Source organism: Gopherus flavomarginatus, chromosome 22, assembly GCF_025201925.1.
Source record: "Gopherus flavomarginatus isolate rGopFla2 chromosome 22, rGopFla2.mat.asm, whole genome shotgun sequence".
NCBI classification, from domain to species: domain Eukaryota; kingdom Metazoa; phylum Chordata; order Testudines; family Testudinidae; genus Gopherus; species Gopherus flavomarginatus.
Genome location: NC_066638.1, coordinates 15,365,238 through 15,480,221, shown reverse-complemented (window position 1 = coordinate 15,480,221; position 114,984 = coordinate 15,365,238). Strand labels below are relative to the sequence as shown.

At 48.4% G+C, this 114,984-nt stretch overlaps 3 protein-coding genes across 5 annotated transcripts; 2 read left to right on the top strand and 1 right to left on the bottom strand.

Moving 5' to 3' along the window:
• The first annotated feature begins 20,452 nt into the window (after positions 1-20,452).
• On the top strand, positions 20,453-47,607 carry FABP3 (fatty acid binding protein 3). Its single transcript, XM_050932385.1, has 4 exons — positions 20,453-20,711; positions 27,189-27,361; positions 46,651-46,752; positions 47,339-47,607. Exons 1-4 carry the CDS (start codon positions 20,639-20,641, stop codon positions 47,390-47,392), a joined length of 402 nt encoding a protein of 133 aa, XP_050788342.1. The 5' UTR covers positions 20,453-20,638; the 3' UTR covers positions 47,393-47,607.
• Positions 47,608-49,642: 2,035 nt separating this feature from the next.
• ZCCHC17 (zinc finger CCHC-type containing 17) lies at positions 49,643-73,074 on the bottom strand. Of its 2 annotated transcripts, none has more exons than XM_050932375.1 (8): positions 72,985-73,074; positions 71,503-71,677; positions 69,523-69,580; positions 66,642-66,742; positions 63,157-63,248; positions 62,242-62,342; positions 58,080-58,216; positions 49,643-51,044 (listed from the first exon to the last, which is right to left on the bottom strand). In XM_050932375.1, the coding sequence occupies exons 2-8, from the start codon at positions 71,566-71,568 to the stop codon at positions 50,862-50,864; spliced, it is 738 nt and encodes a 245-aa protein (XP_050788332.1). In that variant the 5' UTR covers positions 71,569-71,677; positions 72,985-73,074; the 3' UTR covers positions 49,643-50,861. The 2 variants fall into 2 exon arrangements, with proteins under 2 accessions (XP_050788332.1, XP_050788334.1); XM_050932377.1 differs by lacking the exon at positions 72,985-73,074 and adding an exon at positions 72,480-72,754.
• Positions 73,075-73,248: 174 nt separating this feature from the next.
• On the top strand, positions 73,249-89,850 carry SNRNP40 (small nuclear ribonucleoprotein U5 subunit 40). Of its 2 annotated transcripts, XM_050932365.1 has the most exons (10): positions 73,254-73,479; positions 74,245-74,374; positions 75,963-76,056; positions 76,956-77,121; positions 78,323-78,445; positions 79,595-79,715; positions 81,465-81,547; positions 81,985-82,046; positions 86,010-86,113; positions 89,285-89,850. In XM_050932365.1, exons 1-10 carry the CDS (start codon positions 73,339-73,341, stop codon positions 89,332-89,334), a joined length of 1,074 nt encoding a protein of 357 aa, XP_050788322.1. In that variant the 5' UTR covers positions 73,254-73,338; the 3' UTR covers positions 89,335-89,850. The 2 variants fall into 2 exon arrangements, with proteins under 2 accessions (XP_050788323.1, XP_050788322.1); XM_050932366.1 differs by lacking the exons at positions 86,010-86,113; positions 89,285-89,850 and adding an exon at positions 82,304-86,003 and having other exon boundaries at positions 73,249-73,479.
• Positions 89,851-114,984: the final 25,134 nt, after the last annotated feature.

Genomic DNA, 114,984 nt, shown 5'->3' with positions numbered 1-114,984 from the left:
TTTCACCTTCTGCCAGTGCAAAGGCCGAGGAGTCTGAGGCTGGCCCCAGTCTCTGAGAATGCAGAACTGCTGCCCAGGTTTCTTGTTGACCTCCTGGGCTACCAGACCCAGAAAACTGATGTGAAGGACACTCCTTCCTCATCTGTCACTTTTTCTAAGGCCAGGTTTCCAGCATGGTATTTCCTGCCCTGGCACTGGGAAGTTTCCTCTGGGAGAGGACTGAGTCATGCAGGGGCTCTGGTCTCCCAGCTGTGGAATCAGGGTAGAGCCCAGTGCCCAGGCAGGGCTGGGGTCATCATAATACAGCTGGGATGCAGAAACACATCAGTGTCACGAGGAACACGATGCTTCTAATAAACCTGGAAGGACTTTGTGCTGCACAGTAATACCGGCCCTTTGCCATTCTCCAGCACCTTCCATTGGAGGATCTCAAAGTCCTACACAAAAAGATCACATGCACCCAAAAATACAGCCCGACCCTGGTTACAGACGGGAATGAATATATCGCTGGTCCAAGATACTTGCTACACCCAGTGTTGGGCATTTAAAAAACAAAACCAAAAAACTACAGCTCCATTGATACATAGAACAACTCCTAAAGGCTTGACATAGACTTAAGAAAGTCATTTTTCACAAACTACCTAGGGGACAAACAGACATTTCCTGCCATTAAAAAAGCTGGTATTCTCAGCCTTCCAGGGTTATAAAGCCCTAATTTCTAATCATCCAAGGCCATTTTATCAGCTCTTTTAAAATCTCATCACTCCGATTACCATCTTGCTTCCCACCCCCATCTCCGCACACTTGAATTCCAATGTGTTTTGGTAGCTGCCATCTCAAGAACTACATGAGACAGAAACTGATGCTGCCTGGCCTCTTGAGTGGAAGCTTGGGAATCTCAGATTTCCAAGGGGATAAAGCATCAACCTCTAACTTGAAATATCAGCTGCTAAAATCACACTGGAATGACCGTTACAAACATGCTTTGTTGATGGGACCAATACAAATGGTTTCAGGACCAATCTGATTTTTCTAAGCACTGATCCTATGCTGAATTTGCAAAATATCCATCTGCTAAGATATTGCTGGAAGGTTTAGGCCTAGATTCTGAACTCAGTGACTACCAGGATAAATCTGGAGTAAATTCATTGCAGTGAATGGAGTTATTCCAATTTTACACCAGTGGAAATGAGACCAGACTCTGGCTCCCCATGGCTAAATAATGCTTGTAAAAGGATACTGGATTTAGCATCATTCCTAACACGTAAACAAGAGGTTTCCTGGATTTACTGTCTGTGTAATGTGTATGTGTGGGTGTGTGTCGGATGTGTATAGTGTGTGCATGCTGCTTCCTGGAGCGTCTGAGCACAGCTGGGAACAGAGCGAATGTGGAGATTGGTTTGTGGTGGACACTTGCGACCAGGGAGGAAGGTCTGAGGACTGGGATTTCCAAAGGGAAATTTCAGATGGGCAGATGCCCCCAGCGCCCAAACTGTCAGATCTCATTAGTTTCGACTTGGTTGCTGTCAGGAATTGAGATAGGGCGGGGACTGCAGTGAACATAGGGGTTCTTTTTTTAAGGGAGCAGCGTGCGTCTCTGGGAGAGACGCGAGCTCCTCCCACCTGGGGACTTGTGTGGGTAATAAATTGTGAGTATTTTCCTGTGAATCCCCATGCAGCGTGTGGTTGCTTTGGTCAGAGGGAGTATAGCCAAGGTGGGAGGGCCGTCCAGGAGAGAGCAGGGCTTCCCAAACAAAATCCCTCTCTCTCTGGTTTGCAAAGAGAGGGGCATAGGGAGCTGAACTTCATACAGGGTGTGTATGTTTGTGTAGGGGGAGGTGTTGCAAGCCGGGAGGATTGTGGGGTGAAGATCTCCAGGGTTAGCAGATGATCATCCGGGGTGGGGGTAAGGAAGTGATATTAGCGAGAGAAGCAGGTAGTTCGTTAGGGGAGAGCCATTCAAAAAGGGATTGGACATGTATATGGCTATCAAGAATAGCCAGAGTTCGCATAATTGGCAATGGAGAGTGTGGGGTGAGGACATGCTCTCAACGGCATTTCTCTGCATTTTTGTGACAATCTGAAAAGCCTGGTTTCCACTAGAACCAGGCCCACCAAGTAACAATTCGGTCAAGATACATGGGTGAGACAGTGATGTCACAGAGGCTTGGAGGAGGGGCAGCTTTCTCTGGTTTTCCCCTGAATCAATGGGGTTCTGACCAGAGTACAGGGCGAGGGTCCTGGCCATCATATGGGTGAGGGCTCAGGCCTCAGATTCCGAATGGGCAGGGCCAGCTCCAGGCACCAGCCGAGCAAGCTCGTGCTTGGGGCAGCAGATTCCAAGGGGCAGCATTTGCTGCTTTGGCTGCCCCCGCAGATTTTTTTTCTTTTTGGTTCGCTGCTCCAGCCACCCTGTAAGGGACAGCAACGCAGAGGAGGGGAGCGCCCTGCTGGGAGCGGTGCCAGGTCTGTAGCAAGCGCGGCAGGGCAGCCGGCATCCTTTCCTGCCCACCCACCGGAGCGGCGCGGAGCCCTCCTGGCAGGCAGCATGGATTGTTCATCCCCCAACCCTCCGACCCTTCATTGCTACGGCCGGCCTGCAGGTTTGTTTGTTCCACCCCTCTTCGCTGCTCCGGCCAGCCCACAGGTTTGTTTGTCGTCCCCCCACTTCGCTGCTCTGGCCGGTCTGCAGGTTTGTTTGTGTCCCCCCCTTAACTGCTCTGGCTGGCCCGCAGGTTGGTTTGTTCCTACCCTTCGCTGCTCCAGCCGGCCCACAGGTGTTTTTTTGCTTGGGGCGGCAAAAAAACCAGAGCTGGACCTGCGAATGGGACCCTGTGGTGGGGGACACACCTCTTGTGAGCGCCCCCTGTCGACTGTGAACCGCATCAGGTGGGTCTTTGGTGGCTCAGCCCTCCAGCTAAGTCACACAGTCAAATGCATGAACGAACCCCTTCCAAGGTCAAAGAATATCAGGGTTGGAAGGGACCTCAGGAGGTCATCTAGTCCAACCCCCTGCTCAAAGCAGGCCCAACACCCACTTGGGGGGAGGGATAACTGAGTAGTTTGAGTATTAGCCTGCTAAACCCAGGGTTGTGAGTTCAATCCTTGAGAGGGCCATTTGGGAAGTGGGGATTGGTCCTGCTTTGAGCAGGGGGTTGGACTAGATGATCTCCTGAGGTCCCTTCCAACCCTAATAATCTGTGATTCTGTAAATCATCCCAGCCAGGGCTTTGTCAAATCAGGCCCTAAAAACCTCTAAGGAAGGAGATTCCAACACCTTCCTAGGTAACCTATTCCAGTGCTTCACCACCCTCCTAGTGAAAAAGGTTTTCCTAATATCCAACCTAAACCTCCCCCACCACAACTTGAGACCATTGCTCCTTGTTCTGTCATCTGCCACCACTGAGAACAGTCTAGATCCATCCTCTTTGGAACCCCCTTTCAGGTAGTTGAAAGCAGCTATCAAATCCCCCCCCCTTTCTTCTCTTCTGCAGACTAGACAATCCCAGTTTGCTCAGACTCTCCTCATAAGTCATGTGCTCCAGCCCCTTAATCATTTTTGTTGCCCTCTGCCAAACTCTTTCCAATTTTTCCACATCCTTCTTGTAGTGTGGGGCCCAAAACTGGACACAGTACTCCAGATGAGGCCTCACCAATGTCGAATAGAGGGGAACGATCACGTCCCTCGATCTGCTGGCAATGCCCCTACTTATACAGCCCAAAATGCTGTTAGCCTTCTTGGCAACAAGGGCACACTGTTCACTCACATTCAGCTTCTCATGTACTGTAACCCCCAGTGTTGCCTAGCCATTTAGTCCCTAGTCTGTAGCGGTGCATGGGATTCTTCCATCCTAAGTGCAGGACTCTGCACTTGTCCTTGTTGAACCTCATCAGGTTTCTTTTGGCCCAATCCTCTAATTTGTCTAGGTCCCTCTGTATGCTATCCCTACCCTCCAGCGTATCTATCACTCCTCCCAGTTTAGTGTCATCTGCAAACTTGGCGAGGGTGCAGTCCACACCATCCTCCAGATCATTAATGAAGATATTGAACAAAACCAGCCCCAGGACCGACCCTTGGGGCACTCTGCTTGATACCGACTGCCAACTAGACATGGAGCCACTGATCCCGTCGAGCCCGATGATCTAGCCAGCTTTCTATCCACCTTATAGTCCATTCATCCAGCTGATACTTTAACTTGCTGGCAAGAATACTGTGGGACATTGTATCAAAAGCTTTGCTAAAGTCAAGGAATAACACATCAACTGCTTTCCCCTCATCCACAGACTCAGTTATCTCCTCATAGAAGGCAGTTAGGTAGGTCAGGCATGACTTGCCCTTGGTGAATCCATGCTGACTGTTCCTGATCACTTTCCTCTCCTCTAAGTGCTTCAGAATTGATTCCTTGAGGACCTGCTCCATGATTTTTCCAGGGACTGAGGTGAGGCTGACTGGCCTGTAGTTCCCCGGATCTTCCTTCTTCCCTTTTTTAAAGATGGGCACTACATTAGCCTTTTTCCAGTCATCCAGGAGTTTTCAAAGATAATGGCCAATGGCTCTGCAATCACATCCGCCAACTCCTTTAGCACCCTTGGATGCAGCGCATCCGGCCCCATGGACTTGTGCTCGTCCAGTTTTTCTAAATAGTCCTGAACCACTTCTTTCTCCACAGAGGGCTGGTCACCTCCTCCCCATGCTGTGCTGCCCAGTGCAGCAGTCTGGGAGCTGACCTTGTTCATGAAGACAGAGGCAAAAAAAGCATTGAGCACATTAGCTTTTTCCACATCCTCTGTCACTAGGTTGCCTCCCCCATTCAGTAAGGGGCCCACACTTCCCCTGACCTCCTTCTTGTTGCTAACTTACCTGTAGAAACCCTTCTTGTTACTCTTAACATCTCTTGCTAGCTGCAACTCCAAGTGTGATTTGGCCTTCCTGATTTCACTCCTGCATGTCTGAGCAATATTTTTATAGTCCTCCCTGGTCATTTGTCCAATCTTCCACTTCTTGTAAGCTTCTTTTTTGTGTTTAAGATCAGCAAGGATTTCACTGTTAAGCCAACCCGGTCGCCTGCCATATTTACTATTCTTTCTACACATCGGGATGGTTTGTTCCTACAGCCTCCCTAAGGATTCTTTAAAATACAGCCAGCTCTCCTGGACTCCTTTCCCCCTGATGTTATCCTCCCAGGGGATCCTGCCCATCAATTCCCTGAGGGAGTCAAAGTCTGCTTTTCTGAAGTCCAGGGTCCGTATTCTGCTGCTCTCCTTTCTTCCTTGTGTCAGGATCTTGAACTTGACCATCTCGTGGTCACTGCCTCCCAGGTTCCCATCTACTTTTGCTTCCCCTACTAATTCTTCTCTGTGAGCAGCGGGTCAAGAAGAGCTCTGCCCCTAGCTGGTTCCTCCAGCACTTGTACCAGGAAATTGTCCCCTACACTTTCCAAAAACTTCCTGGATTGTCTGTGCACCGCTGTATTGCTCTCCCAGCAGATATCAGGGTGATTAAAGTCTCCCATGAGAACCAGGGCCTGCGATCAAGTAACTTCCAGTCCAAGTGGGTCAGTCCCTGTGCCCTCAGTAATGTCTTCAGCTCTGGCTCTAGGCTCAGCCCTCAGCCCTTCTGGGCTACCTTTAAGTCCGTGTCTGCCCTGGTGTAGCACAGTGGCCCCAGGGCTTTCTTCTTGGAGACTCAATAAGCAGGGGCGACAGGTTTGTAGAAATTTTGGTGGTGCCCAGAATGCCCAGAGCCCACCCCCCAAACTCCACCCCCACCTGCCTAAGGCTCTGTGAGGGAGTTTGTGTGGGTGGAGGAGGTCTGGGGTGCAGGCCCTGGGCTGGGGCAGGGGATTGGGGTTCAGGCTCTGGGATGGAGTTTGGATGCCGGGTGCAGGCTCCGGGCTGGGGCAGGGGGTGGGGGTGCAGGAAGGGGTGGAGGTACAGGCTCTGGGCTTGGGCAGGGGGTGCAGGAGGGGTTGAGGGGTGCAGGCCCTGGGAGGGAGTTCGGGTGCAGGCTCTGGGCTGAGGTGGGGCTGCAGGCTCTGGGAGGTCATTTGAGGACGGGAGGCAGTGTGGAGGGAGGGGGTGCGGGCTCTGAGAGGGAGTTAGGGGCAGAAGGGGGTGTGTGGAAAAGGGGTGGGGGTGCAGGCTCTGGGAAGGAGTGGGGGGGTGGCCCTTATTGGCCGCAGGGGAACTTGGGGAGGGAGCAGCGCTCAAGGACACAGACCCAACTTACCCGGCCCAGGGGCTGCAAGGAGGGGCCGGCAGCCACGTGGAATGAGGAGACAGGAGCCGCTCAGCTCTGCTGTGTTGATGGTGGGGGGGGTGGGCCCGCAGCCATTTTAAATCACCTGGGGGACACGCAGGGCTGAGGGAGAGGCCCAGCCTCAACCAGTGCTGGAGCCAGACCCCGGGCCAGGAATATTCCTGGTGCTCAGGCACTATGGGACCATAGAACTCACTGCTTATGTCAGTAAGTCTGTGTCTTCACTCAGGCCTCAAACAGGCCTTATCTCCTTCTCAGGGCTTACACCACCCTGCCAGTGGCGGGACGTGAGCCCACCCACTACTCCAGCCCTGATACAGGGATCCTATAAAACACAGCCGCTTGCTGCTTTCTATAATAGTTGCTGCTGCTATACCCTGGTCTGCTTCCCCTGTAGCCCCTTCCTCTTCCCCCTTCCTTTAGGGCTGAAGTTCTCCTCTCCTTCCCCATGGAAGGACAATGTCACCAAAACCCTCTTCTGGCTGGTCCTTAGACCCCAGCAAGGCACACCTGCCCTGCTGCTCTGTCCCCTGCTCAGTCCCTGCAGCTCCTTTTAACTGAGCCTGCGGGGCTCTGATTGGCTGCTTCCCTGCAGCTTTCTAGGCAGGCCTGGAGGACCCACCTTTACTGCTCCTTTTCTGGGGGGTCTGTGGTAGGGCCCAGAACAGCCCATCACAGACCCAATCTGGTGGTGGCCTCCGAGCACACCTTCCGGGTCCGGCTGCCCCATCCCTTCTCCGAGGCCCCACCCTCTGCTCACTCCATCCCCCCCTCCCTCTGTCGGTTGCGTTCCCCACCCTCACTTCCTAGCTCATTTTCACCGGGCTGGGGCAGAAATTTGGGGTGCGGGGAGGGGGCTGAAGGCTCCAACTGGGGGTGCATGCTCTGGTGTGGGGCCAGGGATGAGGGATTTGTGGTGCAGGAGAGGGCTTTGGGTTGGGGCAGGGAGCTGCAGTGCGGAGGGGTGTGAGGTCTCTGACTGGGGACGCAGGTGCTGGGTTGGGGCTGGGGATGAGAGGTTTGGGGTGTAGGACGGTGCTCCAGGCTGGGACTGAGGAGTTTGGAGGGTGGGACGGGGCTGAGGGCTGGAGCACAGGGGGGTGAGAGCTCCGGCTGTGGGTGTGGGCTCTGGGGTGGGTCTGAGGATGAGGGGCTTGGGGTGCAGAAGGTTGCTCTGGGCTGAGATCAAGGGGTTCGGAGGGCAGGAGGGGGATGAAGGCTGGGGCGAGGGCTGGGATGTGGGTGGGGGTCAGGGGTGCAGGCTCTGAGCAGCACTTACCTCAAGCATCTCCTGGAAGCAGCAGCATGTCCTCCCTCTGGCTCCTATGCAGAGGCACGGCCAGACGGCTCTGTGTGCTGCCCTGTCCGCAGGCGCTGCCCCAGCAGCTCCCATTGGCCGTGGTTCCCAGCTGGGAGCTGGGGAAGCTAGAGCCCATCACATTTGCTACAGAACTGCAACTTGGAACAAATTGCGCATGTATTTTTAAATGTGGGTGATTTATTATGATTTTAAAGGACCCAGAGTTTTAATTTTTTAAGGACGTCTCCTGCTCTTATAACTAGGGCTGCAGTGATATCTTTTGCCCAACAGGTGGTGCACTAGTGTTAAAACTGTAAAGCCATCCCCTTGTGCAGGAGTCTGATCGGATGATTATTGTTCAATTCCATATTTCACGCTCCAGGATTTTTCAGGGCCTGATGTTCCCGGATGTGGGCTAATGCTGAGATCTGACAGGACTGCTGGGTCCGGTGCAAATCTGCTCAATTGCTCTGCACTGCAGTTGCCCCATTGGTGAGGTCAGATCGGATTGCAGGACGGGGCCTTAGCTTGGCTCTGTGCTTGTAATGCCCATGGCCAGCAGGCTCCGGTTGTATGAGAGGACTTTGTTTCCTGCCCTTCACTCACATACCACAGGTGAAGATGCAGCCATGCAGCCCTGTGCTGTGAGCCTATTAGTCATTGCAAGCAAAGCAGCGTTTGGCTGGGGCCGTAGCTGGAAGAGCTGCACAGAACAGCTGTGCTGTAACGCTGGCTGTCTTTCGTCCCCCCTCAGTCCAGGGGGGTGCAGAGGGGAGGTAAACCTCCCTCCTGGCTATTTATGGTAATTAACGATCTGTGTAACGCCACTGCTGGAGGAGTCACCCAGGAGGGCTGAATGTGGGGCCTCTGGGTCAAGCACGCGCTTCTACTAAAACATCAGGCTGCAGACCCACAAACCTCTGTATGTGATCTAGCCACTAGAGGATGTATTAACTTCTCCCTATCTCACTACCTAAGGGTTTTCTATAGCTTATTACTTACTATTTATTTGTAGCGTGATAGCCCCTAAAAGCCCCAGCCATGGGCCAGAACCCCATTGTGCTAGGAGTTGTACTAACACAGAACAAATCTGTTACCTAATTTTTCTTGTGTTTCCAGATGGTTACAGCATTTGCCTTCAATGAACATCTTCAGCTCCTGGGCAGGTTTTCTTTTTAAATGACCTGTTGAACAGCTGTCATGAACAGCCCCGGAGCTCTGGTGTGGGGCTCGGGATAAGGGATTTGGGGTGCGAGAGGGGACTCTGAGCTGGGGCTGAAGGGTTTGGAGTACGGGAGGGGGCTCCAGGCTGGAGCAGGGGGTTGGGGTCAGGGTGGGGAGGTCTAGATAGGGGGTCCGGGATCTGGTGTGGGGCCAGGGATGAGGGGTTTGGGGTATAGGAAGGTGCTCCAGGCTGGGACTGAGAAGTTCCAAGTGTGGCTCCTATGCAAAGGCATGGCCAGGTGGCTTTCCGCACTGCTCTGTCTGCAGGCACCGTCCCCGCAGCTCCCATTGGCTGGGAACCACAGCCAGTGGGAGCTGTGAAGCCAGTGCTTGGGGTAGGGGCAGCACGTGGAGCCCCCTGGCTGCCCCTATGCATAGGAGCTGAAACGGGGACATGCCGCTGCTTCTGGGAGCCGTGGAGAGACACAACAGATAGGGAGCCTGCCTTAGTCCTACTGTGCCGCCGACTGGACTGGTCGGCAGTGCTGACTGGAGCCACCAGGGTCCTTTTTCGACTGGGCCTTCCGGTCAAAAACTGGACACTTGGCAACCCTGGCCCCTCTGCAAAGCCATGTGAAGGGACTAAGGGCGATGGCGGGAGGGTCACTGTTCTGTTCTTAGATGCCAAACTCTGCTTCTAGCCTGACAGCTCCGTAAGCTGGGCTGGACTCAGGGTCGGGGGGGGAAGGAGCACTAGATGGGGCTGTGGGCAGTGACGGGGCCCGTGGTAATTACGTTCGCTGCGGTTTTCAACACCCCCTAATGGAGTAAATCAGGAGTTTCTGGAGTCCCCCAGGGGAGAATTGAGCCCTGTGTGTCTGACACTTTTATCCAAACCTTCCAGCTGAACATGGGGTGACAACAAGTAGGGCACAGCTCTGCTCCTGGTGGGGGGGAGGGGGTCACACTGGCACCAGGGCAGCTCCAGGGGACGACGACACTGGGACCTGCAGCTGAAGTCTCACAGGCCTGGCTCTGGACAGCACAACCTGGATCCCAGAGACCTGCAAGCTGGGCGCAGACGAAAGAGACATGCTGGACTCTCTCCCAGCTCTGCACCGGGATCAGGCTGGCTGTATGCCTCCTGCTATTATCTCTTGGCACTGGGTGCTGGGACCAGCAATTCTCCCAGCTGCTCGTAACACAGTGACAGGTTAGCATGCCCTGGGATTAGAGTGCACATGGGAGTGAGTTGGGGCAGCATCCTCCCCTGGCCACCATGGTACCCAGCTGGTCAAGGCTTTCGCCCGAAGGCTACTCCCCACCCCCAGACATGAATGCCATGCCCGAGCCGGCAGCTTATCTAGCACGTGAGGGACAGGTGAGTACAGGTATCGCACCCACCTCTATTAGTGCAAATGTTATAACCAGCAGGTGCATCTGCCCTGCAATCAGAGGTTTGGCCAGACATTCCCGAGCTGGCTCTGCTCTCACTAGCTCCATGGCACTAGCAGTGCAGGCATGGCAGCAGGGCGAGCCCTTCAAGTTCCAGGCAGGCGTGGACGGTCCGTGCTGCTCTCTGGTTCTGGAGTTAGACCAAAGCCAGCTCGGGTGTGTCCAGACATGCTGCAGCCGCACCCCTGACTGCAGGGCAGACCTACTGCATGGCCCCACTCCCACTCCTAGCTCCGTCCCACCCACGGATCTGTGCAGGGCGGGTCAGGCTCCCTCTGGCCTTGCTCTATCACCTGATCGCACTGGAACAAGAGCCCAGTGGAGAGGAGAGGTTGGGGATGGATTTTCCTGTGAGCTGGTGACACACGTGAGCTGGTATTTTAAACAGCTCCTACTCTGCTTTTCCCGAGCGCTGGGCCCTGCCAGCCGGCTGGCTCCTGGGGGGATGGATGGAGCAGTTTCCTAACAACACTCGCAACAGCAGCTGTGCCATGCCCAGGGGCCGATCAGTTAATCAGTGGGTCATCTCTGTGACCTGAGCAAAGCCAGCGGGTTAAAGGCTGCAGGGCGTGTCCCAGAGTGCTCGGGGCAAGGCTGAGGGAGCGCGCTGACTGGCTTGCCTTGGTGCTACCCCGTGGCAGTGAGCCCAACCCTTCCAAACATGGGGCCCTGCGGCTAGCCCCTTGGAAATCAGGAGCCTCCCTCGTAGGCTCTGAGATGCACATTTCGGAAGGACACCCCTAGGTCCTGTATGCACGGAGGTTGGGGACCAAGACTCCCAGACCCCTCTGGGCCTGGGCAAATACACATGCAGCACCCACAGGGCCTGCTACAGCCACCAGCCAGCTCCTGCCCCAGGAAACACCCAGTGAGCATCAGCAGCCCACCAGGATCCTCAGCATAGACATGCAGCACCCAGCCCCACCGAACAGAGAGGGCAGGGCCAGGAGAGACGGGGGAGAGCGGAGGGCTCCAGGCCAGCTCTCAGCACCCCTCCTCTCCCGTGCTCCCAGGGCAGGCTGCCATGGTCCTGTGCTGTTCCTCCGGCCCCCAGGCCTGTGGCTGGGCAGGCGGCAGGACGTCCTGGCGCTGCTGGGGGTAAGCGGAGAGGATTGGCGCACATGAGGCCAGTGATCTGTGGGTTCCTGACGTTCCCTGGTCGGCCGCTGCCTGTGCCTTGCCGGAGGGGCTGAGCTGGGACAAGGGCACTTTAATTGCTGCTGGAGCTGCTGTTCTGCCTAATCAGCTTGTTCCAGCCGCAGGCACCTGTTAAACAGTAACTCTGCTGGGGGAGCAGAGGGGAGCCATTTCCCCCCCTCCGCCCCGCCTGTGAACGGAGACTGCCTCAGCGGGGAGCCGTCCCCTCCCACCCCCACCAGGGCTTGTGAGCAGAGACCTCCCCAGCAGGGAACCATCCTGCCCCCCATCAGGGCCTGTGAGCAGAGACCTCCCCAGCAGGGAACCGTCCTGCCCCCCGTTAGGGCCTGTGAGCAGAGACCTCCCCAGCAGGGAACCGTCCTGCCCCCCGCCAGGGCCTGTTTGCAGAGACCTCCCCAGCAGGGAACCGTCCTGCCCCCCGCAGGGCCTGTGAGCAGAGACCTCCCCAGCAGGGAACCGTCCTGCCCCCCACCAAGGCCTGTTTGCAGAGACCTCCCCAGCAGGAAACCGTCCTAACCCCCTCCAGGGCCTGTGAGCAGAGACCTCCCCAGCAGGGAACCGTCCTGCCCCCCGCCAGGGCCTGTGAGCAGAGACCTCCCCAGCAGGGAACCGTCCAGCCCCCCGCCAAGGCCTGTTTGCAGAGACCTCCCCAGCAGGAAACCGTCCTGCCCCCCTCCAGGGCCTGTGAGCAGAGACCTCCCCAGCAGGGAACCGTCCTGCCCCCCGCCAGGGCCTGTTTGCAGAGACCTCCCCAGCAGGGAACCGTCCTGCCCCCCGCCAGGGCCTGTGAGCAGAGACCTCCCCAGCAGGGAACCGTCCTGTCCCCCGCCAGGGCCTGTGAGCAGAGACCTCCCCAGCAGGGAACCGTCCTGCCCCCCGCCGGGGCCTGTGAGCAGAGACCTCCCCAGCGGGGAACCGTCCTGCCCCCCGCCAGGGCCTGTGAGCAGAGACCTCCCCAGCGGGGAACCGTCCTGCCCCCCGCCAGGGCCTGTGAGCAGAGACCTCCCCAGGAGGGAACCGTCCTGCCCCCCGCCAGGGCCTGTTTGCAGAGACCTCCCCAGCAGGGAACCGTCCTGCCCCCCACCAGGGCCTGTTTGCAGAGACCTCCCCAGCAGGGAACCGTCCTGCCCCCCCGCCAGGGCCTGTTTGCAGAGACCTCCCCAGCAGGGAACTGTCCTGCCCCCCGCCAGGGCCTGTTTGCAGAGACCTCCCCAGCAGGGAACCGTCCTGCCCCCCGTCAGGGCCTGTGAGTAGAGACCTCCCCAGCAGGGAACCGTCCTGCCCCCCGCCAGGGCCTATGAGCAGAGACCTCCCCAGCAGGGAACCGTCCTGCCCCCCCGCCAGGGCCTGTGAGCAGCTAGAGCCGTTCCCTGCCCAGGTCTGTGAACGGAGCCTGCCTCAGGGGGGAGCCACCCCTCCCTCCCACTCACCCCCTGTGCCCTGTGAGCAGAAACCTCCCTAGCAGGGAGCCATCCCTCCCCAGGGCCTGTAAGATCCTTGCCACCCTACCTAGGTCCCTCCCTACCTCGGTCCATCAGTGCCTTGTTCGCTGACCTGCAAGGGGCATGGCTGAGACCTTCAGGGGCCACACACAGCAGCTCCTCTCTGCTCTTCCAGCATCCTCTGTTCAGGGCCCCCCCACCTTGTTGATGGCCAAGGAGCCATCCTGCTGCTCCTTCAGATGGAGTCTTCCTGCCTCTGGGGACCTGGATCTGCCCCCAGGAGCTGAGTGCACAGGGCAGCCCTGACCCATAGGCTCCAGCACCCCCTCCAACCTTCTGCCCACCTTCCATCACCAACAGCTCCTCTTTCGGTTCAGAATTCCCACGTCCCTTGCAGCAAACCCTCCCCTCCTCCGGCCCAGGCCTGGCTTCCGGACTCTTGGGAACCTCTGGGTTGTGCTTTTGTGCACAGAGCAATTGTCTAGAGGTCACATCACATTACCACAACAGCCTGGGGGCCAACCCAGCAGATAATAGGCTATGTGGAAGGGTGGGTAGAGCATGGGACAGGCAGTCAGGATTCCTGGGCTCTTTCCAGATTCCCCACTGGCTTATTGGGTGATCTGCAGCAAGTCACTTTGCTTTGGTGCCTCAGTTTCCCCATCTGTGACACGATTGTTGAATTCCGTGGCTGATATGTTGTTATCAGTGTCCATGGCGTGTCTTGCCAGATAGGAGAGCCGGGCTGGCCAGAGGGGGAGAGTACTGCAGAGCACTTGATCTCTGAAGGAAGGGAGTGGATCCCACAGTGACACAATCTCTGAAAGAAGTTCTATCCAGATCTCTCCGCCCAAAAGCCTGGTGCAGATAAGGTGGTGTCTTGGGCTCTGACAAGGAGTGTGGGGTGCAGAATCAGCAGCCAGACAAAATAGGGCAGGTAATAAGGTCTATTTACCCCATTCCCATGGCCCACCAGTTTCAGACAGGAAGACAGTGTCCTGGGGTAACTGGAGAGCATGGTGCTCATATTTTGGGGGTGCAGTCCAGGCCAGTGAGAGATTGTGTCACAGCTTGTCCTATAACCCTGAGAGCCTTAAAATGCCCTGCTGCTGGAGCTCCTTGTCTGGACACTCCCAGGCAATGGAGAAGCATGCCCTAAGTGTCCTGGTTCAGCAGCTGTTACCCCCCAGCCAGCCTCTGGTCTTCACCAGCCTCGGTTACCACCAGCCAGGGGACCCAAACACACCCCAAACTGTCTGCCTGGAAATGTCCAGCCCTGTCCTGGAACATTCAGAGGAGTAATAAAGGCCCATTGTGCCTTTAAAGAGACATAAGCACACAGCTTGTTGCTTTGACTGGAGCTAATAAACATTTCATAGCAAACACTGGGATGATTTAGAATAGAAGTAAAACTGGTGTATTTAATCAAAAAGAGAGAGGTCTGGCATGCATTCAGGGATCAGGAATAAAGACAGAAATGGTTGCCAACAAATAAAAGTGAAAAACGTTTACCAGGGACTAAGACTTAACAAAACCACAGACTTGGTTCCAGATAAAAGTCTTACCACACGTCCCTCCAGCAATATGGCTGATCAGCCCTCGGTCAGGATCTCCCACAGAGTCCAAACTGCTCGGTTCCTTTGTAATCTTAGGTGAGAGATCACGTAGGGTTCTTTACCCCTGTCTTGTATAGTTCAGTGGACCGTGGAAATGTCTCCTCAAAGGCCAATGTCCCTACTGTAAAAAAAGGTGCCAGGAAGCCTGATGGAGAAGGTTCCATGCAGGTTTCTTCCCCGTTGGTGTTTTCTACAGTAGAAACTGCTCTGTCCCTGCAGCAGCTGACAGGCCAATGACTGGCCACTTGACTGTGATTGCCAATTGTCTCTGGCCTTTGTCTGGAAACACCTGGTTCCCCACTCCCCAGCCCTGTCTTGGTCCCATATTTCCTTCCCATTTGCTCAGTCCTTGGTGTTTACCATACATGCACCGTGCAGGAATATTAATGATCAGAGTGTTATTGGTTTTCCAGGAATACGTCACATGACACCCATTCGACACAGATCATGACACACGTGAATTGGGGTGCACTGAACAGGTCAGGCCAGTGGAAACTCCCTGCCTGATACAGTGAGTCCCCTGCCTTCTGGTTCTCTTAGGATCACAATGGGCTCTGCAGGAATCAATAGGGGCTGGCCTGCGACCACCTGGCTCCTACAGGTACCACCAGCTCCATCCCACAGTGGCCAGGAGCAAGCACTTGACAGCTGCTACCTAAGCCGATCAGGTCAGCCCAGTGCAGCTGTGGCCACTAACGAACAGCCCTGTGTCAGGCCACGCATGGGAGAGACTCTGGTTGAAGGCCCCTCTTCACAGGGCTAGACTTTCCAAGGCACAGACTAGCAGTAAGGCGACTGCTGCAGAACATGCGTTTGCTAGCGATCAAGACTGCTCAGTCCTATCTGTCATACGGGGCCCACGGCACCTCACAGTCCCAAAGGAATTTTAGCCATGCGCCCCTGTGAGGTGGGAAGTATCACTCTCGTTTCACAGACGGGGATCTGAGGCACAGCATAGACTACGTGACTCAGCCAAGGGCACCCAGGGAGTCTGTGGCAGAACCAGGATTTGAACCCAATTCTCCTGAGACCCAGTTCAGCACCTAACCAGCTAGAGCCCCCTTTCTTTCCATGGCCCGGATTCGGTGGCCATAGACCAGATAGTCTCTCTGGGTGAGGTTCTGATCTCTGTCACGGTGGTGCAGATCCAGAATAACTCCATTCCTGGCAAGGTAGTTACTCCCAGCGTAAGGGAGAGCAGGCCCCTGCCTTCTGGGCCTCAGTCACCCACAACAGGAGGCCATTGTAGCACCTGCGTGAGCCAATCATGAGGGGAGGGATAGCTCAGTGGTTTGAGCATTGGCCTGTTTAAACCCAGGGTTGTGAGTTCAATCCTTGAGGGGGCCGATTAGGGCAAAAATCCATCTGGGGATTGGTCTTGCTTTGAGCAGGAGGTTGGATTAGATGATTTCCTGAGGTCCCTTCCACCCCTCATATTCTATTAATCCTTTGGGACCATCAGCAAGCAGCCATGGCTCCAAAACAGGGCCTCTAGCAGAGACAATTTAAATATGAACAACAGAGGTCTCTCCAGACCAAAAACTAGCATCACAACACAGGTATTCCCCCTGGATCTCAGCTAATTAAATTAATGCACAGTCTTTAGCAGCAACAGCTGCAAGGCAGCTCTACCCTGCAACACCCCCAGGGTGTTGGCCTGGCAGGCGAAGCAGTGTCTGTCTAAGAAATGGGATGCACCACACCCTGGGGAGAAGGGCAGTCCTATTATTCTCTTAGCACAGACAGGAACCTGAGACCAAGACCCTCACAAGTATTTAGGTTCCTAAATTCCACAGACGTCAGCAGAAGTTAGAACCCTAAATACCTTGGAGGATCTGGGCCCAAGTAACTCATCTGTGACAAAGCAAGTCCTATCCACTGGAGGTTATCACTATAATACAGGGCAGTGGAGAGAATGGAGAGCTGAAGCTAAGGGTCTAAACAGAACTGTAAAAACAAATAAATAAATAAAAACAAAACAAAACAGAAAACCCCCCACAAACAGTGGAAGAAATTGGCAGGGCCAATTTTCATGCCCCGTTTGCGCTCGCTCTGGAGGAATGCACCAGAGATGTGTTTGGTGCCAGGAGCATTAACCGAATCAGCACACGCTAAGTAAATATTTGGAGCACATTGACGGAAAGCAATATTTGCCACTTGTAAACATGAGTGTTTGCACCGGAAACCTGATACTGACAATAGGGAACAGGAACACAGACCTTCTAGGAGATCTTTGCATCCCATCCAAACTAAGCAAAGCTGTTCTGATTGCAGCTCTCAGGTACGAAGAACCTGAAATACAGAACAAGAGAGAGCTACTGAGATTAGCTGGCAAATCACTTCCTGTAAGAAACAAATTCAGAAAAATCATGTGCTGTCTACAAACACTCTGGAAAAGGAAACAAGTGACATTTGTCAAGTGATATATGTGTTCAGTGAAGGGAAAGTGTGGTCAATGCAAGAATTCATCCATGTAAATCGGCCCTTAGGAGTAGTGAGTTTCTCAGGTCTGAGACAGGAGTTGCTTGCAAAGAACAGTGAATTTTTTGCCTGTTGGAACCAATGGGCCTCTGTGTCACAAATCACTGATTTTTATATTTTTAGTTCATGGGCAAATCTGAAACAAAACAGAAAACCTGGTATCAAAGCAAAATGAAAATTGTCAATTTTTTCTGGTGAATTTAAAAGTATAAACTTTTTTTTTTCTGAATTAAGTATTTTGTTTGGACAAAATCAATGTTTTATTTCACTTTTCACCATTTTCAGATGGTTTGATTTATTTTTTTTAGATAAAATGAAAGGCTATTGTGAAATGAAAAGTCATTTGGAACCAAACAATTGAAACACCTCAATTTATTTCAGTAGATTTGGTAAGGTTTCTCCAGCCAAAACAATCCAGTGAAACCAACACATTGTCATGAACTGCTTCAGTGTCACAGTCGCTGCATTTTTTTCACTGAAAAATGTCATAGTAAACCTGCCTAGCTCAGCTCACCAGCCTCCCTGGCCGGGCTGTTGCAAGGATTCATTCGTTAATATCCGGGTGATGCTTTGAACATGAAAAGTGCTACAAAAATGTTAAGGGTTGTTGAAGTGCTTTGAAGAAAGACGCACTTAGAAACCCAGCGAATGTTTGCTTCAGGGCCTGTAAAATGTTCTTGAAAAATTACCCACATGCTCTTTGTAAAGTCCAGAGGCGAACAAGATCCATAGAGCAAAGTCTGTGGGGCAAAAGTCAGGCCCTGGTCACGGCAATGGGAGTTTCGCCATGGATGTCGGTATGATAGTCATTTACTATTTCTATTCCCACAGAGGCTAGGAGCCCTAGTCAGAGACCAGAATGTCATTGCGCTAGGTGCTGTGCAAACTGAAGGCCAGGATTTCAGCCCTGGGCCATAGAGTCTGTGGCTCAAGGCAGGAGGAAAGATGGCTGCTGCTGGTCACAGATGTGGCTACCTTACACGAAGGGTGCAAGGAGGGTGGGGGTAAAGCTGGGACTATGCCTCCCCCGTTTTCCCTCTGCAAGCGCTCGGTGGAGCTCCTAAAATCCACAAGCCCTACGTCAGGCTACACACACTCTTTATACCATGCAGCAGCCAGGCCTGCTAGTCTTTTCAGGGTGCACTCCCCCTGGGGCAGGGGGGAAGTGGCACAGAGCCTCGGTCACTATGAAATGAAGCCATGGGCTGAGAGCTCCCCTGCTAGCGAGACGCACAGCTCCTTACCCCGAGCGACAGAACCGCACTCGCATAGTCCCAGGCCAAGCTGTTGCAGAGCTCTGCTCCTCCCCAGGGTGGGAAGAAGGAGTTTGCTGGGAAATTAGAACAAAGCTCTCATCTTCCTACCCCCTAGCGAGAAACACAAGGGCTGAAGCCTGGCCAGAATTACCGTCCCAGCAGAGGACCACCCTGGAGACGTCCCAGCCAGCTTCAGCTTGCTGTTTTTGGGAGCAGGGGGCAGGTCAGGCTCAAACTCCACACGGGACCACAGTCTTGCCAGTCATAGGCGGGGTCCCCTGAGCCCCAATGGGGGCATGCTGGCTCTCAAGGCATCTCCTGCACATGTACACACCTGCTCCCCTCGGGCCCAGGGGCCAGCCTTGCTGGCATGCTGCTGTGACTTCAGGTAGAATAGTGCAAAACGAAGCCCGCAGCCAGGACCTGCCACCGACTCACTCCATGGCCTTGGGGAAGCCACTTTGGCCCCGATCCTCAAAGGCATTTAGGTGCCTAAATGTCTTTGAGGATTGGGGCCTGCCTTGCTCTGTGCCTCAGTTTCCCCAGCTGCAATGATAATTATGTCTTTGAGGTGTATGAAAGAAAACCACCATGTGAATGCTATGGATTATTAGCATCTGCATTACACCCAGGTTTACAGAGATGATATCTGGACACCTGAATTCTTTTCCTGCCACGGCTGTGCATCTCGGGGGCGGGGGGGGAAGTGAGACAATTCTCTATGACTCACTTTACCTATCTACAGAGTGAGAGTAACGCTACAGTGCTGCATCTGGAACTGCTGAGAACTGATGACCAGGCTGCTGCACTGTTTAATGGACTTATAGCCTGAGTTAATTGACAAGCAGGAAGTGCACCCAGGCAGGGGAGGCGAATCCTGATTGCCCTTTTCCCCAGACAAGCCAATGCAGATCAGTTCCCTCTGAACACTGGGCTACATGCCCCTGCTGGGCCTGCTGGGCTGGATTCAAAGTCCTGGGGGTGGGAGGATCAAAAGCCAATGGGGGGGGATTAGACACTCTCACAAGGAGGAGCAGAAACTGACCCCCCATCCCTGGAGTTTAGGGGTGCCCTCAGGAAGCTGAGCCTGTCCAGGTCTCCACTTTGGGATGTCAGACCCTGGGCAAAGCAGACAGGCCTCCTGGCCATTGGGTGGTTTAAACGCCTTCTCTCCTGCTCGGCTCCTGTTCAGATGAAGCTTTTCAGTGACACTGTCCCCACATGGGTCACAAACCCCTGACAGACCAGGCGTCCTGCTGCAGCCTACGCGTGGTGGACTGGAGCCCAGAACCCGCTCCGAGAGCAGGACAATTGGAGGATGCCAGCCCCCGGGAGGTAAGAGCCTGAGGCCTGATGCCTGAGGGCTGCACTCGGAAAGGCGGCCAGCCCCTCACTGTGACCCCTACTTGCCTTGCCCCTAGGGCATGCGGCTGCACTGTTGAGCACTGATCGATGGCACTGATGCCTTGGGTGAATGGGGCCAGAGATGGGCAATGCCATGTTACAGCTAAAGAGCGAGACTCCTGAGCTAAACAGGTGGGTGTGAGTGGGGACAGGGCTTAGCCCAGCAAGAGAAGCGGGAAGAAGTGGATTTATACTATGTGCCCTGAGGTCTGGCGGGAGAGAGTGGGAACTCCCCTGACTAACTGGTCCTGGGCGACTGTCTGCCAAATACCTCTAGGGACTGGGCAAGTGCCTTGCTTCAGAGGGGCAGTGGAGTCTGCTCAGGTGGAAATCAGGGGATCAGAATTCTGCTCTGAGCTCTGCCACTCGTTACGTGACCTAGGGCAAGACACCTCCCCCGTCTGAGCCTCACTTTCCCATCTGTAACATGGGCATAATTATACTGGCTTTTCCTTCATGTCTTGTCTATTGGACTGTGAGGTCCTCGGGGCAGGAGGTGGCTCTCCGTGCATGTTCACACCCCACCCTACAACAATGGGACCCTGATCTCCACTGGGCACAATCTGAGCACAGCTACAATAAAAATAATCATTCATACATCGCTGCCTAACCCAGGGCTGCGTAAGACTCTGAAAAAACCCCCAGAAGATCCAGCCAGGTACTAGGAGAAAAGCCAAAGGCTCTGATTCCCGACTCGCATCTGTACACTGGGGTATCACTCTGCAGAGGTCAGTTCATGTCAGAGATTTCACTGGGATCTCATCTGAGCAGTAGGGAGCGGTGCACACAGGAGATGGGGGCAGGATGCAGAGGGTTCTGCAAGAACAGCCCAATCCATGCCAAGCTGGAGTGTTACTAACACAGAGTGAGGCTGGAAGAGCTCTCGCTGAGCTCTGCCCCCTACCAGCCCAGCTAGCTGTTCCAGTTTGACGGTTTCTCTGGTAGGCTGGGGAAATATTTCTGTGGCCGCTTGCTCACTCTCCAATCATGTGATTAGAACAGTTATTTAAAGAGGCAGAATGTGCCTAGATTAGAGAGCAGTCTCTTCTCTCCTCTCCTCTCCGCAGTGCCATACGGCAGCTTGCACGGTCACAGGGCTCAGCATGGCTGAAGCTTTCGCAGGCACCTGGAAGCTGGTGGACAGCAATAATTTTGATGACTACATGAAAGCGATTGGTGAGTGACTGGCAGCACAAAAGGGGGTTCTGGGCGGTGCAGTGGATGAGTCTTTATTTAAAAGGGAGAATGATGGCTAGAGGGTTATTCTTTGCCCTGGAGATACAAGGAGAGCTGCAGGCTGGCCAGGAAAAAAGGCAAATAACAGACAGTGAAATCCCAGTATTGGCTGCATTCCTATTGCTGAGCTAAATTCTGTGCATTGTATGCAGGCAAGTGTCCGCTGGGCAGTGGTCTCAGTCAGAAGGGGGTATTTGGGGTAATGTTTTAAACAATGATGTCTTGTTTTCTCTGTCTATTTTACACTGAATTTCCAGTACACGTAGGACTGGGGCAAATGTTCCTGTTTGAATAGGGTGACCAGATAGCCACTGTGAAAAAACAGGACAGGGAGTGGGGGGTAATAGGTGCCTATATAAGAAAAAGTCCCCCAAAAATAGGACTGTCCCTTTAAAAATGGAGCATGTGGTCACCCTATTTGGAAATGGAAAATATAGGACAAGTGTTATTGGCAAGCAGTGTTACTTAGTGGGCAGAATGGTTTTTCTATCTTTTTTTTTTTAAATAGCAGTTTTTAAACCTAAAATCAAAGGCAAACAGGCTGCTGTGCTGTATTTAAAATGCACACACACACACACATATACAGAGAGAGAGAGACACACACACACACACGCCCATTTCCAACCTTGATTGGGGCATGGAAGTGGCAGGGTTAATCGCTCTTTTGCCTGATTTCTCTGGGAGCAGCTTGACCCGGCAGGAGGGTGTTCTGCACGGCTGACAGCTGGATGGCTGTTGGGGGAGGTCTATGTGCAAGAGCTGGCAAGCAAGGTCAGTGTAACGGAGCCCAGCCAAGCCCGGCGCGGATATTTCTACAATCAGACACAAAAGGTTGCAGATGGCCAAGCAAGGCATGGCGGCTGGCCAGGCTCATCGCTCTCAACCACAGCGACTTGCTGCGCCAGTATCACTGAGCTCGCCGGCATCAGCCACACCCATGCAATCCCCTCTGCAGGAGGGGGGGTGTTAGTGGCCCTTTGTGTCTGATGCAAGATCCGTCCTACCCTTTGCCTTGTCATTGCTCTGGCAATGGGAGCTTGGCTTCACTCAATGCCTCTCCTCTCTGCCATGCGCCGACTGCTCGGTGCCAGGCAGCATTTGGAGTCATCACTGGGCGTAGGCCACCCAGAAACCTGCAAGGCTCAGGCAAGTCAGCTGGGCCCAGCAGCAAGCGCTCTGCGCTGCCACGGGGGGGCGCTAGCTACATGTCCAGCAGAATCACAGTGAAGCTACATGGGTGGAACCGAGGGCAGGATCAGACCCCCTGGTCTCCTCCTTGCGGCATCGGAGGAAAGGGGTTTGCACTGTTGCACTGGACACCCCAGCCACTTCCAACTCGCCTGGGCTGGGCAGTGCTCTGCTGGGGCGGCTGCTTTGCATGTGCGTGACTGCTGGATCACGGGGCAGACACTGCTCTGGAGCACTGCAGACTCTAGCATCTGCAAAGCATCCGAGAGGGGCTGCCTGACTCCTCGGGGGACCCCTGCCCTGGCCAGCCTGCCTTAGCTCCCCCGAGGGAGGAGATCTGTCTGGGATGGCGAGTGGCTGCTCCAGTCTTCTCCCTAGCAGATTGTGGGGTCTGCTGTGTAAAATGGCTGCTCCCTTGAATTTCGCTCCCAGAAGCTGCTGCCATTGAATAAACATGGTGGGGACATTTTCCAGTCGTGCGGATTGGGTGGGGTCCATGGTCCCCCCCGACTGTGACACTGAACTATCAGGGGTGCAAAATGGCCTGGAATAAAGGAATGAAACGTTTTGTACGTCTTCCCATGCATACACGCACATACATGCACACAGGGAGAAGTCACTTACTTTCACCCCAATCTGATTATTCAGGGCCAACTCTGGCCTTTGATTACTTTGGCGGGAGGGTTTTGGCTTCCTGGGAGCAGAGGCCCAGCTGGCACCCAGTGCAGAGCCAACCTTGGGCTGCTACTGGGGGAAGCCAGACAAACGTGGGTGAAGATTTTGCAGAAGGGCCTAGTGATTCTGGGTGCCCACCTGGGCACACCTTAAAGGAGAGGGTTTGCAGAGGACGGGTGCTCAGCAACCTTTTAGGTGTCTCAGCATGGGCCTCCCCAAATCACTGGCGAAAACCATGCTGCCGTGGGTTGGTGGTGGTCCCTTGCCCTCTGGCTCAGTGGGAAGCCACTCCACCTCACTATGACTCTGGGGTGCCACTCCCTATCGAGGATTAAAGCTGCAGCCTTTAGACAGGACGGAGCAAACAAGCAGGCTTAAGGCTCAGGCCCTTAGGTGGGCAGAGCAATGCAGACAGTCTGGCGTCCCAGCTCTGGTAGACAGCAGACATTTCAGGCCTCTTGTCCTAAGATGAGGAGGCTGCCACCCCAGGGGGAAGTTGGCAGCAGGGGATAGGGGGACCCAGGCTCACCCTACCCCAGCTGGTCCCAGCCCAGTGGTGGAGTGTTCTGCCATTTGACCAACGGGGATCCGCCCAAAACACACTGCCCGGGGTTCAGGCAACAACAGAAACCAAACGACTGTCTGATGTCCCTGGGCTACTTCCTACTCTCCCACTATAACGTACCTGCGGCTTGGGGTCATCTCTCATCTCATTGGGGTATATGGCGAGCGGCAGTCCTGGCAGCTCATCACCTGGTTCGGTCTCCTCCAGGAGCAGGACAGGGCATGGCACAGCGTGGGTTCAGGTCTGGGGATCTGCAGTGGCTTGGAGACATCTGCTCCATTCCCTGGCTCAGATTCAACTGAGTTAGAGGCATTGCCTTTTATACTTTCTGTCTTGCCCCTTAGCTTCTGGCAGGAGGAGTGAGCCCGGCCTGGCTGCAGTCACTGGGATCACAGAGTGACTCTGAGACATTCCCCTGGTGTTATCTGGACTGTGATCTGCTAGGTCACTCCAATCCTTGACTCTGGGAACCACACGTAACCTGCTCTGCTGTGAGAACCCCCACTCCTGGGCTGTTCACACACAGCCTCTGGCATGTAAGCTGCTCCTTGGATTGTGCAACCGAATGACACTAGTCAATATCATCGGTCCCAGAAACAACCCTAGGAACCTTCATCTTGTAGTGTCCACTTATGCCTGCTGGATGCTGCAAGCTTATATGAGTTGGTCAATTTAACAAAGAAATTGATCTGTACCAGGCTTGTTATCCCAAGGGGAATTTCTGACATGCTTCAAACCAAACTCACTGCTTCAGGTAGAATAAACAAACAAATTTGTTAACTACAAAGATAGATTTTAAGTGATTGTAAGTCAAAGCACAACAAGTGGGGGTCAAATGAAATAAAAGCTAAACACATTCTAAGCTGATCTTAACACTTTCCATGCCCTTACAAACGTAGATGCTACTCACCACAAGCTGGCTGGTTGCCCTTCAACCAGGCTCTCCCCTTTGATCAGCACTTCAGTGGCTTGGTGGTGGGTGTCTGTAGATGGAGGTAGAAGAGAGAGGAAGAGCATGGAAAATTACTCTCCCTTTTTTCATGTTCTTTCGTCCCTTGTGGCTTCCCTCTTCCCCCCTTCAGAGTCAGGTGAGCATTACCTCATCTCAGTCTCAAACTGACCAAAGGAAGGGGGATGATTCACTTGAGAGTCCAACAAATCCTTTATTGCTGCCTAGGCCAGCGTCCTTTGTTCCTGTGATGCTGGGCTGGGTTTGTCCCATACATGCCTGATGAAGTGTAAATTGCCCCTGTGCTCTTGCACAGTATTTGTCTGGGCTTGTTTTAAGCCATGAGGAGACATTCTCAGCCTCATAACTATATAAATGAAATTGCAACCTGTAACGTCACTATAACAACAATACTCAGTGCGTCATGAGCCTTCCAAAGGCACCTGACATGACAAACTTTGCATTGGATCCCACACCATCATATTATAAGGATGAACATACATGGGGGTGCACAGTGGTCCCACAAGGTAGAGAACGTCACAGACTCCTTCCTCTCTACCTCAGTGGGAGGCCACTCTGCCTCACTACACAGGTCCACTTGCTGCGAAGCTCTGTCCCCTCCAGCGGTGGCAAGGCCAAACAGATCGACTGATGAGCCCGCGCCGGCCGAGGAGAGCTGGGTCTTGTAGCTCGCGCAGTAGAGGCTGATGCATTAGGAACCAGACTCCCAGGAGTGTCAGTGTTACACGAGTCATTCTTGGCCCAGACTTCCCACATTCCCCAGCTGTCATGTGCAGGGCAGGCTCCAGGTTTTCTGCCACCCCAAACAGGGGAGAAAAAAAAAGCCACAGCAATGCAATTGTGCCGCTCCACTATTTGGCGGCAGGTCCTTCGCTCCGAGAGGGACTGAGGGACCTGCTGCCGAATTGCTGCCAAAGAACCAGACGTGCCGCCCCAATAGCGGCTGGAGTGCCGCCCATTGGTATTGGCCACCCCAAGCACCTGCTTCTTTAGCTGATGCCTGGAGCTGGCCCTGGCGACGTGGTCCCTGCCCCACACAGCTCAGCCCTGAGCAGAGAGGGTGCAGATTAGACCGTCCCTAACCGGTGGTGGTTTCACAGTGAGAATTGTGGCTAACCTGCTCCTGTCCCTGCAGCAGTTACTGCTACATGTCCCGAAAGAAGGAAACCAGGCACTGAGTCGCATGAAGCCAAGCCCTGTTGTGCATTAATAAGTGCACGTTTGCTTAGGTGGTCCCCTCAGCTGAGCCAACATTTGCTACCCGCTGGCCTATCGCAGGATCACTTGCTGCTTGCCATTGATACCCTGGCTCCCAGCAGGAAGCATGCAGCCCTTTAATCACCTCCCAGGTGTTGTGCCAAACATCAGCCCTTGTGCCTCAGCCATAGGGGCCAGGTGATCCTGCTGAACTGCCCTGGCGTCGAGGCCGGAAATAAGTCTGGTGCATGCTTGGGAACAGTGCAGCTGCCATGTAGACGAGTGTGGAGATTAGTGGACATTGGGCCAAAATCTGTCCTGTTGCACCTTTGCAGTCCCAAGAAAATCAGCAGGCGGGCAGGGGTGTCCCAGAGACAGCAGCTGGGAGCTTGCAGGTGCGAACGCAGCAGCGCATGTGGATGCTGGGAGAGGGTTAGTGCTCAGCACAGCAGCCTTGATTCAGCAAAGCACTTGAGCATGGGTGGGGGGGCTTTTGTCCCTGAATGACCTGAGCCCAGCTTTGCATACGACAGACCTTCCGTAAAGGCACTCTCCAGACAAAAGGCCTGCAGCGTGGGTCCCACAGACACACCGAGCTGCAGCTGTGGGGGGAGATGGGTGCACCTTGGAATCACACTGACACAGTTTGCTTAGTGTGGGAAACCCTCTATCTCTTTCCTCACTGCCCCCTCCTCGGTGCCTGCCCTATATCCCCTCTGCTCTCTGCTCCCCTACCCACTGCCAGGCCACGGCAGCTGCTCACATTCCTCTGGGCACATCTGTAACCACAAATCCATTGCTGCAGACGGCCAGATGAGGGCTAGGGAGCCTGCCATGCTGCTGAGGGCTGAGGACCAGCTCTCAGCGAGTGGAAAGGAAGTGGAGCTGGGCCACTGAACAGTTGCCAAAGACCAAGACCAAGGGCGTCTCCCATTCTTACCAGTGTCTGGAGGGTTGTAAAATACTGACTCTGGGATTCGGGCTATGCAGGGAACCCAGCACAAATGCTGATACATTTCAGAGCACGGCTTCTCTCTGGGCTTTGTTGAGCTGCTCGCTGGCAGTGATTTGTGGTCAGCGGGCCAAGTTTTCCCTCCGTTAGTTGGGAGGAATGTCCCTTGAGAGCTGTGATGGGAGAGGCAACCACGGAACTAAGAGCCCAACTGAGATAAGTGAAGACAAGAGGCACCAATGCTCAGGAAATTGTCCAGTGCTTCCTGGAGAGCAATGGATGTTATTTATCAGTTGTGAGTCAGTACAGCTGAGGGGAGAGATGACTTGGGAAGGGGACTTACAGCTACTGAGATGCTGGAGGGCATGCTCCCAAGCTCTTGGTTGTAGGAGTTGGAAATGATCACAGGTGTGTCATCGCACACTTGCCCGTGCCAAGGGGTGATCCATGCAGAAGGCCAAGTGCAAGTGCCTAGTGTGAACCTGTTCTCTCTGGCTTTGTGTCTCACAAGAAATAGAAAGGAGATAATAGTTCCCCAGGAGTGCGTGTGGAGTCACCCCTTGGCATCGATGGGTGGGAGTGAGGGCAGAATCAGGCCTGATGTGTCTTGTGGGCTCCCATTGGTCCATGATCTCTCGTCGGGAGCTGTGGGGAGAAGCAGCAAGGGTGAGCTGGGCAGTGACATGCTGGAGGGAGCGGCCCTGCTTGGAGTTGCACAAGGAAGATCTCGGGCCAAATCCGAGGCTGGTGTCAAATGATGTGGCTCCTTTGGAGTCAGTTCACAGCAGCTGAGGATCTGTTCCGCCTGCTCCGCGCAGGTAGCCTGCAGCTCCCATTCAGTGCTGTCCACTCTTCTTGTTTGTCCCACAGGCGTGGGCTTTGCCATGAGGCAGATAGCAAACCTGACCAAGCCCACCTGCGTCATCGAGCTGGAGGGCGACAAGATCATCGTGAAGACCCTGAGCACCTTCAAGAGCACAGAAATCAGCTTCAAACTGGGGGAGGAGTTCGATGAGACGACGGCCGATGACAGACATGTCAAGGTAGGAGGAACAGTTGGCACTGAGGACAAACAGGACACACACAGGGCAGCCCTAGCCACCAGATGGGGATGCTGCTAGACAGCCAAGGGCTAGTTTACACTGGGCCCAGGGCCAGCTCCAGGCACCAGCGAAGGAAGCAGGCACTTGGACGGCCAATGGAAAGGGGTGGCACGTCCAGGTCTTCGGCGGCAATTCAATGGCGGGTCCCTCAGTCCCTCTCAGAGGGAAGGACCTGCCGCTGAATTGCTGCCGAAGAATGACTGGGCCACTCAGGAAAATTAATCTGAATTAAAGGTGTGAATTTAAAGTGGATTAGAGAAAACACATTAAATCCCAGTGTGGATGCTCTTATTCAGCATTCTCTTTGGAAGTGAATTAAGGTAACTTTAATCCCCTGTGGGAGCACTCTTATTCAGAGTTCATGCAGTTAACTAAACCACCAAACTAATTCAGATTAACTTTTCTGAATGTCCCCATGTAGACAAGCCCTAATTTAGATCTGTGTCCTGCCCCCAGCATAGCAGATGTAATGCAGGGCTGTGAATAAAATACATGGGTTTCCAAATGGCCAAGGGGGAATAGATATTACTAGAGATGGGCCTGAGCCAAACATTCCCACACTTTCGGGTATATTTAGAATCTAAACACAGATCTAGGTCCAACTTTGCAGTCGGCCTGATCTCTACCATGGGCCAAGGCCCAGGGTCCTTGGCCAATGGGCACCCTTTGCAATCTAGATATGTAGTATCTTAGCACCTACACCCTTCTGTCTGCCTCTTTGGACCATTCCTTCTCACCTACACACTCTGCCTTGCCTGTGCTGTCTCACTGAGCCTGAAACCTCTCCAGCTCAGGGGACGTGTCTTATCTATGTTGTGCAAAGCCCCGGGGAAAATGACACAGTGTTTTGTAATAACTGTCCTGTCAACCAGGAGATTTGTACTCGAGCTTTGTGCCTGTGGCCCCTTGTTCCAGGGGATGTGGAGACAGCAGCTCAGAGCCATAAACAGCCAGTGCAAACCAGAAGGGCTTTTGAATCAGAGAGAAGGAGGGCAGAGTAGAAGTTTCAAACCTGGACAGCAACAGGTGGCTGAGCCAGGAACCTCCGCATGCCCCAAGGATCAGAGAAGGGACAGCAGCCGAGGCTGGATTAATTCCCTCCAGTCCAGTGATTAAGGTGAGCGTTCAGATAGGCACCTTTACTGCAGCTGCCAGGGCCCTACTCCCAGGAGTCCCTTGGGAAAACTCCACCCCAATCTGAGCGGGGCGGGGGGGTCTCCCTACCTGCCCTAGAGCCCTAGCATCCCTGGACACTGCCTCATCAGAGAGGACAGAGTGAACAGCCCTGCTTAGCGGAGCAACCAGAAAGTACCCAAGAGTTTATTGTGGGAAAACCTCAGTCTCCTGCAGGGTTGTCACTCCACCTCCTGCGAACACCACCCCGGTGTCAGTGGGCTGTTGTATCCCCTACTGAGCTTGTTAATTGAAGCCTGGGCTGCTGGGCTTAGGTCCTGTCCTCTCCCATCCCCTGCTGAGAAGCCCTGCCCTTCCTGGAGCTTCCGAGATCGTTCTGGTGTGGGGCCCCGCACTCATGTCCTTTCCTCATTGGCTTCAGTGGGACCGGGAGCTCAGAGTTGCAAAATCAGATCCTTTGTGAGATAAAGTCAAGGGGAAGTTATCCATGCCTGGCTGCCAGGTGCACTGGAAGCTTGTAATGTGAAGGGAAGTTGTGCAAGATAAACACACCCAGACACATCCAGCCCTCATTTTCCCCAGGGTAAAATTATGGAGGTTTGCATCCCCCTTTTTGTTTTTTATGGCGCACCAGGAATGCCTGGAAGGTCTTTTCAGAAACATTTGTTGCATTTTTTTTATTTTTATTTTTTAACATTAGAAATGTAGGTTTGCAGCCCCTGTTTTCCACCAGTGACTGTGGAGAACTGGTAGCGTTCTGCCACTGGGGGTCTGAAGAATGGAGCTTGATCAATGGGGGAGGGACTGGCGCTTTGATGGGCTGTTTAAAAATGCTGGTTTGGGTAGCCCCTGCTTAATCCAGCGCCTGGTAAACAGTGAAGTGAGAACCTCTCTTTGGGAAAGATTCAAAGACTCCCACCCCTGTACGCCGAACGACTCCACTCCAGATCTCCTCTTCCAGGAGTCCGCCAAAGAAACAGGGACGGTAAGTTGGGATATCCATAAAGGGGGGAGGGGGAACCCCACAAGCAGGAAAAATCCTTTTTGAGGGGAGGAAACCTGCCTTTTCTAGCCTCTCTATTCATCAGTGGCCCCCACAAAAGGGAGCACGGCCTGGATTTCCACCTCTTCAGGTTACTGTTAGCAAAGAATGCTCCCCTCCCTGGAGCAAAGTGAGATCTGGCTTCACGGACAGGAAGCTGGCACAGGCATGAGGCCGCCAGGCTCCATTAAATACACTTCAAAGACCTCAAACAAGACAGTCTGTGCCCTTTCATTTCACGATGAGGACATCATCAAACAGGCTGGGGTTTGTTACAAAAATAAACCCCAGCCTGCCTTGGGGCTTGTCAAACGGCTGAGATGCCCAGCGCGCTGGGGCTTCCGCATGCGCTGTTTGTTGTTAAACTGATTTATCTCTCGTCAATGTTATTTAGTATCTAAAAGGATCCGGGCACGCTCTGGGTGTGTGCGTGTGCGTACGTGGGGGGCGGGTCCATACCCCAAGTCTGCCCCCTGCTGGAGCGATGCAGTCATTCTCTTGGGGTACAGGCCTCAGGCTGGCCCTTGATGCAGGGGCCAATTTCAGCCTCTGTGCATATAACCTTCCTTGCTTAATTTCTCAGAGCGAGATGGGGCTCCCCCCGTGAGAGTGCTGGGCGGGGGACATGGGGAGACCCAGGCAACTGCACTGACACTTCCTGCAGCATTGTAGTGCTGGCAAGGAAAGAAGACAGAAAGGAATGGGGTCAGACCCCGCAGGTGCTGGAGTGCTGCAACACCCCCCCCGGTTTGAAGTGGTTTCCATCCTATTCAGGGTTTACAGCTTGGTTCAATGGCTCTCAGCCCCCCCCCCCCCACTATACAAATTGTTCCAGCCCCCCAAAGAAGGCTTGGCCAGGCCCAGGACAATCACACTGAGCCCTAATGAGGGATGTAGCATATGCTATTTTTGAATGGTCTCCACTGGCACCCCCGGTGCTTTCTGCCCATCCCTACTTATTGCCTCTGCCACTAGTGCACCAGGACTGCCCTTTTGCTCACACCCGCCGCCCAGCTAAACGCCAAGATCTGCCCCTTGGCGTGCCAGAGTCCGAATGGCAAAGCTAAGCGTGACAATCGGTCACACACCCGCCGTGGCTCTGTCATATTCACATCAGGGACGTAGCCACGGGGGGGCCTGAGTGGGCTGCGGCCCACCCACTTAGCCTCCAGGCCCACCCAAATCAGGGCGGGAGCCACCTGAACCAGCGGCGGCTCCAGGCACCAGCGCTCCAAGCGTGTGCCTGGGGCGAGAAGCCGCTGGGGGCGCCCTGCTGGTCACTGTGAGGGAGGCATGCCTGCAGGAAGTCCGCTGGTCCCGCGGATTCAGCAGCAATTCAGCGGTGGGTACGCCGAAGCTGCAGGACCGGGGACCTCCCGCAGGCAAGCCACCGAAGACAGCCTGCCTGCCGTGCTTGGGGCGTCAAAAAAGCTAGAGCCGCCCTTGACCCAAACCCACAGGCTGGGACTCCCGACCCCAGCTCGGTGTCTGTCCCGCTGGCCATGTCCCTCTCCTGCCAGCACTGCATGCTGCTGCCCCGGTCTCTGGCCCCAGTGCTAGCCCGGCCCAGACCCGGCCCCACAAGACACCCCCCCACCTCGGAGGGGGCGAGTCGTCCCAGACGGGGGGTGGGTCTTGCGTGGCACCGACAGGAGTGGGATGCAGACAGACACCGAGGCGGGGTTGGGAGGGGTGGGCAAAGCTAGAGCCCTAGGAGAATGCCCCACAGCCTATGTGCCCTGAGCAGCCTCAGCTTCGGGTTGGAGGGGCTAGGGGAGGCGGGCCCCCCTCCTTTCTGGCCCCCTCCCTCCCACATCCCGTCATTGCCTGCCCACCGAAAACCTGGGGCCACCCCATTTTCCTGCCCTCGCCATGCCACTGATTCACAGCGGGGCCCCCACCCCGAGGCTCCAGCCTTGCAGGGACAGCGCTTAGTGGAGCAGTCTCACCACCCATCAATACAAAGCCTAGAGGGGGGAGGGGTTGTTGGAGTGTCTCCTGCTCCCCAACCTCCAGTGGCTGAACCGACTTCACCTTCTGTAACGCATCCCTCCCCGAGCTGCGGTGCTGCACTGGAGCCTGGCTTGGTGGCGAGTGAGCATGTTTCCCTCTAGATGTGGGCCCAGGACTGCGTTTAATCCCACTTCACAGCCAGGGAAGACGTTGCAGAGAAGTGACGGGCTTTGCCCACGACCCCCACAAGAAGCCGGGGCAGGGAACAGAGCCTGGAGCCCCGGACAGGAATAAGGAACGGCTCCCTTCAAGGAAATCGCATGTTAAGGGGAGTGTTTAAGAGAGTCCCATAATCTATGGTACAAACTGGAAAATCTATGTAAATAGCTAAAGATACTTAGCACTTTACATAAGACATTTTCTACCACATCATTAAGCTGGGCAAGTATCATTGCCCTCCCCACACACACCTCCTTTTTATGGGGAAACCGAGGCACAGAACAGGGAAGTGACAGTAAGAGGTGTTGAAGGTCAGTGGTAGGGTGGAGAATAAATGTAGGTCCTATCCATACACACGCACGGCCATGCATGACTCCTGGTTACAGCAGGTTATAACTTACAGTAAAACAACAGGAAAACACATTGCTATGGGGCTCTGTAAGATCCTGGGCCTATATTCACTAGCCAAAATGTTCAGCTGATTCTATTGGGTGGGGGTGGGGTGGGGGTGGGTGGTCAACTCACTCTTAGCTCAGGCTTCCCAGGGTATCTCATGATGGCACTGGAGAGCTTCAGAAAAACAAACAGGGTGACAAGGTCTAATGGAATCTACACTAAACTCACCTGGGCTTCCCATATGGAGCAAGCAGGCGTGAACTGCTCAGGACTGTTCTTTGTAGACTGGGCACGTGCCCTTCAGGTGCCCCTGGGCAGCCAGCCAGAGGGTAAAGAATAGCAGGAAAAGCAGGACAGCAGCACAGTAACCTCCCACCCGAGGCAGCCACTGCAGAGCTGTACTGATCTCGGCACTGCACGCAGCTGCAGGTCGCCCTGCTGAGCCCAGCCAGCCCAAAGCTGTGTGGCTTGGTGGTGAGCACCCACCAACCCTTGACCAAGGGGCGGGGCTACTCAGGAAGACCAGGGCTCTAAAAAGCCCACTCCTAAGCGGCCAGAGGAGCTAGCAAACAGGAGCGGTTAGCAGAGGAGTTTTGCAAGGGAGTTCTCCAGGTGAAGGAGGAGTGATTACGTGACCCTTGGGCAGGGCTGGTCTTACCATGAGGCGAACTGAGGCCTCAGGTGCCAGACTGGAGTAGGGGTGCCACTAGGACCCAGAGTGTAGAAAATTGTGTCTGCTGCTGGTGCATATGTATTCTCTCTGCTCTAGATGCACAGAGATGGTGGAGTGCTGTGCTGGAGGAAGGAGGGCATAAGAGACATAACAGGCAGGTAGGAGAAGAGGTGAGAGGGAATAACAGAAAGCAGCAGGAGCTGCAGGGAGAGAGGGAGGGGGAGCCTCTTATTTACCTCTCCAGCACCCTCAAGAGTCTGGACTGATTAACACCAGCTTCTCAGGGAGCTTCCTGTTTCCTGCTGCTTCCCTGAACCCACTTGAGGAGAACAGGCAGTCAGCTGAAGTAGTAGGAGCCAGTTAGGCCCTTAAGACACTGATGTCTTCCCTCACTCAGGCCCTGCGACCAGCCTGCTTATTTGTCCCCTTCAGTTGGGTGTGAGAGCCACTCTAGCTGGCACAGAACAGCAGTCATGAGTGAAAGAAGAAAACGCCCCTGTGGGGCAGCATTCAGAAAAAGCAAGCAAGCAAAGGAAGCTTTTCTATCTAAGCAGGAAGGAGCTCTCCTGAGATACACAGACACAAATGTTCATAGTGAGCCTTCCGGCCCCAGTGAGGATGGGAGTGGTGAGGAGATGCCTGATCTCCCAGTTAGTCAGAGTGCAGGTGACCTGGCAGCTACTGCAGCATCCACATCTCCATCTCAAATGGATGTAACCATGCACATTCCTGAAGAAAAGTGTAGATCAGAGAAGAGTGTGGTGGAGGCACAAGAAACAGCTGCTGCTGAGTTTAGTTCCTTAAGTCTAGATGATCCAGGACTGCGGACCCACTAGAGCAGTAGCCTGAGGGACTTCCTTGTATTGCATGGGCCATAGCAAATGAAAAACTTCATGTTCCCCAAAGACAATGAAAACAGAAGTTTCCATCCAACACATTACTGGTGTGAAATCCAATGGTGACAAAGTGGCGAGGCCATGGCCTATGTACTCAAAACCCCAGAATGCTTCATACTGTTTTGGTTGCAAACTCCTCCAGTCTAATTTTTCAGCCACATTGGGTTCTACAGGAACAAAGGACTGGAAAAATCTGGCTAGAAATCTGGCATGCCATGAGAAAACAACAAATCACTAGAGAGCATTCCATAGGTGGAAAGAGCTTGAGATGAGACTAAGGTTAAAGGCCACCATAGATGATCAGCATCAAGAACAGATTGCATCAGAGTCTCTTTACTGGCAAAATGTTCTGAAAAGGTTCATTGCCATTGTGAGAATGCTTGCTACCCAAAACCTAGCACTGCCTGGCACTTCAGATCAGCTGTATGTGCCAAACAATGGAAACTTCCTTAAAACTGTGGAACTGATGGCTGAGTTTGATGCTGTACTCCAGGAGCATCTAAGAAGAGTCCCCACCTGAGAAATGTACACACACCACTACCTTGGAAAAACAATTCAAAATGAGATCAGACAGTACTGGCAACAAAAGTCAGAAGATTGTGGCAGATGTGAAGTCAGCAAGATATTACTCTGTTATTCTGGACTGCACACCTGACATCAGCCATACGGAACAAATGACTTTAATGGTATGTTTTGTAACAACAACAGAACCTAGTGAAAATGTCCCCGCAATCAGGAGTGGCTCTAGTTTTTTTGCAGCCCCAAGCAAAAGAATTTTTGGCTGCCCCCCACCCCAGGGCTCCCCCCTGCATTCCTGCTGCCCCAGCACTGGGCTCCCTGCTTTCCCCCCTACCCACACTCCCCTGCCACCCCATCCCTGGGCTCTTCCCCTGAACCTGCACCCTCCTGCTGTCCCAGCCCTGGGTCACTGGTAACTCGCTCCCAGGGCAGATCATTCAGCAGGAATTTTGGATGTGCACAGAACACAGACAGGATTGAGTCATAGAATATCAAGGTTGGAAGGGACCTCAGGAGATCATCTAGTCCAACCTGCTGCTTAAAGCAGGACCAATCCCCAGACAGATTTTTACACCAGTTCCCTAAATGGCACCCTAAAGGATTGAACTCACACCCCTAGGTTTAGCAGGCCAATGCTCAAACCACCAAGCTATCCTACGGTTACAGAGCTGAACTAAAGTGGAACAATTTTCAGCTTGTGTGATTAGAGGATATCTGGATGCATATTATAAGACTGTCCTCCATAAATGAGGAAAAGTTGAGGTGCCTTTATTATTCTTTTGTTCCACTCTTTCTTTCTATGGGGAATTGCCAATACAATATCACTGTCTTGCTTTTAAACAAATAAAACTAAAAAAAAAAAAAAAAAAAAGGCAATGGCTGTTGAAAATAGCAATTCCAGTCCTAAAAACCACTGGGAAGCATTTCTTGCTTCTTCATTTCTTATCCTACTTTTTCTACAGCAGGTTACAGTGGGTCAGTATATTTGTTTTGGGAGAAATGAGGTAACAGCTGCCCAAACTGAGCTTGAGCACTCCTGAATTTTGAGGTGTTCAAATCTGGAAGGCAGGTGCTAGATTCCCTTTCTGAATATTAGCTACATCTGGAAAGGAAAAGACCAATTTCTGCTTCCATGGCTCAGAAGTGGAAATCCTCCTACATGCCTGGTACTGTATCTAAAGCTGCCCAAGTCCCCTAACAGAGCCTCCCCTCCCTTACTTTTCATTTTAAATTCTAGTGGGATCCACGTACCTCCCTTGCTAGGCTTCAGATAGAGAGGGGCACTGTCCCCCCCAGTTCCTTCTTTGGGCGTTGCAAGGTGAGGTCACACCAGTATCCCTAATGCAGTCTGGGGAAGTCTTCTGAAGGGGATATCTGGGGCAAAGCCTCCTACTCCTTGGGCACACTTGTTCCCCATTAACAGTGCCACCCCTTTCAACTCACAGCATAGCTCAGCTACCTTACTCCCTAACCCTCCCTTTCCTGTTGATAGCTGCCAAGGGATTGCTGGGAAATGTAGTTCTTTCCCTGCTCCAGGGCTGGCTCTATAGGCAGGGAGCTAGGGAAGGAACTGCAGCTCCCAGCTTCAAATTTCTCTGTGGCTTAGTGTTGTGGCATGACATACTGTTTGAAATAAATGGTGTAAGTAAGAGACTCCAAGGTGTTGATCATAATATATCTGGAGCAATGGAACAACTGGACAAAGTAAAGTCATACCTACAGTCTAACCGGTCAGATGAGGGATTTCAAAATGTTCTGAAGAGTGCACTAAAGTTGGCAGAGGAACTTCACACTGAAGTTATTTTCCCACCCATTCAAGAATACAAGAGTCACTGAAGAAGACAACATTTTGATTATGAGGCACGGGATAATCCCATAAGAGACCCCAAACAACAATTCAAAGCTGAATTCTTTAACCAGGTGCTAGATTGTGCAATACAGTCAGTTGAAGAACATTTCACGCAGCTCAGGGAACACAGCAGTATATTTGGGATGTTGTACAATATTCCAAAACTCCTCACTATACCTGAAGAAGACCTACACCAGCAATGCAGGGCACTGAGACAGTGTTGACACATGATGACATGCGCGATATTGATACGAGTTATTTAGGTGATGAACTGAAAGCCCTTTCAAGATACATTTCAACAGGATCAACTCCAAAGGCTGTTCTGGAATATATGTGCATAAATAAGATGACCACCCTCTTTCCAAATGCTTTTGTTGCTCTGCGCATACTTCTAACACTTCCTGTAACAGTTGCCAGTGGAGAACGCAGTTTCTCCAAGCTGAAGTTAATAAAAACACATCTACGCTCCACAATGACACAGGAGAGACCGGTCAGCCTTGCAACCATCTCAATAGAGCTTGAGCTGGCCCAGACTGTGGACCTTCAAAGCTCCCCGCCTCAGGTGCCAAAATGTTGTAGGGCGGCCCTGCCCTTGGGGTAATTTGTTGTCTGTTGTGTGTGTGTTTGTGTTCATTGTGGTGTGCTTGCTGCAGGACTGAAATACACCATGCAATCTGTTTGTTTGGGGGATTGTGTGCTGACCGTGTGGGGGCTGAGCCTAGTGGCCTGCTAGGCAAGGCTGGGAGCTTCTTAACGATGCTTTGATCTCTAATTTCTTTAGCACCCATCAACCCTTTACCAAGGGGCGAGGCTACTCAGGAAAACCAGGGCTTTAATAAGCCCACTCCTAAGCAACCAGAGCAGTGGCTAACAGGGGAGTTTTGCGAAGGAGTTTGGGGGATACACATAACATTCCTTAAACTTCTTTAAACCTAAGCTACAAAACATCCCAATTAAAAACAAAACAACAACAAAGGAACCAGCTGCAGGAGTAAAAAGAGACTGCAGGCTAAAGTCCAGCAACAGAGTGGGGGCTACCCAGGTTATTGCACCCAAGGCAACATGTCTGATTACCTGCCCTATGGGCAGGTGCCATATATGTGCATTCAGTGCAAGGAGCTCTTGGTCCTCAGAGACTGTGTACAGCAGGGGGTTTCAAACTGTGGGTCGGGACCCCTCGGGGGGTCGCGAGGTTATTAAATGGGGGGTTACGAGCTGTCAGCCTCCACCCCAAACCCTGCTTTGCCTCCAGCATTTATAATGGTGTTAAATATATAACAATATGTTTTTAATTTATAAGAAGGGGTCGCACTCAGAGGCTTGCTATGTGAAAGGGGTCACCAGTACAAACGTTTGAGAAGCCTCGGTGTACAGGCTTTGGAGGCCAGGGTGGCTGAGCTGGAGGAGCTAAGGAAGACAGAGAGGTACATAGGTGAGACTTTCCTGGACACAGCAGAATGGTTCCACCCATTACCGGGTTTACCATGGTGCCAGTGGCTCCGTGGCGCCAGGCCCACACCGCTCGCTTCCCCCACTCTCAGTGCGTGGAGCAGCACGCTGGTTACTGCAGAGTCCAGCCCCAGAGTACACTTTACCCCCCACCCCCACCTTGCAGGCTCGGCCAGTCCCTGAGGCGAGCAGACCGCCAGCCGCCACCCCACCCCCCCACAATATGATACACTGTATCAGGGCCCTGATACATTGTATCTCCCCTGCCCGACCAGAGACAGGCAACAACATTCCAGACTAGCCCTCACCCTCTGCCCGCAGGGGTCCAGCCTGGGAGCTGAGAGCCCAAAGCACCCCAGGAGCTGTAGTTCCTTGGCCAGCTCCCTGCCTGGACAGCTCGCCCTAGAACTGGAAAGGAACTACATCTCCCAGCATCCCCTTGGCTGCTATCAACCAGAAAAGGAGGGGAAGCTGTCGGGGGCTGTTGAGACCTGATGCAGGGAGCGTGCTGTGAATGGGGAGCTGGCTGCTAGAAGAAGGTGGTGCTGTGAATGGGGAACATGTAGGCACAGAGAGTAAAAGACTTCTCCAGATTGGATTAGGGATGCTAGTGGCCTCGGCTGACAGCCCTCAAAGAAGGAATTGAGTGGAATGAATGGACAGTGTGCCTCTATCTCAGTGGTTCTCAAAGTTTTGTACTGGTGACCCCTTTCACATAGCAAGCCTCTGAGTGTGCCCCCCCTTATACATTAAAAACACTTGTTTATATATTTAACACCATTATAAATGCTGGAGGCAAAGCGGGGTTTGGGGTGGAGACTGATAAAACTATCTGAAGCCTAGCAAGGGTCAGAGTTATGTGGACCCCACCAGGAGAAGTTAAAATGATAAGGAAGGAAGAGAAGGCTCTATTAGAGTACCTGGGCAGCTTTAGATACCAGGAACACAGGAGGTTGCGACTCAGTTTCCACTTCTGAGCCAAGGAAGCAGAAATTGGCTTTTCCCTTCCAGATTTATCTAACATTCAGAAAGGGAATCTAGCACCTGCCTTCCAGATTTACACCGTCAAAGTGAGCACTCAAGTTCAATTTGGGCCACTTTCTGTTACTTCATTTCTCCCAAGTCAAATACTGACCACTGTAAATTTCTGTAGAAAAAGGAGGATAAAATTGAGCAACAAATGTTGGCATCTTCCCAATGCTAACTATGACCAGAATTGCTATTTTCAACAACCATTCCCCTTTTTTTAGTTTTGTTTCCTGTAAAAACATAAAAAGAAGATGACAAGTTCTCCACAGAAAATAAGATTGCAACAACAGCAAAGGCACCTCAACTTTTCCTCATTATGTGAGACAGTCTTACAGTATGGATCCAGATATCCTCCAATCACACAAACTGAAAATTGTTCCACTTTACTGCAGTTCTATAACCATGCAGGAACCAGTCCTGTGTCCTATGCACAACCAACATTCCTACTGAATTCAGAAGTGCCTTGCTTTTGTAACCATACCACCTGATATTTTCAGACCTTGTAAGCTAAGCATGTTTACGTTTAGTAGTGGAGTGGGAGACCTCCCAGAAAAAGTTACGTGTTGCAGGAGGTGTTGATTATTCCACCCCTGGTCTGACAGCCTCTGTGCTGTTGAGGAGGATGAAAGGGAAGGAGAATATCCAGCTGGAGCAGAGGGAAATGATCCCATAGTTGAGACCCTCCTTCCAGATGATGTTGTGGTAACCTCTCATACAGAGGATACCTCTCCAGGGGAGGGAACTCCACTTATTAGGAAGAGACAGGCATTAGTAATGGGTGATTTGATCATTAGAAACATTGATCGCTGGATGTGCAATGACTGGGAGAACCATATGGTGACTTGCCTGCCTGGTGCGAAGGTTGCAGATCTCTCGAGACATCTACATAGGCTTATGTAGTGCTGGGGAGGAGCCGGTGGTCGTGGTACATGTAGGTACCAATGACATAAGGAAGGATAGGAGAGAGGTCCTGGAGGTCAAATTTATGCTGTGAGGTAAGAGATTGAAGTCCAGGACCTCCATGGTAGCATTCCCTGAAATGCTTCCAGTTCCACATGCAGGGCCAGTTAAACAGGCAGAACTGCGTGGTCTCAATGCGTAGATGAGATGATGGTGTAGGGAGGAGGGGTTAAGATTCATAAGGAACTGGGGAAACTTTTGGGAAAGGGGGAGCCTATACAGGAAGGACGGGCTTCATAGATTCATAGACCCTAAGACTGGAAGGGACCTCGAGAGGTCATAGAGTCCAGTCCCCTGCCCTCATGGCAGGACCAAATACTGTCTAGACCATCCCTGATAGATGTTTATCTAACCTACTCTTAAATATCTCCAGAGATGGAGATTCCACAACCTCCCTAGGCAATTTATTCCAGTGTTTAACCACCCTGACAGTTAGGAACTTTTTCCTAATGTCCAACCTAAATCTCCCTTGCTGCAGTTTAAGCCCATTGCTTCTTGTTCTATCATTAGAGGCTAAAGTGAACAAGTTTTCTCCCTCCTTCTTATGACACCCTTTTAAATATCTCAAAACTGCTATCATGTCCCCTCTCAGTCTTCTTTTTTCCAAACTAAACAAACCCAGTTCTTTCAGGCTTCCTTCGTAGGTCATGTTCTCAAGACCTTTAATCATTCTTGTTGTTCTTCTGTGGACCCTCTCCAATTTCTCCACATCTTTCTTGAAATGCCCATGTCTTTTTTGAAATGCACCTAAACCAAAGTGGAACCAGATTACTGATACTTAAAATTAAAAAGGTCGTAGAGCAGTTTTTAAATTAAGGGCTGGGGGAAAGCCAACAGGTGCAGAGGAGCACGTGGTTTGGAAATCCCTTAGGGGAGGATCTATAAATGAAGATTTCCTATGTCCTAATAAGGAGAAGAGGATGGAAGATGATAAAATACAGGTAGGATCTGATGAGAAACAGTCAAATGAAAAAAAGTCCCATTCAATTACATCACGTAATGGCAGGCAGCTAAAAAGTGACAGGTTTTTAAAGTGCTTATATACCAATGCTAGGAGTCTAAATAATAAGATGGGTGAACTAGAGTGCTTCGTATTAAATGAGGATATTGATATAACAGGCATCACAGAAACTTTGTGGAATGAGGATAATCAATGGAACACAGTAATACCAGTGTGCAAAATATATCAGAACGACAGAACAGGTCATGCTGGTGGGGGAATGGCACTATATGTGAAAGAAAGCATAGAATCAAACAAAGTAAAAATCTTAAATGAACCAAACTGTACCATAGAATCTCTATGGATAGTAATTCCGTGCTTGAATAATAAGAATATAGCAGTAGAGATATATTACAGACCACCTGACCAGGATGGTGATAGTGACTGTGAAATGCTCAGGGAGATTAGAATAAAAAACCCAGTAATAATGGGGGGATTTCAACTATCCCCATATTGACTGGGTACATGTCACCTCAGGATGGGAGGCAGAGATAAAGTTTCTTGTATCAGAGCGGTAGCCGTGTTAGTCTGGTTCTGTAAAAGCAGCAAAGAATCATGTGGCACCTTATCGACTAACAGACGTTTTGGAGCATGAGCTTTCGTGAGTGAGCTCTTTATTACCTCACTGGTTACTCAGAAGTCCAAACAACACAGTTCCCTTAAAGTGATCCAGCCTCAGGCCTCCATCCACATACCCACGTCAAATATGATTAAAATTTCTGTAAATCTGATTTCATCATATAAAAGAAAAGGTTCTACCAATCCCAGAGGACTGGATACATCACCTCCCAGATTAATGAATGTTTCAGATCTTACTCAAATACACACTACAGCCAGTTCTTATTAACTGAACTAAAATTTATTAAAAAACAAAAGAGAGGCAGTATGGTTAAAAGATCAATATACACACAGACATGAGTTCAGTCCATTGAGATGCAGATTCATAGCAGAGATGGTGAGCTTCGTAGCTGCAAAGAGTTCCTTTAGAATTCAGTTCATAGGTCAGAGTCCAATGTCCAAATCTCATATTCAGCGCGTGCCGGCATAACTGGGACCTCAGTCTTGAGACTCAAACTTCCTCTGATGAAGCCTAAGTGGATCTGAGATGAGAGAATCAGGACCCAAGGATCTTTTATACAATTTCATGTTTTTTGACAAAGTTGGGAGTTCAAAAGGTAATTAGGCTGACTTTGAAGGAAGTCCATCACTGGTACTTAGCTATAGAATTAACATAAGGCAATTTGCTTGTTGCTCCACTATTCACAGATGATTTGCTACCCATTTCAAAGAGAGATGAATACCAAGATATCCCGTGTTTACAATTCAATTAAATGAATTATCAGAATACAGCATAGACAGGGACTGTTGGGCACATTGTCTACCCTACTCATACATATGTAAAAAATACACAAAACCACAAATATTATCTCCCCACATTCTTCTGTGGGTTATTTATTTTGCAGGATGCTTAATCCTTTCTAGCCATGCATCTCAGAAGCCAATTTTTAAAAAGGGCTCCAGAGGAGAGCCCAGCAATTACAGACCGGTAGGTGCGATTTCCATACCGGGCAAACTAGTTGAAACTATAGTAAAGAACAAAATTGTCAGACAAAGAGATGAACATAATTTGTTGAGGAAGAGTCAATGTGGTTTTCGTAAAGGGAAATCATCCCTCACCACTGTACTAGAATTCTTTGAGGTGGTCAACAAGCATGTGGACAAGGGAGATCCAATGGATATAGTGTATTTAGATTTTCAGAAGCCTTTGACAAGGTCCCTCACTGAAGGCTGTCATGGAATAAGAGGGAAGTCCTCTCATGGATTGGTAACTGATTAAAAGATAGGAAACAAAGGGTAGGAATAAATTATCAATTTTCAGAATGGAGAGAGGTAAATAGTGGTGTCCCCCAGGGGTCTGTACTCAGACCAGTCCTGTTCAACATATTCATAAATGATCTGGGAAAAGGGGTAAACAGTGAGGTGGCAACATTTGCAGAAGGTACAAAACTACTCAAGATAGTTAAGTCCCAGGCAGACTGTGAAGAGCTACAAAAGGATCTCCCAAAACTGGGTGACTGGGCAACAAAATGGCAGATGAAATTCAATGTTGATAAATGTAACATAATGTACATTGGAAAACATAATCCCAACTATACATATAAAATTATGGGGTATAAATTAGCTGTTACCACTCAAGAGAGAGATCTTGGAGTCATTGTGACTAGTTCTCTGTAAACATCCACTCAATGTGCAGCAGCAGTCAAAAAAGCAAACAGAATGTTGGGAATCATTAGGAAAGGGATAGATAATAAGACTGAAGGTATCATATTGCCTCTATATAAATCCATGGTACGCCCTCACCTTGAATACTGTGTGCAGATGTGGTCACCCCATCTCGAAAAAGATATATTGGACTTGGAAAAGGTTCAGAAAAGGGCAACAAAAATTATTAGCGGTATGGAATGGCTGCCGTATGAAGAGAGATTAATAAGACTGGAATTTTTCAGCTTGGAAAAGAGATGACTAAGGGGGGAAATAACAGAGGGCTAGAAAATCATGACCGGTGTGGATAAAGTGAAAAAGGAAGTGTTATTTACTCCTTCTCAAAACACAAGAACTAGGGGCCACCAAATAAAATTAATAGGCAGCAGGTTTAAAACAAACAAAAGGAAGTATTTTTTCACACAACACAGTCAACCTGCGGAACTCTTTGCCAGAGGATGTTGTGAAACCCAAGACTATAATCGGGTTCAAAAAAGAACTAGATAAGTTTGTGGAGGATAGGTCCATCAATGGCTATTAGCCAGAATGGACAGGGATGGTGTCTTTAGCCTCTGTTTGCCAGAAGCTGGAAATGCGTGACAGGGGATGCATCACTTGTTGATTACCAGTTCTGTTAATTCCCTTGGCCACTGTCGGAAGACAGGATACTGGGCTAGATGGACCTTTGGTCTGACCCAGTATGGCCGTTCTTATGTTCTTATGACAGAGGATCTGTGCTGATCAGCGGTAAGAAGCTCAGGGCTTGGAAGGGGAGAGTTGACTAGGAATGGAATCTAGCATCAGGGACAAGTGTTTAGGAGGCTGAGGAGAGCAATTAATGAAAGCCCCAGTTCTGGGCAGGTGTTGCTGTCTGGAAGGGTTTGCACCAATAGGAGACAGGAATTGGGTGGGACAGTCCAAGGGGCCGCCAGCGGATGGCATTTGGGGAAAGGATTTTCCTAATGGTGAGATCCACAAGGCTGGGGACTCATTTCCTGGGATGTTGGGTTCCTTGGGACACTCAAAGCTACTCTACACAGATCTTCCAGATATATAGCAGGGAACAACCCTGCTGTGGTCCCCACCTCCTGGAGAGGGATGGCAGGGGTCTGCTGCTGCTCTCACTGTGACCAGGAGTGGACTGACCAGATCTCTGCCATCTCTAGGTCCTAGGATCTGTAAAGCTTCCCCCAAAAGTGTTGTGAAACATCACACAGAGGCCCCCTGTCCCACCCAGCTGCTGCACCGCTCCTCTCTCTTGCCTTTATAGAGCCTTCTACCCTCTGCCCCATGCTCCCACCTTGGGAGATGCCAGGTCTTATATCCCCCAGGCCTGGAGTGCCACAAGGCTAGGAGGCCACCTTCTCTAGTGGGAACATGCCTGCAGCTGGTGGGTGGCCCAGACCAGGGAAGGGAGCAGTGGGGCAGGATCATCAGAGAGAAGGGGCTTGGTTTAAGCAGGATTGGCAGTTGGGAGCCATGGAACAATCTTGGGGGCTTAGCAAGGAGTTTAGAGAGCCCTGAATGCGCCTCCCAGAACATCCCAGGAGGGTGGCAGGAGGTAGCCGCATCTACAGAGATGGGGTTCCTCGAGCCGAGTACTCCCCAAGCATTGGGTGCTGGAAAGCAGGAGCTGAGTCCTGCAGCTCGAGCCCATCCCTGCGGGAATGAAAGAGGAAAGTTTTTCTTGCAAACACATGCAGAAGGGGGCAGAGTGATACCAGGACAGCAGCAGGAGGGGGCTGGGGGTTGCAGCACGTCTCCAGAGGGCAGGAGGCTCTCTGGCCTGATGGACCTGGATTGGCCTCACACCACCTGATTGCACAAGGGTTCCCTGGCTTTTTGGACAAGAGAATTGTCACACTGACCTTAGCCATGGCCCAGCCTGTCTGTTAGGTCAGCGTCAACACAAGATGCTGTGTAAACACAGCCTTGCCAAGGCAGGGGCAGGGGGAGGGAACAATCAGGCTTTAATTACACTGCTCAGAAACCCATTCCTGACACTGTGACCTGAGTTCCCTGCCTGTCAATAAGCAGCTCATCGGGAGAGGAAATTCAGCCTCTGCAGCTCTTGTTTCCAAGGCAAAACTGGCTCATCTCAGCAACCAGCTCGGCAGGGATTAAATAAAGAGGCCTCCGTGATTCGGTCCTCTCTGAACAGCCCAAACAGCCCTGAGGAGGCGGTGAAGCATGTGGCAGGGGGAGAGCAGAGATAACGAAGTCATGGCCACTCACACACCAATGCCACAGCTATCACCAGGACCATCAGTCCTTGGGGCCTGAGCTAAGGGTGAGCGTTATTAGCATGCTGTTCTAGATGCTGAGCGTAAAGAATAATGAAACCTTTGCTCATTGGCTCCAGTGGACCTGAGTCATCCGCCTGCACCCCCTCCCTCCCACACACACCAGGTTGGTGAAGAGCTGTCTGTCTGACTCATCCTGGGAGTCAGAGCAGGGAGGGGTCACTCAAGCACCAACTCTATTATAAGAGACAGACTGGCTCCCTGAGAGTGGGCTGGGAACCGAGGCTGAAAAGCCCTGGGATTAGGTGTTTCAGGACGGGGTTTGCATTTGTAATTGAAGTCTTGCTGTGGGGCGTTGTCAGGTTAGAGTAAAGGCCACACCAGGGGAGGGCAGGTTTAAACAATCCCCTGCTCACTGTGGGAGCAGCACTAGAACTGCACCTGTTCCCATCAGCCACGGTGAACAGACACACCTGTCTTCCAAACCCGACCCAACTTCTGCTCTGATCTCCAGCAGTTTGGGCTCCCCCTTCCTTAGCCAAACCAGTGTGGCCACCTCCAAACTCTCACATAACAGCAGCAGCACCCCTCTCCTTCCCTGTGGATCTCCTGAGTGTTTATTCCCCCTGGACATTAATCAGCCCCTTCAATTACGGTTGAGGCGAGAGAACCCTCAGGTGGGACCAAAGGGTAGGAAAGACTCCCTCCTCCACCTCCTTCTTCTCCTCCTCCCTTTTTTGGCATTTACTCACCAAGGAAATTCATGTCAAGATGCACCATTAAACTCAGGGTCAGTTCTAGGGTCCCATGATTGGGGTTGTGGGGTGGTATTTTGAGGTCTCTAGATGTCACTATTTAAAAAACAACCCACCTTCCAGAAGTCCACGGGCTGGTGAAACTCCTGGAAAATCTTGGATTTTAAGCGTTTACAAATAAAATTTAGCTCCAGTGTCAATATTTTGCTGTGATTTAGAATTTATATACAGGATGAAGTCTCTCCCATCTGCCACTGTTCACTGCTTTACACTGAACAACTTGGTTCATATTTTAGCCTCTCTTGCAATTTAGGACTCTTTGATGATTGCGGTGCGGGGTGGGATGTCCCCTTTGCTCCCTGGTAGCTCCAGGCCTGATTAAAATCTTTTTCTTTGCCACCATGACCGTCCCTGTAAACTAATTCTAGCAGCTGGGAGGGCAGGGTCCATTCTCTCTGCAGCCATCAAAAACTTCTTTTGTACAAGCCACCAAAATACAGCTGCTGGGATGGCCAGGCAAATGCCCTGCCCTACTCTAGTTGCAGCAATGAACAGCCAAGCATCAGTGAGATCTAAAAATCTCCACTTCCAGCCCTAAGCTAATTCTGATAGCTCTTTCTGCAGTGATGCCACTCTGCCTGCACCGTTTCCTTGGTTTCACAGTTCCCAGGCATTCACTCTTTTGATAGACATGAAAGATCCTGCTGACCTCAAATCCTTGGGAATGTGCGAGCAGAGACACTGCGTGTGCCTGAAACTTAAGCCCATGAAGGATCTATCTTATTATCCCATTTTAAACAACTAGTGCTGCTCCTATGCTATGCACTTTGATCTCTCTCTCCCCCTGCAGTCTCTCGTGACGCTGGATGGAGGAAAACTCATCCATGTGCAGAAATGGGATGGAAAGGAGACGACGTTAGTCCGAGAACTGGAGGATGGGAAGTTAATTCTGGTAAGAGGACAAAAATATTCCTAGGATCTGTTAATGGCACCTGCCTTTCCATTCACTCAAGGTATTGCCAATCAGTAGGTGGCATCAGATAAACGTAGGGGTTGTCTACAGCCGTTAAGTTGTAATTGCTTTAACTAGCCCTGTTAAAGCACTACAAAGCCCCTTGTGTGGAAGAAGATACATCAGTATAAAGGTGCATATTCCCGTACAGGAGAGAGAAATAGCTATACCGGTAATAAGGTACATTTATAACAGCTTATACCAAGGGTGGTACCGGTATAAATATACTCTGAACCCACAGTTAAACCAGTCCAACAAGTGCAGGCCAGGCCTTGGACGGGTTAGAAGAACCAGAACAACTGGCTGAATATCTGTCCTACAGGGATAGCTTAAAAGCTGAGAGAGAAGCTAGGGGGCAGATCTCAAGAACTGGTAATTCCCTGAACTCCAGTCAAATCCTGCCCTGCCCTGCCCTGCGGTGAATGCCTGACAGAACCTGCTGGGGGTAAAGTCAGCTGTGAAGCTCCTGGCGAGGGACTGACCCCAAATCCTCCTCTAACCTCCCTTGTTTTGTTTCTGATTCCAGACTCTCACCATGGGCACTGTTATCTGTACTCGAACGTATGAAAAGGCAACATAGACACCAGCTCTCTGATGATCACCCAGTGCTGAACTCACTGAATTGTCTATTTCTCCCCCCAAACATTTTGTATTCAATTTAATACATGAGCATGGAGCCAGTGCAGGCGAGCCCTCCCCTTCTGCCCGTGAGTCTGCTTTCTGTGGTACTGTGGTTTTTGTTTTTTTTAATCTTGTAAGGCATCATGTGGAAAATAATAAACCAAAGTTGTTACAGATTGGTGTCTGGCTTGCTCCGGGGAAGGCTCACAAGCTGTCTCCACAGCAGGACTAATTTTCAGCAGCTCTGGCTCTAGGCCTCACTCTGCTCTCAGCCAGCTGGGTGGGTGGGCATGGGGTGGGTTCTGCTTAGGTAATACTCCAGGCTTTGGACTTGCAGAGACAAACAAACCCTAGCAAGGAAGTCGGAGCAGCTTAATACAGGCTTTGCTTCCAGGCTCGCTAGGCAGCCAGAGCGGAACAAAGTTTTTAAAAAAATTCTAGATTTTTCCTGGGATGGAAAGGCTGTTTTCTAGCCAGCTCCAGTTGTAGCCCTGCTCAGAGCAGGTCAAAGCAGCCTGGCGGTTAAAATGTCAGTAGTCCCTGCTGGCCTCTCTACTAGTGCTCCCACCAGTGGAAAAACAACAGGACACAAAGTGTGGCCAGAGAATACACCTACTCCACAACGCCGTAGCCACTGATCGACCAAACACTGTTTAATTTTGGATCAGTCCCTCTACTATCTTCTTTCAAACCCGCTCCAGTTTGCCAATTAGCTGAGCAGCAGTTGGGTCTCTTAGGATCACATGCTGGCTGCTATGTTCAAGGGTCTGCAAAACCAGGGGGATGCTGCTACTTGGGTGGCTACAGCTCCACAAGTCTCTCCAACCCCCTCCCCATTCCAGCTCCGAGTCATCTCTGCTCAAATTTTGCATTACACGCCCTCTAGTGGCCTTGGCCCCAGGTAGAATTGCAGCTAAGAAAGAAGAAAAATATTTTCTCAGGGCTGACTTACCTTTAAGCAGCCTGTTCAGACAACACACATTTCTACTACTCTGAGAAAGCTGGATCCACAATGCAGACATACTAGGCACTGTTCCCATTTGTTTTGTAACCAGGCAGCTACGAGGGTGCCACTGTGGTTTAAAGACAGTGTTCCACCACCATTACCACACAGAAAAGCAAGCTGAAATTGCAATTCCAGCCTGGCCCCAAGTTTAGTATGAAGACCCCACAGTCACACAGTCTTCAAACGTCTCTCTCTTGTAGTAGTGGCCAGGGGCCTGGTCAGGGATCAGGGTCCCCATTGTTCTCTGCACTGTACAAACAAAAGGCGTTGCAGGGTTTCCACTCACACAGCTTACTTCAGAACGGTATTGGTTTAGCTGTATTGCTGGAAGCCCTGCTGTGCATCAGCTCAGTGCAGTCACATTCAAGCTGGCATATACTTTTACACTGCAGTGAACTTCCTCAATGCACCCAGGGCTTCCCAGAGAGATTTTCTCCCTAGTGAGTTAAATAGGTGTAAGAGTTTTAAATGAGAGTAAGAATCACTTATCTTCTCAATTAGGAACCACCCTTCTTGTCAGTGATGTCATTCTCTGGCCCATGTCATGCAGGAGGTTAGACTAGATGGTCATAATGTTTTCTGACTTGAATCTTTCTAGTTCTTCAGTTGTCAAGAGCCTTTCAGACTCGCTCTCTCTCTGTACATTGGATGAGCAAGGCAGTACAAAGCCATGTTTTCCCTTGTCAGGTCATCTTGAAGTTGACCAGTCTGGGGCAGGTTTATATGAGAAAGCCGCAGCATTTTCACTACAGGTGGTATTTGAAACTGATGCAAACCCCCTGTGGGGACAACCCTTAGTTCAGTTTGTCTTACCCTGATTTGAAGCAGGTTTCAGCTACTCTGAAATAAGCCACCCGTAAACCAGTGCAACTTGTATGTCTAGACAAGGCCTTTGTTTTGCTGCCCCGGACAAAAGACTATGGCTACACTCGGAGCACTTTACTGAAACAGGAACAGTGCTACACTCAATCAGCAAAGAGCTCCAGCGTGGACACAGCTATACTGGTGAAGCTGAACTTTTGCTGGTATGGCAAGCCCTGCCCCCCAGGGACACATGCTATAGTGGTAAAAGCAAGGTTTGGCTGGTATAACTGTGGCACAGCTCTGTCAGGCAAAAAATCACCCCCAACTGACATAGGTGTGCCAGCAGTCTGCAGTGTAGACACAACCCAAAATATCAATCAGAACAGCATCAGAAGAATGTAATTTAGCATTTCAGAGGTTTATTTTTCAGAATTTACACAATTAGCAATACTGACAAAGCTAATGTTTACCTTGAGTGTCTCCATAACATAATTTAGCTGATTTGTTACCAACCCTCTGCCACTGCTAACAGGCAGAATGGAAAGATTGAGGGGTTGTCTACACACAAAAATGGTTCTGCTTTTATTATCCCAGTGTGGTTAAAGCAATACAATCCCCCTACAGTGGATGTACGTTCGTATAAAGATGACTTATACTGGTACAGCCATTCCCATACAGCAGGGGAATAAGCTGCATCAGAGGTGCCAACTTTGTGATTCCCTGGGAGTGCTGGACCCCTGCTCTGCCCCAGGCCCTGCCCCTACTCCACCCTGCCTCTTCCCATCCTCTCTCCCCTAGCGCCTCCTGCATACCACTGAACAGCTGATCAGGGCGGTTGGGAGGCGCTGATCTGTGGGACTGCTGGTGGGGGTTGAGCACCCACTATTTTCTTTCCATGGGTGCTCCAGCCCCAGAGCACACATGCAGTCGGCGCCTATGATAAGGACATTTATACCAGCATAACTGAGCTCACACTAGGAGTTGTACCAGTATAACTCTATTGGTAACAAAAATCACACCCCTAGCCACAGAGTTACACCGATACAAAAACAGTCCATAGGGCAGGACTGAGATGCAGAGGGGCGATAACTGTAACAGTCAGCAGGGAGGCAGTGCCCATGACTAGACAGTCGGCTGACAGGGTGTGGGAGTGGCTCCCTCTAATGTTTTGCAGGGACTGGTTGGCAGGGACCAAAGCGGCACAGCTGTCACCCTTTGACAGGCACTGGATACGCTGCTGCTGTCCTGCACACTCCTTGCTGTTTCAAAGGAACTCCCTGCAGCCCTGGCAGCTCACTCAGAGGAACCTGAAGCTTTTACAGGAGGGGAGAGTCACTGATGAATAGGAGTAATGAATCTATTTTGGCAGGTACAACCACTGGGCTCTCAGCAGGAGAATGGCAGCCTGTGTAACTTTATAGTGGATAACTAATTTCAAAGTCAACATCTTTAACATCAATGGCTGAATGCTGCTTTTAGAAGGAAGTTCTTCATCCCTGAAGCAAGTGTGTAGTGATTTAACTCTACTCTCTCCAGGCAGTTTACTCTAGAAGGCTAGAGCGAGCAGGCAGGCAGGGAGTTGACAACACCAGTGCCCCTTTTCTAGCTTCTCTCCTCCTCATTCCTTGTGCTTTTTCTTGTGCTTCTTTTTCTTCTTCTTCTTCTGAGGCTTACTGGCTTTCTCCGAACGCTTGGCCCTCTTGCTGGCTGGCTGAGCCCCATCACTGTCTGAGTCGGAGCTGTCTGAATTGTTGGACTCTGATGACTTCTTGCTCTTGTGTTTCTTTTTCTTCTTCTTTTCCTGTTGGCAAGAAGGAGACAAAGCCACACCAGTTGCAAAGTGCGTACTGGTTAAGGCAGTGAGCTGCTTTTCAGAAGGAGAACGTCAGGTCATTTCTTAACACACAGCCTGTTGCTATCCAGGACGAACAGGATGGGATGCTGGTCCAGCTACTCAGCAGTTAAATAGTTCGGACATGTCAAATATCAGAATATCAGCAAACTGGGGTGAGACAGTTACCATAGTGGGGGCTGTTGATAAAGCACAAACCTCAACCCTTCACACTGTTACTCGGGCAAGTAATCCCTACTCACATGCCTAGTCCCACTGAAGTCAGAGACTATTCAAATACAGATGACTCACTTGGCTGGTAGTTGGCAAGATCAGGCCCTAGTTAATTCATAAAGTGGGTTTCTAAACTAGCTGGTCTAAAACTGTTCTCTGTATCTCTCCCTGCCCCTCCCCCCTCAAAAATGTGAAACTGAACCCTTAAGCCTGTCAGGGAACCCTTGGGGCCTGTTCCCTACAGCAGCAGTTCTCAACCAGGGTTCTGTGGCCCCCAGGGTGGTGTGAACAGGTTTCAGGAGGTCTGCCAAGCAGGGCCAGCATTAGACTCGCTGGAGCCCCAGCATCTGAGCAACTAAGCTCTGCAGGGCGTCCTGTGGTGTGGGGCCACAGGCAACTGCCCTGCTTGCTACCTCCTAACACTGGCTCTGGCTTTTATAAGCAGAAAAACAGTTGCTGTGGCAGAGGTGGGCTATGGAGTTTTTACAAGCATTTGTGTGAATGTGGGGGGAGAGGGTCTGAAAGAAAAGGATTGAGAAATCCTGGGTTAGAGCACAGGTGAGTGAGGGTACACGGAGGCTAGAGGGATACAAAGGGTCCAAAAAAATGAAAGAGAGGCATCGATCAGAATAGTTGAAGGTGTTACAAAAGGGAACAGTTAGGAGTAAGCATCAATGGAGCTGATACAGACTGGGTGCCCCATTAGTGTGGGGAATGGAAGCGTCATTTGAAAAGAAATAGTCTCTTGCCTTTATGGCTGTGACGATAACCTCCTGAATGTGATTTACTGCTGTGCTGTCTACCTCTTAATATTTCCTCCTGATTCACTTGCCTCCAGCTCCTTAATCAATGTTGATGCTCTTCTCAATTCTTGCCAATTAATCTTTCTATGAATGGCGGGGACAAACACACCACCTCACCAAAGGCGCAATCCCAGCTCTCACTCATGGCTACTCAAAGCAAAACCTTGTTTCAGTGGACCTGTCCAACACACACTTTATTAGGCATGAAGCAACTTAGGATAACCTACCCTCCCATTTCTACAGCCAGACCTCCGAGGCCAAGAATTTTATAGGATTCAAAAAAAGGATTGGACATTGACATGGGGAACAAGAATAGCCAATGTTGCTATAATTAATATTTTTAGAGAGAGCTAGGAAAAGGATCTAAACTCTCATGTTTTGAGACATGAAGCAACCTCTGACTACTAGGCCCAGGTTACCCCATAACTGACAGAGCAGGATTTCTTCCCATGAAGCAGTCAGACAGAGGATACTGAACTGAACAGACAGCTGGTATGATCCTCTAAGGCAATTCTTATGTTTAATTGGATGAAGAAACTTTAACAACAGGTTTATGTGATGGGGAATCCTGTTAGGGAGGGCAAGAGATTGCGTTCATATTGATTTAGTTTAGTAATAAAGTGAAGAAGTAAGGCTAATGTTTAGAAGCAATCACGCCTATCCCATAACACTAGCAAAATACACCTCTGCTGAAATAGGCAGTAAATAAAAGCAACTGAAGCCAAATAGTGTGTCTATATGGACACTTGATCACAGAAGGGAAGAATCAGAAATGTAACTTTGTTTAACAACACAGACTCAGCTCAGCCATACATACTAAGGTCCTGCTATTGTTAAAACAAGGAGAACAAAAATGGAAGGTTTATACATCTGTTCCATCCTGCTGGAGAACAACAGTTCTTGAAGTGTTGTTGGTATTGTATAATGAACGGACTGTTAGAACAAGTTTAAAAAGCATCAAATAGGAGACACCATTGGAATGGTCCATATCAGCACCTCCAAGAAGAGGAACCACGTTGGACTACATGGGATAGGATAAAACAGCCTGTTTTCTTCAGCACATTGCTCCCCAAAAGCCATAGATGCACATTGCTCCCCAAAAGCCAAGATAAAAGGAAAAGACGGAGGTCCTTCACCAGCCACCTGGGTCCTCCTGGTGACTCCAAGTACCTATCTTGGACAGACACCTTTAACTGTCTCCTATTTTCCAGCAATTCAGGTTGCCTGCTAGTTCATCGGAAAGAGACTATAAAATCCTGTCTGTCCTTCATCCCACCTATGTTTGCAGCATTAACTCCAGCTGTGAATAATAACTGAGTTGAAGGCTGGTGGCTGAGTAAAGATCTCGTGAGAAATAATACAAACTTTCTCTTGGGTGACTACCCAAATCACTCAATGACCACCTCTTGAAACAAAGTGCCTAATGAGTGAGGAGGCATACATACTTGTGTGTGTGCTCTACAGACTGACAGAGATAGTGTGTGTGTGTCTTTGTTTTGGAACAGGTTCCAATTAAGTTTGTGGTGAAGTAGCTTTAAAACTGAAGAAGTTACTGTTACCTACATGTACTGTTAACTACCGACTGTAGAACTGTACAGGTGTTTACCCTAGTTAATGGTTTCATAATGCTTTTCAAGTTCTATGTGTATGTAGATATAAAATGAGACCAAGTATTCAAATTTCTTGCACTGCTCTCAGTCTATCATACTGTAGAAGTTTATTTTAGGTAGTTAGGAGTGTGTATCTGACCCTGAGATTATCATTCACTGGGAAGTGGGCAACAAGGGCTGACTAGTCCAGATCTATCAGGAAGGAGATCTTGGTGAACTGGAATTGACCAAATTGTCTTGTGATCTAGCCTTGGTTTGTTTTTTCTCTGTTGTGTTAGCAACACCAAAGTTCATAACTAATTGGCGAGTGAGGATGAGGGACTGAGTCAAAAATCTAACACAGTCACCTTTCCAAGACAGTAACTGAGTATAAGAATTATTCTCTATTATGGGTGTGTAACTGGATTCTGAAAACCTAAATAGTTGTATCAACAAATGTTCTAATTTATGTAACCAAATCATAGTCCAATACCATTTTTGCCTTCTATCCTACACTATTAGTTGCTAGTGTTAAGGGGATATTTAATAAACTCTATAAATCTACTTTCAAATCATTTTTGTTCAGTTAAGCAACTGAAATTAAAATAACTCTAAGAAATGTGGTGGGGTAACAAGTTAAGCAGCTGCTTAACAAAGGTTTGCTTTATACTCGGTCTCTCTGACAATAGCACTGACAGGTGTTGCTACTGACGGGTGAGATTAAACAGGGAAATGGTAAATTCAGAAGGGGCCATCTGTCTTGTCTCTTTTGGGGCAGCATGAGCAAATTCCCAGATATCTTGGTGTGTTGAGCTTTCCCCAGTTCAATCTACCTGCTTTTGCGTACCCAACACTTCTACAGAATTAGAGCATTTCTAAACAAAATTTCCAAATGAGTGTGACATTGCACCCGCATATTCTAGGAGGTAGTTAGTGAAACACCAAGATGACCAGTTTTTCCTTAAGAATGTGATGCTGCCTGTCCAGTCCATGTGCTCCTGTGAGGATACAGCACAATGTGGGAGCACATCCCACATTCTAGGCCAACCAGCACCACGAACTGGCTTTAACAATACTTGGCAATCCTGATGTGCTTTACAAACAAACATCAATTTGTAGAGCTCTGGGCAGATACAAATTTATACCCACAGATGCAGATATCTGTGGATATAAATTGGTATCCGCGGAACTGCAGGACTCTCCCAGGAACCGCAGTGGTGAAAGGCAGATTGTGCAGCCACTGCTCAGGAGCCAGTGCCCCACGCCGGCAGGTCCTCAGACGTGTCTGTACTGACCCCAGTTCCGCCGACTGGGGTGGGCACCAGGTTCAATGGCAGCTGTCCCTGGTCGCGCTTTTATGTTCTAGCAGCGCACACGCCCCCACACAGTAGACACAGACAATTGCATGAAAGGGACCAGGGCAGGGGGAGGTACAGCTATGCTGGAGGAGCTGCCGGCACAGGGCACTGGCTTCTGGGAGAGGTGGCCCCATGTTCTGCATCTTTCACCACTGTGGTTCCTGGGAGAGCCCTGTGGTTCCGCAGATACAGATTTGCATCACGGATGTAAATTTGTATCTGCATAGGGCTCTGTCAGTTTGGCTCCCAGCTTTCTGCTCAGCATAGATGATGCTGGCCTAGCTCTTCTACATGGTTTTCCATCAGCAGATCTCAATGCACTTTACAAAACGAGGTTAGCGTCATTTTATTCCCATTGTTTACAGATGGGAAAACTGAGGCAGAGAGGAAGTGACTTGCCGTAGGTCACCCAGCATGCCAGCTGCAGGGCTGGGAATAGAACCCAAGTCTCCTGAGTCAGAGTTCAGTGCTTTTATCCACAAAACTCTCAGGAATGGATCATCATGCACTAGAAGCTGTTTTGCACTTTTCATAGAGTTCAAGGCTGAAAAGAGGGGGGAGAGGAATGGAGGTTTCCTGGGTAGGAGGGGTGCCAAGCATGCACACCCAGGCTGGTGAAATTAAACCATTGCCTGGAAAAAATATTTGTGCCAATTGAAAAGGGTTAAGCACAACTTCAAAGATCAGCTACACAAACTCCATTACTCCCAGATCACAAGAAATGCAGCCAGTATAAGGTTTACACTGACCATACTGATCTCCTACAGATATTTTTGAGTGTCATTTATTTGCTGTGGGACTGTTGCACTGGTAAGCATGAGCTCACTCTTCACTGTGCCTGCTTCTGGGCGGGTCTTCTGACCTCCCCTCCCCCGGGCACTAGCAAGATATTTGCTAACAATGAGCGAACTGTATCAGGATTTTCCCCAACTGTAACTTGTCTCTGCCCCAACTCCCTTCTCCCCTTTGTTCGTCGTCACCCCTTGCTATGCATATCTCATTTAGACTGAAATCATCCAGCCACTGTAATGCTCTATTAACAGACATTAAGCATGACAAGGCTGGCATGAAAGGAAATATAGGGTGTTGTGGGGATGAAGCTAGCCCTTGTTGCTCATGAAAATAGTCACAAAGCAGTGCAGGGGGAGGGGAAGGCAGAGTCCACTTCCCTCCTCCAGGTGAAGGAAAGATCACTGCAAAGCAGAATCACCTGGGCACAGGCCTGCTGGCTAGAGACATCCTGGGCTATTTGTGGTTGCTTGTCCCGAGAAGAGATGAACAAGGGATCTCAAAAAGCGACAGAGTCCTGTGGCACCTTATAGACTAACGGAAGTATTGGAGCATGAGCTTTCGTGGGTGAATACTCACTCTGTGAGACGCATGTGGTGGAAATTTCCTGAGGCAGGTATAACTATGCAGGCAAGAATCAGTCTAGAGATAACGAGGTTCTCAGTAAGGGATCTCAGTACATCTGACAAAGAGACTCATTTTATTTTACTTTTTTAGTTCAACTGGTTGAAAGACTGTTAACAATGCTCAAGGTCTGGCTGTGAACATGCTTCAGAGAGCGGAAGGACAGAGGGAGATGAAGCAGCAAAGTAATGGGAGCCCTAACCATAACCTTTTCATTGTTTCTGTCATATAAAGAATGATTTACACTCCCTTCTAGGGAGGAATGTAACGGAGAAGCCAAGTGTCACCGAAGCTGACAGCGCTGCTTATTATCTTAGGGAAGATGTTCTCCAGTAACCTCGAGCCCAACCCCCCGGCTCATGGAGAGTTCTGCTGGAACAGCCTTGCTGTAAATCACTCCCGCCCGTCACAGCTGTTAGTGCTGTGTAGTCACTTGGTGAGGAAACAGAAATGAATAGTCAAGCCAGCTGGTATAGTTACATAATTCATGACACTACAAAGAGAATGATTCCTTCCAAGCCAGCAGCCAATGAGGCGGAACATCTCTGCAGCTTACTTAGAGGACAAAGTTAAAAAACCTGACTCAGCATAAGGAAATGAAGTACATAACTAGGAAAACAACAAGGTGGTAGCCCAGATTCCGATATGAGTGAAACCTGTGAAAATCTAGAATAAAACTCTACCCTTTTATGGATCTGCTCTGGGTCCAATGTAACTAACTAAGAACCTAACACAGCATATCTAGTGATGACAGCAGGAGGCTCGTATGCAAGAACTTCAGACTTACAGTCCTGGCTCTCACACCAAACATGGTCTGTGATCTTGAGCAAGTCATTTCACCGCTCTGCACCTCAGTTTAATCACCTATATTATTGCAGCACAGGAATGGCAGTGCTTCCTTAGATTTGTTCCCCTTCAAAAGATAAAAATCAACCAGTTTAAAGGGACTAGATTGGGCAAAGCCCATGCGAAAAGAGCTCACTTCATATTTGCAAACATAACGACACTGAAAAGTTGCAGTTAGGACAAAAGGTGTGTCGTTATTTAGACAAAGCAAGAGGAGTGTATCTCTCAACAGGAGGGCAGGCTGATAAGATGCTAATTGCATATCAGTTCATATGTAACAAAAACTGAAAGCAGCAGCACAGAGACAAAAGAAAAAGTAGAGAGAGGAGAATGAGGCAGAGTGAGGGGAAGGGTTAGGATGACCAGACATTAAGGGGAAAATATCAGGACCGAGTTAGAGTTACTTCACTAGATGGTAGCTCAGTTCTATCATGTGTTTTTCTGGAGAAAAGAATGAAAGAATGGACAAGTGGACTACTTGGAAACCAATGAGACTGTAAGAGTATGGTATACTATGGTAACAAGCACCTCAAATATCCAAGCTAAATTTATTAAAAATGAACAAGTCAGCTAGAAAAAACTTGCATAAATTGTCCATTTCACCACAGAAATGGTGCAAAACCAAAATCTATCCCTTTCCCAAACCAATGAGCTGCTTGCTTGTTATCACTTTGCAATGTAGGTTAACCTCCTCCCTAGGGCCTCACTTGTAACCTGGCCCATTTTTCTGTGGTCTATCATCAACAAGGATACAATCTGTACCTTTTTTTTTTTCTTTGAAGAATTCTCAGCATGGCTGGACTTTTTATCACCTTCATATTCTGCTGTCTCATCCTCCTCCGGTATCAGACTATACTTGGTTCCCCCAGGCTGCACAAAACATTCTTTGGCAAAATGACCTGCAAAACGACATTTGAAATGGAAGAGAGCAAAATGAATCCCCCTTTGTGGGCTATTTCTTTTGAGGAGCACAATGAAGGTTCTACTTGGAGCCCATTTCCATAGTGATTACTTCAGTCTGTTGATCTTAAAATAAAATATCCTTAGAAGTGATAGATTGCCTTCTAAACACTGAGCATTGGGCTGCTCCTCTCTATCTGCTGTGAGCGCTAAGGTAAAACACTCCCCTCCACTGTGCTTTTGTTCCTCCTCCCAGCCTTTGTTTAGGCAAAGCTCTCCAGGGCAGGGACAGTTCCTAGCTCTACTACAATGGGGTGCTGATCTCAGTTGATCTCTAGGTACCATTAGAATACAAAGAATCATTAAGGCTACGATTTAATCATGGGCATATTTAGTAAAAGTCATGGACGGCCATGGCCAATAAACAAAAATTCATGGCCCGTGACCTGCCCATGACTTATACTAAAAATACCTGTGATTAAATCTTGTGGGGGGAGAGGTGCTGCCAGCAGCAGGCCCTTCCTGCCTTGCTCTGGCCAGCCTGCCGGGCCACAGCTGCTCTGACTGGTTTGGCTGTACATGGGGCTGTTCCAGCTGTTCTGGTGGCTGCCAGAGTGGCTGACCCTGGAGCCAGCTGTTTGGGTGGCCCTGAGGTCAACCACACTGGCCCCTGCAGAAGTCCCGGAATCCGTGACTTCCACGAGCTCCATGACAGAGACAGAGCCCTAATAATAATAAATGAACTTGCTCTTCACAGTTGGAGCCCTTTGAAACTGATCAACACTAAAGATAATGAAAGTGACCACAATACACATTTGTTTTTGTTTTGCTCATCAATTTGAACTTATGTTAGTATATCCAGGCTGCATTCTCTACAAAGGGACAGATGGAAGATGCTGTCACCGTGTTATTAAAAATTCATCACTACTTCAAACTCCATTCAGTGCTTGTTGCCTCTCATTTGAGGTTGCCACTTTATTGTATAGCTCTAAACATCCCAGCAGGAGGCAGGAATGAGAACATTTAGACCCCGTGAAAAAGCAGAGTTTCAGGCAGATAACTCAGTGGATAGGACACTAGAATAGGACTTAAGTCCTGCATTCGGTTCCTGGCTCTGCCACTGGTTTGCTATATGACCTTGGGAAAAAGTCATTTCATCTCTCCGTCTGTATCCTCATTTGTAAAATGGGGATAACAGTGCTTCACAGAGATGGAGGAGCATTGAGATAACTGGGCCAAAAGAGAGAAATATTAAATATGTTTGAAAATTATTTTTAAAATATGTTTTGGTTAATTTACAATTAACTGTAGCCAATTTTGTGTGTTTATATATTTTACAGATATATAAAATTCAGTACTTTAAAATACTTGGAAATTGGGACCAGAGGTCAGTCCCGATTTGCTTGTAAGACTAAAGATGGTGGTTTCACTGTTTTTTCTTAGATGCAGCAGTGACAATCTCCTGTTACAATGCTTGTTTCCTTTAATGTTCGACTGGTTTAATCTGCACTGATTAACCAAGCCAGGGTACTGAATAGAACACAGGTCACTTAAGAGGGATTAATCAGACAAACCCAGTGTCCTGGTGTCTGAACAAAGAACTATGGGAGAGACTTATCTGCGCAGGGGCTTCAACAGCAGAAGGAGCATATGGCAGAGGGAATCAGCTCATGTCAGGGAAGCTCTTCGCGACAATGGGAATGTCTTTCCAGCCAAGCATCTTAAGTAGACATTTAATCAGTGTCAATTTTACTGTACACACACAAACCAATGAAAAAAATATTTCCATTGATGATAACGAAACAGATAGGCAAAGTAAGAAAAATGCTGCATGAGAACTCAGTTTGATTGAAGGATATTCTGTATATTTTGACAGGCGATGTTGACAATTTGTATTCAAAGGCTAATAAAGCTTTCCCTTTTTGAATCTCAAAGTCTACTGCCATTAAATAGTTGTCTGATGCCCCCACAATTTCTGACAACTGAAAATTTAAATGGACAAAAATAAAAATACTGAAAACACAAATAGATATTATCAGTCAAATTAAAAACAAAAAATCAAATTCTGGCAAGCCACACAGAAACAACTGCTTAGGTTTGGAAATTAGCCTCATTTTGGATCTACCCTGCACACACCAATGGCTGAACTCTAAAAATAGTTCCTGCCAACATATCTTGCCTAGCCAATTTGGACCAGAAAAAGCCATTTTTAAAATAATGCTTTAAAATCATTACCAGAGTTAGGAATCTAGTTTAGAAAATGGTTTTTAGCAGCATTTTCAAGATGGTTGTGTGCAGTCCATACTGGATGGGTATCTATATTCGGCATCAGCAGAAACTGTTTTTAAATGTGTACTTATTAAGCTTTCTTAGCACAGTTTAAAAGTTCAGCATAACTATTAGCCAATGACCATGTAATATATGAGAACAAATAGGGCATGGCACAAATTCCACATGCAAAATACTTAATTAGGACTAAGGTTGCTCACGTATATGATCCATCAACAAAATCACTATATGTTAAAGAAACCCCCAGTTAAGCCAAGATTCACTTCCATACAACTCTCGTACCTAGGCTTCGCAGAATTCAATATTAATTTTTTTATGATTTTGACAGATCTATTTTTATGCATTTTCCTATTTTTATCAATTTCAATTTTCACAGTTCTGAAACCCCACAATTTTGCAGAATTATTTAATAGTAGATGCTGAGATTCAAAAAGGCAAAGCTTTATTAACTGTTGAACACAACTGTGAACTTCACATCAAAATATGCAAAGTATCTCAGACTCATAGACTAAGGACAGAAAGAACCAGCATAATCATCTAGTCTGACCTCCTGCACATTGCAGGCCACAGACCCTTACCCACCCACTCCTGTAATAAACCCTTAACCTCTGGTTGAGTTACTGAAATCCTCAAATCATGGTTTAAAGACTTCAAGTTACAGAGAATCCACAATTTACACTAGTTAAAACCAGCAAGTGACCCTTATCCCATACTGCAGAGGAAGGTGGAAAACCTACAGGGTCCCTGCCAATCTGACCAGAAGGAAAATTCCTTCCCGACCCCAAATACATTGATCAGTTAAACCCTGAGCATGTGGGCAAGACGCACCAAGCAGACACTTGGAAAGAATTCTCTGTACTAACTCAAGAGCCTCCCCACCTAGTGTCCCATCTTCAGCTGTTGGGGATTTTTGTTACTGGCAGTTGCCAATAGGCCATGCACCATTGTAGGCTGTCCCATCCTACTATCCTCTCCATAAACTTATCAAACTCAGGCTTGAAGCCAATTAGGTTTTTTGCCCCCACTTTCCCTTGGAAAGCTTAAACTCATTTTCATGCAGCATCTTAATTTCTTTGCCCATCTATAAGTTTCATTAACATATATGGAAATCTTGTGTGCTGGTTTCTGTGTTTTTAGTGAAATCAACGTTTACCAATAAAAAAATCTAATTCTTCCAAACTCACTTATCTCACACACATTAAAACTGAGTGCTTGGGTAGAGATTGTAACATAGCACTGCTCACAAGCATGCATTCAGTTCCTAGTAGCTGATGGAACTAAGTTGTTCCATTGGCTTTTCTTGAAATAGCAAGCAGTTAGGATGGATTAAGGAAATAATAGTTTTTCTGTTCAAGTGTAAAATTAGAACAGTATCCTTGCTGTGAAATGCAATGTGTGTGAGGGAGAAAAGTTTGGAATCTGTAGCAATGGGTTCTTTAGCTAGATGAAGTTCAAGACAGCATGGCTGTGAGAATCAAATCTTTAAGAATGAGCATTTCTAAATATTTCCCCTGCAATAGTTGGAAATGACAAATTTCAGTTGTCCTCTGAAGAGTTAAGTTTGGAGACCTAAATTCAATCTTTACAGCGAGGAAAAAAAAAAAAAAGAGTAGCATGCTTTAACTGAATATATCAACACAGCCATAACTGCAGAGTCACTACTGATATCTCCATAATGAAGGTCAAGACAAAAAACTAGAACAATAGAACAAGAATGGAAACAGCACAAATGTACCTTTGCAACCACATTTTTTGCAGACAGTGTTCAAGACAGCTTCCAGGGTAATCTTCTGACTAGTGTAGTCTCTGAATGAACGTTTCTTCCGCTCATCCTGACTGTGGAAAGAAAAGAACAATTTTTCTTTTCCAATCTGCATCACCTCTAACCCCATGCATTTACTTGAAAGTTCAGACCAAAGTTTTCAAACATGGCTGCCTGAAGTTAAGCTTTTAAATCCTTAGCTAGGCATCTAAATAAAAGCGACTATTCTGCAGACTGCAGTTGACAGCTTGGTGGAGGAAGTCATAGACAGCACATTACACTTGCTCCCGATTTGTTTCTTGGTATAAGAGGACTCATTTCAGGGTCAGATTCACAGAATACAGGCAAACACACATAGCCAAAGTATAAGGTCATCACATTCAAAGCTAACTCACAGCTGCCCTAGTTACGCTAATATAGACATACACAAAATGTGCCCAAACATATGCCTGGGATAAAATAATTATTTTTGACGGAGTAGTAAAATGCCATCACAATAAAGGGCAGGCGAGGAGATTTTATGTCTGGGATGGTAAGAGTTTGGACAATTTTGCAGGGCTGTAAACTCACAGGAAATAAATACATCTCAGTATAGGAAGAAAGATTGCCATGGAGAGGTCATTATGAACGGCACGTTGTGTTAGCATGCTGAAATTTGGTATTCGAATGCAGTCCTTTGCTGACAGTGCTGCAGAGGGAACATCTTAGATTATTCTTTAGTGACTCCTCCATTCGCTTCAGAGCGGCACTGATGGGCTCAGGAGGGAGCTGTCGCCTCCTTCCTGGCAGGAGGACTGGGACAGTCACTGTAATGGGAGGGCAGGGAACAAAAGGAAGCAATGGTTGCCAGGCTGATTCGTTATACCCAAACAGAGCAGATTTACCTACTCAAGGGCAACATTGTTTGGATCAAGGTCCTTTCCTGTTCCTTGGTTGACAACTTTCATGGAAAGAGACAGCTTCAATTTGTCATCTTTCATCTGAAAGAGACAGACATGGAGGGAAAAAAACAAGTCATAGCAGAACCCGGTTACAGGGAATCCTACAAAGAATGAATGAAACTGCCAATAAGTAAAGAAGTGAATGCTCTGAAGTCAAGGATACATCACAAAATGTTTTAATTTTGACAAGTATATTTTATTTTTATTTACACTTCAATGTTCCAGTTAATGGACCAGAGTATATAACTTAAAAATAACTGTCTCAGAAATATGATCATAAAAATCACCACAATGGTTCAGATCATAGACCCATCTAGCCATTATCTGGTATTTAATAGTTGCCAGTACCAAATACTTTGGGGGAGGGAGGGTGTGTACAAGAAACTCCAAAATGGACAATTGTGGAATAACCTGACCACAAGGGACATTTCTTCCTGATCCTAGGCAGGTTAGTGGTTGGTTTATGTCTTGGAACATGAGGCTTTATATTAATTTACAATTTTTTGTCCTTTTATGTAAATAGGAATGTTCTAATTATCCATATAAAAGGATCTTTTCTGAATCCTAATAAGCTCTTCCTCTCCATATTATCTTGGAGAGTTTCACAGGCTGTGCATTGCTTGACATCTCCCTAGAGTACACAGCCTTTTAAACATTCTTGCTAACAACGTGAGTGAAATGGGCAGGTTACAGTGAAGCTCTGCTCTGATGCAATTTGCAGTCAGACCAAAACTTGGGAGTTATTTTTCATTCATTTACTTGTGAAGTCCATGTGTTCTTTTTAGGTGCTTTAACAGATAATGCTTTGGTACCGTCCCTCTCCCCTTCACCTTAAAAACAAAGACTAGGGACCCAATAACCATTTACCTTGCATGTTTTCCACAGAGTAAAAAAGAGTTGGTAAGGACAAAGGTTACAACTCTGTAGAGGGATCATTATAATAGTGACATTAAAAAAAACCTGGAAATATGACCTGCAAAGGATTTTTAAAGACTCTGCTTTTTTTATTTTTTTTGTGCTTCTTTATAATGTACGGTTACGGTCTGAAAGGTCTCTGCACCCATTACCTAACCCTCAAAAAAAAAGGGGGGGGGCAGTTATTCTCTATGTCATCTCTGGTTTTCCCTGATTTCTGAAAGACAGGTAGCGGATTTAAGATGGCACATTGTTAGCACACATCTCTCAAACAGACAGGATTGCTAAATCTTTAATAAAGACATGCTTTCTCCAAAATGTGAGCCATTCAAATTAAAGATGTGTTCGTTTTTTAAAGGCGTTTTTAGCAGTCCAACTAAATATCCCTTCCCCACTGGCTTGGTCAGCTTTCACTCTCAGTTCTTGTGATGTTGTTGTAACAGAGATTGCACAGAATGCAGTATCTTTGTGGACCACTGGATTAAATTTATGAATGGTTTATACATGATTGTGTTCTTCTATATGAGGGAGGGTTATCACAGCTCCTCCAGGAAACAGAACATTGGGGGGTGATTAAGGCAAGTCTAAACTCTGGACTGGAGGGAGACACTTCCACCCAAGATAAATGATGGCTGTGAACCTGAAATCTTACATGGGTGCACTCCAAGAAGGCCAAGCAAGGTCGGGGAGGTTAAAGGCACAGCTAACCCCAAAACTGAGACAGTCACCACTAGAATTAACAATGGTACTGGTTCATTACTAGATAGAAATGGTAGAATTATTAAAAATAATGCAGAAAAGGTAGAAGTGTTCAATAAATGTTTCTGTTCTGTGTTTGGGGAAAACAGATGACGTAATCTCATCATATTATCATCTTTACATTCTGCTAGTCTCTAAGGAGAATGTCAAACAGCAGGTACTAAAATTAGTATTCTGATTAGTTTTTTCTTGTGTTTTGTTTCAAGCTCTATTTGAATGGAATTTTTTTTTTAATAAAGCTATCTTAAATGTGCCAGAAACCAAAAAAGATGATCAAACCATGTTTTACACTTAAAACTAATGATTAAACAATGTAAACATTTTCTGTAGCTGGTGAATTTAACTCATTGTTTCTGCTCACGTCAAGATTTTAGAACTAGTAAATCTCATCCTTTCACACTAGTTTTTAATTCATCAATTGGAAGAGGAAGAGGAAAACAAGTTCACTGCTTTTGCAAGTCTCAACTGGTTTCTTAACTTTGAATGAACTAGTCCAGCGGTTCGCAAACTGTGGGTTGAGACCCCATTTTAACGGGATCACCAGGGCTAACTTACACTTGCTGGGGCCAGGGGCTGAAGCCCGAGCCCAAGCCCCACCATCTGGGGCTCAAGTTACAGGCACCCTACCTGGGGCTGAAGCCCTTGGGCTTCGGCTTTGGCCCCCCTCACCTGGGGCAGTGGGGCTCAAGCTTTAGCATTAGCCCTCCCACCCAGAGCAGCAGAGCTCAGGTGGGCTCAGGCTTTGGTTCCCTTTCCTGGGGTCATGTAGCAATTTTTGCTGGCAGAAAGTGGTCGGGGAGCAATCAAGTTTGAGAACCCCTGAACTAGTCATTGGACTGAACTAGCCGAAATGAAAAAACTTCTCTCTGCACTTGAAGAAAAGGCTACTGCTTTCAAAAGCTGGTTTAGTACTTAATCTGGTTTCAGGTGCCTAGTCGGTGACTTCTATCAACTGGTCTGACTTTCTTTAAAACTCAGCAGCAAACATGTGCTGTTTAATATTTTTTTTATATATATATTTAAGTGACTTTAATAGATTATAAATTCAGGTGTTCATGTAGGTTGCCATTTTCAAATTTAATTTCGAATAGATTTAAATAAAAAGTGTTGTTCTTTTTTAATAAAATGTATCCCCCTGCACACACATTCTATCAGACCTTCTTTAGACACCACAAAGAAGCAAAAGAGGGTACAAACTCTATTGTTAATTTTGCAAGTCATCTTTAAAAAAAGAACCAACTTTAGCAGTGTCCTTTCAAAGAAAGATCATTCCTTCGAATAGAATTAAGAGAATTCTCAGCTTCTGCTAAGAATGGGTTTAGAAACCTTTCCAATAGTGCGTAGTTTACATTTATGTAGCATCTTGCTTCCCAATAAATCCTGGAGTATTTCACGATATACAAACACCATAGGGGTCATCATGTAGCTACCTACAGGGTAATATATCAACCAACAAACAGTAGTCGGAACAATGGTGCAAGGGGGAGGCAAGATGACCTTTGATCAAGGATGAACTCCTACTTTTATGAAGAATGCCATGTGATCTTTGAAGCCCATGCAAACCAAACAAAGAGTTGGTTCTTAAATGCTCATGCCAGGAGGAACATGATTAGTTTGTGTTCACAACAAACAGCATCATGCACTAAAAAAAAGTGATTGGAACACTAAGCTTCTGTTAACATGAAAACCATTAGCCTGCTGTAGTTGCAATTTTTTTCTTAGTTTACACAGTGCTTAAGACACCATAAGCAATTTTACCTCTCTTCCAATAAGCTTCACCCATACTTTGTCTCCAACATCTACCATCTCCGAGGGTTTGTCCACCCGACAGGCTGACATGTGGGTTCTATGGACAAGGCCTAGAGGTAGTTTTTGGGGAAAACAATAAAATACATTGTTGTTGGTTGAACATATCCTCTAGAAAATGAGAACATCAAGTGCTGGAGTATCCTTAGGTGAAATGAAATATCTGGGTTACTCAATCACCACTTCATGCACAATAAAGATTTATGAGGTTTATTGGTTTTTCAAAACCATTTATAAACCAAATGCAGCCAGCTAAACCCACCAAAATCTGCTCCAAACTCACAATGGGGCAGCTCTTGCAAAATGAGAACCTGACAGCTAAAAAATGCTTATATCATTCCAATCTTACAGAACTGGTGTAATTTCCCCCAAAGAGTTTGATCTTGCGAATCTTTGTGCATAGCGAGGTGCATGCAAATTTAAGGTTCTGGTGCAGCAACAAGCTCTGTGCAGAAGGGAATCTTGCAGCCAGGTGGTACTTATTGCAAGATTGGGCCAAAACTCTCCATGACTTCAACGGAATCTAGACATCCGTAAAGGCTGCAGGATTCATAGAATCATAGAATATCAGGGTTGGAAGGGATCTCAGGAGGTCATCTAGTCCAAACCCCTGCTCAAAGCAAGGCCAATTCCCAACTAAACCATCCCAGCCAGGGCTTTGTCAAACCGGGCCTTAAAAACCTCTAAGGAAGGAGATTCCACCACCTCCCTAGGTAACCCATTTCAGTGCTTCACCACCCTCCTAGTGAAAAAGCTTTTCCTAATATCCAACCTAAACCTCCCCCACTGCAACTTGAGACATTATTCCTTGTTTTGTCATCTGTCACCACTGAGAACAGTCTAGATCCATCCTCTTTGGAACCCCCTTCAGGTAGTTGAAAGCAGCTATTAAATCCCCACTCATTCTTCTCTTCTGCAGACTAAACAAGCCCAGTTCCCTCAGCCTCTCCTCATAAGTCACGTGCTCCAGCCCTCTAATCATTTTTGTTGCCCTCCGCTAGACTCTTTCTAACTTTTCCACATTCTTCTTGTAGCGTGGGGCTAAAACTGGACACAGTACTCCAGATGGGGCCTCACTAAAGCCGAATAGAGGGGAATGATCACGTCCCTCGATCTGCTGGCAATGCCCCTACTTATACAGCCCAAAATGCTGTTAGCCTTCTTGGCAACAAGGGCACACCGTTGACTCATATCCAGCTTCTCGTCCACTGTAACCCCTAGGTCCTTTTCTGCAGAACTGCTTCCTAGCTATTTGGTCCCTAGTCTGTAACAGTGAATGAGATTCTTCCATCCTAAGTGCAGGAGTCTGCACTTGTCCTTGTTGAACCTCATCAGGTTTCTTTTGTCCCATCCTCTAATTTGTTCAGGTCCCTCTGTATCCTATCCCTACCCTCCAGCGTTATCTACCACTCCTCCCAGTTTAGTGTCATCTGCAAACTTGGTGAGAGTGCAGTCCCTACTGTATTAAACCCAATGCTAATTACTTCTCACTACAAATCACTCTCATGGGAAGGGGAAGATGGGAGGCTGCATATTTTAGATCTGAGAGTGCAGTTGGTAAGAAAAGTAAGAAAAACAACTCAAAGAAAGAGCACCTTCGCTGTCTGATAGGATGCTAATTTAAGAGGCACAAATAACTTTTAATTTCTGTCAGTACTGTGGACCTAACAGAGCTGGAGGAGAACAAACAAGATGTTATTATGTTTCGGGTGTTAGCAGCACATTTTTTAGCTGACAACACCAGAGGCAGAAAACATAACTTGACGACTCTGGCTTAGCATTGCAGAACTAGCAGGTAGAAAAATCATCCTTTTAACTTGCACAAACTAAACATCTGTTGTGGGACTGTCCTAGCAAGATTAACTATTGAACCCATAGTGCCATTTTTCAGGGTATAACCACATCTCAAGGGAAAGCCCAGTCTTTTTTTCTTGTTTTTTTTTTTTTTTTAGTGTCACAGTTGACTCAGAAACTTTCCATTTATTTTTGCCACAAGTAACCCTGCTAGTACCATTGCAATGCAGAGACCAGAGAAAAAGATACTTAATACTTTTTCAGTTTGTTTCCCTTGTGCATTTGACATCATTTCCTGTACAGTTTAACTATTTCCTTTGTATACTCAGATTCACCTGTTGGTGCAAGTCTTTCACACAACTGATAGGAAAAACATGAAAAATAACCAAGAAAGCCTGGACCAGGGGTCCCCAACGCAGTGCATCTAAATGTGCCTGCGACCTGGCTGGCAGTCGAGCATCAGCCGAAATGGCGCCGAAATTCGGCGGCGATGCCTCTGGATGACGTCACTTGCCACCGACAAGCGACGTCACTGAGAAGCGTTGCCGCCGAAATAGTTAGGGACCACTGGCCTGGACTGTGTGGCAGTCAATGATTTACCATTATGATTTTCCTTCCATCTATGAATTCTATTTCATAGGAGAAATTAAGCATTCCAGGCCCTGAATCTGTAGGGAATTACTGCACTCCAGTCTAGTGCCTTATAATGCCACTCCAATATAGCCTATAATCACCTGGAAATGCACTTATTCTCATTTACAGAAAAAAATATTAAATGAATATATTCAGTACTACTGCAAGCATTTATATAGCCCCATCACTACATCTGGAGCCCTTATATAGCATAAATGGGGACATTCAAGACCTCAGTAAGAAACCAAACCCCACACTGGGGGGATTTAATCAACTCGGGAGAGGTGAGCAACAGACAAATTTTGCAGCATTTTCTAAGGCGCCAAGTCCTTCTGCAAGGGGAGAATTGTATGATTTAAGCAAACTAGCATAAAACTAAGTCTGAAATCTAGTCTGAGAAACAAACCTTGTTTCCTGCAGCCTGGAATTTTTATAAAGGCCCCATATTCTGTTACAGCAGCAACCTGTGAAGAAAATCAATATATCCATTGACTGAAAGAGAATCGTGTACATTTTTTCCTTCCCTTCAACCCACTCTCTCTGCATGCACTCATTTGGTTTCAGCTGTTTCTAATTTGCCTTCTATGAGCCTGCTTCAGGTTATCTGCTTTTGAACTGGGGAGCTACATAACAACAAATAGTGTTGCATCAGACACACACAAAAGCACAGGATGATTATTTTCTGCCCTGCAAGACGACAGACAAATCTTGACAAATTACATTTGCTATATTTAGCAGCAGGAGCCAATATTTTTAACTTCTGTTTTCTGCTATTTTATTATTTGAGTAAATTTAGTGCTGAGAGACCAAATTGACAGCCTTGGAAACAGTCTTATGCTTATCTATGGAACAGACAATGGAAAGGCAACAAAAACTTCCCTGACTCTTCAAACTAGCATGCCTCTGAAGGGACTCACCCTAGCATTACGGAGGAATTAACCCTTCCTTTCATGCTCTATTCTATCCTAGGCCTCTCAAATGAGACTGTCCAAAAGGCCAGTCAGTGCCAAGAGTGGCAGTGGTGGTTCTGAAATGGATACTTGTCCACTAGTACCTGCACTGAGACCCACCAACTAATTTCACATAGTTATTACAAACTAGCATCTGATGGTAATGACTTTCGCACACTGCTGCTATGGCCCCAATTATTCAACAAACTCTGTGCAAATAGACACCTGAGCCTGCACTGAACTTCACTGAAGTTAATTAGTCGCTGCATGGATCTACCCATGCAGAGCTTTATTACGGAATCAGGGCCTGATGTTGGAGTTGAACCAATCTAGACTTGAGAGGCTCTTTAACTCATTCTCAGTCCCCTGACACCTGTAATTCTAGCCTTTGTTGTCTTCTTACTATTCTTAAAGGGGAAAAATAGTACCCAGGGCTCTTTTGATTATGACAAGGCAGACAGGATCCCACTTTCCTTTTTAACTAGAAGAATGGGAAACTAAGGGCAGTACAGATTTTAGTTCAGGCACCAATAGGTGGTGTGAGCCTCAGGTACTGCAATTCAGGACTTCAAGCTGTGCCAGACTGCACAACAAATATTCTTGATAGCAGCTATTAAACTCAAGACAGTTTCCAACTTTTAAAAGCTAAAGTCTCTTGTATTTCACAGAATGAGGCAGGATGAAAAGCTTTATCCCCAAGCTCCATATGACACCAAAATTAAAGCAATAAGATTTTCAGATCCCTCACACTTGAGTTGAAAAATCAGACTTGGCTGAGAGAAAATCAGAATGAATTCTCTGAAGACAGCTTTTCACATCCTACAAGAAGACTAGCATGTTTATGAATACACATTCTTAGCTAATCCTCTTAAATTAGTAGTTATTCCTCTTCAGAATGGAGGTGTTTGCATTAGCAATGTGGCTCATCCATCAGTTTTATTTTAAAGACATCTAATGAAATAACACCTGCAATAAGAGTATCAACCTGTTCTCAAAACACTAGTTAAAATATTTACCAAAAAAAGTGCGTTAAATATTTTTCTTTAATCTGAGAATGCTGGTAAAAGGCAGTGGCTCAAGAGGCTGAAGTCCTCTTCTCATCCTTATCAATGTGCATAAACTGTAACCTAAAGGAGGAGAAGGGAATTCTCTTTATATAGCCTATGTACTCAGTCTCTATACTGGGAATGCCAGCAAGGGTCACTCAGAGGCAGCTGCGGTGGTGGTGGCTTTTTGTTATATAGACACTTGTTCTCTATGAACCACAGTACACAATAGCAGCTCATTTCACATAAGTCACTTAGCTTTGTTACCAGTAATTAGGGCTGGTTCTGAACTGGTGGTTTAAAAATGAAAGGTTCTAATCCTTTCTCTGTGTCCTGCATTATTCATGTCTCCCATACTTTTTTATGACCCTAAGCAACGACAATACATACCTCTCCTTGGAAGACGTCATAGAGTTCAGGCAACGTCTCCATTGTCTCAGGTCTCATAGATTTCATTTGGGAAGTTTTCTAAGAGCATGCACTCCACAATTCTTTCCTAACCTTGCAGCTTACTTTGAATCCATTTATGAGATGTTATCCCTCTGTGGAGCAACCCTATGCATAACTGAAATGAAGACAGACACCAGTTGTTGAAAGGAATAGCTTCATTGGTAATAAAATAAAGAAAAGCTCTTGAGGAAGCCTTTCAGGGAGGTTTTTTACCTGCCCCACTTTCACTCATACTACAGCCACAGTCATTTCTGAATATCCATTACTATGCTCCAATACGTCTGTTAATCTATAAGGTGCCACAGGACTCTTTGCTGCTTTTACAGTTCCAGACTAACACGGCTACCCCTCTGATACTTGACTCCATTACTATAGTGTCTGGTGCTCACGCTATATATTATGGCAGTACAATCCAGTGGGTAGACAAGCCCAAGAACCAGAAGACCCAGGTTCTTCTATGATACAGCTGCCAATAGCATGCTATGTAATCATAAGAAAGTCACTTAAGTTCACACCACAGTTTCCTCCCTCTATAAAACTGTGACACGATACCCTTCCTTGGAAAGCTCTTTGAGGTGTATGTATGAAGAGCACTAAATAAATACTAAGTATTATAGTACCTAGGCAGATACATCAAAATATGTACCCACGCCTGTAAATTGCCAATTTTGCCCCATTTTCAGAATTCAGCCCCCTCATACATATGTAGTTCCTATTTTATTTCAGCGACTGTAGTTCAGGTGATTATAATCTGTTCCCTTCACTACTACCTACGACACACGCCTAAAAACCAGAACGTAAACAAAAAGACCCCGCAATTCCTGTCTAAGCCATCGCCCTTTAAAAGGCGAGGGCCCGCTCAGAGCCGTCTGAATGCTTGGCGGAGCCGCTGCGCTGCGCCACGGGGCGGCTCTCACCCAGACAAGGGGACGCTGCAGCATCTCCAGGACTGCCAACCCCAACAGCTAAAACGTGCGTCCGGCTGCCCAGAATCATGAGACTGGCTTGACGAGCGCCAGGCTCTCTGAGAAGGGAACGCCGCGATCAGGAGTCTTTTCATTTGCGCTCCGGTTCTCCCCCCTTCGCTTGCCCTCGGGTCAGGTTTCCAGGCTGCCCTCCTCGGCCCCACGAGCTGGGCTTAGCGGGAAACACTAAAGACACTGACACCAACATGGCGAGAGGTGGCCGCACCAGCCCCTCTTCGATACCGCCCAGCGCCCACAGCGGGGCCAGCTGGGTCTGTACAGCGCCGAGCACACGGGCCGTAACCGGGCACGACAGGGGCTACCGCGGCCCGAGCGGGCAGCATGTGGGGTGGGGAGGCCCAGCGCCCCGGGCCGCAGCCAGGGGATGGGGGTGACGAGCTCCCCGCCGAGGAAAGGGCTGAGAACTCAGCTCCCCGCTGCCCCTCACCTCACTCACCCTCCATCGCCGCTAGCCCGCCCGCGCCCTGCTGCCACCTAGCCTGAGGAACCTCACAGCCGCCAATCAGCACGCAGCTTGCTCCTGAGTGTCACTCACGCAGCTAATGGGCGAGCTCGATGCTAGAAACCCCTCCGCTAATCCGTTTACAAGCGTGGCCAGCTCTACCCAATCAGCGCACTGAAAAGAAGATGGTGGCGCGGTCGGTGCTCGCCACCAATCAGAGCGGGGAACTGGGCAGTTCTGTCCAATGGGTGCAGGACGGGGGCGGAGCTTGGCTGCTCCGGTGTAAAACGTCTGAGGCCTAGCTCGGGTCGGAGCCCCGGGGTCGAGTAACTGCGGCAGGGAGCGGCGATGATCGAGCAGCAGAAGCGCAAGGGGCCGGGCCCGGAGCTGGCGCTAGTGGCGGCGGCGGCCAAGCGGCCCCGGCATGAGCTGCTGCTGGGGCCCGGCCCGGGCGGGGGGCCGCCGCCTCCGGGGGCCCTGCTGCAGGCGGTGAGTCCCGGCCCCAGGTCCCTGCTCCCCCCGCCGCCCCCGCTTCCTCTCCGGCTCATGGGCTTTCCCCGTGTAACCCCGCCAGCAGCACGTGTCTCCCCCGGGGAGCGGGGCCGTTCAGTGCCAAGCCTGGCCCCGGAGTCCTCAATGCCGGGAGGGGCCGCTCCGGGCCCCCGCCGCTTTGTCCCTGCCTCGCAGCGTCCCCCGGGCTGAGCTGCGGCTGCTCAGGGGACGAGCCAGCCACCGGATACACTGGCACAAGGGCTTCCAGCTGCCGCTTGCTGATGGCACGGCGGCCCCAGCTACTTCCCTGCCTCCCTCTGTGCCTTCCCATGCACCCTGAGCAAGAAGGGAGGCAGACTTGAACCCCTCACAAGAGAGTCCTTGGGGCAGGGGAGTGGTTGCCCAGCACCATTCACTGGACTCCTGTTGTAATATGGTTTAGATTCTTTGTGTAGTTCCCCCGGTTGTGCTATCTATACTGACACCAACTTGCGATGTGACTTTAGACAAATTATTTCATCTCCCCGTGCCTCAGTTTCCACATCTGTAAAATGGGAACAGTACTTACCTCCCCATAGCGGAGTTGTGAGGTTTGCTATGTGCTTTGAGATTCTTTGCTAAATGGGGACAGAGAAGTGGAAATGTTAGCTTAGTAAAACCAGGAAGGGAGTAATGATTTTTTTTCTATCCTACTTCCCCACATCACAAACATTCTGGTTCATGTGTTTCATTACCTCTCTCTGCATCTCCTTTGTGTTTTAGGGCCCTCCACGATGTTCCTCCCTCCAGGCACCCATAATGCTGCTCTCAGGACACGAAGGAGAAGTTTACTGTTGCAAGTTTCATCCTAATGGAGCCACTTTAGCCTCTGCCGGATTTGACAGACTCATCTGTGAGTTTGTAATGATTGGTAGTTTGTGATATGAGCTAATTTACTGACAAAATGCAGTACTGCTGTTTAACTGCTTTCTGTGTATTCAAATGGCTATGGAGTGAGCTGTTGTGAGCACAGAATGCTGATAGCTTGGCATTGACCTTTTATGTACTTCTAAGAGTATTTCAAAGTGTTGGTGACCTAAAATCATCTGGGACCCACTCATGAGGTAGCCTGTCTCTTATCTTGTACCCCCCACACCACATCAGTTAGTATTGGAGGGATTGTTCTTGCTCTCATTTTCTGAAGTGGAACTTGGCAACATTAGCAACAGAATTATTATTGAACTCAGTCTCTTTGGCAGTCTCCCAGAGCCCACACTGAGCATCTTTTAGTCAGGAGAGTTGGCACATTTATTTGATTTAGAACTTGCCCCGCCACTTCCCGCAGCCCCTATTGGCCTGGGATGGTGAACCGTGGCCAGTGGGAGCCGCGATCGGATGAAACTGCGGACGTGGCAGGTAAACAAACTGGCCTGGCAGGGGCTTACTCTCATGGGCCGCGTATCAAAGGTTGCTGATCCTGTTATAGGATTATGCCTTACGCTAACTCTTGTGAGTAGCAGCATACTACTGTTATGATGGTGTGTTGTGTTTTGTTTTGTTTTTTTACTGTTGTTTTTAACATGCAGTTAAATCCATATTCATACAAACATAAATATAAAGTGATGGGAAATCCTTCTACATAAGGAAAGATTGATCTGGGGCTCCTTTCACAACACATCATATTTGTCACCTCTCTAAATTAAGAAGTATACAGAATGAAGGGTATAGGAAAGTTGAAACAGAAGCTTTTATTTACATTTATAATATGGGAGCCAACATGACACTCAGAAGTGATGAAAGGAAATACTTTTTTACACAATGGATAATTAACCTGTGGAACTCACTGCAACAACATGCCATTGAGCCTAGTCGGATTCTAAAAAAGATTTTATATTTATATGGAAGTCATCCACCTTTACATTAGATAGAATACATATTTATAAGGGAAATAAACCTTCCTGCTGGGCATGGGGCAGCCACTCATTAATGGGGAAAATTTTCTCTAATCCACTATGGGTGGACTGTTCCTTAATTGTCCATTACAGAGTTTCTTCCACCTTCCTCTGAAGGATCTGATACTATCCTGGGTCATGATCACAATTTCCATGTTCCTAACTGCCACTTACAGGTGGCCAAAAAAGCAAATTTACCATACAGCTAATAAAATGGTGTGTGTTTATGAATGTCCAAAATAGAAAACTGTTAAGGCTTGGCGAGACTGTGGAGGTATTTACAAAAATGTGCTTCCCTTATCCAGCTTGGTTTAAGAACACACAAACCAATAGTTAAGGAATATTTCAAATTTCAGCCCTCTCTCTCACATGGGGCTTGCATTGACCATTTAAAGGCTTCCTATTCCACATAGTAAATACTTGGGTTTGGAGATGGTGCTGAATCCTGTAGGTGCTTTATTTTAGTGAGCTCAGGAATTGTCACTATAATTACTTGGACAAATTGGTATTAAAACATAGTTTTGGGTTTATTTGGTTTATTTTTTACAGTGCTGTGGCATGTGTATGGGGATTGTGATAATTTTGCCACACTGAAGGGACACAGTGGAGCAGTTATGGAGTTGCACTATAACACTGATGGCAGGTAAATATCAGATGAAATTGACTTGACCTATCATTAGCCTGCCTTGCTGCTGTTTCTGAATGAACTCTGCAAAATGTTTTGTGAGATCGTTTGTATGAAAGAAGCTGCTAAATGAAGGTCATGTTGCTTAGGTCTTGAGTAGAGATAGTAAAAGATTTTGGGTAAAAGATACTTGTAGCTGGCAAGGGGGATACTTGCTGCTGGTGAATGTAAGCTGCTCTCCAATTCCTCTTCAGAGCCACCAGCCAAGAGGGGAAGCAATGGTGTTACTTGAATGGTTGCACCTCCCAGAAATACCTCAACATATTACATCGGTTCTAGAGAGCAGGAGCAAAGAGTAAAGTCAACATGACAAGTTCCAAGGCCCATGAGTGGGGAGCAGAAGATCTAAAGCCCAGGCATTCTGTCCCATCCCTAGCAAGCAAATCTGTGAGAAAGTGGATGAGGGACTTTCAGTGTGAAAGAGAGAATGGAGGAGAGATTTGGGATAAGAAAAAATGGGGAAGGAGAAACTGACTGGTAGGGACAGCTTCCCAAATTATCTAACACTATCTGAGGTTTTTACAAAAGATATCCCTCCCCCTTCACCATCTTCCCAAGGAATGTCAAAGAGATGAAATCTGGCAGGAAGGCAGCAGACACCCTTCCAGTAATTGGATTGAGGGATACATTGAAAATGGGCTTTTCGCTATCATGCTACTTCTTGATCCTGCCACAAAACCTCGAGCCATCTTTTGATATCAGCCTCTGAGTATTGGGCTTAGTCTTCTAGCTAGTGTCTGCTTAATTTTCTAACCCCTAGTTTTGGCTGTGTTTGTAGAATAACAAAAGGGGTTGGGGGCAGATATCTTATCACCCTTCAGGATTCCATAACTATGTTGTCTTTTTCCCCCCACTAGCATGCTCTTCTCAGCATCCACAGATAAAACAGTAGCTGTGTGGGATAGTGAGACTGGAGAAAGAGTGAAAAGGCTGAAGGGGCACACATCATTTGTTAACTCCTGTTATCCGGCGAGGCGGGGACCCCAGCTCGTCTGTACAGGCAGCGATGATGGAACAGTAAAGGTCAGTACTTCTATATGGGCTGACTTTTGCAGTGATGGAGAATCTGCGAATGCTAGATAACCCATCTGAATAAAGGACATTCAGCTTTGGTGACCTTTTGCAAAAATAACTAATTGAATAAACCAGTTGAGTAAAACTTTGTTCATCTGTGACTGCTTCATCCAGAATTGCCTCTGAACCAAATCCCACGATGAGTCACTTACCCTTTAACTTCTTCAGTTATCCTCATATGTGCTGCCCTTCAGATGTTTTGGATAAACAAGACTAGATTGTTAAAACTAAAATCAAAATCCTAGAAAAGAACATGAAACTAAACCCGGAAAATGGCTGGCGCCTTTTATGAATCAAGATGGATTTTTAAATGAGATTTTTGCTGGATCAGAGCTGCTGAGTGTGTCCAGTTCTGTCCTTAATTATGCTCCTGTAAGTTCACCAGCTAACAACTTAACATTTAAAAGATAAATACTGTTCTTCTTCCCCCTGCCCCGAGCCCCATCACCACCATTTGGGCAGGCATTACCAAGGCACCACAGAAGTGTCCATATTGGAGCAGTCTAACCTACATTATTAGATCCTCTTTGGGGAATGAAGTTATATGTATACAGCATCATAAAATATAGGGCTGGACGGGCCATCAATAGATCATCTAGTCCATCCCTCCACCCTCACAGAGGCAGAGTTAAATGGACCATCCCTAACAGGTATTTGTCTTAACTGTTCTTAAAAACCTCCAGTGATGGGGATTCCAGAACCTCCCTAGGTAACGTGTTCATTTTTCCTAATAACTAAACTAAATCTCCCTTGCTGCAAACTGAACTGACTGCTTCTTGTCCTGCTTTTAGTAGACATGGAGAACAACTGATCACCTTCCTCTTTATGACAACCTTTTACATATTTGAAGACTATGGTCATGTTCCCCCTCAGCTTTCATGTATATGGTGCTTTGTAGCAAGCTTAGTTTTAAGTTTGGAAAAAATGCAGTCTGACTTTCACTCTCTCTCCCTGCCACTTGAAAACATACATATGTGTGTCAGGACAACAGGTTTCATCTGTCCTGTAGAGCCTCCACGTGTTCTTCTCCCAAATTCAGCTCTTAAGCACTTTGACAATATGGGGGGTACCAATCTGATTCCTTAGTTGTACTGTGAAATGTGTGGTGTGCGTATAACTTTAAAAACTTTTGCTTTCCGTATCCTTTCAGCTGTGGGATATTCGTAAAAAAGCTGCTGTCCAGACATTTCAGAACACTTACCAGGTATTAGCAGTGACCTTCAATGACACCAGCGATCAGATTATATCCGGAGGCATAGACAATGATATCAAGGTATGCTGACTTTTTTTATTGCACTTTCCTATTGTAACTATCCCAAACAGACTCCCCAAACCTTTTACGTTATCCCAGATGATGTCATGGGTAATGGGCTTGATATGGTAGTGGGTTAGTATATTAACTTTGTATCATGTGTCAGACTTCCATATTTTTCCTAAAGAGCCAGACTGATTTGGTGGTGTTGAGCGGCTTCTGTGATAAACTTAGCCTCTGCAAACCTGGCTCCAGTTTCCTACCAGGATGTGATTCTGTTAGGGAAGATAGGGATAGGCTGGTAGTAAGATGTCTGCTGAGATCACATTTAATTTAAATGAAACAGTGATCAGCTACTTTTTGAGTTACGTGGTCTGCAGAACAGTTCTTCTATGACTGTATCGCACAGTTGGCAGTGATGTCGCCTCCAGCCTCCATCTTATCCAGGGCCTTGGCACGTCAGTGCTAGGCATGGGGAGTGCTGAACTGGTGAAGGGGCTGTCACAGAAATGAAGCATTAGAGCAGTGTCATTTCTGGCTGGCCATTTGAAGCTTAAGGCTTCCACAGTCTCTTTTTCAAGAACAGAGCACAGCCCGGGGTCCTGGCCGCCATGCCCTCTCTCAGACAGTTTGTAGCTCCAAAGTGCTGGTAGGCTCATCGCTGACCATGTGGTGATTGCCTCGGTCACTTTGCTGCCAGCATCTAACTCCGTGCTGCATAAGGCAGGGGTACCTTGGGTGGGAAGTATATGAAACCATACATCCCGTGCCTGGGACAGATGTGCAGGCTTAATTCTTCTAATTCACCAGTTCCAATCCAGCCCAGCAGTGAGTGAGAGTTGTTCTCAGCTCATGACTCTTTTCAGTGGCCTGTGTGAAAAGATTTGAGGACTGAGGTCCCAGTCAGTTCTCTTGGGGTAGGCGTGTGCATCACAATTTGCACTAATTAGACTCTGGCGAGAGTATCAACAAGGGGGCCTTTGCGGCTGTCTCTAGGTCAGGCTTGAGACAAATGGTGAGCAGAACTTTGCGCTGTTGCTGCCTGTGATGTCCCAGTTCTGTGAGTTCAGCCTCCAGAGCAGTCAGGCCAGCTTCTTCCACTCTTACCAACTGCATTGCCGCTTCCCTACATGGAGAACCAAACAACAATACAATGCGCTTTTCTTAAAGGTATGGGACCTTCGCCAGAACAAACTAACGTACACAATGAGAGGGCATGCCGACTCAGTGACCGGCCTCAGTTTGAGTTCAGAAGGTTCTTACTTGCTTTCCAACGCAATGGACAACACAGGTAATTGCCACAGCTTGCCATTGTAGGAATCTGAGTGCAGCCATGTGGGTAGCATCCACACCACTGAGAGCTACAACTGGTTAAGGAGTGGGATTGCATAGCACGGTGAGAGGAATAACTCAATGTAATTGGGTGCCAAAGGTTTAAAGGAAGATCTCGGCTGAACTTGTCGGATAGATAGTGTGTATGTAAGGGGTAATTCCAGTTACAGTCACTCTGCTTGCAATGATGCTTTTTCATGAAAAGGGTGACTGCATGGGGGAGGGCTCGTCATCTTTTCAAAGTGAAGCGAAGGAAACCCCAACACAAATTACTTAGGAGTGGAAAGCACTGTGGTCATTCAGGGAGGAACAACCCCACCTTGTCAGGACCTAAATTAGGTGACCCAAATCTATCCTGCTATCTCTGATTCCAGAATATTCAGCATTGCAAGAGCCAGATAGTTCAGCTGACACCCCAAGCACAATGAATTGGAATGAGTGTTTCAGGGTTTACTGATCTAAAATAGCCTCCAGTTTAGAGAACCTGGTAATGTCTTGGCACAATGCACTGAAGGAAGGGTGGAATTTCAGCCCTTTATTCTGAATTTCCTGTTTCTTGTGGGTTTAGCCTAGGAGCTAAGATGGTTTGAACATACTTGTAATAGCTTAAATAACTTTTATTTCTGGTAGTATATTTAAAACAAAAAATGATTAAAAGTAACACTCATTTGTGGAGATGACAGCTCATTTAGTCACTTTGTATGGTACAATAACTAGTGATCTTTAGCTAGTTGCTGACAGACGTCCAGAGCAGACTGCGAAGAGTTACAAAGAGATCTCACAAAATTGGGTGGTTGGTCAACAAAATGGCAAATGACATTCAATGTTGATAAATGCAAAGTAATGTACATTTGAAAACGTACCCCCAACTATACACACAAAATGATGAGGTCTAAATTAGCTGTTACCACTCTAGAAAGAGATCTTGGAGTCGTCATGTCTCTGAAAACATCCACTCAATGTGCAGCAGCTGTCAAAAAAACTAACAGAATGTTGGAAATCACTAGGAAAGGGATAGATAATAAGATAGTAAATATCATATTGCCTCTGTATAAATCTGTGGTACACTCACATCTTGAATATTGCTTGTGGAGTTGGTCATCCCATCTCAAGAAAAAAATATTGAAATTGGAAAAGGTACAGAAAAAGGAAACAAAAATTGAGGGATATGGAACAGCTTCCATCTGAGGAGAAATTAAAAAGACTAGGACAATTCAGCTTGTAAAAGGGATGACTAAGGGGTGACATGATAGAGGTCTAGAAAATCATGACTGGTGTGGAGAAAATGAATAAGGAAGTATTTACTCCTTCTCATAACACAAGAACTAGGGGCCAGCAAATAAAAATAGGCAGCAGGTTTAAAACCAGCTAAAGGAAGTATTTGTTTCCACACAACATAGTCAACCTGTGGAACTCTTTACCAGAGGATATTGTGAAGTCCAAGACTATAACAGGGTTCAAAAAGAAAAACTAGATAAATTGATGGAGGATAGGCCCATCCGTGATGGGCAGGGATGCAAAACCATGCTCTGAAGTGTCCCTAGCCTCTGGTGCTAGAAGCTGGGAATGAGCGACGGGATGGATCACTTGATTATTGCCTGTTCTGTTTGTTCCCTCTGAAGCATCCGGAAGACAGGATACTAATCTATATGGACCTTTGGTCTGAGCCAGTCTTGCCGTTCTTATGTTCTTATGTGCTCCATTACAGTTCGAATCTGGGATGTGCGACCGTTTGCCCCGAAAGAGAGATGTGTGAAGATATTCCAGGGGAATGTGCATAATTTTGAGAAGGTGAGTGTGCTCCTAACCGAAATAGTGCTAGTTAATGAAACTGTGCGGCTGTCTAAAAAACAATTTACAGACAAATTAATAAACACAAAAATATAAATTAGAAAGGATTTAATGAGGACTAGAGGCAAGATTAATGTGTAAAGGGGGATTCCAATTAAAGCTGCAGTAACTGGCTTTCTTTGCTCAATTCAGCTATAATTAGCTGTAAATTAAATAGTTTCTACATTTAGTATCTACTTTGTGTAAAATAACAAGGCTCTGGATGTTGCCAGCCATAAAATACAATCTCTTAACTCCAGGCTTCTCTTCCAAAAGGAGATCATTAAAGTGTTCTTTGTGATATTGAAAATCTCATGGTGACTTTATTTCAAGCAAAAAGGCGAACTATAAACCTTCTCATATAAATGTGCATGGTTCCATTTCTGTTTGTTTCGCAGAATCTTCTGAGATGCTCATGGTCACCAGATGGGAGTAAAATAGCAGGCGGATCAGCAGACAGGTAAAACTTAATCATTGTGCTTCTCTCTGGCACCTTCCATCCCAAAGCACTTTACAGTCACTAGCTGGGCCTCCTCAGAACCCTGCAAGTTAAATTCGGTCAGACTCATTTTCCAGATGGCACATATAAGAGATGAGCCCAAGGGCAGAGCTGAGAATGAAGCTGCAGTCCTAGCACAATATACTGCACTGTAATGTAACAACGTGAATGTAGTTGTTAAAATAGCATCCATGATGTATTTGTTTCATAACATGCAGTTATACGTTGAGGATAACAAAACCTTCAGCACTAACAGAATGGGGTTTGCAGAGAACTTATAATGCGAGACAAACATGGTCCTTTCTTGAACAAATTACAGAACAGCTGTAACCACAGACTGAGTAACCGTTGTGTGATGCTTCCTCTGAGTGCTGCTACATGAAATGCTAATGCTGTTATTGCTTAGACAATAAAACAGCTGCTATTTATTAACAACTAGAGCTACGGCTGGTCCTTGATTGGACAGCGCAGCCTGGTGACTCGGGGTGTGTCTACACTACCTGCTGGATCAGCAGGTAGCGATGGATCGATCGGGGATCAATTTATTGCATGTAGTGTAGACGCGATAGATTGATCCCGGATCGCTCTCCCGTTGACTGCTGAACTCCAGCTCGGCGAGAGGCGGAAGCAAAGTTGATGGGGGAGCGGTGGCCGTCGATCCCACGCTGCAAGGACGCGAAGTAAGTGATTCTAAGTCGATCTAAGATACGTCAACTTCAGCTATGCTATTCTCATAGCTGAAGTTTCGTATCTTAGCTTGATTTCCCCCCTCTCCCCCCCGCCCCCCAAGTGTAGACCAGGCCAAGGTTAAAACTACAGGCTATTAGATTAGTTCCAAGGGTGCTGGGTGAAGTCCCACAACCTGAAATTAACTTTGTGTGTAATGCATAATCAAGTGCATGTGGTCCTCTCTGTCCTGCCACAAGATGGACACTGTATTCTGGACCTGTCCAGAATACTGTTCCACTAATACTTGTCCGCACATCTGTAAAATGTTTGGTTTCCTACCAGGACTTTATTTATAAAAAAAAAAAAGAAAGAAAAAGAAAAGGAAGTGATTTTGCCTCTTTGAGGTGTAATAGTAGGCTGCCAAGTAATGAGGCTTCCTGCTACATTACGTGGACCCTCAAGATGACTAAATTTAGCTGGAGATCCTTATGCATGTGAAATGATGATTTGCTGAGCCTTCAAGAGTTTGTTGTGGCTAAAAGAAGCAATTAAAAGTGCCTTGCCTCTTCCACAGCATTAATGAAAATAGGTAACAGGGAGAATATTGGAGCAAAGATTTGTCACAGCTCTCACCTACTCAGTTGAAATAGCGATACTCTAGTTTAAATGGATGCTGCATTAATAAGGGTTCAGAACTTACCCATGCTTGCGGAGAGCATATTTTTCTCTTTAAAGAGCTTTGATGAAGCAGGTAAAGTGTGGTTCCAGTCTGGAAAGTGACTATGGCTTGCTCAGCGGATCTGCTCTATGTGCATATCCAGAGTAGCACCTACCTACATAATTGACCAAAAATAAGTTAACCCTGTGGAGCAACCCACATCTGGGAGCTGGATTCTGTGTCAGCCAAGAGTTGTTTAAATTTCTAATTACAAGGCTCAATTCTGCCCCCTGTCACTCCTGTGAAACCATACAGAAGGCAGTAAGATCAAACAGCTGTAACTAATTATTTGTTGAATCTCGATTACTGGTAATACACAAGCCAGAAACGGTGGGTTGGTGGAGGCTTGGCACTCAAATCTCAGGCTGAGTTTGCAGGGCTGGCAGAAGAGACTTTTAAACAGAGCACATCTGATTTGGAGAGAGAGAAATATGGGGTCCCTGGGGCCTTTTGCAGAGATCTGTTTCTGAGTAGTACAACTTTATAGGTTGCCTTTATGCAGGTTTTCTTGGCTGGTTGTCCTTTGTGCCCTCAATTTTTGCAATGTTCCTTTTGATGGGTGTACTGATGCAAAGCAGTTGAGCCAGCCTTCTCATTCAGCCTGGCCAATTACTGCAGCATCACAACTTTTCCCCCAGCTGGCAGAATTAGTTTGAGAGGCTGGTGATGTCCACGAAGAGCTCGTCTCTCTGTTAGCATTTCCGTGCCAAAGCAGGAGAGAGAGCAGTCTAAATTTAGTCCATAACTGTCAGCTTTCCTGAGCCCATTTCAGTGAATTCTCTAAGATGTGAAAGGCCACTCATTACAGGGTTCACATGATGATAAAGCAGTTCTGGTGTCTTTGAAAGGAAGTTACTCAGGTGGGACACATTGGGGTTTTGCCTGGTTTATAATACTTTGCTTAGAGCTCTCTCTCATTCTGATTGACAATAACCCCTAAAAATCTTACTCTAGCTAGAGTCAAGTCTTCCAGAGAAACTTGGGCATTAGCTGAACAGCTACTCGCTTAGCCAGACTAGCAGCAAATGACACATAAATAACAATATTTACAATAATACATTTCAGACATTGGTCAGTTTGCGTTCTTGGCTGTAGCATGATTTGCAGTGGGCTTTTTTTCCTCAAAAGAAATTCTCTTTGTAAACATAATCTGCTGAACTACTCATACTGCTAGCAGTTAATTTCTGATCCATCACATGGAAATATTCTAGTGCAGGAGTAGGCAACTTATGGCATGCGTGCCGAAGGCGGCACGCAAGCAGATTTTCAGTGGCACTCACACTGCCGGGGCCTGGCCACTGGTCTGGGGGGCTCTGCATTTTAATTTAATTTTAAATGAAGCTTCTTAAACATTTTAAAAACCTTATTTACTTTACATACAACAATAGTTTAGTTATATATTATAGACTTTTAGAAAGAGACCTTCTAAAAACGTTCAAATGTATTACTGGCACGTGAAACCTTAAATTAGAGTGAATAAATGAAGACTCAGCACCGCACTGCTGAAAGGTTGCTGACCCCTGTTCTTGTGTCTCCTTCACAGTATCCTCCAGCAAAGGTGGCACAGCTGGACAGGACCCAGAAATGGTGCAAACAGGGCTACGGGATGGAGACTAGGAAGAGATTAACAAAAGGGCCTTACAAAATCTGATCAGCCCCCTCATAAACTGTCACTGGGAAGTGAATCCTGACTTTGTAACTGGTTAGGCGATGAAAATCTGTCTATAAACGTTATTAGCTGTGAGGAATTAAACTGTATCAAGAGCTGGTTTAATAGGAAATAATGAGCCATTTCTTGGTGGAACAACCTGCCTTTCTATAGCAGCGCTCATCTCAAAGTGCACTGACCTGCTCGCTGAGAGCAACTGCTGGGCTGGGCGCTGTCTAGCAGGAAACAGCTGTGCTACACAATACTTTGTCCCAAACCGCAGAGAATGCTGAGATCCAGCTGAAATTTCAGGATGAATTTGTAGGCAGGCGGGATGGTAACCAGGGACTTCCCCAGGACAATGGGGTAAGCATTTCTGCTCTTCCAAAGAGTTACGTAACCGCCAACCTGGTCTCATCCAGAGCCTGCACGTCAGGCTGTCGGTGCCCTGTACTAGCATGCTGGGGCATTGGCACTCAGCTAAAATCCGCACTGACGCCCCTCCCATCCCGTATGCCACCTCATCTGACATTATTATGGATGGGTTCAGAGGGGCTCTGTGGCATGTAATTCCAGCCATCTGCCTCCTGTCTGAAACATCCTAGTAGGGCTCTCACCCCTTTGCAGGTATAGGCCGAGACACTTGCTGGCTGCACAGGCTGCCGCTCGCGTCTAACCCTTTCTTTTGTCTGTCTGGTAATGACAGATTTTCATCTCTGAAGTAGTCTCTTGACACGTTAAAGTTGGAAGACAATTGTAACTATTAAAGTGTAGCTGGGGAAATGTAAGTTACTGGGAAACCTAGACAAATTGGGGGCTGGAAGTTTCTTTCCTTTTTGAAATCCGGCCATAAGGATGCTTTCGCCCTCATAACGACTGTGTCTTGCAGGTTTGTTTATGTGTGGGATACAACCTCCAGGAGAATTCTCTACAAGCTGCCAGGCCATGCCGGCTCAGTAAACGAGGTGGCTTTCCATCCAGAGGAACCAATTAGTAAGTCTTGTTGATTTGTCACGAAGCTCTAGTCTTCTGGGGCAATGAGACCGAGTGCTGCTGAAGTATTTCTAAGCCTGTATGCTCAGAGCCCAAGAGAGGGGCACAGCAATAGGGTTTCTGCAAGCAGCAGTGCTGTCACCAGCAAACAGCATAATAAAACCACCTGTACGTTTCTTCATCTCACCTGAGCTGAGCTCCCCTCACAGCATTCTCAGACATAAAGGGGAAGCTCTGGAAATTAACACACATGCAAATTCAAGTGCATGTGAGGGGACCTTTATCTGTTCCAGGAGGTACTGACAGACTCCCTGGTACCCAGATTCAGTGGGGTGGAGGGCTAGCTCAGTGGTTTGAGCATTGGCCTGCTAAACCCAGGGTTGTGAGTTCAATCCTTGAGGGGGCCATTTGGGGATTGGTCCTGCTTTGAGCAGGGGGTTGGACTAGATGATCTCCTGAGGTCCCTTCCAACCCTAATAATAATCTGTGAATCTAAACTCAATCTGCTAGACAGTTTTGAAAACCATCGTAATCACACTAGCTGAAACCATTGCCACTGTGATGGGTTGGATCACAGAAACCCCCCTGTGAGCTGCCAAGACTGCCTCTCCTCCTGTTTTCCCGGCTGGCTCAGGAGTCCAGCACCCTGTCTTGCTGAGCCAGACACTCCTGTCTGCTCCAGCACAGACCCAGGGTCTGAATTACTTGCCCCAAAGCTGCAGGTTTACCTGAAAGCAGCTCACAGAAGTGTTCCTGTCTTTAACACTCGGGGTATATCTACATTACCTGCCAGATTGGCGGGTAGTGGTCGATCCATTGGGGATCAATTTATCGTGTCTAGTGTAGACGTGATAAAATCGATCCCCGATCACTCTGCCATCGACTCCGGAACTCCACCACACACGAGAGGTGGAAACAGAGTCGACGGGGGAGTGGCAGCGGTCGACTCGCCGCCATCCTCATGGCCAGGTAAATTGACCTAAGATACGCTGACTTCAGCTACGCTATTCGCATGGCTGAAGTTGCGTATCTTAGGTCGACTCCCCCCCCGCCTAGTGTAGACCTAGCCTCAGATGCCCAATTTCCAATGGGATCTAAACCCAAATAAATCCATTTTACCCTGTATAAAGCTTATGCAGGGTAAACTCAAATTGCTGGCCCTCTATAACACTGATAGAGATGCACAGCTATTTGCTCCCCTAGGTATTAATACATATCCTGAGTTAGTAAGTAAAAAATGATTTTATTAAACACAGAAAGTAGGATTTAAGTGGTTCCAAGTAGTAACAGACAAAACAAAGTAAGTCACCAAGCAAACTAAAATAAAATGCACAAATCTATGTCTAATCAAACTGAATACCCTTAGAGATGCTTCAGTAAGTCTTTTCCTCAGACTGGACGTCTTCCAGGCCGGGGCACAATTCTTTCCCCTGGGACAGATCTTGTTCTAGCTCAGGTGGTAGCCAGGGGATTCTTCATGATGGCTCCTACCATCCCTTTGTTCTGTTCCACCCCTTATCTTTTTTGCACAAGGTGGGAATCCTTTGTCCCTCTCTGGGTTCCCACTCTCTCCTTCTCAATGGAAAGACACCAGGTGAAAGATGGATTCTAGTTCAGGTGACGTGATCACATGTCACTGCAAGACTTCATTGCCTACTTGCCAGCACACACCTATACAGGAAGACTCAAGTAAAACACCCATCTGCAGACAGTTGTCCTGGTTAATGGGAGTCATCAAGATTCCAAACCACCATAATGGCCCACACTTTGCACAATTACAATAGGCCCTCAGAGTTATATTTCATATTTCTAGTTTCAGATACAAGAGTGGTACATTTATATAGATAGGATGACCACACTCAGATTATAAGCTTTGTAACAATACCTTACAAGAGACCTTTTGCATGAAGCATATTCCAGTTACATTATATTCACTCTATCAAATTTTTATAAAATCATATAGACTGCAACGTCACCATTCTTAACACCTGTTTCTTAGTACAGTCGTCTTTGTAGTACAGACAGGTCCTCAGGGTTACACTGTTTCCATGGAAACAAAGAGTCATAGTTATCGTGGGCTGGGTCGCCCATTGCATTGCCCAGGAAATCAACACTTGTCACCCCTGTAAATGCATTTTTCCCGGGAATGAAAATCTCCACGGAAGGTTGGGTGTGGGAATTCAGTGTCATGAATTATGGGTTTGTTGCTCAGTTATTCATTGTTCCTTCTCCAGGTCAGAGAAGGTGCTGAAAGTGCAGAGCAATCTTTCTCTCCACAAAGGTGGTTTGTTGTTTGTGATTGCATACAGCTAAGTACTGCTTTGTGAATCAATCGTTCAGCTGGAAAAATAAACAAGTGATCTGTCCCCTCCGTGGCCAAGGGTTTATGAGAGTGACTTCTGTTAACATCGAAGGGAGTTAATCTTGTAAACCACTCCCTTCGAGACCCCCACACATCTGTATGCAGAGGCAAACAGACTTCCAAAGGGTGCTGAGATTATGGGCCTGAACCAGTAATCCTTAGACAAGAAAATCTCCAGTTGACTTGCATGGGAGCCTGCTCTGGGTACAGCAGGTCTAGAGAGACTGTCACTGCATTTGAGATCTGTCGTGAAGCCACTGAACAACTATGTCTGAATTAAAGATGGTTCAGTGCTTTATTATGTTGGGATGACAGCTGAATCTTTTGTTTCATAACTATTGTGGTAAACAAGAATAATGGCCCACAGAGACTTTCGATAAAGAGATTACTCCCTCTAGTGGCTAGCGACCAGAACTAGGGTACTTAAATTTCTGAGATCTGAACGTTTTTTTTTGCAAAGAAAATAACATCTTTGACATTTGATTGGTATTTTTTTAAGGAGAACAGTAATAACAGTGTAAACATCATGTCTAACTTAATATGAGGTATACCTGCAATTGTAACTTGGGATAGAAAAATGTCAGTTGGTGTCAGGAACATGCAAAATGTGATTAGCTATCAGTAAACTAATAATTCTGAAAAGCAGGTTGGGGAGAAAACCATTTTAGTTCAAAAGTTACTTTATAGGCACAAGATTGAGAGCAAGAGAAATGGGTACTTAAATCCAACTGGGTGTTAACTCGTCTGTAGCTAAACTCTCCAATGGCTCTTAACGTTTTGATTTGGTCTCTCCCCTTCTCTCCTGACAGTACTCTCTGCATCTAGTGACAAGAGACTGTATATGGGAGAGATCCAGTGAAGATGAGAAGACTGCTTAATATTTGACTTTGACACCTTTGGTTTACAGAAGTAGAAATGAATTGCTTCTAACCAATGCCAGCCCCTTCAGACACATGTGGTAATGGAAATGGAAAATGTCATGTGAGCTTCATTTGCAGAGCAATATTTATGTCTTAACCAACAAGGCTTCAGAGAAGCTTTGTCTGGATGCTCCTCCCACGAAGAGAAGAGGGGGGAATGTTTGGTAGGAAATGCATTAGAGTCTAAAATCGTTGTAATTTTTAAGATGCTTCATGTGTTCCCACTTCCAGCTGCTGAAGAGGTTATTGGCCAATACCAGAATCACTTACAATGTATTGTCAAATGTGTTAAAAGGCAGGAAGTGATTTGTATATTTCCTGTCCAGTTTCTCTTGGTTGTTTTTATACAGAAAAACTAAATAGACAACTTTTTATAAAAATTATGACTGGAATTTATTGCTCTGTTTTATTCTTCTGTTGTGCAATATTAAATGGGGAATTTCTCTTTAATGGAATCCAGGGAAAGAATCCACTTAATCTTCAGAGGAGCTGTGTTATTTTTTATTAAGAGCAATAAAAATGACCACACTGGAAATAATTATCTGGCAGCCAATGAATCCTGTTTTCTTGTTTTGAGTAAAAACCAGCCAAATGCTGGAAGTACACTTTAAAGGGACAAAGTCAGAGTATTTAGTACTCAGCGGCCAAAGGAACCAGTCCGGTCACTCTCCCCATTCCCCGTAGCCACAGTTTCTGCAGGGAGCATTCTTGGGGTTCTGGAGCAGAATGCAAGGGGCTAGTAGCAGGGTTTCTGGCAGGTTAGCTAGTCTCTCTCTCTCTCTCTCTCTCTCTCTCTCTCTCTCTCTCAGCCAGCCTGGCCTTTGATATTTCAGAAATCCTTCCCAACTGACTACATCCCCTCCCCGGGGAGTCTGCATCTAGGCCAGTCCACTGCCGAAGGGCAGAAATAGAATTGCTTTGCCCAGAGATCATTCTGGATGGAGAGTTCAGGCTTTGTCCATAACCCTCCTTTATGGTTTAAAGTAGCTGTCAAATATCAGTCCCCTAACTAGAGTAAATGGGGTTGGACAGCACACATGAACCCATGCAAGTCCCGTAGCATGGCGGTGGAGTTGCCTCTCGACAAGGGTGCAGTGGGATCCGATGCCCAAACATGGGTGTTCGGATGATCGTGGTTCCCTCTTACCACAGGTTCCTCTCTCAAGTGAATGGAAGTGTCTTTACAGAGCACCTGTGACCTGAGTGGCTCAGGCTGCTTAGAGATACTGTTTTTGGCCAACAGCCTTTGATCTAAACTCATGCTTTCCAAAAGTGCCTTCATCAGCTTTTCACCAAGCTGCTGGCTTAATCAGCTGTGCTCATTCTACCTGCCCACTCTCCTGGGCTGCCTGCTGGGGGTTGGACAAGTAGGTGCAGGATTGGTTTTATCCTTGTGGCAAGTTTTTCAAGTCCGTAAATCAAAAGTTCCCTGACTGCACAGAATAAATTCACTGTGTGGTCTCTGTGCTCTGTTCTGAGCAGGGCTAAACCCCCGACCTACAGCTGTGTTCATAATGCCCCCAGCTGGATATGCATGCTGCCAAAGCTTACAGGACCCAACACGTACAGATCTGTGCCCCCCACATGATCTCTTGCAGTGATCCCTAGTCTCTTCCAGGCAGGGTCCCCACACACAAGGACCTTTGGGTGCCCTTCCATGGCACACCCCTCCCCTGAAGCTGTACTGAAAGAGGGCCTGCAGCCTGCCCTGTGTTGCTGTTTCAGAAGCAGCCAGAGCTGGAATGTATGCTTACTCATCCTCTGCTGGTGTGGGTGGGTTTTATGGAGGGGAGCCTCTGCCATTACTGCATAAAGAAGCTGCTGGAAAGTGGGCCAGCTTGGGGCTGTAAAGGTTAGAAGGGGTCTAGACAGCACAACTGAATGGAAGTGAGCTCTGAGAGCATGAGTGGCCCTGGGTAGCTCACTCTTCTGCACTGCATCCTGGTAGTCGAAGCCCCAGCAATTTGCTGTTCTCTTTCACCATGTACTCCTAGACTTTAAGGTCGGCAGGGACCAAGAGAATGATCTAGTCTGACCTGCATAACCAGGCTAGAGAATACACCCAGGGGATGTCTACATCTACAATTTTGCAGCGCTGGTTGTTACAGCTGTATTAGTACAGCTGTATAGGGCCAGCGCTGCAGAGTGGCCACACTTACAGCAACCAGCGCTGCAAGTGGTGTTAGATGTGGCCACACTGCAGCGCTGTTGGGCGGCTTCAAGGGGGGTTCGGGGAACGCGAGAGCAAACCGCGGGGAAGCAGGTCTCCTTCCCCGGTTTGCTCCAGTGTTCCCCGAACCCCCCTGCAAGCAGATCTCCTTCCTCGCGGTTTGCTCTCACGTTCCCCGAACCCCCTCCCCGCAAGCAGGTCTCCTTCCCCGCGGTTTGCTCTCGCGTTCCCCGAACCCCCGTGCAAGCAGGTCTCCTTCCCCGCGGTTTGCTCTCGCGTTCCCCGAACCACCCTGCAAACCGCGGGGAAGGAGACCCGCTTGGGGGGGGATTCGGAGAACACCGGAGCAAACCGCGGGGAAGGAGACCTGCTTGATTACCAGAGAGGTATCCTCAGGTATGCTGGGATACCTGCTTATTCCACGGAGGTCAAGAAAAGCGCTGGTAAGTGTCTACACTTGATTACCAGCACTGGATCACCAGCGCTGGATCCTCTACACCCGAGACAAAACGGGAGTACGGCCAGCGCTGCAAACAGGGAGTTGCAGCGCTGGTGGTGCCCTGCAGATGTGTACACCTCCTAAGTTGCAGCGCTGTAACCCCCTCACCAGCGCTGCAACTTTGTGATGTAGACAAGCCCCCAGTGACTACTGCATCCAGCCCCGAATCTCTGGTTGAGCTACAGTGACTCTTTGAGAGAGAGGTGGCTGATCATGATGGAGAATCCACCACATCCTCAGCCATGGGATGCCGTTGTTAATGCAGCTTGTGCTTTGGGAAGCAAAGCGAGGAAAAGCCAACCCCTCCCCCCGAGAGTGCTGCGTACTGCAGCGTCTGCTTTTGCTGTGCGTGTGGGGCCGTGATGGGGTGTACTCCCCACACCAGCTCTGCAAGCGCTGAATCAGGCCAAGTGGGTCCAATCAGCCAAGTGAGCTGCCACAGAGGGAGCTTTAGGCTGTGTGGAGGGAGCAAACTAGAAGGAAGCTCACCCGTGAGGGGACCGGAGTGGCTTCTATAAAGCCAGGAGGCTGGCAACAGTGTGGGGCTCAGCGGGGAGGAAGCCTGCAGTCCCTCTGCTTGAGGTAGGGGCGAAGCAGCATGGTAGGGAGGAGTCCAGGGTAAGAGCAGTAAGGTTGGGGTAGATGCAAACCTTAACTGTTTAATGCAGGGCCCTGGACTGGCCCCCAGAGTAGAGGGTGGGCCTGGGTTCCCCGCCAACCCCTGCAGAGTGGTATTACTAAGGGCAGTGAATACAAAGCCTGCCAGAGTCACTGGGAGCGATGCTGCTTGTGGAGAGAAACTCTGACTGGCCACCCCGGCAGGGGAAACTGCTGAGCGACGTGGCCAGAGAGCTGAGTGTGAAGAGTGGCAGAGTGCAGCTACAGGAAAGGGCCTTGGCCTGGCAGAGCTAATCCCCAGAGCCACCAGGAGGAGGCACTGTTGGACAGTGAGCAATTGGTGCCTGGTGGAGTAATGTGAGAGCAAACTGCCTTAAAGTGAGTGCTGCATTATGCACAATAAAACGGCCATAAACATTAACTGTGAGGGGGAAATTGCAGGGATCAAGTTGCCAAGAATGAGGCTTGTTCCTCACCAGAAAGGTGACCTGTTTTCCAGGCTTATCAAGCACCTCTGACCAACTTCCCCATTGCACAGGTTTGGGGGATCTGCAGCATCCTATCCCTTACCCCTACTTCCAGTCTGCTTACTCCAGTTCACAGAAATAGCTTGCGTTACAGCCCCGTGATCTTAGATGTGGTCCCAGATTTTAATGAAACAGTGTCAGAAATCCACCCTGAATCTCTTGAAAAATTCAATGGGTCCAATTGATCCCTGGGTTAATTCTCCTGAAGCCAGTGGAATTAGAAGCCGAGGGTCTGGTTTGCTAATCCGTGGTTATTACATTCACATCAAGTTGTGGGGAAATCAGCACAGAATGGATTGTGTGTGCTTAACAACACCGTGAAAGTTGTCAGCCTGTACGTGCATCTTCCATTGAACACTTCAGTGTAGACAGCTGGAGGGGATGGCTTAACATGTTAAGCATCAGCTTTGAAAGAACTAGATTCTCTAGAACCCCAGGTTTTGGCAGTGATCATGCTGGGGTAAGGAATTAGGTTGGCTTCTGATCTCACACTAACTTCAGACTGTGTAAATCCGTTGACTGGGGGAGCAGGAGGAAGTGCTGCTCAGAGGAGTGTTAGAGGAAGTGAGAGTGCAGCTGGGCTCTCTTAGACAAGATCTTAAAAAACTAAGTCCTGTCTGCCCTGGGTGGAAAGTAGAGATCCGAGAGCACGTTCCCTAACAATAGGTATTTGCCGTGGCGTGAGATCAAAACTTTACTACTGCGCACCATGCTGGGAACCTGGCTGCTGTCCCCCACCTCAGCGGTGGCTGCATTCCAGTGCTGTTGTATGTCCCTGGGCCCCAGCTCTGCTCTCTCACCCCATTGTACTTTGGGCTTAAATTAGTGGAGTTACCCGTGGGGGTGAGTGAGAGGAGAACCCAACGCCTGGATCTCTTGGGATGAAAGGCTCTACAGAAATGTAAACTACTGACCAGTCAGACACAGAAGCAGGAAGGGAGAGGGTAGAGGGGAGAGATTTATTTTGAACTCTGCGTCATATTAAATAGCATGGCCTGAAATATACGTAAATTAGGGTTATGAATCCAGCCATCATGGGTGCAGTGTGGAGCTGGAAGCCCCACTCAGGATTTATTTGTTAGTCTCTAAGGTGCCCACAAGTACTCCTCATTTTTTTCACTGCTCTGTAACCACTGATCAGGAACAGTTAACATGGATTCCCCAAGGGCAAGTCAGGCCTGACCAACCTGATTGCCTTCTATAATGAGATAACTGGCTCTGTGGATATGGGGGAAGCGGTGGGTGTGATATACCTTGACTTTAGAAAAGCTTTTGATACAGTGTACTTGCTAGCAAGTTAAAAAAGTATGGATTGGATGAATGGACTATAAGGTGGATAGAAAGCTGGCTAGATCGTCGGGCTCAATGGATAGTGATCAACAGCTCAATGTCTAGTTAGCAGCTGGTATCAAGCGAACTGCCCCAGGGGTCGGTCCTGGGGCTGGTTTTGTTCAATAACTTCATTAATGATCTGGATGATGGGATGGATTGCACCCTCAGCAAGTTCACGGATGACACTAAGCTGGGGGGAGAAGTAGACATGCTGGAGAGTAGGGATAGGGTCCAGAGTGACCTAGACAAATTGGCAGGCTGAGACAAAAGAAATCTAATGAGGTTCAACAAGGACAAGTGCAGAGTCCTGCACTTAGGAATGAAGAATCCTATGCACTGCTACAGGCTGGAGACCAACCGGCTAAGCTGCAGTTCTGCAGAAAAGGACCTGGGGATTACAGTGAACGAGAAGCTGGATATGAATCAGCAGTGTGCCCTTGTTGCCAAGAAGGCTAATGGCATTTTGGGCTGCATTAGCAGGAACATTGACAACAGATCGAGGGAAGTGATTATTCCCCTCTATTCGGCACTGGTGAGGCCATATTTGGAGTATTGAGTCCAGTTTTGGGCCTCCCACTACAGAAAGGATGTGGACAAATTGGAGAGAGTCTAGCAGAGGGCAACAAAAATGATTAGGGGGGCTGGAGCACATGACTTATGAGGAGAGGCTGAGGGAACTGGGGTTATTTAGTCTGCAGAAGAGAAGAGTGAGGAGGGATTTGATAGCAGCCTTCAACTACCTGAAGGGGGGTTCCAAAGAGGATGGAACTCGGCTGTTCTCAGTGGTGGCAGATGACAGAACAAGGAGTAATGGTCTCAAGTTGCAGTGGGGGAGGTCTAGGTTGGATATTAGGAAACGCTATTTCACTAGAAGGGTAGTGAAGCACTGGAATGGATTCCCTAGGGAGGTGTTGGAATCTCCATCCTTAGAGGTTTTTAAGGCCCGGCATGACAAAGCCCTGGCTGGGATGATTTAGTTGGAGTTGGTCCTGCTTTGAGCAGGGTGTTGGACTAGATGACCTTCTGAGGTCCCTTCCAACCCTGATACTCTATGATTCTATTCCTTCGGTGATGCACATTGCTGGCCTCTCTTCCTTGTTAGTATCATTGCTGAACAACAAGAAGGATGCAATCACCTGGTCTTTTTAGCTTTTAATAACCCTATTATAAAATTCCTGGGATTATTGTTTATATATATATATACACCCAAGTGTCAGAGGGAAGAGGGAATCTCAGTTGAGAGCTGCTGCTTTCTCAGGCTTATTTAGTAGCGATGATATGATGATCCTGCGGGTTTCTGAATTATCTTTGTTTAAAAAAATCTTTTTCATGAACGCCAGTGCAGGCAGCTGCAGAGCCTGCAGCATGGAGCTGAACAAACAGGAGTTGAGCTGGTAAGCTGTGAGAGGGAGGGTTCTCTCCCTGCTGCTCTGGCTTGGAGAAATTTTGTTGTCGAGCTAGATTTTTTCCCAGTGGAGCCATTAAGGAGAAGCAAAATACCTCTCTCTTGGGTCAGAAAAAGCTGGCCCAGTAGCCTTTCCACCATGAGATTTTATCCTGGGTTAGGTTGTGATCTGATACTGAGTGGGGTGTCCCCTCTCTCTTCACCTACTCCATCTGTGCACATCAACACCAAACGGGGAGTCAGGATTCCTGGGTCTGTCAGGGCCTTTCCTGCATGATCTTGGGCAAGTGGCTGAGGCTGGAGGAAGCTGGGCCCTGCTTTGCCGGTTGCTCTGCTCCACGCTTCTGGCCTCCCTGTCTGAAAACATTTCCCCTTAGTTCAAATCCACTGGGCTTGATCTGCCTGTTGCCCCTGCCAGTTCTGCTATGGTGGCACTCCATTAACTGCATTAACTGCACTGGATTTTCTCCTGAGTTACACCATTGTGAAAGGATCAGGTCCATTGAGCTGCTGGATTCGGCCTTCCCTGTAGCAGCCTCTGGTCTGGTAACTGTGCATGCATCCTCGCCCTCTGTGTAAACTGGTCCCACTGGCTGTAAACTCCACCTTCAGTGTATGGTGCTATCTCTGCTTAGCAGTGTTAACCCTTTGCTTTTCTGAGATATCTTGTCCGGGAACATCTCCTTGTGGATGGAGAGGTCTTTATGAGCTTCTGCCATCTGCAGAATTACTAACATCAAGTGTGAGAGCCTAAGCCCCCAAAATATGAGATTGATGTATTTAAAGATCCCATTATTTGTAAGCCAAAGGTTGGGGTTCTTTTTATTAGCCTTCTGGGTTTGGAGCCTAGCTTTTCTCCCCAGCTAGTTGGGCTAGAAACTTCCCCTCACATGGATAATGGAAGCTGAACAGTTCTGATAATCCCCTGACTCCAGAAGCTCAGGCTTTAAGAACAACACACACTATTGTGAGACTTGGGATAAAACTGCAAGTTAGTGAAGCTGGTGGGTGGCATCTTGGGTCTTACCAGTTGCTTCACTGGAATGGGAAGATGCTCAGGGGATCCAATGCGAGAACCCCCAGTGGCTAGGAATCCTGATGGGAAATAGGGGTGCTGTTTGGCAGGCGGGCTCCCATGGCTAGGTGGTAGAAGCTAGGAGAGCTGCTATCCTATTGAAATGGACCAATGCTTCCTGGCTGAAGCCCGTGGTGGCAGGATGTTATTTAAAAGCCCAGTTGCAGTATACAGCTCAAATAACTCAGTCTCCACTACATGCCCAACCCCGCTGTGTCCCACTACCAGGGCCGGCTCTAGGCACCAGCAAAACAAGCAGGTGGTTGGGGCAGCACATTTCCAGGGGGCAGCATTTTGGCCATCCTTTTTTTATTTATTTTTTTTTGTAACTCACTTCCTCCCCGATCACAACCCTGCAGAAGCGGAGCCATGGAGCAGTTGGGGATCCAGCATGGAAGCGGAGATCCCATGGGATCCTAGGAGCTGTAGTTCCTTCCCTAGCTCCCTGCCTATAGAGCCAGCCCTGGAGCAGGGAAAGAACTACATTTCCCAGCAATCCCTTGGCAGCTATCAACAGGAAAGGGAGGGTTAGGGAGTAAGGTAGCTGAGCTATGCTGTGAGTTGAAAGGGGTGGCACTGTTAATGGGAAACAAGTGTGCCCAAGGAGTAGGAGGCTTTGCCCCAGATATCCCCTTCAGAAGACATCCCCAGACTGCATTAGATATACTGATGTGACCTCACCTTGCTGCCCCCAAAGAAGGAATTGGGGGGACAGTGCCCCTCTCTATCTGAAGCCTAGCAAGGGTGGTACGTGGATCCCACTAGAATTTAAAATGAAAAGTAAGGGAGGGGAGGCTCTGTTAGGGGACTTTGGCAACTTTAGATACAGTACCAGGCACGTAGGAGGATTTCCACTTCTGAGCCATGGAAGCAGAAATTGACTTTTCCTTTCCAGATGTAGCTAATATTCAGAAAGGGAATCTAGCACCTGCCTTCCAGATTTGAACACCTCAAAATTCAGAAGTGCTCAAGCTCAGTTTGGGCAGCCGGTACTTCATTTCTCCCAAATCAAATATACTGATCTTCTGTAACTTGCTGTAGAAAAAGTAGGATAAGAAATGAAGAAGCAAGAACTGCTTCCCAGCGGTTTTTAGGACTGGAATTGCTATTTTCAACAGCTATTGCCCCCTTTTAAAAAAAAATTATTTAAGAGGAAGACAGTGATATTGCATTGTCAAATTCCCCATAGAAAGAAAGAGTGGAACAAAAGAATAATAAAGGCACCTCAACTTTTCCTCATTTATGGAGGACAGTCTTATAATATGCATCCAGATATCCTCCAATCACGCAAGCTGAAAATTGTTCCACTTTACTGCAGCTCTGTAGCCATATGGGAACCAATCCTGTCTGTGTTCTGTGCACATCCAAAATTCCTGCTGAATGACCCACCCTGGGAGCGAGTTACCAGTGACCCAGGGCTGGGACAGCAGAAGGGTTCAGGTTGTGGGGGAGAACCCAGATCTGGGGCGGCAAGGGAGTGCAGGTGTGGGGAGGGCACTAGTTGGGGGGAAAGGAGGGAGATCAGCGCTGGGGTGGCAGGGGTGTGGGTGTGGGGGGAGCCCAGTGCTGGGGCAGCAGGGGAGTGCGGGGCGGCGGGAGCCCAGGGCTGGGGTAGGGGGCAGCCGCAAATTTTTTTGCTTGGGGTGGCAAAAACCTAAAGCCGGCCCTGCTCACAGCCCCATCTTCCCCAAGTGCAAGGGGACTGTTGCCCCTTTACTAACATTCAGTGGGGGTGTTTTGGTTGCTAGCTCCCAGCACTAAAAGGGGAGGGGTCGATGGGAAATCAGGAGCCTGAGACTGACAGTCCCCAGGAACAATGGGGGGAGGGGGCAATGCTCCAGTTCATCCTGATTGACAGGGTGGGCAGGCTAATCAGGGAGAGAGCAGGGGCCTGAGCTGAGCTGCTGGGAGCAGAGCTGCAGCCCAAAAAGCCAGAGCACAGCCCAGGGAGAGCAGACCTGCCCTGGGAGCAGAGCGGTAGCAACCAGAGCCAGAGGGGCTGGAGAAGCAGCCCAGGGAGCTAAAGGCATAGCAGCAGCAGCAGCAGCGGTGCTGAGGCAGTCTGGAGCTGGAGCTGGAGCTGTTCAGAGCTGGGTATGGTGAGCAGCTGGGGAGAGCGACAAGGGGGACCCTGGGCAGGGGGCCCAGTGCAGGGAGATGTCTCAGCCAAGAGGTTCTGCAGGCCAGACTTGGGGGGGATTGTAACCCCAATGGGGTGGAGGTGATGCTGGGAATTAGGGTCCTGCCACCCAGAACCTGAAAGTGTGTGGGAACCGCCAGAGAAAGTGTCCAACCCCAGCGTCCCTGCAGCACAGCCAGGGCCTGAGCAGGGGCCTGGGACCTACAAGGAACAGACTGTGACGTGCCCTGATATCCAGAGACACTGTTTGTGATGTTCCCTGCCCCAGAGCGGGGTGATGTGTTTTCCTTTAACCTTTCCCATCTTTCCTTATTCTTTTTTTTTTAATTAATTGTAAATTAAACAACTTGTATTTGCTTTAAATTATATCTTAGACCCTGTCCTGAGTGACCACAGCAGGATTGGGGGTCGAGCCCCCCAGGAATCCTGGGCCCAGCCTTGTCGGGGTTATGAGGACTCTGCCAGACAGGAGAGTGGAAGGGGAGTCCTCAAGAGCAGGGAGGCCTCTGGATAAAGGAAGTTGGGAGCAAGGACTCAGATCCTTTCGCCAGCCCACTTCACTGGGCTCATGCAGAAGCCAGGAAAGTTCCCCACAATAGTGGGACCATCCCCTCGCTTACACAAGCAGAGTGAAGTGAAGGGCTTGTGGGGGCACCTGATGCACACCCCACATTGGGCCAGCAGCTAGGATGTCTCCTGGCAGTCTCAGGAGTGTGGGCCAGCAACTGCTTCCCAAGCCCTGCGCCTGGGCAGCTCTGCTGGGGTCCAGTCCCCTTGGAGGGAGGCTCTGGGATCTGGCCCTTGCCTTCTGTGCTGGGTTCCTTGGGCACCCCACAGGGCTGTGAGAATCTACAGGTCACAAGGGCAACAAACCCATGGAGCCTGGCAGCCAGGTCCAGGAACTTCCAGAGGCAAGGAGCCACTGCTGAGAGCAGCCCCCTTCCATTAAACCAGGCCCCTGCCACCTCTGCCTCTGCTCTCCTCTGCAGGGCACGTAGGCCCCATCCTCCAAGGTATTTAGGCACCTAACTCCTATTGGTTTAACTGGGACTTAGGCACCTAACTACCTCTGAGGCTCTATCCAAAAGCCTCTTGCCTAGAACAGAGTCCACCTCTGCCTAATCTAACTGCGGCAGAGCCTATTACAGTCCCTGCAGGGACTGAGGCCCCCAGGTTCCTCATGATCAGGCCTGTCTCCAAAACAGGAGTCTCATAGACTTTAGGGTCAGAAGGGACCAATATGATCATCTAGTCTGACCTCCTGCACAAAGCAGGCCACAGAACCCCGCCCATCCACTTCTATAACAAACCCCTAACCTATGTCCGAGTTATTGAAGTCTTCAAATTGTGGTTTGAAGACCTCAAGCTGCAGAGAATCCACCAGCAAGTGACCCATGCCCCACGCTGCAGAGGAAGGCAAAAAACCTCCAGGGCCTCTGCCAATCTGCCCCGGAGGAAAATTCCTTCCCGACCCCAAATATGGCGATCAGCTAAACCCTGAGCATGTGGGCAAGACTCACCAGCCAACACCCAGGAAAGAATTCTCTGTAGTAACTCAGATCCCATCCCATCCAACATCCCATCACAGACTGCTGGGCATACTTACCTGCTGATAATCAAAGATCAATTGCCAAAATTAAGCTATCTCATCATACCATCCCTTCCATAAACTTATCAAGCTTAGTCTTAAAGCCAGATATGTCTTTTGCCCCCACTACTCCCCTTGGAAGGCTGTTCCAGAACTTCACTCCTCTAATGGTTAGAAACCTTCGTCTAATTTCAAGTCTAAACTTCCTAGTGTCCAGTTTATACCCATTTGTTCTTGTGTCTACATTGGTACTAAGCTTAAATAATTCCTCTCCCTCCCTAATATTAATCCCTCTGATATATTTATAAAGAACAAGCATATCCCCCCTCAGCCTTCTTTTGGTTAGGCTAAACAAGCCAAGCTCTTTGAGTCTCCTTTCATAAGACAGGTTTTCCATTCCTTGGCTCATCCTACTAGCCCTTCTTTGTATCTGTTCCAGTTTGAATTCATCTTCTCGCTCCCCTGTGCATTGCTGGTCCAGCTTGGAGCTCAGCCCGCCCTGCAATCCTGCCGCTCCCCATGTCTGCGGCTCTGGGAGAGGTGACTGTCAGCTCGCCAGCTCGCAGGGGCTCTGCTCCCAAGCAAGGGCTGGGGCTAAGGAGCAGAAGATAGAGCCTGTAGCTGCAGTGAACCAGGCTGCAGATCGGAGGGCAGGTGCTGGGGGAGCAGAGAGCAGGCGTGCTCAGGGGCAGTTATTCTTCTCCACCCACCATGGATGCTTCAGCAGGATGTATGAGTGCAGAATAAACCCCATAGAGGAGGCTGGGCCACCGGGAGCCAGAGGCGAAGGGAGACATGTGCCTCCCTTGCAGTTGCAGAGCCCCTCCACTGCAGTCGCATTCTATTATCCTGGCAATGAATTCCCCGTCAGCGTGCGCCCGCCTCGGATTGAATATGGGTTTGCTGCTATCACATCTGTCTGCATAGGTAGTGGTGTCTAAGGGTAGGAGCTGGCACACTCGTCTCTTGTTCCCCGCTCTGCCAGGGGAATTAAAGTCTCCTTGCCTCAGTTTCTCCATTTGTAAGGTGGGGAAACTAATAATCTTTCCTTGAGCAATTTCATGGATGTTTGCTATATGCCAAGAGCTCCTTGTTAGGAGGGACTGTGTATTTGCAATTATTCTATAGCCTCTGGTCCTTCCCTCAATTCTGGGCTTTTAAAACTAGGGAAAGCTTTGCATGCGGGGGGTGGGGGTGGGCAGGAATGGGAGGGATTCACTGGCCGTATCTAGGGTGGATCTGTCCTGGTTGATGGGAGCGGTACCTAAGCTGCAGACATCTGCCGCACCCCAGCTGGGTGTCAGAGGGAACCACGAGCCCTGCTGCGAGAGAGGAATGCTAGGAGAAGTTTAGCAGAAGCCTCTGCTAGATGTGTCCAAATGCTGCATCTCTGCTGGGGGAGCAGACGGTGCCATGGGGAGGCAATTGGGGTGACAGGGGCACCCAGCTGCACGAGTTGCTGTGCTGTTCTCACTGCCCTTGCCCCTTTGAGAACGGCCACAGGGCAAACTGGGGCTTCCACCTCAAGGATCCAGGTTCAAACCCTGTCCTGGTCCATCACTGGCAGGGGTGGTGAGTCTCATGCCAGCCCCAAGCAGTCAGGTGCCCGCCTCCAAGCTGTGAGTGCACAGTCAGCTCCCCACCATCCACAGGCTAGCAGTGGTTTCCTGCACCAGTGAATCATTCATGAGTGGATAGAGCCAGGCCTCCACTTGTGAATGATGGACACAAGCTGTAGCTATCACCCATCTCTAGCCTCCTTATTCTGTGCCTTACAGGGCACAAGTAACCTCTGGGGGTGGGGGAGGAGACAGGCCCCTGTGCTAATGACCGATGTGTTGGTCATTACGGGAGCACTGTGCTAGGTGCTGTACAGACCCTGAGACAGTCCCTGCCCCCAAGAGCTTAAAGTCTGGCCGGCCAAGCCAGCCAAAGGCAGCTGTATTATTGCTATAGGGCGGCTGGTACACAGAGGGACTGCACAGGCACTCCCCACCCCCGCACTAGCCCAGGCTCAGCCCTATGCTGCTCTCAGGGCAGGGTTTGTTTCTGGAGTTGCTCTGTGATCATTGGGGTGGGCGGGAGGGGAGAAGGCCATTTTCTAGAGCAAATGGATCCGTAGGAATGGTCATGCTGCGCCCCCCCTTTACACACTCCTGGGTGGGAATTTAATCCTGGTGAAATCTAAGGGCGGGTTGCAGCACCGTGGAGTTTTATTCTGGGAACGGGGAGAAGCCCTTGAGGCTGAAGCCTTCATTTGCCAGGGTGCCCTGGCGAGCCAGCCACCACTGCAATAATTACCACTGTAAACCCACAGCAGCTCCCCAGTAAACATGAACAATGCGCCTCTTCCTCGTGAAATCACACAGCCGGGGACTGCAGCGTCATGCGCTGCCCAGTGGCAGTGGTGGCTCAGCTGCAGGAGCCCTGTGCTCGTTTCTGAAAGGCTGGCGGGCAGGGGAGCGCTGGGACGGAGCTCGTGGAGGCAGGGCCAGCCCGATGTTGCCCAGCTGAAAGCAGCATTCGCAACAAGTCATGACCCAGAGGGGCACCCAGTGGAACAGATGCAGCTCTGTGGACACCAGAGCTCCTGGTGTGTGAGACCTTGTCCTGGGCCAAGCTGCTTTTCTGGGGACCTGGGGGCTGCGCCTCTGGGCTGGTTTTTCATTTGAGTGAACTCAGTGCTGGCAAAAGGTGCCAGATCGACGGCCCTGAGGGCGCACGAAGCAGGTACAGCACACGCTGTGTCCATGCGGGCTCCCCCTGCCCTGCCAATGTGCCGCACACCAGAGCCACAGGGATTCCTGCTAGGGTGACAGGCTAGGGAACACCCGGTAGAAAAGGGACCCTGGTGGCTACAGTCAGCACCACTGACTAGGCCGTTAAAATTCCAGCTGACGGCGTGGTGGGACTAAGGCAGGCTCTGTGCCTGCCCGGACTCTGCGCAGCTCCTGGAAACAGAGACATGTCCCCTCCCTCCTAGGCGGAGCCACAGCCAGGGGCTCCCATGTGCTGCTCCACCCCAAGCGCCAGCTCCACAGCTCCCATTGGCCAGGAACAGCAGCCAATCATAGAATCTCAGGGTTGGAAGGGACCTCAGGAGGTCACCTAGTCCACAGTAACGTAGCTAGGGTGGGAATGGGGCAGTGGCCACTCTCTTGCTGAGACAAGCGGCGCCTTTTCAATTTCTTGGTGCCTTTTTAATTTTTACTCATCCGGCGGTGCTTTTACTGATGGGGCGGTGCTCCAGGTCTTTGGCGGCAGGTCCTTCACCGGCTCTGGGTGTGTTTGGCAGCACCATAGGAGCTGCCGCTGAAATGCTGCCGAAGACCCGGAGCACCGCCCCGTTAGTAAAAGTGCCACAGTGGGTGGTGCCTTTTTTTGTGATCGCTTCCCCTATTCACTACACCTGGCTTCACCACCCTCCCAGTGAAATAGTGTTTCCTAATATCCAACCTAAACCTCCCCCACTGCAACTTGAGACCATTACTCCTTGTTCTGTCATCTGCCACCACTGAGAACAGTCTAGATCCATCCTCTTTGGAACCCCACTTCAGGTAGTTGAAAGCAGCTATCAAATCCCCCCTCATCCTTCTCTTCTGCAGACTAAACAGTCCCAGTTCCCTCAGTTTCTCCTCATAAGTCATGTGCTCCAGCCCCCTAACCATTTTTGTTGCCCTCCGCTGGACTCTTTCCAATTTTTCCACATCCTTCTTGTAGTGTGGGGCTAAAATTGGACACAGTACTCCAGATGCGGCCTCACCAATGTCGAATAGAGGGGAATGATCATATCCCTCGATCTGCTGGCAATGCTCCTACTCATACAGCCCAAAATGCTGTTAGTCTTCTTGGCAACAAGGGCACGCTCTTGACTCATATCCAGCTTCTCGTCCACTGTAACCTCGAGGTCCTTTTCTGCAGAACTGCTGCCTAGCCATTCGGTCCCTAGTCTGTAACAGTGAATGGAATTCTTCTCTCCTAAGTGCAGGAGTCTGTACTTGTCCTTGTTGAACCTCATCAGGTTTCTTTTGGCCCAATCCTCTAATTTGTCTAGGTCTCTCTGTATCCTATCCCTACCCTCCAGCGTATCTACCACTCCTCCCAGGTTAGTGTCATCTGCAAACTTGCTGAGAGTGCAGTCCACGCCATCCTCCAGATCATTAATGAAGATATTGAACACAACCAGCTCCAGGACTGACCCTTGGGGCACTCCACTTGATACCGGCTGCCAACTAGATACCGGCTGCCAACTAGACATGGAGCCATTGATCACCACCCTTTGAGCCCAACGATCTAGCCAGCTTTCTATCCACCTTATAGTCCATTCATCCAGCCATGCCTCTTTAACTTGCGGGCAACAGTACTGTGGGATACCGCATCAAAAGCTTTGCTAAAGTCAAGGAATAACACATCCACTGCTTTCCCCTCATCCACAGAGCCAGTTATCTCCTCATAGAAGGCAATTAGGTTAGTCAGGCATGACTTGCCCTTGGTGAATCCATGCTGACTGTTCCTGATCACTTTCCTCTCCTCTAAGTGCTTCAGAATTGATTGCTTGAGGACCTGCTCCATGATTTTTCCAGGGACTGAGGTGAGGCTGACTGGCCTGTAGTTCCCCAGATCCTCCTCCTTCCCTTTTTTAAAGATGGGCACTACATTAGCCTTTTTCCAGTCATCCAGGACCTCCCCCGATCGCCATGAGTTTTCAAAGATAATGGCCAATAGCTCAGCAATCACATCCGCCAACTCCGTTAGCACCCTTGGATGCAGGGCATCCGGCTCCATGGACTTGTGCTCGTCTAGCTTTTCTAAATAGTCCTTAACCACTTCTTCCTCCACAGATGGCTGGTCACCTCCGCCCCATACTGTGCTGCCCAGTACAGCAGTCTGGGAGCTGACCTTGTTCGTGAAGACAGAGGCAAAAAAAGCATTGAGTACATTAGCTTTTTCCACATCCTCTGTCACTAGGTTGCCTCTCCCATTCAGTAAGGGGCCCACACTTTCTTTGACATTCTTCTTGTTGCTAACTTACCTGTAGAAACCCTTCTTGTTACTCTTAACATCTCTTGCTAGCTGCAACTCCAAGTGTGATTTGGCCTTCCTGATTTCACTCCTGCATGTCTGAGCAATATTTTTATATTCCTCCCTGGTCATTTGTCCAAGTTTCCACTTCTTTTAAGCTTCTTTTTTTGTGTTTAAGATCAGCAAGGATTTCACTGTTAAGCCAAGCTGGTCGCCTGCCATATTTACTATTCTTCCTACACATCGGGATGGTTTGTTCCTGCAACTTCACTAAGGATTCTTTAAAATACAGCCAGCTCTCCTGAACTCCTTTCCCCCTCATGTTATTCTCCCAAGGGATCCTGCCCATCAATTCCCTGAGGGAGTCAAAGTCTGCTTTTCTGAAGTCCAGGGTCCGTATTCTGCTGCTCTCCTTTCTTCCTTGTGTCAGGATCTTGAACTCGACCAGCTCATGGTCACTGCCACCCAGGTTCCCATCCCCTTTTGCTTCCCCTTCTAATTCTTCCCTGTTTGTGAGCAGCAGGTCAGGAAGGTCAGAAGTATGGATGGGACCCAGCAGTCCTTCTTTCCAGGCCCCTTCGCTAACCACTGCTGCACACTCCCTCCCACAGCTGGCAGTTACAAGCAGGCCCTCATGGCCACTCCCCCTGCCTTTGAGAGGGAGTGTGCTCTGCCGGAGTGACCGGACCAGGGGATTGGGAGTCAGGACTCCTGAGTTCCATTTCTGGGTTTCCTATTGCTTCCACTGCTGGTTGTTTTCCTTTTCCTGGGGACTTTGGGCAAGTTGCTCCCGCCTCTCGGGCTCTGTCCCCAGCAGTCAAATGGGGATTTAATACTTTCCCGCTATTGGAAAGTGCTGGGAGAATCTCCCAGCAAGAGCTGCTCTGACAGTGCTAAGCAGCATCTGAGCATTCAAGGTTGGAGTGCACTGCCCAGGAGGGGTGTTTGGCTCTGGGGTTTCACTTCAGCCCAGTCTGTAGAGAGGGGCCCAGCCATGGAGTTTGGCTCAAGAAGAACAATTCTCCAATTTGTTAAGGGCGTCTTGAATTCCAATCCTGTGCTCCAAAGTGCTTGGTGTCATTTGCAAATTTTAGAAGCGTGCTCTCCACTCCATTTTCCAAATCAGTAATGAAAATATTGAATAGTACCGGACCCCGGACTGATCCCTGCTGGACCCACTAGGTACACCCTCTCCGCTGGACAGCCAAACACGGAGAAGGGCTCTTGGAGTCTGGGCTTTCAACCAGCTCTGCACCCACATTACACTGATTGCATCTAGACTGCATTTCCCTCGTTTGCTTGTGAGGATGTCCTGCGGGACTGTGTCAAAAGCCTTAGTAACACCAAGATAAATCACATCAACTGTTTACCCACCTGCACTAGGCCCGGAACCCTGCCACAGAAGGAAAGAGGATTGGTTTGGAATGATTTGTTCTTGACAAATCCATGCTCACTAGTCCTAAGAACCAAAGTATCCTGTAGGTGCTGCTGACAAACTGATGGTTTAAGAATGTATTCCAGGATCTCTCCAACTCTGGAGTGAGGCTAGCTAGTCTGTAAGTCCCAGGGGTCTCTTTGTTCCCCTTTTAAAGATGAGTCCTGTCTTGTTCATGGATGGGAAGATGTTCTTTTTCAGGGATCTCAGATGAGAACTGGAGCACAACATCAGGTTTGTTAAGGCCACAGAAATGGAGGCAGGAACCTCTTTGCTCCTGCTGGCAAAGAACCCCAGGTCCCTAAAAGACAGGGATTCACATCCCTGAATGAGCTTTAAAAAAGACAGTGGTTAAAAAGTTTGGCCCCAACCATTTCTTGTTTCCACAGACTAGACATTTGAGCAAACTTTAGAATTCCTTGGTGCTAAAGACTGTGAAACTCCCCTTTCTCCTTCACAGAGGGCTTTAACGCCCCTCATCTCACTCAGGCTCACGACTGCCCAGAGTTCGAGAACTGTCCCTGTTCCCATTGGACAGATGGGGAGGAGCCTGAGGTCCAGAGAAGGGAAGTGACCTCCCCACGGGCCTACACAGCAAGGCGGTGGCAGAGCCAGAAAGAGAAGCCACCAGTCCTGACTCCTGTTCTAACGGACAATAACCCCTCAGAGGCAGGGATAGAGCCCAGGAATCGAGATGGTGGGGAAATTTCATTGAAACCATTTCTGTCAGAAAATCCCATTCAGACTAAACCAGTTTGTTTCTCAAAATCATAAAAAGTGGGAGGAAAGTTCTTTGCAAAATTTTTGTTGCAAAACAAAAGCATCTCCTGTTTGTCACAGTGTGTTAAATTGTCTCATCGCACACAAAGAGGAGACACTTAGATCTCAAAAATTAGATAAAATGCTTCAGTCTGAGCTAAGTAGTTGCTGCTGTTTACAATTTCAAAATAAAAAAATACAAATAAAATAGACTATTTCAGCTATTCTATTGTCATAATCTGCTCTGAGTAAATGTGACAGGACACCTCATATTATGCACTACTCCTAGTGACACTCTTCAATGGATCCCCCTTCTTCACTCACCGTGAGGTAGGTAGGAGCGGATCATTATTATCCCTACTTGAAAGAGGGAGACGCTAAGGCTGCGAAAGGAGAATTGTCTTGTCTTAGGTCACACAGCTAGTCAGTGGCAGAGTTGGGACTAGGACCCAAGAGCCCTGATTTTCAAACTAATGATCGGATCTTGAATTTCATACATTGAATGACCTGAATAAAGTGGTCTCAGATGAGCTCCAGACCAACAACAGTGCACAGTAATTATTCAGCAAGTAGTTTAGGAGAACTGCAATGTTAGAGGGAATCATGAACTGCTCAGAGACAATTGATGCAGAGAAGCAGCAAAATTCATCAAACATAGAACTGCTTACGACTTATTTACTTGGTCTCAAAAGAGAACAAGGACCTGAGTCTCCTCCCTATCAATAACCCCCTGCTCAGCCAATCAGGGTAGAGATTGAGGACGGGAGGCTGAGGGTTCTTCCCCAGAGAGCCCAAAGGATGGCCCAGGTCACTGATGGGGATCACTGCCCGAGCACTATTTCAGCCCCCCAGTTTTGGGTGGACCTCCCACAGTGGGAGCTGCAGAGAACTCCCTCACAACACCCACACCCACCCACTCCCTCTCCTGGTGTTGGGAGGGGAACAGGAGAATGGACAAAAGAAGCAAGAGATGAAGAGAAAGGAGAGAGGGAGGGATGGAGGAAAAGGTGAAACAAAAGGACAAACCCTAATATCCCCAGTGATTCAAAGGGACAGAATCCCAGGTGCGGAATAAAATTCTGCCTCCTTAAGCTCGTGTTTTCCATGCCTAGAATTCAACTGTCACCAGATGGATCAGACTGAACAGGTTTCAAACCTTGAGGAGGCTCTTACCTTCTAAACAGGGACGTCTGTTTTTTAGTAAAATCACTAAAGGGAAGGAGAAAACTTGAAAGAGGTTCCTCCTGGCGCTCCCGTCCGTGAACCTGAATGCTCTCTCAGTCCTCAAAGAGAGACCTCGAGGAGACTTGCTGAAGCAAAGCACAGGGGTCTCTGAGGTTTCCCTGGCCCCTCGCCCCTGTCCTGCCTGGCTGATGTCAGCATCTCTCTGTGAGGTCACCACCTCCCCACCACCTTGGATCAATAGTCTGAGGTCCTGCAAAAGGCCTTTGTGATGTCACTGCCACCCCCCTCCCTTGCTGTGCTAATGTCCTGCCCCTGGCCAGGCACTTTGGAGGTTTGAGCTACTCCCTGTGGATCACCCCACTCAAGGAATGTTCATTCTAGGAAGCAAGCCGGCTAGACAGTAAAACATCAGACGCTGCTCCCAATGCTATCCTCATTTTTTCAGAAATTAGTAGACTTGATGGCCAGAGACCATTAGAGCGTCTAATTGGACCCCTTGCATATCACAGGCCTCCTGTATGACACAATAGCTACTTTTGGGGCAAACACATTCCAGAAAGGCATCTAGTCTTCATTGAATGACATCAGGAGATGGCGAATCCATCACTTTCCTTGGTAGCTTGTTCCTGTGGTGAATCATCCTTGCTGTTGAATATTTGTGCCTTATTTGTAATATGAATTTGTCTCTTTTCACTTTCAGCCATTGGGTCTTGTTATGCCTTTCTCTGCTCTATTAAAGAGCCCTTTAATACCCAATATTTTCTCTCCGTTAAAGCACTTCAACACTTCAATGAAGTCACCTTTCAATCTTCTTTTGAAAAGCTAAACAGGTTGAGCTCTTTCAGTAGCTCACTAGAAGGCATTTTTCTCCAGCCCTCAGAACATTCAGTGGCTCTTTGCTGCCCCAGCTCCAATTTCACAACATCTTTTTCAAATGAGGACACCAAAACTGGAGGCAGTATTCCAATATCAGTTTCACTGATACCGTGTCACGTCCTGTGACGTTAGTGACAGAATCTGTAACTGTATAGATCACTGTTGCAACCACTGTTCTATATTTGCAGCCAATATTGTAGAAAGGTTGTCGTGGAAGGGGTCTATGGAGAAGTTATGATTGGCTGATTATAATTATGCTATCAATATATGTGTATCATTTTTGTAGTTGACGTTATGAATATTGGCTCTATACTGTCTGTATTTCAAACTTGTGCTATGCTTTCAGGGAACACCCAGGACAAGTTGGTGTCAGTTCTGCCTAGCCTGCTTGATGGCCCACTAAGGACCATCAGCTATACAACTGATCCATTGAGAGAAGGCAGATATGCCTTGTGACTCAGCAAGGTATGCAGGGACCTGCCTATGGACAGAACTCTAAGGTTTTTCTATGCCACGTGCTGGATAGAGTGTCCTTGGGACAAAGAAAGAAAAGACCACATGGCAAGAGACTATAAAATGCTGATGCCTCGCCTCCATCTTGTCTTCAATCCTGCTTCATACCTCTGGAGGGACTTTGCTACAAACTGAAGCTCTCAACAAAGGACTGAATGACCCATCCCAGCTGTGGATGTACTCCAGAGACTTGATTCGAACCTGGTTTATTCTATCACTGCTACAAGCCTGAACGAAGAACTTTGCCATTACTGTATGTAATTGATTCCATTTAACCAATTGTACCTCTCATCTATATCTTTTCCCCTTCATGAATAAACCTTTAGATTTTAGATTCTAAAGGATTGGCAACAGCGTGATTTGTGGGTAAGATCTGATTTTTATATTGACCTGGGTCTGGGGCTTGGTCCTTTGAGAGACCTTTTCTTTTACTGGGGTGTTGGTTTTCATAACCATTCATCCCCATGAGTGGTTCTGGTGGTAATACATGGGAACTGGAATATCGGAGGGAATTGCTTGTATGACGTCCGATTAGCCAGTGGGGTAAAACTGAAGTCCTCTCTGGATGGCTGGTGTGGTGTGCTTAAATAGTAAAGGGCACCCAGCCTTGGGCTGTGCCATGCCCGGCCACCAAAAGATGCCAAGCACCGTTCAGAACTTTCTGTGATAAGCTGCGAACTTTGGACAATAGTGGGGTCTTAAGAAGTGTCATCTCCTTCTGCTACCCTGAATTGCCTGGATCACAGCCCAATGGGAGCCCCTGGGCTCCCCCACCATCTGCTGTACCCTTCCCACCCCAAAGGGACAAAAGCCTGACCACTAGGCAACATTCTCACAAGTGAAAACCATCATGAGGCATCCGTCTTTGAACGTTTGCAGAGGATGTGGGAACAGAAAGGGGAGAGAGGATGAGGGTGGCTCTTCGGAAGAGGGAGGGAACCTTATGGGAATCTCTTGTTTACCCTCATCAACCCAATGATCAAATCACTGATGCCTAGAATCTTCCCTGATGTGTTGTAAGTGATTGGAACTAGATTTTAAAACGGTTCCCACATTAGAAAGGCCATTGCAAGCTCAGCTAATTATGCAATGTGGTTTATGCCCCATCTAACAAGCTCCTTAAATAGCTCCCAATTTTCATCCACACTGTTGTTTTGTGTTTTTCTGCAAAACACTTTCACTAATCATTTTGGTCAGCTTTGGAAAGTTAGCCCTTTCAGTGCAGCAAATATAATATTGCTGGTGGAGCTGCCCTCTATTGGTCACCAGAGTAGCCATACTGGATCAGACCAATGGTCCAGCCAGCCCCGAATCCTATCCTCCCACAGTGGCCAATGCCAGGTGCCCCAGAGAGAATTGACAGATCAGGTAATCATCACGTGAACCATCCCCTGGCACCTATTCCCAGCTTCCAGCAAACAGGGGATAGAGACACTTCAAGAGCATGGTTTTGTATCCCTGTCCCTGCTGGCTAATAGCCAGTGATGGACCTGTCTTCCATCAGCTTATCTAGTTCTTTGTTGGACCCTGTTATAGTCTTGGCTTCACAACATCCTCTGGCAAAGAGTTTCCCCAGATTAACTGTGTGTTGGGTGAAGAAATACTTTCTTTGCTTTGTTTTACACCTGCTGCCTATTCATTTCATTTGGTGACCCCTAGTTCTTGTTAGGAAAAGGAGTAAATAACACTTCCTTATTTACTTTCTTCATACCCATCATCATTTCCCAGACCTCTATCCTATCCCCCCTTAGTCATCTCTTTTCCAAGCTGAAAACTGCCCTCAGTCTTATTAATCTCACCTCATACGGAAGCTGTTCCATACCCCTAATCATTTTGGTTGCCCTTTTCTGAACCTTTTCCAATTCAAATATATATTTTTGAGATGGGACGACTAGATCCAGTATTCAAGCTGTGGGCAAACCATGGATTTATAGAGAGGCAATGTTACATTTGTGTCTTGCCGTCTATCCCTTTCCTAACAACATCCCAACATTTTGTTTGCTTTTTTGACTGCCGCTGCACATTGAGTGGATGTTTTCAGAGAACTATCCACAGTGACGCCTAAATCTCTTTCTTGAGTGGTAACAGCTAATTTAGATTCCATTTTAGATGTAGAATTGGGATCATGTTTTTCAAGGTGCATTACTTTGCATTTATTACCATTGAATTTCAGCTGCCTTTTTGTTGCCTGGTCACTCAGTTTGGTGAGCTCCCTTTGTCACACTTTGCACTCTCATTTGGATGTAACTAACTTGAGTTGATTTCAAGTATCAGAGGGGTAGCCGTGTTAGTCTCGATCTGTAAAAGCAGCAAAGAATCCTGTGGCACCTTATAGACTAACAGACATTTTGGAGCATGAGCTTTCGTGGGTGAATACCCACTTCCTCAGATGCATGTAGTGGAAATTTCCAGGGGCAGATATATATATGCTAGCAAGCAAGCTAGAGATAACGAGGTCAGTTCAATCAGGGAGGATGAGGCCCTGTTCTAGCAGTTGAGGTATGAAAACCAAGAGAGGAGAAACTGGTCCTGTAGTTGGCAAGCCATTCACAGTCTTTGTTCAATCCTGAGCTGATGGTGTCAAATTTGCAGATGAACTGAAGCTCAGCAGTTTCTCTTTGAAGTCTGGTCTTGAAGTTTTTTTGGCTGCAGGATGGCCACCTTAAGGTCTGCTATAGTGTGGCCAGGGAGGTTGAAGTGCTCTCCTACAGGTTTTTGTATATTGCCATTCCTAATGTCTGATTTGTGTCCATTTATCCTTTTCCATAGAAACTGTCCAGTTTGGCCGATGTACATAGAGGGACATCGCTGGCATATGATGGTGTATATTACATTGGTGGATGTGCAGGTGAATGAACCAGTGATGGTGTGGCTGATCTGGTTAGGTCCTGTGATGGTGTCGCTGGTGTAGATATGTGGGCAGAGTTGGCATCGAGGTTTGTTGCATGGATTGGTTCCTGAGCTAGAGTTATTATGGTGTGGTGTGCAGTTACTGGTGAGAATATGTTTCAAGTTGGCAGGTTGTCTGTGGGCAAGGACTGGCCTGCCACCCAAGGCCTGTGAAAGAGTGTGGGATCATTGTCCAGGATGGGTTGTAGATCCTTGATGATGCGATGGAGGGGTTTTAGCTGGGGACTGTATGTGATGGCCAGTGGAGTCCTGTTGGTTTCTTTCTTGGGTTTGTCTTGCAGTAGGAGGCTTCTGGGTACACGTCTGGCTCTGTTGATCTGTTTCCTTATTTCCTCGTGCGGGTATTGTAGTTTTGAGAATGCTTGATGGAGATTTTGTAGATGTTGGTCTCTGTCTGAGGGGTTAGAGCAGATGCGGTTGTACCTCAGTGCTTGGCTGTAGACAATGGATCGTGTGATGTGTTCGGGATGGAAGCTGGAGGCATGAAGGTAGGCATAGCGGTCGGTAGGTTTTCGATATAGGGTGGTGTTAATGTGACCATCGCTTATTTGCACCGTGGTGTCAAGAAAGTGGACCTCCCGTGTAGATTGGTCCAGGCTGAGGTTGATGGTGGGGTGGAAGCTGTTGAAATCGTGGTGGAATTTTTCCAGAGTCTCCTTCCCATGGGTCCAGATGATGAAGATGTCATCAATGTAGCGTAGGTAGAGAAGGGGCGTGAGTGGACGAGAGCTGAGGAAGCATTGTTCCAGGTCGGCCATAAAGATATTGGCATATTGTGGGGCCATGCGGGTGCCCATAGCAGTGCCACTGATCTGGAGATATATATTGTCATCAAATATGAAATAGTTGTGTGTAGTATAAAGGCACAGAGCTCAGCTGCCAGTTGTGCTGTAGCATCATCAGAGATAGTGTTCCTGACAGCTTGTATTCCACCTGTGTGTGGGATGTTTGTGTAGAGAGCCTCTACATCCATGGTGGCTAGGATGGTGTTTTCTGGGAGGTGACCAATGCATTGTAGTTTCCTCAGGAAATCAGTGGTGTCACGGAGATAGCTGGGAGTGCTGGTGGCATAGGGTCCGAGTAGAGTCCATATATCCAGATAGTCCTTCAGTGAGAGTGCCAATGCCCGAGATGATGGGGCATCCAGGATTTCCGGGTTTGTGGATCTTGGGTAGTAGATAGAATAACCCTGGTCGGGGCTCTAGGGGTATGTTGATTTCTTCTGGTGTTAGTGTAGGGAGTGTCCTGAGTAGATGCTGTATTTTCTTAGTGTATTCCTCAGTGGGATCTGAGGGAAGTGGCCTGTAGAATTTAGTATTGGAGAGTTGTCTGGCGGCCTCCTTTTGGTAGTCAGACCTGTTCATGATGACAACGGCACCTCCTTTATCAGCCTCTTTGATGATAATGTCAGGGTGGTTTCTGAGGCTGTGGATGGCATTGCGTTCTGCACGACTTAGGTTGTGAGGCAAGCAGTGTTGTTGTTCCACGATTTCTGCCTGTGCACGCCGGCGGAAGCATTCAATGTATAGGTCCAG

Bases quoted from the DNA above. Each gene is read 5' to 3' on its own strand.
- ZCCHC17 (XM_050932375.1), bottom strand. From the start codon at position 71,568: ATGAAATCTATGAGACCTGAGACAATGGAGACGTTGCCTGAACTCTAT. The intron at 58,217-62,241 runs GTACATTTGTGC...GTCGTTTTGCAG, and splicing joins CAAAAAATGTGGTTGCAAAG to GTCATTTTGCCAAAGAATGT. The intron at 51,045-58,079 runs GTACAGATTGTA...TCTTGCCAACAG, and splicing joins CTTCAAAGAAAAAAAAAAAG to GAAAAGAAGAAGAAAAAGAA.
- SNRNP40 (XM_050932365.1), top strand. From the start codon at position 73,339: ATGATCGAGCAGCAGAAGCGCAAGGGGCCGGGCCCGGAGCTGGCGCTA. The intron at 79,716-81,464 runs GTAATTGCCACA...GCTCCATTACAG, and splicing joins CAACGCAATGGACAACACAG to TTCGAATCTGGGATGTGCGA. The intron at 86,114-89,284 runs GTAAGTCTTGTT...CTCTCCTGACAG, and splicing joins CCATCCAGAGGAACCAATTA to TACTCTCTGCATCTAGTGAC.
- FABP3 (XM_050932385.1), top strand. From the start codon at position 20,639: ATGGCTGAAGCTTTCGCAGGCACCTGGAAGCTGGTGGACAGCAATAAT. The intron at 20,712-27,188 runs GTGAGTGACTGG...TTTGTCCCACAG, and splicing joins TGACTACATGAAAGCGATTG to GCGTGGGCTTTGCCATGAGG. The intron at 27,362-46,650 runs GTAGGAGGAACA...CTCCCCCTGCAG, and splicing joins CCGATGACAGACATGTCAAG to TCTCTCGTGACGCTGGATGG.